A 139,317-nucleotide genomic window follows, 5' to 3' on the forward strand; every position below is an offset into this window, starting at 1 on the left:
GCAGGTGTGTGTGTCCCCCCCTCCTGGAAAGTGCCTATGCAGCACTGGGCTCCAGTGCAGCAAACCAGCCCGACCAGTTTGGGGCCAGGCTGCCCGCTGGGACCAGGATCGGGTTGCCGCAGGCCGCCGGGATGCAGGGTGGGAGAAGCCGCTTGGTGCTTCCCAGATTTTTGCGAGGGGGGGGCTCAAACCCTCTGGGAAGAGGCGTTTTTGGGCCATGTAGCATAGCGGGGGGGTCAGTGGGGAGCAGCTCATGGAGGCAAGTGGGGAGGGACAAGGAGAGGGCTGGTATGGGGGTGAGGGTGCCGGATCTTGGGGCAACCATCCATGGTGGGATTGAGCTCGGCCCCACACTGGGGATGGGGATGTTTTCGGGATGCTGGTGACTGTGGCACCCTAGGTTGATGCTGGAGAAAGGAGGGACCCTGGGTGGTCCCGCAAGATGGGTCTCAAACCCTGGGATGGTCCCTGAGCGAGGACACACTCTGGATGGTCCCCAAGACAGTTGCCAAGTAGAGAGGCATCCTGGATGGTCTCCAGAAGCTGGGATGGTTCCCAAGAGCACAGGGTTGTCCTCAAGCCCCCAGGATGGTTGCCAAGGAAAGAAGCACTCCAGATGGTCCCCAGCCCTGGGATGGTCCCCCAAGAGCCCAGGATTGTCCCCAAGCAAGGGGAGGCACCTCAGATGGTCTCCATGCCCTGGGATGATCCCAAAGAGATCAGGGTGGTCCCCAAGCAAGGAGACACCCTGGATGGCCCCCAGGAACCCAGGATGGTCCTGAAGCAGGGGGACACCCCAGATGATCCCCAGGAACCCAAGATGGTCCCTGAGACCCCAGGATGGTACCCAAATAGGGAGGCATCCTAGATGGTCTCCGTGCCCACAGATGGTCTCCAAGAGACCAGGGTGACCCCCAGGCAAGGAGGTACTCTGGATGGTCCTCAGGAACCCAGGATGGTCCCCAAGACCTCAGGATGGTGCCCAAGCAGCGAGGAGCCTGGATGGTTCCCAGACCCTTTGACCCCAAGAGCTCAAAATGGTCCCTGAGGCCCCAGGATGGTCTTAGCAGGGAGACAGTTTGAATAGTCCCCATGCCCAGGGGTGGTCTCCAAGACCCCAGGATAGTGCCTAAGCAGCGAGACATCTTGGATCTTGTTGCAAGGACCAATGGCAAGGATGGTCCCCAAGAGCCCAGGATGGTTCTGGAGACTCCAAGATTGTCCTTGAGGCTCTGGGATGGTCCCCAAGCAGAGAAGCATGCCAGATGGTTCCCAGAACCCAGGATGATCTCCAAGACCCCAGGATGATCACCAAGCAGGGAGAGACCTTGGATGTTCCCCGTGCCCAGGGCTGGTCCTTGAGACCCCAGGGTGGTCTCCAAGCAGGGAGGAACCTTGGATGGTCCCCAGGACTGTTCTCAAGCAGGGAAGCACCTTGAACGGTCCCCAAGACCTTGAGATCATCCCCAAGCAAGGAGATATCTGGGACCGTCCTCATGCCCAGGGATGATCCTTGAGACCTCGATGGTCCCCACGAGCTGGAAGGCACCATGAATGGCCTGCCTGGTGCCAACCCAAGCACAGCATGGGGCCCCTCGGCGCCAGGCTCATCCCTCTCCCCAGCACCGTCAATATTTCGGCTCCACGAAGGTACGGCCGAAATTTCGTCAAGGCCGCTGCCCAACGTAAACCAAGCAGAGCAAATGGCCCTGTTTAAAAATTTACATGGCCTTCTTTTGTTCCTCAACCGAATATTTAACGAAGACGGACCTGGAAGAGCCGCTGGAAAGGCAGAGGGGGGTCGGGCAAAGCCGCCCAGCCGAGACCTGGTGGCGCTCGGTGCGGGGGCTCGGCCGGGGCCGGGTTTCTTTCCGCGGCTCCTGGCTGGGCTCAGATGGGGATGGAAACGTTAATGCAATATTGATGCGGAGGGATGAGGAGCGCCACTGAAGTACATTAGCCAGGGAGCCCTCCCGGCACGTTTTACGGCACCGGCAAAATCCCCCCTCCCTGAGATCCCGGCTTAAAAATGGGGCTGAAGCTCAGGGATGGGGAGGTGGTCACGGTTGGTCATGGTGGTGGGTGTCAGCTTGAGGTGGGATGCACAGGGATGAGTGTCCCACCCTGGTGGGTTGGACCCCTATGGCTTGGTGGGGGATCCTGGTCCGGGGTGGGCGAGGGGTGAAGCTGAAGGGTTGGGCATCACTGCGCTCAACTGGGAAGAGGAAAACTGGGGGTGAAGGAGAGGAGTTCGGGAAAAAGAGTTAAAATTGAGAAGGAGCAAAGGGGGGAGGAAGAGTCTCCAGCTGCAAATGGGTCTGAATCACCAGTTACGGGGAAAACGGAGAGATTTGTCAGCAAACGTGCGCTGAGCTGTGAACGTTCTCTGCAGGACCACTCCTGGTCATCTGGGCTGTGGCAGGGGCGCTGGGGCTGGTCCTTCTTGGGCAAAGTCCACCTGGCAGCATGGCCACAGCTCCAGCTGGTGTTCAGGGACCCTTCCCCAAACCTGGCTCTGTCCCTCCTGCCCTCCCCAAGGGGGGCGGGTGGTTCAGGGGGGCCCCGGCTCCGCTGCGGGGGGTCGGGCACAGCCGTCTCCCGCCGGAGCATCATGCATTAGTAATGGCCACCGATCCGCCGGCGCTGACGGCATTTCTTCCAGCCAGGAGGAACAATTCGGGCCGTAACCGGAGCCAGTGCGGGGCAGCCGGAGCAGGCTCAGGTGTCCCCCGTGGCCCTCCAGGTCACCCCACAAGTGGCCCATCTCAGTGCCCACCTGGGGCTCGGACGTGCACGCTGCCCCGGGGTCGGTGGCCTGGGCCAAGGTGCAGCACTGGCATCCCTCAGGGTCACATCCAGCTGGGTGTGCAGCACCCGTTAGACCCCTTTGGGTCCCAAAAAGGGGTGGGGAGCAGTTCCCATGGTGGAATGGCCCAACATGTGGCAGGGGACAAAACCAGGAGGAGAGAGAACGTCCCACTCACCCCATGAGCAGCCCCAGGACCAGAGCCCTGAGTGCCTGACAGCGGTGGCTTGTCCTCTTCCATCACAGGGGCTGTGTGGTCATGGGGGTGGCACCCAGAGCCCCATGGACATGGCATCCAGACCCCTCCCAGGGATGACACCCAAGGCCCTGTGGTGGTGGCAACCAGAGTCTGATGGGGATGTCACCCAGAGCCCTGTGGGGATGGCACCCAAAGCCCCTTGGGCATGGCACCCAAAGCCTTGTGATGAAGGCAGTACAGGGAAAGTACTCAGAGGTCCACAGAGATGTCACCCAGAGCCCTGTGGGGATGGCATCCACAGCCTCATGAAGATGGCACCCAAAGCCCTGTGGGGACAGCACCGAGTCCCATGGGGACAGCACCCAAAGCCCTATGGTGGTAGCAAACAGAGCCCCATCGGGATGGCACCCAAAGCCTTGTGATTAAGGTACTCGGAGCCCCTTGGAGATGGCACCCAGACCTCCATGAGCATGGCACCCCAATCTCCATGGGGATGCCACTGAGATCCCCATGGAAATGGCACCCAAAGCCCTGTGGAGATGGCACCCAAAGCACCATGGGGATGACACCCAAAGCCCAGCAGGGCCCAGGCTCAGGGCTTCACCCTTCGATGCTCAGATGGAGCAGAGTGAAGCCTCCAGGTGCTGCTGGGACCACTGAGCAGCACCCACCACCAGCCATGGGTCCCCGTTGCCCGTGTCAACCCAGCATTGAGGCACCCCCCCCGCACCCACCTCCTGGGACCCTGTAGGAGCTCTGGCCAGGCCGAACCAAGCCCCAAGCCCTGAGGGAGGACAATGGGTGGCACCGGTCACCCAGGTGACTGTGGGGACAGAGCCAGGGAGGGCACCCAGCACCGGGTCCAGCTCTACCTGGTACTGGGCAGAGTGGGGGCTACTGGTGTGGCACGGGGGCCACCTGCTGGGCAGAGGGGACAGTGCCACCCCCAGCTGGCCCTAAAAGTTGGGGGGACACAGCTGGGGAAGGGTATAGGGTTGTCCTCTCCCCTTCCCTGCTCTCTCTCCCCAGGGAAAAGGGGCAGAGCCCGGAGGGCTGGTGGCCCCAGGATGGGTGGCACTGGGACGGGGTGTCCCCCCCTCTCCCCGCACCCAGCACCACCTAGAGGTGCCCTGGGCTGCCAGGCTGGGTGCTGGCAGCAGGTGGCACTGGCATGACACGGACCAGCCACCTTGTCCCCAGGCTGGGTCCCAGGGTGACAAAACAGCCCTGGTTGGAGCACGGGAAGGGTGCGAGGAGGAGGAGAGGAAGGTCTCGCTCAGCTCCAGCAAATTTAGGGCAGCAGCCGCAGCAAGATAAACCAGGATGAGGACAAACCACGTCTCAGGCTGTTGTTCCCATCCCTGGCCCACCCGAAATGCCAGCTCGGGGGTCCTTGAACTGCTCCCACTCCCAGTCACACCCCCTGTGTACATTATCCCAATCCCCACGTAACATCGACCCAAAATTATGCATGATTGTTCAGAAAACATCCATCTCTGCCATAATTACAGGCCCAGGACACCAAACACGCTCCCACGATGGTGGTGGCATCTCAGGCAGCGTTACCTGTAACGACTTGTCCTGCTGCAAGAAGAGACATTGAAAGAAATCCACCCTACGAGGCTGCGAAGGTGGAGGGATGGGGAGGGATGGATGCCCCGTGGCTGCACTCATCCCTCATTTCCAGCCCAAGACCCTAAAAATCAGGTTGGGTGCTGTGGCTGCAATCATCCAGGCATGGAAGGACATCATCCCGCCACTGGCTAATATGGAAACAGACTGGTTTGGGTTGGAAGGGACCTCAAAGATCATCCAGTTCCAACCCCCCTGCCATGGGCAGGGACACTCTCCACTACACCAGGTTGCTCAAAGCCCCATCCAACCTGGCCTGGAACACTTCCAGGGATGGGACAGCCACAACTTCTCTGGACAATCTAGTCCAGTGCCTCACCACCTTCAGTGTAAAAAATTTCTTCCTTAGATCCAATCTAAATCTCCCCTCTTTCAGCTTAAAGCCTTTGCCCCTTGTCCTGTCACTACACACCCTTGTCCAAAGCCCCTCTCCAGCTTTCTTGTAGCCCCTTTAGGCACTGGAAGGTGCTGTTAGAAGGTCTCCCCGGAGCCTTCTCTTCTCCAGGCTGAAGAGCCCCAACTCTCTCAGCCTGTCTCCATAGCAGAGGTGCTCCAGCCCTTGGAGCATTTTTGTGGCCTCCTCTGGACCCACTCCAGCAGCTCCGTGTCCTTCTTATGTTGAGGTTCCCCACAGCTGAACACAGGTGGGGTCTCAGGAGAGCAGAGCAGAGGGGCAGAATCCCCTCCCTCGCCCTGCTGCCCACGCTCCTTTGGATGCAGCCCACGACACGGTTGGCTTTCTGGGCTGCAAGCTCAGTTGGAGAAGGAGCTGACTACCCCAAGCGCTACCATCAGCTCGCATTAGGTGTGCCCAGCAACCTCTGCTTCCACTTCCAGCAGATCATCTCCAGGCAGAAGATGTCCTGGAATGGCTTTGATCTGGTGTAGATGGGCCGTGGGTGAAGTCCTGGTGGGATGTCAAGTCAACGTTCTGAGGTCTCGGGGTCTTTCCTGCAAGACCAAACTCTCAGTCATCAAGCACCAGCCAAGTTTCAAGGTATATACATATTTTATTTTAAAAAAAGTTTACAGTTCTTTAATTATACACAACTATTGGAGAGGTTATACTCTTAAGGAGGCATTTTGTCAGGGTGGCAGATGCGCCCACTACATCAACAACGCAAGAAAAAGAGGAGGAAAAAAAATAAAACAAAGACAAGAAAAAATAGCAATAAAGAGCCGACTCCAAGGAAGGGCAGAACCCCCCGGATCTCTTCAAGTATCACGCGACAGGTACCAAACACGGGCACGAAACCCCGGCCGTTTCTCACGCTGCCAACACCCCCGCTAAAGTGCCAGCAGAACTCGGACGAGCGAAAAAAAGCAGCAAAAATAAAAAGAGCAAATTGTCAAAAACCACCTCGCGGCGTTCCCGACGGTCTGCGAGGAGGGTCCCTGCCGACGGACGACACTCGCCGGGCGGGGATGGGGAGGGAGCCCCGTTTCTCCAGCACGTGTTAAGGGATGGGTGGACACACAAGGTGGGTTGGGGATCAACCACGGTCATGGTGGAGGCTGGAGGATGAGCTGGTGCCGTACCAGGCTGATGGCAAAGCTCCGCTCCAGCCTGTCCCCGTGCCAACATCCTTCTGCATCCGCCAAACCCACCGGTGGGTGAGGAAAAACTCGGCACGGAGGGTCAGCACCCGGCCCCGAGTGCCACCGCTGAGGGACGCAGCCACTCACACAAAAACCCTCGAGGGCAAAAGGAGGAGAGGACCTGAAGCCAAAGGTTGTTTCCAAAACAATGCCAAGGGGCTGGTGGCAAGTTTTGGTGGCGGGGAACTCAACCCGGGGTCCATCACAGGCTGGCTGAGAAATTCCCATCACCCCGACAGAGCACAAGGTGACACCACCACTGTCTTCTGAAGAAGGAAAAAAACCCAAAACCCTCAAGATGACCTAAAAAAAAATAATAAGAGCTATCTTGCTTCAACGTGGCTCCACCTTTTCTTCCAGACCACGTAGGTGTAGCTTTATTTACAAACTGTTTGGGGGGGGAGGTTTCTTTTGGGAGAAAGAGGGAGATTTGGAGAAAAAGAAGAAAATAGTAAAAATTGATGGACCTGCAGAGCGGACCTCCATCCAGCTCATCTCCTAGATGCAGCTTACATCCAGGACAGACCTTTTTTTTTTTCTTTTTTTTCTTTTTTTCTCCCAAGCAGCATTTTGGCAGCCGGGTTTTCCTCCGTCACCGGGCAACCCTCCGTGCCAGGGTGGTGAGTTTTGCCACGGCTCGGGAGCACCAGGGACACACGTTTTTGTGGCTCTAGACCCACCGAGCCACCAGCCAGCACGGCTTGGACAAGCTCCACGTCCTCGTGCCCCGCTCAGGAGTTGGCCCAGGCAAACTGCGGCTTTACCCCGGTATATTTTAATTTTTTTTTTTTTGATGCCCTAAATCCATGTTAGAGGATGGAGTGATGGGGAAGAAAAACCTGCAAAGGAAGGGGGATGAGGTAATTAGAACACTGTTTTTATACAATATTGAAAAAATACAAATTTTTATTGTGATTTTTTTTTTTTTTTTTTTTTTAATCTTTTAAACTGATATCACCACCCAGCACTTAACTCTACTCCTAAGTAGCACCTACAGTAAAGGTTATAGCACGAGCAAACTGCCAGCTCAGCAGGTAAGCAAGTTAAACAGTGCCAGCCAAACGTGGCCCCTCCCTCCCCAAATTAATGAGAAAACCAGCGTGCTAGATAAGAGTTAAGTACACCATTACATGTTAAATAGTTAATATTACCCTTCCAACAAGCCACAAATGCTAGATAGAGAACTTCAGCACAGTCACTAGCCACAGCCCTAACATTACTGCTTTAAAATGAAAAGGGAAAAAGGAGAGGAAAAACCTTTGCTTCATGCCCATAATTAACATAAATGAAATCCTTTGTAGATTTTTTTATTAAGGAAAAAATCATGCTAAAGCAAAGTGGTACTTTAGGAGGTTTGGTGGTTTGTTTTTTTTCTTTTTACCCCAAAAGGAAAAAAATAAATTGATTGTGCTTTATGAACTCGAAATAGGATTGTAACCTTCCAACCCCAATGACTCAAAACTTGGTGGCGTTTCTAAAGGAAAAGAAACAAAAAAAGAAAACCACAATATTCTGGGAAAATGACAAATGAACCAGTCTGACATTCAAAACTCTGCTCCAGAGTTGCTCAGGGTGGGTTGATTTTTCCATGCGCTGTCCTGTAGGTCGCACCACAAATTCAAACATTGTGTCCAAACCCCTCCAAAAACCCAAAAGAATACAGCAGGTGACATTCAGCTTTAAAAATCCATCTTAGTTTGAATCTCCAATGCACAATTATCTGAATTCAAGTATCCCGGCATCCCAGGTAGACATTTACTGTATCAGATTTTGTAGCGTTCAAACAAATAAACAAAAATATCTCAGCTTGCCGAAAGACATCAGGAGAAATCAAACATTTCAATTCAGAAGCATCCTGGAAAAAAAAAAACAAAAACGAAACCAACAAAACAAAACAGAGCAGATTCACTTGCTTCTTCAATTGGTGCTTTTAGGCTTTTTTTTTTTTATTCATCTCAATTTTTTTTTCTAGCTCATATTCTTTGTTAACTTTGAAGAAATTTTAATCCTGTTGTACACACACAAGCAGATGGTTACCGAGCTGGTGCAGAAGGGGCGGGGGGGGTGGGAAAGCAAAGGAAAAGAAAATCAGTGCCGATGGATTCGTGGACTACAGCCAGCGGGTCGATCTTCGTGGATCTGAAGCTCTCAGCAAGGCTAATCCATCTGGTCAGAGGACCCTCTTAGGAGATGGAGAGTGTTTGCGAGGTGTTTAACCATACTTCAAGGAAGAGGGTGGGGGGGGAAATAAAAGAAAAAAAAAAAGCAAACTCGTAGCCATTAAAGGGCAGCAGTTTCAAAACTATGACAAAGTAAGAGTTTGACTTCACAGGTGCTCCAGCTAAATCAAAGCACTGTTCAGAGAGCATCGTTTGTGGTTGTTTTTTTTTTTTTTTTCTCCCAAAAAGGGAACAGCTCGTAATCCAGACCAAGAAAGTGAATAACATCCAGATGAAGGCTTCCAAAAGTCCCAAAAGCAAATAGACCAGTGGTTGTCAGTCCCTACAGTTCAGGAGGGCAGGCAGGAGTCCACATATAAAAACGGACTTAAAATCCAAGTCAAAATTTTTAAGCTTCAATGCTCTGAATAGCTCCATGCATTTGTATTGTTTGTGGTTTTTTATTTTTTTTTTTCCTTTTTTTTTTAAATGTGACTCCACATAAAATACGATCAGCAAGGTTGACCTGAAGGAGCACCTTTTATTCCACTGTCTGATCTACACACGGTTAGTAAATCATCCCCCAGATTTTACACTTTGCGAAAACGCTGTTCCACGTTAGCATCCAAGGTGGTGTCTTTGGAAACATCGATCAGAAAGCAAACATCTTTTTTTGCTAACTCCCTACCTACCAGGGCAGCTGTTTTAGCTGACAGTTCAGTAGCACACAAGTTGACTTGGCCAAATGGAATCTGAATGCATGCATTCGGGCTGCATATTGCTACCAAAATGGAATGTGGGAATATGCTATGCACCTCGGGTTCGAGAAATGACCAAGAAAAAAATCAAGATCTAAAGGGTGATATATATATCTCAATGCTATTATTCATAAAAACCTTGTTTAGTAATAAAAAAAATTGCTTTGTTTAAATATGAATATTATAGTCTGCTTCTCATGGTTAGGAAATTAGAGTCTCTCTGAAAAGCAGGTTGCCTCTTTTACTACAACTCCATATCCTGAGCCTCATCTTCCGAGAAGTCGGACATGGAGCTCTCAGATGAGCTGTCCCCGGTGCCTTCTTCCTGTTCTTTTAGTGCTTCTTCTGTTGCATATTTCTGAATGTACTCTGTGTGTGACAGAAAAGAAGAGACATGTAAGTGGCAGATATTCAACAGGCAGAGGATGAGCGAACCGCAACCAACGGCTGGTTGGGTCGCATCGTGGTCGATAAATCATACAGATGATCACATTTCTCAGGCAGCACTGTCCAACAACGCGTGCGAAAACAGCTGACAGAGACCTCGGAGATGTGCAAGATCCTTGAAAACAAGTATGATCCCAAAGCTCCTGTATCAGTGTCATGCACACTCAGAGCTGGAAACAACCTAAGTCCTTCCCAGTTTGGTGTATCTCACCAGATAGGATTCAATTTACTGCCAAAACCAGGAGCTACTGTGGTGACCCAGAGACCAAGTGGAAAAGCCATCGAGATGTCACCATAGAGCCTGACTCTCAGAAACGAAGACCTGAGAGTTTAAACCGACAGGGCAGAACAACCATCACTGAAGCCAAGCTGAGAGCCAGACTAAACTTCCAGACTGAACTCTGCATAAGCAGAGGGCAAAGAAGGATGGACAGAAAAAGCAGGGCAGAAGACTTCTGCAGGAATAGGTGCACTTTTTAATTTATTTTTTTTTAAATAAAAAGCAAAAGCTCCTTTCCCCAGCCCTCAACTAAACGTGGGTCTGCCCCAGGCTCTGTTTCAAAGCACAACTCTTCCAACCTGCTTCCCAGCACACAGCAGCCACGGCATTAGCTGACCCACAGGGAGACCTCCACCCTGGAGCAACAGCATCTCACGGCGGGGTCTGAACCACACTGGCTCTAGGCACTCAGATCAACACCTTGAACTTCAGCCAGCAGCAAGCTGTACGGCAAGCAGGAAAACTGGTTTACTGGGATTCCTGCAGGCAGGTAAAGGAACCACTGCCAACCGTGCCTGGTGTGGCTTCCACGGTCACCTCTGTGCAGAGGGATGGAGCAAAAAAGGCAACACGAAGTGGGTCGGACAAGTCAGACCGAGCCTGGTAAACTCTTTCCTTCCTTCGTGGCTGCAGGAGGCTCCCACAGTGTCCCCTCCGAGATCCAAGGAAGGGCTGGTGTCCCCAGCAGCCAGGCTACCTTGAGCAGCAGAGAAAGCCTTGTCCTTACACACATGTAGGTGTGCAGAACGGAGCAAGGGTGAAAATCTGGCACAAAACTGGGCTAAAGAAGGGGTGCTCGGCCTCAACTTCAAGTCTTCCTCTTATCTATCTCCTCTTTTCCACCTCGTGCTGAGTGAGAAAGCAGCTTCACGGTATGAAGGAGTGATGTAACCTCAGTATCCCAACAGCACATCCTCCACTCCGCAGGTCACACACTCTGGGGAGGAGAGGGGTGTTGTGCTCACACTGCCGTTGGAGAATTCTAGTTGCAAACTCATCACCCTTCCAGATACGAAGGCACTAAAATACGACAAAGCCTCCTCCAAACAGCAGTATTAAAAAAAAATGAAGAGAGGGACCACCACCATGACGAGCCCCTGCGCAGAAACGCCACGTCACGTCATGTCCCAGCCCAGCAGCCATCCCAACTGTGTGTTCTTTAATTCCTCCCAGGGAACGAGGTCCACGAGAAGCATCTCTCCCCCAGATTGCTGGTTTTTATTCCATACCACATGGGCAGGTGGATGCACTGCCAAAGCCGCAGGAGGAGGCACCTAATGCCAGATAACCAAGTGTTACAACACAGGTTTTAAAGACCGTGCTCTGCAGAGCCTGGCTGTTCTCAAAGTCATCTCTCCTTCCCTCTGCACTTCCATCCTTCAGCCTAGTGGAAGGGACAACACTCCACCAAGAGATCTGCATCATCGTCATGTTTCTTCTGCATTTCTGGAGCTCGTACGGACACAGAGCCCCAAAACATTACTCTGGGTTCAGGAGTATAGTACAGACCCAAAGCCAACCCTTCATGGAGGAGTTCCCAGGATGGAGCAGCTGGTGGCCTTGGCAGACCTGCTCCGCCCTGGAAAAGCTGCGAGAGTCGGCTGGAAGGTGCTTCTGAGCCCAGCGAGCTTCAGGTTCTTCTTCAGAACTGATAAGGTATTGAAGGCACCTACGTAAACACCGGGAAGCACAGAGCACACAAGGTCTCAGATCGCCCTCAGGCTGCTGGAGCCCATGTAGCACTAACAGAAAAGCACCCTTGTGCTCCATCCTCAGGTCCTGGCTGCTGAGAACCTCCTTCTTGGAAGGTGCTTGCTTGTGTCATCGTGGAGCCTAGGTCCTGCCTGATCACGTCTCCTGCCCGCACTGGAGAAAAGGAGTTGCAGGGTCTGGGGCAGGACCACCTGCCAAAAGATGGACACTGCAAAGTGAGAATTGGTGTGACGGACCTAATGGTTTAAAGATGAGAGGGACTAACTGAAGGAGGGACCCAAAAAAGCAGCGTGTCTTCAGAGAATTTACACAGACATGTGCTCTAAAACTGTGGATGTCGTGGATGTCCTTGAATGACAAAGGCAACCCCTTACTGGGCACCTTAGAAACACATTCCTCTACGCTCACCCCAAACCCACCTAAACAACTGGTGTAGCTGCCTCGGGATGCCCAGACACAACGGCCACAAGCCAGTGGCCACAGCAGGACAGGCGGCCAGCAGCGCTTCTTCACCGACTGCTTCAAGTGCTCTCTGGGCCACTGGAGATTTGGACACGGAAGCCACTGCTTCTTACTGCTGGAAAAGGCCTGCTTGAGCCTAAGCTAAGACACAATTCAAAGCACTACAAACTTAAAATGTCATTTTCCACCCAGGAAAACCACCAAGCCCATAGGCTGTTTTTTTTTCCTAAAGGTTTAATCTGGGAAAGATCAAACTTGTTGTATTGAATTTGGATCTTCAGTCTATTAAGGGAAGAAACCAGAAACATCTAAATACTGACAAACCATCCTCCACAGAAGCCTGTTCAAGAAGGGAAAGCCTTGATGCACCCAATCCCTACCACGGAAACACCGCTTTGATGCAGCTCTTTCGAAACCCTGGAGCAACAAGAACAAGTTGTGGTTGCACCCCGTGGCTGGCACGTGCCCGTGAGCCGTGCTGGTATTTCAAAAGACTTTACTGGAACCTCAGAGTTGACATCTGGGATTGGAGAACTGCTCCCAGAGATGTCCTCTGCTCCCAGCAAACACTCAACCTGCCCCTCAGTAGAATCACAGAATGGTTTGGGTTGGAAGGGACCTCAAAGATCATCCAGTTCCAACCCTCCTGCCATGGGCAGGGACACCCTCCACTACACCAGGTTGCTCAAAGCCCCATCCAGCCTGGCCTGGAACACTGCCAGGGATGGGACAGCCACAACTTCTCTGGACAACCTGTGCCAGTGCCTCACCACCTTCAGTGTAAAAAATTTCTTCCTTAGATCCAATCTAAATCTCCCCTCTTTCAGCTTAAAGCCATTGCCCCGTGTCCTGTCACTACACACCCTTGTCCAAAGCCCCTCTCCAGCTTTCTTGTAGCCCCTTTAGGCACTGGAAGGTGCTGGAAGGTCTCCCTGGAGCCTTCTCTTCTCCAGGCTGAACAGCCCCAACTCTCCCAGCCTGTCTCCAGAGCAGAGGTGCTCCAGCCCTCAGATCATCTCCGTGGCCTCCTCTGGCCCACTCCAGCAGCTCCATGTCCTTCTTGTGTTGGGGACCCCAGAGCTGAATGCAGCACTGCAGGGGGGTCTCACGAGAGCAGAGGGGCAGAATCAGCTCCCCCTTCAGCTGCTGTTACCACCACCACCAGCCCACCAGAAGTTTCCATATTTGATCTTCCGAAGAGAAGGGAAAAGCAGCGCACACAGGAGTTGAGCACCAATTCCCAACAGCCCAACACAAGCCAACGTTGAGCCGCTGTTGCGCAGCTGATGCCCACCTTCTGGTGCTCTGCCACTTCGCCGAGGACTGTCAGGGAGATCTTAAAGGAGGACTTGGCTCTGCGTCCATGAACTACTTCATCTTCCTGAAGGCTCTAATGCTGGGGAATCACAGTTCCCAGCTGTATACTGGTAATATTAACGGGCATTTACCAGTTTCACGATAAACCCTTACTTTGTTTGGGTCTTGTACCAAGAAACACAGGAGCGACAAACCTTGGGCCACATCTCTAAGCCCACGCCCATTTCTTCGCTACCGCTACGTCAAACAACTGTTTTATGCGCTCATAACTAAAAAATGAAGAAAAGCAGCAATAAATTATTTATTTGCCCTACTGAGTTTCCCAGAGCAGAGGAGCTGCTACAACCCATCGCATCAATTTTAACGTGTCCAAGGCTATTTTTAAAAACGCTGCAATATAGAGCTAAACACTGTCATTCCACATCTCATACTTGTCACGCAAGCCTGGGACGAGACGGCAGAGGCAGGACTCTTGGGTATACGGAACGTGAGACGTATTGCAAGCACTTAAAACTCCTTCCAGATCATCTTCACGGCCTGTACTTGGCCGTCGGGATCATAGAGAATCAGGATGGATGGAAAGGAGGGAGCAGGCTATCCCATTTAGCCTCCCTGAGGGATGTCCTCAGATCCTCCTTGAAGCACCTGCCGTTGGTGAGCATCAGTCGATTTGCTTTTTTCCAGGGTGAATCTTTTTTTATTCCTGTTTCATTTAAGCACAGAGGACACCCAAAGTGTTGGCCCTGGAGATTTTATCTGCCAAACCATTTTGCTGGAAGCTTTGTCGTATGGAAAAAAGGCAGTGGACTTGAGGACACCAAGCAGGCCAGATCTGCAGAGCGGTTCTTACGCTCCTGTCAGAGGAGTCGGGCAAAGTGGGCTGAATAACTCAGGATTTAAATCACAGCTTTGCTTGGCCTCATTTGTAGTTCCGTCCTCGGCTGATGAAGAGTCATTTTGCATCAGAACAAAGCAACCCAAGGTTCAACCGCTCCAGAGCGACGTAGCAGAGCTGATGGAAGGGCTCCACCACCAAATCCCACGTCTTTGTGGGATACCTGCGCTCTCAGAACAAAAACGAGCTTCCACAAAGCTCCGTTAGGAAAGCTGCTACCCCACCAGACGATTAGATCGTGCTGCTTGTGGAGCTTTCCGTGTTGAACAGGACCTGCAAACCTTTTTGGCAGGGCTCCCGTGGACAAACAAGTCTTATGGTTATTGAGTAACCAAAAAAAAAAGAAAAAAAAATTAAAATAATCAGGTGGTCATGGTCTCTGAAAAACTTAGCTGAAGACCAAATCTGGGCCAAAGGCTGTTAAACTTCCCACCATCGGATTAAATGCTGATTGTGTTCAGCGCGTCAGGGGAGAAATGAATTCCGTGGCTTTGCCATAGGGCTGTCCCATCAGGAAACGGTGCCCTGCTCCTGATCCTACGGCAGGCAGAGCGCGAACGTAAAGTGCAATTCTTATTTTTCACCTTTTTTCTTGTGTTTGCAAAACTAATTCCATTTGTGTCTCAAGTACTACCTTGCTAGTTCTTCTATCGCCAGTCTTATCCAAAGTATTTGAGCGTCCTTCCCTCATCCCGAGCGGCTACTGACTCCATTCTTAGCCTTATCTAATGTTTTCTTCCAGCCCTTCCAGGAGCAGACACACCAGCACCCTCACCGGCTCTGCCAGCGCTCACCCACCCTCACCAGTCACTGTTAATGTTTAGCCTGGGCTCCCCTGGCCGATTTACACACCTGTGAACACATCCTGCTCACACTGATCACAGGATAAATCATTCCCTTCCTCTTTAAAGGCACCTTTGACATGTCAAAGCTCAAAACCCCGTTCGGTCCTTTACATTAAACTCCACCAATTCTTTCCATCTCTCCTCTTAAGACACATCTTCAAGACCATCTGCCCTTGTTACGCATTTTGGGACATTACTAACTGGTCTGCTGCTTTCTTACCCGTCAGTCTCTGCACCAGGCACAGTGTTAGTAAGCCTCGGCTTAACTAGGAATTAGCAAGGAACGATTATTTGGCATTTACCGAAAATTCCTGCTCTATTGCAGCACAAAAGTGCCTTCTGCAACAGCATCACCGCTTCCTTGACTGCTGCTCTCAGATCACTTCCCAGAGAACTGCTAGCAAGCCACTTTCTATCCAGTAACTGTGCAACTGGATGCTTCCGTTCCAGTTTAGCACTTTTCCTTGTCCCTTCCTTGGTCGCCACTTTTTCTTTCTCATCGCTTCTCCGACCTCTCAAAATCGTGTTGAATTGTAACGCAGTTTGCTCACAGCCTTCCCTGCTTAGGCTCTGCCAAGGATCTAAAACCCCTGCCCCACGTACTGCAAACACCAGCTCTGGTCTTCGAGCAGCAATGGTTCATCCACCCCTTACTTCACACTACCCCCACTGAAAACAGACAGGGACCCTGTGATGGGAAGGAACAGGCACCAACACACCCCAGGGCGGAATCCCAGCAACGCCACTCATTCTGCAATACATTGTTTACGTCCTTACCTTTAATTTTCTGTTTGTACTCTTCTGGTCGGTGGAGGTACATGGCTGCAGCGTCACCATTTAGAGGATCTATAGGGTTAGGATAGGCCAGCAGCTGGGGCAGGAACGACTCAAATATATTGGTGAGATCTGCAAGCGAAAGACACGGTTGTTCATGTCCACAGCTCCAGAGTCAGTCCGATTAATCACCCTGATTAATCATCCCGCAAGCACCGGCACTGGAACAGCAGCACAAAGCTCCAAGGGCAAACACACTGAAAATCTGGATGTGAGTTAAAATAAAGGAAATGGTATCAGGGAACACACACCCGGGGCTGTGCCGAGCTGCTGCTGGAGGTATGCTGCAGCTCCTCAGCTAACTGCACCACCGACTCAACATCCCAACACATAGATACAAGTATCGGTGGGTTAAGCAAAGAAGTGGAAGGACACAATTGTCTTGTTTCCCATCGAGGCTCAGCCTTGACTTAAAAAAACAAACAAACAAACAAAAAAACAGAGCGTTGTGCTTCATCCCTCGCTGAATTCTTCTCCTACTTCTGCCTCCTTCTATTAGCATCTTTAAATGTTTTATGCTCCGTGACTAAACTGACTTATCTCCAGCACAAAGCATCTTCCAGAGAGCGTTAGATGATTGTGCTCATGGAAAGAGCAACCAATAAGTCCTTCCTCCGACTCAAAACAATTCGCAGAATGTGAAGAGCTCACATTAACACCTTGGTGCCAGTTGGCATCTGTCACTAAATAATCCACAACAGGAAACATACTTCTGGTGTCGATGAGTAATTGTGGATACACGAAATCCTCTTCCCACATCCCTAAGATGAGACAAGTACCACGCTTCGGTGGTGGGAGCGTTCAGAAACAAGCCCTGTGTCATCATTTCTCCTCGGGGGTTCAGAAGGACCAGGCACACCCACACGGCACAGGGATGAAACCCCCACTGCAGGGCTGTGCACCAGCTTCCGCTTTAGCCACTGGAGAGTTGCTGATACAGGTGGAGCAGAATTTGTTCTGTGGGGTTTTCTGTTGGGTTTTGTCTGTCAATATTCTACACCTCTTTTATCAGGATTCCCCTTTCCTCCCTAATTAAAGGCAGCACCTCTTTCTTGGTGGCAGAGAAATCCTGCCTGGGGATGAGCATCACCAGTCCCCTCTAGCATGGATGGAACAGGATCTGTCAGAAGGGAAGAACAACACTGCTGAAGATACACCATGTGAGCAGCTCGCCATCTGAACGTGCCTCTTACAGTCCCTGTGACTAGTCCTGAGCCACTGAGCCTCACGAAGCCGCTAAATTCAACCAGATCTGAGGGGGGCAGGGATTTCGGAGCCCTTAACTTTTTAAAGGATTCATCAAAAACTGGAGGGCAGGTAAAGGGAAGAGATCTCCAAGTGCTCTCCCTGTGCAAATGGTTATCATAGAATAGAATCATAGAATGGTTTGGGTTGGAAGGGACCTTAAAGATCATCCAGTTCCAACCTCCTTGCCATGGGGCAGGGACACCCTCCACTACACCAGGTTGCCCAAAGCCCCATCCAACCTGGCCTTGAACACTTCCAGGGATGGGGCAGCCACAGCTTCTCTGGGCAACCTGTGCCAGTGCCTCACCACCCTCACAGTGAAGAGTTTCTTCAGACACTATCAGCAAGAAGCTGACTTGAGTTTTTGAAACCACCTGCTCTTGGGTCAAGTCCCTCCACAGAGCAGACTTAGCTCAAGTATCTCTTTATGGCCGTTGGACAACTAAACTCTCACATTGGCTGCGCAGGCAGAGCCCTGGGAGGCCACCATGGCTCACAGGACACATACAGGAATTTTTTTTTTTGCTTTAAGAGATCTCAGTACTTTGCCCCTTCTTTCAACTCTCCCCAAGCAGCGTCGGTTTATCAGGAACTAGTTGAACGCGTGTGTGAAGCCTAACCACAGCGCTAAGGACCTGATACTTCACTAGGAAAGGAGAGGGAATTTAACCACCAGGTCCTCACGAGTTTATTGGTAGCTATTCTGAGTCTCTTCCACCTTTGTTGCTCTTTGAATTATCTGACCCATTTCCTCTGCCAGCGCAGGAGCACTCTGGTTTAAAGGGGTGACACTCCAACAAACACAGCTGTGCCAAGAGGCACTGGGAAATATCATTTCCCCCTTTCCATTTCATGTTTGGAAGTTGGCCACCTCATTTCACATAAGGAGGCAAAGCCCTGGAAGTGAAGAGGTGATGCAGGCAGTCTAGTGCTTGATGACATCCGAGTGAAGGGGCAGAGCGAACGCAGTCACCGCAGTGTCCTCCCTGCAGCTTCCAGACATCCTGCAGCCAGGCAAGGGAAGTAGTTTGCAGTAACGTGACTGTCAAGCCATGCACTTTCTGATGCCAAGCTCCACCAGTTACTGTGGAAGGTGCTCTGCACAGAATACACACCTCATACCTTCAAGTTGTCTAACACCTATCACCGACATCGCAAGGAAAAATGCAGATTTTGGCAAGCTTGCTGATATTAATACATCACAAGCACGGAAATAACAAGCTTTTTCCCCAACTTTATGAGCTACAACGATGACAAAAATACAGCAGCGCTCATGAGGAAACCTCTCACAGAAAGCCCTCCTATGAAATTGTTTGGAAATAGTGCAGAAACCCCACTGTGACCGTCTGTGAGAGCGTGCTGCAGAACAGGGAGGCTACCCACACGCAGCTTCCGAAGGAGAAACCAGAGCACCAGAGCATAAAACCAGCACCACTGGAGCGATTTTCTTTTGTCCAGTCATCCCCACGGTCTGCAGGAGGCGTTTAAGGGCTGGAACAGCAGCACGCACCGCACTGTGCTGGATTCTGCGGCCAACTGAACCGTGCAGGTTCATCCCCAGCGGAGGGCTGGGTTTGCTAACACCGCTTTAATTCCTTCACCTCGGAGCAGATCCTCCCAGGACACGAGAGCATCCTCTTCCTCCATTAGCAGCACCACCTGGGTCATGGCTAAGCCCATCTCTCACAACAAACCCATGTGAGGTGTATGCCATGTGCAACTGCTATGTGAGAACTTCAGGAGTAAAGTTCAACAAGTTGCCATAGCAATTTCCCAGCCAGCATTCACCAAGTCTGGTATTTCCTTACCAATTGTGCTTACGAGGAAGGTGAAGTAGTTTGTCTCTAGCAACTACTTCAAAGCTTCAACTTACATAGGCAAAAATCAGTTTTTCATGGAAGAAGGTGAAGGATTTGATGTGCACCTTCCCCTGAATACTCTTCCACAAAGTATAAGGAACATCTGAAGAAGTTCACGTTTTTAAAAAGCAGCCAACCTAGATTAGATGCTGAGCTGTATTCCTTTTAACAACTTCAGCTTTCCCTAAATGCTATTTTACCAGGTCTTCAGCTACCAGCTGGTCTTTTAAAGGAGAGTTACAGCTAAAAATGACCTAATGGGAAACTCGAACCATTCTGCAGCGAGCAGTGCAGTCATTAGATGCAACACCACGTCCTAACCTGCAATGAAACGATGCTGCCAGGACAAACAGGAATGGTTTCTGGTGCCATCTTCTGTAGAAGTGACATCACAGCCTTGTGCACAAAAGAAGAGCAGCTCGAATTCCCGTACAAAACCTGCATGGGGTAGCTGGAACTAGGTTTCACTTTAGATACAGTCACTCCTCTTTTTCACTGCTGACCCATGGTGGGGTGCTGTTGTGCGGTTGCCGGACAATAACAAGCAATGGATCGAGTGATCCTTTGGGAGGTTTAGGGAGTATTTTCCCCTCACTGGCATAAAAAGAGGTTACGAAAGTATTTTCACATGAAAAAATCTTATTTTTCACGTGATCTTGGCTCAGCGAGGAGTCTAAAACTTCAGTTAAAAAAACAAAACCAAAGGAAAAGTCAGCCTAAGATCATCCGTCTCCAACAAGCTGCGTTGTGTTAACACACCAAACAAGGATGTTCCCGTGATCAGTTTTCGGGGAAATGCCAAACTCACCGTAGAGAGCTGTCCAAGTCTGATTGATTACATCTAGACATACAGTTCCTGACCTGAAACATACGGAAAGGACGGAATTAAACACAGTCACACTCAAAAATACTCTGGGGATTCAATAAAACCTACCCTCTCCCTTGCCCTGCCCTGCCTTTGCCCCACTGTTTCAGATGAGCCACGATTCACCCCTCTCGTGGTTAACAGAGGAGCAGCCTTTAACGACATCAATCTCCCTACTCTGCACAAAAGAAGGTAAACTGGAGCCTTTACTGAGCAACTATGGCATGTGCTAACCTCAGCTGAAAAAAAGGTGGCAAAATGTCTATGTTTTGAAGAGTTTTAGTAGAATCATGGAATGGTTAAGGTTGGAAGGGACCTCAAAGATCATCTAGTTCCAACCCCCCTGCCACGGGCAGGGAACAGACGTGAACTTCAGCTAAAGAGGGAGTTATGGCTTAGCCAACGCTGTTCCTTGTTTCTAGAAAGCCGGCACGATGCCAACGAGGAGGGGGACCAGCAACCCAGAATTTTCTGTAGATGAAGCATGTTACAACACAAAGACCACATCTGCAAGAGAGTCTGCAGCATGCAGCTCTCTAGCCTTGCCCCCAGCCTGACCCACTCCTGAGATTTAACTTGCGACAACATTTACTTCTATCAAATCCCCCCCTCTGGACTCTTAGATTGATGAAAGCATTATTCAACTCATCAGTGTATTATTGTGGAGCCAAAATACAGTTACAATTAGACAAACTCCTTAGAAAAAACACACGCTAGGGATTTACTTACGCTTCATCAATGTTGGGATGGAAAATTTTATTCATGAATCCTGCAAAGAGACACATTGGTAAATAGCAGAAAACAGCCAAAGATTTTTTTTTTTTTTTTAAAAAACAAGAGAAGCCTGGAATTTACTGAACAAGGATTCATCTGATTAGTTTCAAAAAAACCCCAGCCTTAGCTATATATAGCTATGTAACCTTTAAAATACACAGGCAACATTCTGACCCTAGGGTCCTTGTCCATTCCCTCAAAATCCAGCAAAACCCTCTGCTCACAGTGCAACCGTACCGCAAAGGTTTTGTGGTTCAGTGTTATCTTGAAAAGAACTGCCCACCTGCGCCATCGAGCACCCAGATCTGATGAAGTGCTTTTAAAAGCTGCAAGGATCTCTTGAATAAACACTAAACACAAAAGTCAAGTTCAATGTTTGCTTTAAGAATTATTTTTTTTTTAAATGTCTCCCAACAAAGACTTTATGAACTTGAAGTTGCAATGTTAGTCTACATTTGTAAGCCATTCAGAGGCAGAGACTGGTGCAGAGAGCTAATACTCCAAGTTTTGGATCAATACAGCAATTAATTCATCAGTTGGTACCTCTGGTCTCCTAGAAAAGAGAACAGCTCAGATGCAAAGTCTAGAATGAGAAAGCTCATCTTGGCTTTGCCCACATTTCAGACTCCTAGATTTGACAGCGCTTTCTTTGTTCTGACCTGCAAATTAAATGGTTTAAAAAAATCCTGTGGTTCCAAGACTTATGACATCACAGCAGAAGACGCCTCACACTTTAAAGACTGTATCTGACAGCAGCAGCTAGAGGTAAGCCGTGTTTTCCAGCTGCCTACTTTAACGTCAAGACAGATGGCACCTCAAAAACACTCCCTTCTTCTCCCACAAATAGAGTTTATAAAACAAAGATAGTAAAGGAATTATATCACACCATACTTGGCATCACAGCCCGTGCAGAAGTAAAGCACACCCACCCCAAAAAGCAAAGTTGAGTGTTTCAGATGATGGCTGTGAGCAGATGCAGAATCCAGTGTCCAAACTCTTTCCTTTCCTTTCAATAGGAAGAACCCAAATACCTGCGTGCAGGACACACCCCCAGGGCAGAACAGACATGGAGCAGGGATAGAAAGCTGCATTTTCCAGTTATTTCACTGCCAAACGGATCCAGTATTCCGCTAATTCTGCTGGCTTGGCCAAATCACTGGGGCTCTGCCCAGCAGGGCTGCTGCAACCCTCGATCAGTACCAGGTTAAGCTGCTTCCAGATCTTAGCATTGCTTTTTTTTCAGAACCTCTCCTCTGTTGTACCGTCATCCCACAGTCCATGAAGCCCTACAAACACTGTCCATGCAGGAACGTGCCTTTCTGCAACGAGCAGAACCCTATTTTAGCGAACAGCGACTATTTCCTCTAACGAAGGTCCACGCTCATAAAAACGGGTAAGAAATTTAAGCCTGGGATATTGACTCAACCCATTTAAAAAGCTCCTTCCAGCACTCAAAACACACAGAAGTTTTCTCTCCAGGGCAGCCCAAAAGGTGTAGAAAGATGTCACTGGTTATCTTTCAGCACACTCCCCACCTTCACCACCTTTATCCAGCCACGCCAGGACACTGCCGTAGTGCTCACGTACCATCTCTGCCCACGCAAGGAGCGGTCGCCGTTCGAGTGACAGCATGGTTCCCATCTGGGGTAAGAGCTGACATATGGATTTTACTCCCTTTCTTTCCATGTATTATGACACAAATATAATTTCATGTTTACTCGTACTGCTCAGATTTTGCCTAAATACAAAGCAAGGCTGAAACGACGCCCCAAGCCAGAACAATCTCTAAAAGAAGAACTGGGAACTGCATAAACAGCTCCACGCTAACAAGTGGCTTTCAGGAATACTTTGCCATGATTTAGCTTGAAAAACTGAAGCAGACATAAAAAGGGAAGCCGTAGTTCCATCAAATATTTACGTTATGGCAGCTCTCACAGGTTTAAATCAGGTCACGGATCCATTATGCCGGCGCGGGAGAGCTGCAGCAAGCACCGATCCTGATTCTAAATCCTGTCTCTCTCTCAGGGGTGGGGGAAAAAAAAAAAGAAGTTAAGCTTCTGATACAGCAGAATGGAAGAGAGGATGGGGAAGACACCAGGTAACACGAACAGGCCGGTAACGTGGAGACCTGCTGAACTAAACACTCTTTGTTCTGGTATCTGGGACACAGACTGGCTCTCTTCAGCCCAGCCAGACACAGGCATCCCTCTGCCTTCTCTCCTTTTGCTTTTCTGATCATCTCACCTGCTTCCAAGGACCTTCTACCACAGCCACCTGCAGCTGGTCGGACAAGGCTGTGCTGCAAACCCACCCGTAAGGTTTTGGTCAACTCTCCATTCACACACTTCAGCATTTGAGCTGCACTCGATATCCAGGGAGACGAGATTAGGTTGTTCGCTCCAGCAGCTCCAGAGATTTGCAATTCTCTGTCATCTTTGCGTTCACCCAGACAAGGAACAACCTCTTCTTTCACATCGTCCTTGGTCTCAAGCTTTGCAAATGAAACAGTTGTTCTTCAAGAAAGAAAACAAACATCCTCTCCCTGCATCCCTCGCTTCCTAGGTTGTTGCCACATCTTCTTGCAACTCTTCAAGGTCCCTCCAGTCTCATTCTACAGACACAAATTGCCCAGGCCAAGAGCTGCTCTGTTCATATCTTTCTTTTTCCTGACCCAGAAATAAGCTCAAGCTATTTTCTCCTCCCTTATTTGAAATATAAAAGTCTCCTGCAGTGATAAAGCGCTAACGTTGCTCCAATAATACTGACTCGCTCTGTATTTATTTTTACAAATACAAAAGACAAAGGAAGCACAAACATCCATGTAAAAATGAAAATTCCAATTTAAAGAGGATGCCAGGAGTAAAAAAAAAAACTCCCAAGCCGGCATAAACACTGGGACAGGTTTACACAGCAAACCCCAGTTAATAAATATACTGTACAGAACTCCAGGTGAGCACTCCATGAAGAGTACCAAGGGACGGGCTCTTGATTTTGGGTTCTCACCATGGCCTGGAGCATGAAGTCGAGGTCACAGTTCGAGCAGTCACGATTCTGTGTGCTGGATGGGCTGTAAGCACTTAATTTAACATTTTAACACAATATTGGCACTGAGCCCTGGAAAAGCTAATGCTTAGGAGGAATGTGAGCAGCAGAGTGGCTGCAGTCCACCCCTTCCATACAGAGACACTGAGGTCCAAGATTTGAAGGTAAGGTAGGACTGCTTAAAATCTGTATAAAAAAGAAGCCTTTGGGTGATAAGAGAAAAAAAAAAAACCCTGTACATCCACAAAGGAGTTACACAACAGAAAGGGACGCATCTGTTTCGATACGGAAGATGCCGAGACCAATATGCAGATGCTGACCTTCAAAAATGTTGGTATTTCAGCAACAGCCCTGGAGTAATCTCTCCTCAGGTTGACAAAAATCTCTGAAGAGAAGTGCATTTTTACAGTAAAAAAAAAAAAAAAAAATCAGCTAACTGAAAGGCTGTCAATCTTCCTTGGTGCTGCAAACACAGGAACATTCATAAAGCTCCAGCAGCTGGACGTATTCCAGTACGAAATGAAGTTCTCTCACCGTGCTCATGCATCGACCATGGATGGGTCCGAAGGGTTGGGTCAAAGCTGTCGCTCCGAGGATGGGGCCCTGCGTCTGGGTGATAGCTGAACGTGTTCTCCAGGTGAGCAAAACCACAGCAGAGAAACAGGGAGGAACCTCAGGCTTGTGGTGATGTCGATGTCTCTCTTGAACAACTCCAGCCTAAAGCTCCCAGGAAATGGCTGGAAGGCACGCGCTGTCGTGAGCTGCTTTGCCAGCAAGTTGTCCTCCAAGAGGCAGAGCCCAAACACCTGGACAACCTGGGGAATGCTGAGGAATCCCAAGGCACCTCTCGTCGTGTGAAGCCACGAGGCAGAAAGCTCCTGCAAGAGGTTGTTTCCCATCAATTGCTCCCCTAAGGTCCCTAAGGCTGGACCACAATTTAGAAAGGGTCCCCTACCTTTGTACAGCCCCCATGGAATCACAGAATGGTTTGGGTTGGAAGGGACCTTAAAGATCATCTAATTCCAGCTCTTCTGCCATGGGCAGGGACACCTTCCACTAGACCAGGTTGCTCATCTACTCTTCAGGCAGAACGGACTCAAAACTTGGGAGATAAGAGTGATCAGAAACCCAGGCTGGAGATTTGCCTCCTCACTCTTTCCACAGCTCCTGCTGCACCACGCTGGCCCGCAGCACCAGAAAGTTTTCTGCACCACTTGGTGCTTCTCCTCCAAGTCAGGAACCGGCTAAGATCCAACAAGCGGCGCTTCAAAAGGTGGCTGTTGCTTATCTGAGCTCAAAGTACATCCAGCTTAGCCGTAGGTTAGGTGAGAGGTCCCCAAAAGAGACTTTTTTTTCCTGCAGCACAGCTCTGCTCGAGCTGCCAGCCCTGCTGAAGCACGCGGGAAGGAGGAAAAGCAACGTGCCAGCAAACACGGCACATCCCGGCCTCCCGGCGTCACGTCTTCTTGCTCAGTGGGGAGTCAACTGCACGGCCCGACCACACCAGTGGTAACTGTAAGAGGACTTCCCACTGGAGTGGAGCTAGTCCATATCCACTGACCCATCCCAAACTCACCGCTGCCTGCCCACATGTCGGCTTGCTTTGCTCGTAAAAATCAGGCCAGCTGGACACTTCTCTACCTGAGCAGATCCCTATCCGTGTACCACCGCGGTGCCAAACAAACAGCCGACAGGACAAGTGGATGGAACTGCTCCTGACTTTCCAGCGCAGTGAGACTGACAAGTCTGAAAGTTTTATTTTTAATGAGAGACTAAGGCCAAGTCAGGAAACTGTTCAGACAGCCTGGCTGGTGAGGTGGAAAGGTGGTTACCAGTCTCTCTGCAGCAGGATGCAGCGAGTTTTAAACGCCACTCCAAACCAACGTGGCTTGGGTGTCCACCCAAGGCTCGGGGCAGAGCTACGTGCACAGAGATCAGCAGGCAAAAGAGCTTATGTGCAGCACAGAGAGGTCAAGAGCGGTGTTATTCCTCTGCTTTTTTTAATCATTGGACAACCTACCTAATGGAAAAAAAGATCTCCCAAGTGCTTGGGCAGTGTTGCCAAACAGCCAGATAAGATTAGTCTAAACTTAATGTTTATTACTTCCCCCCTCCCCAAACACTCAAAAGCCTGCAAGGGAACATGCATCTTTTTTTTTATTTTTAAAAAACACATCGCACTCATTTCAGGGACTACCTTCTTGTGTTACTGATCACGAGTCCATCACACACCACAGGTTGAGAAACCATGGTAGCAGACGGGGGAGAAGACACGAGAGCAAGACTTCTGCCCCACTCTTCAGCTCAGTATCTATTCCCCTCTGCAGACTGGGACAACCCATTTGAAGGGCACAGGATCTGCCCACCTCGGAGGTACGCACCTTCTCCAGGTCAATAAGCTCTCACTGGCAAAGGCAAGGATTTCTTTTTGATGAAATGTGGAGGTGAGGAGCCCGTTCAGAGCACTAACTACCCAAACACAACGCTGTGCACTCACCACAGAGGCATTCGCTGTACGGTGGTGGCGTGAGGGGCTGCGTAACATCAGCTGGCGAGCAGCAGAAGTAGAACAGTTTATATTACTGTACTCAAATTCGAGTACGTTTTCAAAACAGTACCATAAATACTTCTGCAGCAGCTTCATGAGGGAAAGATCAGGACAGGAAAATATGGCTGTAGCTCATGGAAAATAGTAGCAGAGCTATCAGCTCTGGACCTCCTGCTCAGAGTAAATGGCCTTCTTGGAAGAGGAAAAGCAGCATCCACAAGCTTACGGACTGGTGCTAAGAGCAACAATCTCTGAAAAAAACCCATGTGGAACTAGCACCAAGCAACTGCCCAGTATCAGCTCACCTCATTGCTTAGGTGCACCATCACCTGATGCCCAGGCTTCAGAGACTGGCACAGAAGGCAGTGAATCTGTGCCAAGTCAGGCTGAAAGCATCTATCCCATTTTTGTCGGTGTGTTCCCACTCTCCGATCGTAGCAGGGGACGCACAGAGGGTGCACGGTTGTGCGTCAGACCGGAGTGGAGACAGGGATACAAATTACCTTTAGGTGTCTCGTCTTTCCCCTTAGACAAAGCTAAGCATATTTGAGAGAATAAGTATTTTCACATCGCTTTTAGGTCAGAATAAGGATCAACACACACAGCTCAGAATGGTCACGGGCGATAAGTGACTCATGAAATTCTAAGTAGCAAAACGTAAGGCAATCCAGAGAGGAGCTGAAAGTAAAAATAGCAGCTGCAGTTGAAAAGAAAAATTAAGCACAGGCCAGGAGAGATCTGTTAAATCCTGGCTGGAGCTGAACACTGCTTCATTCCTGCACTGACTGCCACGATGTCTCATTATATATACACACACATACGTATACACACTTCCATATGTTTTGTGTACACACTAGGCATTTTGTTTTGCAAAACACTTCGGAGAAAGGTGAAATATAAACACAAGGTATCTGCAGATAAATGGGCCAGAGATGGAAGGAAAATGAGAACTGTGTATAAATACACAGCAGTTACCTAAGAAATTGAGGCTCTGAGCATACTGTATGCAAACTTTGCAGCTGTGACGTTTGATTATTGAGAAACCAGAGTGACTCAGTGCTGGTCTAGTATTTCCGCAGATTTTAGCAATAAAATAAATGCCACAGTGCTTCCAGGTAAGAGCTCAGGCTCTCAAGTTCATGTTTCTACCGCTCCTATCATCTAAGCAGGGCAGGATACTCATACTCTGCTCTTCCTCCCGTGTTTATGGCATCCAAGAGCATTAATCTCCGGCTCTTGGCAGGCGTATGGACTGATTAAAAACATGCAAAATTTACACAAAGTGTTCTTGTGACCTGGGAGTTCAAAACAGTACTTCAAGTATTTCCCAACTCCCCTTTGAAAAAGCAGGAACAGACCAGGCAGAAAGTTCCCCTGAAGATACTGCAGCCTCGAGGGAAGGGAAAAGTAGCAGAGCAGTGCCAGCAGTGTTACTGAAACCATAAACAGCTCAAAATGTATTGTCTAGGAGAAAGCACGAACGGAACCAAACATCTAGCAGGGCAGCGCTTCGGGTCCTCGTAAGCATGCAGGGGTATTTACATCAATTGACAAAAGCATGAGGAGCAGCAGCATTCACCAGCTTCAGAAAGCAACTGGGTATTTTTGAGGAGCTGGTTGTGGTCTAACAAGCTGCTCGAGTTCACAAGGTCTGTTTCGACCCCGAAGATCTGGATATTTAGGGATCATCTCAATGGGAGCACTCAAGCCCAGGGTCAAGATGACAGCCCTACATCTGGCTTCATTTAGATTCGTGTTCTTCTAGGACGTGCGTTTCCCTTTTTACTGTATGTTGTATAGCTCTTGTTAGGAAAAAATCATCCTGCACCAATATGGGATCTGTCTGAACGCACGGCAAAGAGCGAGCACGGAAGAGGCAGTGCCAGAAATACTGGAAAGGTACTGCAGGACATGACAAAACACTGGAAACTCTCCCAGGAGCTGCTCTTTTCACCTAGATCCCAGGATGGTTTAGGTCTTTAAGCAGAGGCATCATCTCCGTTGTCACGAGAGCACCGTCCCTGGGGTGGTGTCATCTAACAGACTTCAGCAATAATTACCAACCTGAGAAGGGCAGGAGATAAATGCCACACATATTTGAGAGGGGAGCTGCGGGTGGGATGAGGGAGCAAAGATTTGGCAGGAGAAGAGCAACCACGCTGAGTGAAGGCTTCTGCTAGAGACCCTTGAAGGTGAAGAGGACCACCACTCACTTAGGGTTTAAGAAAAGGTCCACATGTTTCCAGATGACAAATCTGGAACCTACTTCAAAGACCTTTTCTGTTCAGCTTTGTCAGTCGCACTTTGGAAAAGAACACCAAGTTTTCCTGTACCTTACACTCAGAGCCATGCTGGGATAAAAGCAATTTGAACAGATTATAAAGCAACTATTAGCAGTCATTTTTCAGAAGTGGCTTTCTAGAACGCACGGATATGCTTCAAGTCATCGTGTTATTTGCTGCAAAAAGCCCATGCCATGTTCAAGACTGCATTAAAATTTTTTTAAGATGGAAAGAAAATTTTAGCCTACAGTATTAGTGGAACAAGGAAAGCTGCAAGGACAGTATTTTGGCTTTAAGCTTCAACATAAAAGTGTAATTTATTGAAGGAAAAGAAACTGCTGGATTCTATACTATACACAAGCCAGTGACTGACACAGAGAATTTGAACTCTGCGTGTCTTCACCGCAGTGGGAGCCATGCAGTGCTGAGAACAGAGGGGCTGCAAACAAGCTACATGTGTGCTCTACGTGACCTTCCATCCATTTACAGGTCCTACCATCTCTGAAATCCTTCACTTCCACCCCTTTACAGATCACAGATTGTCACAGCAGATTTCTTCCCAGCTAATTCCTACCCTTGTGTTATCCAGAGCTCAAGCTGGCTGAGGACTGCTGGGTTAGGACACCCGTGCTCACTGGAACAGGCAGATTTGGGAGAGAATAGGATCTCATTTACAAGCTTGTGAAGGCTCCCAGTTCAGCTGGGACGGAGGCTTGCTCCAGAGCTATCTGTAGTGCCAAACCCAGCGGTATCAGGCACGGCACATTGAGTCTGCCCCCAACAGCGGCGGTGCAGAGACCAGGCTGGCTCAGAGGAAGGGACCGAGACATCACTCAGCCCTGGCTGCCCAGATAAGCTGGACTGGGGCAGCAGAAATGGGAACCAGACAAAGAAAAACAAACCTCTTCCTGCAGCCGGCTGGGAGCTCCCCTGGGTCCTGGTGCTCCTCTGGGCGCTTCCACTCTCCAGCTCTTCCCTCCCCGCAGCAGGGCTGAGCCCTGCTTTGCTAAGCCAGCTCTCGTCTGGCATCGACTGGTTATTCAACCTGAAACCTCAGCTGCACGCCACTTCGCCCAGGACGTAACCTGCGCTCCCAGCAGACAGCAAGGCAGACCCTGGAGCAAGAGCCAGCCTTCGGGGGAGCTCAGCGAGACAAGGGGGGGTTTTCAGCTACTCAACAGACTCGTGGGGCAGGGGAAGCATGCTAGAGGTCTGGTGAGTCCAGAATAAGACAGTCGTAACACAGAGGGTATAAGCAAGCTGATGGAGGGAAAACTGCTGTATTAAAAGGAAGATGGTAAAAGCAGTATTAGAAGGGAGAAAGCAATGTGAGCAGAAAATAACGCCCTCCACACCCACCCACCACCCTCCCCAAGTTCACACGGAGAAAGGCCATCCTCGTGGTGTCAGTTATAGAATCACAGAATGGTTTGGGTTGGAAGGGACCTCAAAGCCCATCCAGTTCCAACCCCCCTGCCACGGACAGGGACACCCTCCACTACACCAGGTTGCCCAAAGCCCCATCTAACCTGGCCTTGAACACTTCCAGGGATGGGGCAGCCACAGCTTCTCTGGGCAACCTGTGCCAGTGTTTCACCACGCTCATTGTAAAAAATTTCTTCCTTGTATCTATCTAATGGAAATCTGTCCTCTTTCAGTTTAAAGCCACTGAAAATACAGTTCTGAAAACACAGCTGGGCCAACTCTGATCCCAGGTTGCCTTTGACTCCCGTCTATCCCGACCAGCACTAAACAGCCTCCAAGCCAAACCACCAAAAGGTCAAACCTACCACCTTCCATGCAACTAACCAGAGCTTAAATCAACAGCAATACAAATACACAAGAGCCCCGTTGATGTTTAGCTGCATTAGCTTCACAGGCTACTGAAAATAAAGTTTGTTTTAGCTTTAAGACAACAACCTTGATTTCTGATACACACAGGAAGAACATCAGGAGAGAGAAAAATAATCATGAGTAGACTAGCACCAACACAACCACAAAGAAACCCAGGTTTATATGCTTTCTGAGAGTGGTCTGCAGCCAGCTCACGTTTAAGATTGCCAACACGACGGTACCCTGATCTGCATCAGACTGTGGCACTTGAGAAGCGGCGAGGGGAAAATGACTGGCACCAAACAACACACCGTGCGTTTCGTAAGCAGCCTCTAACCTAAGAGGTTTGCAGTGAGTGTCAGAGCTGACTCAAGAGGAAGGAGAAAAGGGTTTGCACAGCTGCAGCAACACTGCGTTGTTACTCAGCCGCGTGCACGTTTCTGTGGTTCAGTTAAAGGTTTCAACAGAAAAAAAGAAAGGTAAAGGACGGCGTAAACACAGCATTGGTCTTTCCCAAAAGGCACGGTTTGTATTTGGAACTAGACAGATTATCTCTCCCTTCAGAGAGATCTTAAATAGAAGGCTCTCAGCCTAAGAGTCTATTTTAAGAAAGCAGCCAATACTTATCAACTCCAAATCGGGATGTTGATATTGGAAGGGACCCATCTCATCCAACTCACAGTCACGTTTCCACACCAGCTCTCCTCAGGCTGTTTTCTCCATTCTTTAGAGTCCTCCAGTGGCTTAAGCCACAAGCACACCCTTCTGACAGAGGAGCACCATGTCACTGAGTTACCAGCACTTATTTCACAAGCCAGAAGAGAGATGTTGAAACTTCATGCATCTGCTCCAGTTTTTCAAGCAATATTGGCTATTTTATTTAGAGCTTAAGCGACTGGAGTAAAGTCAGGTACCAGAAGACATCTGAGTTGCATCACCGTTACCCAAGAACAAAGATAGGATGGATACAGTCTAAAGAACATTTCCTTATCAAACATCCTATTTGCTCTTGAAGGTTGAACAAGCTGAACCAGCCTAGCCAGCTGCAATTTTTCTGGTGATAGGTTCCTGCTTCTATGCTCTTCCACATATGCATCACCTAGTCCAAAAGGACAGAGGCTTCAGCTCCTACCTTCACTTCCATCCACTTTTGGGCAAGAGGTCCCAAAAGCTGAGTTCCCCCCAAGATTATAAACATGCCCTGTGGCCTTTGCTCTCCATACCAAATGAGTCATTTTATACTAACAGCCTCCTGTGGTATCCTGCACCTTACCCATGAACGGATGTGTTATTAAAAAAAGCCCACGGTCCAGAGACTCAGTTCACCAACACACAAACGTGTGACCAAATCACATTTCCAGCTCCAAAAGACCAAACTTCCTCTCTGCTTGGCACGTGGTATCTGGAGGTCTACAGTAAAATCATTCTGCAGACTTAACGATGGCACTGAGGGTTGGCAGAACTTCCCCTGAAACAATGCTGCAAGCAAGAACATCTCTCCTGCACAAACAGTAAAACAATTTTGACTGAAAGTGATGATTGGTTACCTATAGACGGGGATTTGAAAGGGTATTTATCAGGAAGGTCGACTCTAACTTTCCATACTCCACCTTCATACGGTGCTGCAATGAAAGAAACGCAGGTATTAGACACTTCATAACTCAGGAGAGAATAAATAGAACTACAGCATTAAGCAAGGCCCATCTTTGAAAGAATACTTAGTTCCATCAGGGGGTAAGATTTCATATCAAACCTCCTACTGTAAAAGCCTTTTTCCGGTGCTGCCTGACAAGAAATACGTGATTTTAACCGATACTGCAGATGATCTCGGCACAAAGACACGAGAGCCTTATTCAAAACCGAGACTTTAGAATAATCTACTTACCTTTAGAGATGTTACTAAATTAAGGCACGCTGGAAACCTGACTTGTGATCTCGTCACTAGGAAAGCCATCTTAATTACAAACTCGGCAAGAATTCAGGTGACTGATGCAAAACTTACGAGTCAGGTCTAGAAAAGCTAAGGATCAACAAAAGCGGTGCTGGAAGCCATAGCAGAGGGCTTAGTTGTCCGAAGGCAGTATCCAGCTCTGCTCAGCTCCAAGAGAGGTGGCTCATCTGTGTTAATCCTCCCAGTTGTATTCCTCGCCACCCTTCAGAGAGCAGCCTTCAAACACGGCTACCCTTTGATTTCTCACCCCCACTTAGATTTGCTTCTCTCTTCTTCCAATCCAGAAGAACACGTTCCCCACTGCGAGCCATTAGTTCATTTTTAATAGGAGGACTGGGTCATATACTTACTTCCTTGTGGTCCGTAAAACTTCACAACAAATTCATTGAGTCCTCCTAAGATTGTGACTTCGTGTTTGCTCTCAATACTGACACATCAAGTAAAGGAAAACATTTAGTCCAGGGAAACAAAACCCATTTACTCAGATACAGGTAACTTGCTAGAAACCTGTCAAACCAAATAGCTGAACCCAAATACTCAAAATATCCTACAACATGCAATTTAAGCCTCTTGACACATCTAAGTGACCACATCACCACAATGACGTTAGTAAAAGCCAATTCTACACACCGAAGAATCCCTCCTCCTGCACTGCGCAATCTTGAGACGATGCCTCCCGTCCCCTCAGGGCTGCTTAGTGTCTTCCATCTACTTGAGAAGCTCAACATGAGCCGGCGCTGTGCGCTGGCAGCCCAGAAAGCCAACTGTGTCCTGGGCTGTATCAAAAGGAGCGTGGGCAGCAGGTCGAGGGAAGTGATTCTGCCCCTCTGCTCTGCTCTCCTGAGACCCCACCTGGAATACTGCGTTCAGCTCTGGAGTCCCCAACACAACAAGGACATGGAGCTGTTGGAGCGAGTCCAGAGAAGGCCACGGAGATGATCCGAGGGCTGGAGCATCTCTGCTGTGGAGACAGGCTGAGACAGTTGGGGCTGTTCAGCCTGGAGAAGAGAAGGCTCCGGGGTGATCTTATAGCAGCTTTCCAGTACCTAAAGGGGGCCTACAGGAAAGCTGGAGAGGGACTTTTTACAAGCGTGTGTAGTGATAGGACAAGGGGCAATGGATTTAAACTGAAAGAGGGCAGATTTCGGTTAGATATAAGAAAGAAATTTTTCACTCTGAGAGTGCTGAGGCACTGGAACAGGTTGCCCAGAGAAGTTGTGGATGCCCCATCCCTGGCAGTGTTCAAGGCCAGGTCGGACGAGGCTTTGGGCAACCTGGTGTAGTGGAGGGTGTCCCTGCCCATGGCAGGGGGGTTGGAACTGGATGATCTTTAAGGTCCCTTCCAACCCTAACCATTCTATGATTCTACTTCGGCAGAGCGTTAGGCTCCAATTTAAGAAAACACGAGTGCCTTTCAGCAACGTATTTGGAAACATAATCAGGCTGTGGAGGGGAGCTAAAAATCTAGAACCAGCAACAGCTCCAAAGCCTCACTGCACACAGGCACGAACCCCAGGGCCAAGGCTCAGAGGTGAGGCCAGGACTCAGAGAGACCTCCCTCCTTTCCAGCGCTCAGGAGATGAGCCACAAAGCAGAAAGTCACCCTTGCCAACCACTCACACTGAACGCTTACTCTCCTGCCCAGATGAGAGGAGCAGAACTCGCCCAGTCCCTCTTCTGAGAAATGCCAGAGCTGATGAATTCAGTTCTCCTTGGCTGCCTTCGGCGCTGTCAGGTGGCCTCCCACAGCTACCACGCAAATTACGGCAATCTCACGTCAATTTGACTTGCAAGACCAAAAAACTCCACGTCTTCAGAGAGATGGCAGAAGGGCGAGATTATGAGGCACTGCTACAGTGTGAAAAGAACAACTGTATTTCTCAACACTTAAAGGAAAGAATCCGAGTGCCAGCACTTTGGGAATGAAGAGAACATGAACAGAAAGGCAAGAAATCTTCATTTCAAGTAAGGCTCAGTTAAGACAATTAATGGTGATGTCTCAGCACCCGAGCTTGCTGAAGAATTCTGCTATAAATCAGGATTAATGGATTGTGAATAATATCCTACAGCAATTACCTTTAATCAATAATCTTAATATGAATTACGAGGGAAGCATCAGGGAAAAAAACACAGCAGAAGAAAAATCAAAGGTTTGTTCCCACCTGCACTCCAAGCTGTGCTTCAGCTCTGCACCACAGAGGGAAGGGGGCAACAGCACAGGATATCTAATAAAAGATCCTTAACACCACAGCAGCAAGCTTGGCAGAAACACTCAAGCTAAGAGGAACCGAAGCCAGGTCCCCTTTTACAACCAAGATTTTTCCCTCTGATGCAAAAGGTTTTCTGCTTTCCAGGCAAAAAATTTGCCCAGGATGCTCTCCGCTCTGCAGTGGGTTACGCTGACCCCCTTGCACCTTCATGGCACTCGGCAAACAGGCACCCACGCACCTGGGCACACACATACGCGCCCACTTAAATATTCCTGACCCATCAGGAATGTAACTGCCAGGGACCTACCACCAGGAACAATTAATTCTCAGCTCAGACCTATCCCCGCTCTGACATTACGATCCTTGAAGTCTGCTTGAAGCGTGCCACAAACTAAGACAAGAGGCTCCTGTACCCAGAAGTGCCGATTCAATCCCGGCAGCCTGTGCTCATACGCAGGAGATCCAAGTCCCATCTGTGGGGTCCGTCAAGATTTATTACAGTTCCTCAAATACAATGACTCCCAGATTGTACAGAGTTTTCCCCACAGTGCCAACTCCAAAAGAGTTTGGAGGTAATACCCTTCTTCCCCTCGTTCTCATGGGGAGGGAGAAAAGTTTACGGCAGTTTGTCTTGGCTCAAGAGTTTTCTTGGTTCAGCATAAGCTGCTCTGCCCTACGGTTAAAGCAGCAAGCAGCTTGTTGCACCTGGCCGTCACCCAAGAGCAGCTCACAAAGGGCAGATCGATGCCTTATTGCCCCCAGTGCAAGTGATTTCTCCACTAAAAGCCAACGGGCATCTCCAGGAAAAGCTACATTCCCTACTCCAAGTTTGCAGAGAGTAGCTCAGCACCGAAGCACTGCAGACCTGATGTTATGGGACACTTGTCACCAGATCTTTTCTCGTCACCCAGTACCGTGACAACGAGTTTTAAATACAGGCTCGATTGAGTTTAACTTCCTTCCAAAAGGTCCACACTCATCTAACTGGTACATGTTCCACATTCGGAAACGGGCTCTCGCACAAACCCACCGCGTATGACGATGCCCAGGAGCGAAACGTTTAATACTGAAGTATGTTAACAGCAGCTTCGTGGATCAGGTTAAATACAAATGGTTTCACTTAGGACTAGATCAAGTACCACTTCATAAAAACCAGCTCTCCCAGCCTGATCTTCAGAGCGAGCTCCTGAGCAGCTGCAGCTTATGGCTCTCCAAGTTATTACCAGCCATAAATTAAAGCAGAGTTTTCTGCACTCAGACTAACTCCTAGTGTTCCCAAGTCCAAAAAACCACTAGTGAACAATGCAGTGCCATATTTGATTATTCTCCCTGTTGTGGCAAAACCCTAAAATTCCTACAAAAAAAACCCCAGCAAGTGAGTTAGGATCACAAAAGGGATATGTATTGGGATGCAGATGCCAGATTTGGGAACAACCGGATTCTCTATTAACATGATACAAGAGTTTTGAGGACAGACTGAAAACAAAGTGAATTTCAGCAATAAAGCCCTTGTATCAACACAGGGGAAAGCTCTGGAAACGCATTAGCAGAACTTAGGAAGCTGGGGAAGCCCTCTTTTGTGAGCACGAGGTGAATTCCAGGTGAGCTCCCACTTTCTAACACAAATGGGGTGAACCATCTTCCGTTTCTCCTCTCCATGACATTTTCTCTAAAGGTAGAGATGCCCAGGAATTTGAAATCTCAAAATCCCACTAACAACGTGATTGAGAGTATTAACAGGAGAAGTGCATGGAGCAGTTAAAGAAAGAAGAACATTCACACCCTATGAGCTCTTCCCATCTCCAGGAAGTCTTCAGAAAAGGAAACGAGGAAAAGGAACAAGATGGTTCCCAGGAAGACTGGAAACCCGAGGCAGACCTCAAGGCTTCTCCATCCCACAAAGTCATGCCAGGGAACCCTCTAGCAGCACCAGGAAAAATCATGGGGGAAGACCAGAAGGGACTTGACACGTTCAGAGGACTGTCCGGATCACGTTCCCGGAGAAACCTCCACCACAGCTCATGGTAATGCACCTCAGAGTAAAGAACGCAGGCTCTGACCCAACTATCTTCTCAACTCAGACAGATGATTTTTTCCATAAGGCAAGTGTTGCAACTAAATCCCAAAGGAACCCCATTCCAAACACATCAGCAATTAATCAGCTGTCTCAGATCCAAAAAGATTGCCCCTTTGGAGACCCACAAGATTTAAGGAACCCAGTTGTGCCCAGAGCACAACGAACCTCCCCTCCTGCATTCAGAGCTAGATGGGGCCTGGTGCTGGATCCTGCAGCAAGCCCAGGTAGCTCCCAGGAAGCAGAAAAGCTCCAGGTCTTCAGCAAACTGAGCACAGCTTCAGGAAGCCCCAGGAAAAGAGGATCAAGAATTTGGAGCAAGATTTCCACAGTGAAGGTGACCAGACTGTTCACAGCATCTCCTGCGTGTTTCTCCCAGGATAGCTATGTTCACATCCAGGATTCCCATCCACCTCTTCCATCGGCTACTGAGGTAAAACTGTGCGGAAAACACTCCTGCGAGCGCTCAGGACTGCAAACACACAGTCAGCATTCACAGGGAAGACCCCAAACCCCTCACCTTGTTTTAGTTTACTTTGTCCAGATGAATTCCTCTATGCCCAAGCTCTCTGTCACTGCACTCTAATATTCAGATTTGCAGGAGAACGAGCAGGTAACGGATAAAGACTTCGACGTTCCTGATTCTAGTGGCAATCCAGTGGTTCATACTGGTACGAGCAGTCTGCCTTGTTTCCACAGCACAGCACAAGGCTACACCGTGTGTATACGGGGTCAAGATGACAGAGCTACAAAACCAGCCTGTAACACATCACATGTGCTAAAATGTTTAACAAAAACACAACCAAATCCCTTTTCAAGGCACTCCGCTTGCTCCTACTAGTCTAGGTGACTTAACAGCCTTCCTGCTTTTGTCTCTTTATCATCTCAGTATACTAATTTGACTTTGTGTCAAATATAGCCAGCATAAAAGTCAAGAGAAAAAAGCAAAATCCAGATACGAGTCGGGTTTCAAACAGATAAGTTCAAAAGCTTTACCTTAAGACCACAGAAACTAGAAAGGAGTCCTGAGGACCTGAAGATAAATTATCTTAGTCCCAAAACTATTAAGAGAATTTTAATGACAGTTAAGTATCAAAAATATTTAGATGATGATCTGGAAAGCAAGCTTATTTTCAAATATCAGTTCAGAAGGGGTTGCTAGGAGAGAGACAGAAGGGAATTTTTCTGCAGCTGATCACAGACTCCCTGTACAGTGCCTGAAATGTGCCAGAAGCGCAAAGGCCACCGGTGCCACGTATTAGCACTACAGTAACATCCAGAGCCCCCATCAAGATCAAGGCTCTATTGTTCGGGGTTGAGCTCGTAGGAAATTGTTTCTTCAGTCAGAATGAAAAGTGATTTAAAGCATTTTGCCTCTTCTGTGTTGGGACAAAAACCTTTCAAATCTGGAGAGTGAGAGACTGCCCAACCATCAGTTAGAAATGGGCTGGCCACTGTGGATTTGCTTGTTCCAGGGTTGAGTTCCCAGTCTCTCATCCTTGTGCGGGGCCACCCACCACCATAGCACTGGATTTCCCTTGCAGTAATAAAAAAATTTGTTAGGATATCACTTCACACCCAGATCTCCCAAAATCCCAGATGAACATCGCGGTCAACAGATGGCTAGTCTGTTTGCAGGGTTGAGTGGTTTTTTCCTGGCAAACATTTAGCCTTAAAAAAAAAAAAAATCCCTTCGTTAAGTTACTTTAAAATTAACATACGTTACAAACTTGGGTAAAGCAGTTTTCCAGCTAAAAATATTTCACTAAAAATATTTTTACAAGCCTAGTGACACAAGTAGCCACGAGCACCCTGCCCCAAAGGGGCAGACAAAGCAGAAGGCTGGAATGCCCAGGGAAAAAAGAAAGTTGTGTATTTATCTACATTCATCTCAATACGAGTTTTAGATAGGTCGATGGTCATTACACCAGAAAGCAAATTCCTGCCTCCTATGGATCTCTGCCATGTCTCCTCTTACTTATGGAGACTCGTGTACAGCTACCCTTCCAGGTGAAGAACCTCACCAGAGAAGACATTCTGAATTCGAGAGAAAATGGTAAGATCACATCTGTGTATATTTAAAAAAAAAATAAAAAATCATCCAGCTCTGCTACCTAAGCAGCTGAGAACCTATCTTTGAGGAAATAACTCGCCACCTGCATGTTTTGTGACAAAGCTATGATTAATAGAGCTGATCTTTCCCTTCACAAAGAGCTTTGCGAGCAGCGAGCGCTGCCGCACCACCCGTGCGACGGAAACGCGGCCGCCCGCGGTACGGAAAGCGCCGCTCTGCTTCTTCGAGGCATCAGAGGTGTGAATTCTTCTGAAGTGTTTGCAAGCAGAATTTTGCAACAGAAACAGTCTCTAATATTGGGACCGATGGGTATTCGTGTTTATTTTCCCACCAAGGCGAATGAGTTCCGCCCGAAGGAACACTCCCAGAACCTACAGCCATCTGTAAGGAGCCCTGTGATGCAGCAGCGTTACCGGTTATGCTGCTGCGTGGCAGCAAAAGGGCAAGTTCAGCTCAGGGGCCACCTTGCCTCCCAGCCTTGCCCCCTCTAAACTCCTTCCCTTTATCTGCTACGAGTTACCCAAGTTGTCACTTGCACACGTGAAGCCACAGCCGGCACCAAAGTCCTTTTGATGCTTTAAGCACCAGGAATATTTATTCTTATTTTCCCCCAAGTAAAACTCATAGAATCATGGAATGGTTTGGGCTGGAAGGGACCTCAAAGATCAGCCAGTTCCAACCCCCCTGCCATGGGCAGGGACACCCTCCACTACACCAGGTTGCCCAAAGCCCCATCCAACCTGGCCTTGAACACTGCCAGGGATGGGGCAGCCACAGCTTCTCTGGGCAACCTGTGCCAGTGCCTCAGCACCCTCAGAGTGAAAAATTTCTTTCTTATATCAAATCTAAATCTCCCCTCTTTCAGTTTAAATCCATTGCCCCTTGTCCTGTCACTACAAACTCCCTGCCCTTTACTCACATTTAACTTTCTTCACGCTCCTCCGTCTATCCCTGTGGCGCACCGGAAGGAAAGACACTTAGTCAGAAGCAAAAAAGGTTATAAACAAAAAAAAAGCTCCTGTGATCTCCTCCAGGAGCAAGAGGCAGCACTTTTTAGTCATCCTGTTTGGTGCAAAACTTCTTTAGAACTCCAGGCTAAACTCACTCAGAGTATTAAAATCCAGAGGTTTTCCCCCAAGCTAATGATTCTCACCACCACAGGGAACCAGTTTCCTGGCCCGAGCAAAGGGGTTTTCTAGCACCAGAAAGAGGTTCGCCATTTGCCAGGGATGTTGTGTTGCACAATTTCAGGGGTCGGTAGCCCCGTGGTCTGCCCCAGCCCCAGGAGGGGACGACACCACCAGGACAACCTGCAGTTTATCTTCACATACCTGGGGCAAACCTCCATCTTCCTTCGTCTGAACTGGGGTTGCCCAGGAATCCTACAGCTTTGAAAGACACAAAACTCACTCAAATCCTACAGTGTAAAGAAGGAGCTCACCTCTTCTTTACCAGATTTGAACGGACTGAGACGAGAAATCACATGAGAGAGAGCATTCTTCAGTTGTTCTGCACACACCCTTCGCAATTTCACATCAAGGATGGCAAATTTCCCAAGATAAACAGCCCAGTCACCAGCAACCCCAGCAAAAGGCACTTTCCTAGTGCAGCCACGTGTACTGAAAGGCACCTTGCGGGTGCAATCAGGGGTTTTGGGAGAAGGAATTGCTGCTCCAGCAAACCCTTCTGTCTGGCTTGCTTTCTTTGGAGCTCTTGATGATTTACGTCTGGCCGCTCTCCACTAAACTTCGTGCCAAGAAACTGGAGTAATAAGGAAAAAGTGGAAGGAGAAGCCAGCTCTCCCCAGAAGGCACTTTGCATACGAGTTGCCTGCTATGAACTGATCACAAACTAAGTCAGCATTTTTCCGACTTTCCAGTTTCAAACCTGGTCTTCCCTCATCGGGAATGAAGGGAATCACCACCAAAAGACAAAAAGGTACATCTCGTACCATGCTGGATTGAGTAATACAGCCCTTTTCCTTCAGAAAACAAATGAATTCATTGCCCTCCCCGACTCTGTGCTGTTCCCTTGAAAAGCTTCAACTTGTTTAGGAGAGGAGACAGCAGACAGATACATATTTTTTTTTCTGCCGTAGAGAAAACAGATTGGAATAAACTCGTTTAAAACTGTTCTCCAGCTTCCACTGGATGGGCCAACATTTAATTGCAGCGGTGGCACCAAGAGCTCCTTCACAATCAGATTAGATGGGAACACAATCAGTGCCATTTCGACAGTAGATAACGAACACCGCAGCCAAACTCCAGCTTTGCGGTGCGGTTTGCCGTGCAATCCGTTGGCGTTTACAGACAAGGAAGACCACAATGTTGAGAACATGCATAGGCCCAGGGTGACACCACCTGATTTGCATCACAGCAGGGCTTTGCTTGCGAGATGACTGTGTTTTGGTGCTACACGTGGTGCTGGTCAGTCCCAGGAGCAGCATGCTGGACGGAAATAGCTTCAAACTGCTTAGAACTGTGTTGCTGAGGTGCTGCTTGAGAAGGGCCGGGAGATGCATGAGTCAAGTTGAGAAGAAGCTGGCATACAAGATTTTTCAAGATGAATGGAAGAGACTGGACTTGATGAAAAGGAATGAAGTTGTGATCAATAGAGCTTAGATGACATTCCTACGCATGATTCTATGACTGTAACGCAACATGCCATTGTCTCCACAAGCACAATATTTCTTCGAATCTCCATAAAAGAGGACACACTAGAAACCAAGAGAATTTAAGTGCAATTAGTCCGTAACGATAAGCAACTGTCAATCAGCAAACCCCTGAAATGGATCCTAGCTGGACATGACTGCACAGTTTGAGGAAGGCACCCTACCAGAAAAGACTAGCAAGGAAGACAACATACAGAGCCATGATTCAGGAGCATAAGGTCCTGGGCTTCTCCAGGATAACTGGAGAGCTGAAAATCATCCCTACGATGCGATTGCATTGGTCTCCTCTGACATGATGCCTGAGCCTCCCAGAAGAGTTCAATACAAGTTGCTCACCTGGCATGAACAAAGCAGAAATAATCAGGAACCGGCACTCTCAGCCAGCCACAGAATTCACTACGCTGACATTCAAAGTCAGTCATGGGGGAAACCAAAGCCAGATCCAGAAGCACCAGAGATGACAGCAGTAGTAATTTCCATGGCCATGCATCTGCCTGTAAGCTAAACCACTAGATACAATATTTGCATTGCTACAGCTTCCATCAAGAGAAGTTTGTTACCATGGTGATTGTACATATTGGTAGGAGCAGAACATTTAATGTACAAATAATAAACTTCTCAAACAAGCGAGAAATTTCATGTGCATTTTAAGTGAAATATCAGAAGGAAAAAATACAATCATTTCTTTTTCCAGTTGCGTTGGCTACCGTTGATTTCCTCTTTCCGAGGATTCAAGAAGTGCCAAAACGCTCCAGAAAGAGAAATCGTGGTTACAAAACCACAGCATTGAGAGAGGGAGCCCAAACGGTTGCTAGACCTGACACCAAGCCTGAGATGTAACTGCGTTTTGGGGGCTGCGCCCCACCACACGTTTTACAAGAACACACCAGGTCTGTTAAAAGCAAAATACTTTTCACGTGTTCATGCAGGTGGAATGTTTCACTAATTTAGACTTCCCGAAGACGTATTATCTTAAGATGTGGCCTCTTCCCTCAAGTGAAGTTTGTTTTAGGTTGCCGTAGAGTTTTCTGAAATGCTTTTTCACTCCAAGGAACCTACACAGTCATTTAGAAACTGCAAGCATGTCAAGCCACCTCAGCAACAGCGACACGAAACCCCAAACGTACAAACAACCATCTCCTCAGGCTGTAAAGCCCTTGGGATGTAACACATTCGTAAGTCAAAGCAGACAGATGCAGAGGAGGTCAGCAGCTGAGCTTTGACAAGTTTTTATTTAGGAAAAAAAAATCTAGAAGTATCTCAAGTTCTTGATTTTAAAAAATCAAGAGGGGAAAGAGGAAGTGACAAAGTAAATCTTTTCTCTCTGGTAAATTCAGAGTTATATTCTGTTCAATATAAGCTTAATTTTCCATGGCATGGAATAGTTACCAGTTCTGGAACCAGAGTCCTCATCCTCTTTGCTCCCCTTTACCAGGATCTTTTCTTGCCTGCAGGGGATGCTGAATCGGGCCACAGAGGCTCGCCGAGGGGATGCCCATACACTGCACCGCCTTGGGCTACCTCGTAACGCCGAACTGAGAAAGTGTTAAATACGGGAATCCTGAGAATTGTTTTAATAAGCACTTCACACCGGGATGCCTCTTCAACAAAAATCCTGAAAGTCCTCTCTAAAAGAGGCTTTGCACAAACAAACTCAAACTTGAACTATTAAAACGTCGGGGGGGGGGGGGGGGGGGGGGGGGGAGGAAAGACATTTAAAGTCCTGTTTAGGATCCCTTGGAATGAGGATAACGTATCACGACAGCTCTCCATGACCTGCCAGCAACTTAATTCAGTGGGATTTTTCCTTTTTCTGTTTTAAGTGTACAGGCACAACAGAGGTGAGACTCACCAGGAAGCGCTGGTTTAGCACAAAAACCCTGGCAGCACACCACGAGCTGGTCCGTGTGATAAGCATTCGCGACAAGAGCGAGACAGTGAGCTGCTCGGGCTGCCTTTCCAACACTAAAGGGTTTGGCAACGTGACTGGGAAGATACCTGTGGGGCACCTCCTCAGATGTATCGCTCTAAAACCAGATCCATGGAAGAGGTTTGCTTTGCTGACCTTTGCTGTAAAGCTAACGGAGCCGACAGCTGGAGCGGAGTCTCCGAAACATCGGAGCAGAAACAAGAGGCAGAGCTGCTCCGTAAGCACCTCTTACACCAAGGATACGGAGCTGTCTACAGCGTAGCCTCGTTATGCAGAGCTCCTTCCAACCCCACACCAGCGAGAGTACACGAAATACTTAATGATGTATTTCTTGCTCGTTGAGGTCACACATGCACTGAGTGGTTTTTTTTTTTTTTTTTAAGGAATTTGTAAACGGTAATTTTCAGAATCGAGACAGCAACAACTATTTGAAACGCCAGCTAGAGCAAGCTGTGCTTAAACTGGAAATAAGACTCAGAGCCCAGAGCAAGCATTGAAGTGGACAGTGCCAGTGAAAATTAAGCAGCACTGGTCCTCACAAAGCTTCTTCAACTTAAAGCATTCGAGAACAATTAACGTCCTGAGCTTATGTGCTTAATATCAAAAATCCTAGTAGTGAACTGCCACGCATCCGGCGTTTTCTGTACCAACCAGAAGGGCAATAAGGTGTCTCCAAGACATTTTGGAAATTATTTCTCCCTCTAAAGAACAGGGCACGACTGACATTTGTTTGTTACAGAATATTTTGCTACTCGAGCCAGAAGCTCCAGCGTTTCTGAGCCTTCCTGGAGAAGGGTTATTATCTGCTACTCCTCAAAGAAACGAGCTTTAAAACAAATCTCAGAAACCACTGGTATTTCTGCAGCATGGTGTCCCTGCCCATGGCAGAGGGGCTGGAACTAGATGATCTTTAAGGCCCCTTCCAACCCAAACCATCCTATGATTCTATGAAATAAAAGCAAACTGAATTTGGAAATTAAGCCAGAGATTAGTACAATTCCCTTGACCTAAAGTAACACAGGGGAAAAGCAATTGTGTGGCATCAATCCAGATTCCCCACCACCCGTAGCAGCCCAATCTGAAGTAACACATGATGCTCTACCAGATACAGGTGTTTGTTTCAGGGTGCATCACACCCCGAGGGACCTGTGGATTTCTGTTCCTTTCAAACCACTTTATTAGAAACACGTTTTTTCAAGAACAAGTTAAATTCTGCTCTTCTGCTGATTCCCAGGTTCAGCAGACAACGTGCAGAGCAGGTGGAAAATCACCAGGATGAACGTCGCCCTTGGGGCTGTCTACCTCTTACCTACACAAAGGGGCTTCCACCGACACGGCCACTAACAAAACGCTGTCATTAGAATCATAGAACGGTTTGGGTTGGAAGGGACCTCAAGATCATCCAGTTCCAACCCCCCTGCCATGGGCAGGGACACCCTCCACTACACCAGGTAGCTCAAAGCCTCATCCAACCTGGCCTTGAACACTTTAACTACACTAACACATTAACCAGTCTGTTGATGCAGCACCCACACCTTGCAAGGGCACGTCCGGACCCGGCGATGGGCAATCCAAGGGCAGTACGCCTTTTATAGATCCCTCGCAAAAGCACGAGGATCAGGTTTGTCCTCTTCTCCCTGCTACAGCAAGGAGTCCTGACAGAGCCTGCCAGAACTTCTGCAGGGATCAGATTTGCTTCTCCCCTCCTCAGTTTTGTTAAAAGGCATCTCAGGAGCAACGTTTTAAAGGAACAGCTCAGACAGGGTCTTACACACAATGTTGTTGGGGGTTTTTTTAAGCCAAACAAACGACCTGAGCGGGAGATGACTTTACGCTGTATCTGAATCACAGAACTGGTGAAGTTATGACAACCACAACCACAGTTTCCAACACAGACCATACACTGTTTTCTCTCAAACCAAAGCAGAAAAAAAAAAAAGTGATTTAGGACCAAGACCTTGGTTACACACTGCAGTCGAAGCCCACAGACACTGTTTTCCCTCTTTCTAGGTCACCTGCAATATAAAACACCCAACAGTCCCATGTACCAAGAAACTGCAGCTCCATTTTGCTGAAAGGAAAGGTGTAGGAGCTTCCTGCGTGCCACGGCTTTGTACACAAATGCCTACAACGATCCAACACGCCATTGTCATCGCTATTAAATCAATTATCCCCTTTATTCTTACTCTGTAATGAGAGCAATGGGGCACTGTGGCCTGTTCAGTGCTTCCTGTAAACAGACGAGGCAAGTGGTTTTGATTTTGTTCAGTCCTGTTGGCCACCTGTATTTAAAGGTTTATTTATAAGGATGGATCCATCACTCAGCCTTCTACCTACTCCGAGTCAGGTCAGCTTCCACTGTGCCTCTCGGGATGGAGCAAATACCGACAGACACACATTCCCAAGGTTAGACAGAGCGTCGATACGTGCTGCTTCCCATCCATCACGCCACTAACTCTAACTGCAAACATGGCATAGTTTGGTCAATCACCGAACCATCTGTATAAAGTTCACTTCTTTATCACCCTTGGAAATTTAAGAAGCCAGGCTGCTGCTTCTGTTAGTCTCTGCGATTCCTCTCGCGTCCAGTTCCTACCATCGGCTTTTGCACCAAGAAGTGAAACATTCGCCTGCTGACGAGTATTTCTAAAAGTCTCGAGCGCTTCCGAGGGGTTTTTGGCCTTTCCCAAAGGATTAACTGCACAGGATTTTCCTGACGTTTAAGGTATAAGGATACATTGTGTTCGGGAGGAAGACATGAAAGAGCCATACTTGGAGACTAACAATGATCCCCACACCAGCTTCCTTGTGCAACGGAAAGGCCGGCTTTAGGGACGCGGCAGAAAGGTTGCCAAGGAAGGAGCCTGACAAAGAGTTTGGGGCTTTGTTTGGAGATGTGAATGCACCAGCAGGCTGGAGCTCGCCAGCCATCCACAAAACCGCGGCGAGGCAGAGCCGGGGTGGCACCGGTGCCCGGAACGGAGGGTGCCCTCACCCCGGGACACCCGCCACGCTGCATTCAGTCATGTCAAATACTCTTTTTTTTTCTTTTTTCTTCTCTCTTTTTTTTTTTTTACAGTTTCCAAGTTTTGAAGACCAGGCCTTCGCTCAGCAGCTGCACCAGAAGCAAAAGCAAGTGGCCCAGGCTGTTTCTCAAGCGCCATGGCTTCCTCCAGCTACGCGAAGCCTCCGATCTCCGCATCTCCTGGGGAGGCAGGGGCTCGTTAAAGCTGCTCTGGCACAAGCAACACCACCACAATCAGAGGAAGGGAAAAAGTAGGGTTATTTTTTTTTTTAATAACATGACCAGCAGAACAGCAGAGGGTGTTGCTAAAACATAGGAACACATAGTCCTCGCTGTGGCCAGGCTGCTTCCTCTGAAAGCACCTCTGAGCTGCACAAATGGAAGGGCTGGAGAGAGAGTGGGAACTTTCCCTGGAAGGTGCTCTCACAGCCGGCCGTTTTAAAGCTCTTGGAAGCAAAGCTTCCTACGCAGCAAGAAGCATCAAATCCACTTTGAGAGGAGGACCAGGACAGAGGAGCAAGTTTGCACCTGCTGAAGTCAGGAGCTCCTCATCACCCAACCCTTTAGCTTCTGATCCAAGAGCTTGTTCTAGCACATCTGCTCAGGCTTAATTATCCCCCTTCCCTCTCAGCTCCCTAACGAGAGGCACATCAGTTATCTGAAGACGGAGCCCAGGGGAGTTTTCCAAATTAGCCATCCCAATTTATGTCCACATATTTCTGTTAGCTGCAGGAAGAACACTTCCTCGAGGTTTCCTGCAGGAATAACAACACCTGAAGTTTGTTACGTGGATCAAAAAAAAAAAAAGCCAATTTAAAACTGAACTTTGTAATCAAGTTTTGCATAAATCACCGCAACACAAGCCACACTATCGATATAAATGCTATTGTTAATCACTGCTATTCCCAGCTTTTAGACTGTGTTATTGAGCTTTGGAGAGTGAAGGCAGTGCTTTCTTATAATTAGTTAAATTCAGCTGAAACAGAAGATTCCTTGACATCATCTGTTTGGATGCCCATTATAGAAGGGACAAAGGAACACTACTGCAACTGCACTAAAAACTAATTAACACAGCTTAGTCGTTAGTGGGTGCAGCTGCCTGAAAAGTGGGATTTTTGTCACCGAGTTTGAAGTATCTCCTCCTTCAGAGATGAGCTGAAAAAAAACCCAAAGCTTACACCACTGCAGAACAAAAAGCCTAGTGCTGACCTTCGCCAGATGCTCTGAATTACAGGCGACCTCCGGCAGACCCAGCAGAGTTTCAAAGACACACATTTATCACAGCCTTCTTTAATAAATCAGAATTAAGCAGACTTGACACTCTTTGAGCCATTTTGGATGACAATACTACTAATCCGCAGAAAACCCCCTAATTAACTAGTGTGCTACTGCAAATAAACAGAATCCTGAAACAACCAAGGAAGTTAAAATGAAAGACAGCTTGGAACTGCAGAACCAGGGCACTGTTCCCAGTAGCCTCAAAATTTTCCCTTGTACTGTCAGTGACTTATTTTTCCCCCTCTTTACTCATTGCTCCCATCTTGACAACTTTAAGAGATGTGGGGCTCGAAATAAAGGAGGTGGGAACGTTCTCTACATAAGATGTATTTTAAGGTTAATGAGGAAAACGCTTCCCCTTTTGCTCCGAGCACGAGCTGTTCCTACCCCTAAACCAGCACAGATCTCTGGCAGCAACCAGAGTCCAGCTTTTGGGCCACGGAATGCAGCCAACCGATACACGGGCAACCAAAATCTGGACAAGTCTCTCCTTTTATCTGCCCAGAGCCACTGTCAACACAGACTTGACTCAAGCCTGTCATCCATGGGATGGGAAGTTCCATATTCTGTCACCAGCTCAGCAAACTGTGCTCTTCCCTAAAACTCTCTTTCCACTTCGCATGGTGTTATTCAGGAACTTGGCAAGCAAACCTCGGCGGTGTACCTGCTCCGTGTGATTAAAAACGGTCCAGGATTTCACCCCTCGTCTTCAGCAGATGTACGACTGGTTGTAGTGCACGGCCCAAACAGATAGCCCAGAAACAGGGACTGGGCAGGAGGCTGGATACACTTCTGGCTCATATGCTAAATTTAGTCCAGTCTGGTAATGACCTAAAAACAGTTGATGTGGGGTTTTGTGACTCATGTGGCAGCCTGGTCAGCTCCATTCAGTTCCTAAGAGGAGAAGGTGCATGCTGCAAAGTCCTGATGCCATTTGGGTGACTTCAGGAGAACTGGAGGGTGAGAAGTTGTTATTCACTCACACCTACATACAACGGCTTTGACTGAGCCAAGCAGTTTCAGCTTCTGATCCATCCCATGTCTCTCTGAAGAATTACAGGAACGTTCTCCCCCCGCACCCTGGGTGTTTTACATGCTCTTGTCCACAATTTTTGTGTATTAAGGAAAACAAGCAAGAGAAAACTAGCAGCAGTGACAAGGCACACTTACTCACAGAAGCATAAAACCTTCCAGCTCAGGACTCTCTTTCCTTTAAGGGGCTTTTCTTCTGTTTCAAGCACTTTGTAAAGAAGAGTAAAAGGCTTCAGCGTTGTAGTACCATACACCCAACTGTGAAGCCTTTCCCTGGGTGCTCAGCAACAGATCTCCAGCGGCTATTTGAAATAAAACAAAAGCTACAGAGGATTATGAAGTTCACCTGTCTTAAGACTCACTTCTTGTACCTTCCAAATCCACAGAAAACTGGCGAGAGAGAGTTGCACGCAGAATATCCTGAAGTGTCCTAAGAACACTGAACTTCAGGTGAAGAAACCTGTGACTCTGGAAGCCACCGAGAGGCACAGAGGACAATTTCAGGACTACTAAGCTGTACATGTTCCAAGACTCCTAAAGAAACCACACTAATGCAGCTCTTGACCCTGCAGAATCCTGCTGCACCCCAGCCACGCTGAGCAGGAGGCCCTTGTGAACACATAAACTGAAGTCTAAAAAAAGGAAACGACATCAAATGCAATATTCATCAGCAGAGGACTAAAACTTTTGGCTCTAACAAGACAGAGATGCTGGTTCAGACTCAAACTAGCCGGTTATAACTTCAGCTGTTCTCATATACAATCCCCCACTTGCGCAACCAACTCATGGCGGAAAACAGTCTGAGGAGGAAACAACGTGCACAACGTTGAGAAGAGGCACCAGCAGCATCCGGGCTCTCTCGAGGCAGCTTTGCACGACAACCTCAAATCACCTTTGCCAGAACCCCCACGCAGACAACCACCCCACAAAACCCACTTCTTGCTATGACTAAACAAGCGTAACAGGCAAATCTTTGCTTAACTGTGAATCTTTTTCCAATGCATCACGTTGAAGCGATGAAAGATTTTTCTTTTTCCAGAGAACTGATATTTAAAAAGCTACAGCAGGTCAGTCTGAAGGGCCAGATTTTCAGCGGGCACCTGAGCATCTGCACAAATCGACACGTGTCTGCAGGAACCGATGTGAAGCAGCTCAGGGCGAGGAGCTCCCGCGTTGGCATTTGATCATCCCGAATCCTAATGCAAGAATCTAATCCTCTGGCTTTACCGGATGCTGAGAATCAAACCCAATTCTCTCCTAAACAATCTATACTCTAAATCTGTAAAATTGAGTTTAGCAACAGAGGACAGGCAGATGGTTTAATTGTCCAGTGCAGGACTGAATACCAAGTTCATTTCAGTGGGTCAGCAAATGTTCTTATTTCTTTCAGAGCACGTTTACGGCACGCTTTTAAGTGCAAAATAGTACCTTCTGATGCAAAATAAGTGCAAACTAGTACCTTCTGATGGATGCAAGGGCTTAACACTGTGAGTACATTATTGCCAACCTTTTCCATTTCACGACATTTTTTGTTTCATTTGGCAAGATGCAAGTCTCAATATCGTGCCGGGGAAATTCAAGCCAGTGACTGATAATCAAAGCAGAGTTCACAGCTTAAACGACTTGCTGAAGCTACAGGAGTATAATTTTTTCAGTCTTGCACTTAACCACAACTAGTGTTTTCAGATATGCCCCCGCCAGCTCTGTGCTTTTCTCTACATGCAAAATGCACTACTTTTGCCTTCTGCAAAGGCAGCAGAGCCTGGATGGCTCTTTACCGGCGAAATCTCCTCCATCTTGATGGAAACAAGGCAAGTATCTAAACTCACCTTTTCAAGGCAACCTTCTGGTCATGCTGCCAACATCAAACAAAAGAAAACATGGCAGGAACTATGAAGTAATAAAAACCCCTGGGTTATGACTAACATGTAACTTTCTCAGCAGTTGCAAGCACGCCAGAATCTGTTTCAATCCAAGACCTCAGAGCTTTACCCAAAACACATGAGTTCATTACCATGCCCCCAACTTTTAAAAAACTGTGAAAAGCACCGGCTGTGAGCTCGCTTGCCGGGTGCAGTCGCTCCTATCAGCCTCGACAAGGGGGAGTTAACACCTCCCTGCATACCTTCCCTTGCAAGGAACGCAGACTCCGGGACTGAGTTACAAGGATCTGATTTCTGACATCACTTTTCAACCCAGCCTTGTCCCCCTCAGTCTCTCAAAGCCACATTCTCCTCTTGGGATCTAAGTTTACCCCAATAACCGCACACGGATTCCTCCCCTAGGCCAGGAGTATTAAGTTACCTATGATGCCAGGCCTGTTAAACAAAACACTGATCATCTACCTTCCTTATTTTCACCACTTCCCTCATTTCACAACTGGCACAGTGACGGGTTGAAAGCCTTAAAAGAAAAAGCAGGAGGTGGCTTCCACAGCATCGAGGAGTAAGCCAGTATAACCACGCCGAGCTCCATCGCAGTTAGATTTGACATTATTGCCAGTGTAAGTGCTTCACTCCTAATAGGGCTGTTTGTGTATTTCAGTCGTACAAATCAGAGGATTACACAGCAAGGCCATCCTCAGAAATTTAAAAATTTTGTGGAAATCAGTTGTTCTCGTCCAAGCGAACTGCAACTGCCGAGTATGACGTAGATACCTTCAAGAAGCATGGCCAACGCATCGCTATGGAGGACTGCTCCCAAGTGCCATGGACATGGACACGTTCCTCACGTGGAACACGAGGTCAGCATGAAAGCAGCCCAGTTATCAGGAGGTTTAAAACTTGCCTTGCTCTGCATGCGTTCACGTTCAGCTGTGTTGGCTTCGACGACTTGAGAGGGAAGGTCAGTGAGTTTGAATTAACGGTATCAGACAGAAGAAAAACATAACCAGTTTCATTTGCCTTCAGCAGAAAGGGTTGTGTAAGAGAGCATCAGCTTCCTCCAGCTTTGATTAAACGTATCACCAGGGAGAAATCTCTCCCTACCCCTAATAAAGACAGGAGGAAAAAAAAAAAAAAAAAAAAGAGGACTTTCCCCAAACAAAAGAGCTTGGGAACAGCCAGGACATGAAGGCATGTTTGGGATTGCATCCATCACCAACTCCATGCCACGTTCTCTTCCTTCAGCATTCAAAAGCACGAGGCTCCTCTCAGTGCAGATTCCCAAGGCTGACACTGGGCTTCGGAAAAGCCAACTGCCTGCCGCTCTCCCAATGTAGTTAAAAATCAAACCCGGTTCTTTTCAAAATAAATAAAAAAAACAGATCTGGCTTCAAACCATTTACACTTGACTAAGCAAGACATAAAAGAGCAGCTTCATTTGCCCCTAAAACCAAGATCATTTTCAACTCTTCAACCACGTCCACAACGGTGATCAAAAACTAAACTACAGCTTGGCAGTACAGTTTAAAAATAGTGAAAAATTTCTTCCTTTTTCAGGGGGTAAGCTTGATAACTGCGTACGCACCTGATTCTGCTCTAAATCCTGCCAGGTTTCAGTCAAAACCTCCAATTCTGTGGACTGCCAGAGTCTCTCCAGAGCAGACATGCTTAAGCTTACCTTCCAACCATACCTTGCTCGGGCTGGGAGCAGGCAGACTGGCCACTATTCATCCTCTCTCAATACCACTCATTCATTATGCATCCCACCACCTCATCCCCTCTTGTTCACCTCCATTTGGATATAGTCTGTCCCAATACAGTCATTATAAAAGGTCCACAGACGACTGACTGGAAACAATCAGCTGTTACACGGAGAGTACCCAAGCAGTCGGGAAGGCAGCAATGATTTGCACATCTATAATTTACATGCAAAGTCCCCTACCACTGCTCTGCTCTCGCAGGAGAGAGCGCTCAAGGCCAGGTGAAAAGCCCACTGGAATTTGGAAATAATGCAAAATTTATCTAATAATCAACTACCAGCTTTTAACCTCAACCTTTCACAGGGGATGACAAATGCCTCCAGGGGAAAGCTCCCCTAAAGGGCAGCAAGTGTCACAAACGCAGACTTTTCCTAACGAAAACATTAACACGAATTTAAAACGTTCATTTTTAAGGGAGTATCACAAAAAAAATTGAAGCCAGGTAAAGCTACAGCCAGATAGTGCAAAGTGTTTCAGAATAATCCACCCAGACACTCTATTTGTACAACCTCAAAGAAAATATTTCACGCTTCTTCTAGCACTCAGTCCAAGGAAAGCAGGCACCAGTGAAATGCAATCATTTCAGGAAAGCAGCATTTGACCCGCTGAAAACGATCGAAAAATCCCATCCTCACTCTGAGTCACTAATACCTAGAAGTCCACACCACCCCCTGCACTTCCCTGCATTTGGAGCACGCAGAACATGTGGGCATGCTCTGTAATTCCCACTTTAAAAGGGATTAGAGCCTACAGACCACCACCACCACCTCAGTTTAGAAACGACACACGCAGATCCACCCCTCTACCTGATTTGAAACACCAAGAAAACGGACTGTGAGTGATTTGGCTTCTCTGGGAAGGCTGAATCAATTTGCTCCAGGGAATAAGTCAAATGATTTAAGACTAGAGGACAGCTCTTGGAAGCTGCAATGGTAACCAGAAAAAAAATAAAAATAAAAAAAGAGTATCTTAGTCCTGAATCCAGCACCAGCCCCAGTTTGCAGAGAATCATTGATGGCTACACAAGCCCAAGAGGCAGTGAAACACCTTTTTCCAAGAGACTAAATCCACCCTCAATCTCAGACAGATCATTATCTGAGAGGTTGAGGAACTGGAAGAAGACGGAGACTGAAGATGAGGAGGCATATTTAGAGGTGTGTGGTCATAAGGCCGAAGGGACTGAGACAGGAGAGGGAAGAGCCTGGCAAAGATTACGCAGAAATTGCCTCAGTGATGAGCAAGCGATCGCCTGTGCTTCTCTGCAACGGTTGACCAGTACTCAAAGTGCATCAGCGTCAAGGAACAAGCAATTCCGAACATCCCAAGAAGGTGGAAAAAGGAAAAAAAAAAAAAAGCAAGGAGGGGGAAAAAGGAAGAAAGGGAGAATCGCATGGTTCTGCCAGCAATAAAACCAACTCGGACCGTTTCCCCGGGATGCGGTAGGAGATCATAGAATCCTAGAATGGTTAGGGCTGGAAGGGACCTTCAAAGGTCATCTAGTCCAACCCCCCTGCAAGGAACAGGGATATCTCCAACTAGATCAGGTTGCTCAGGGCCTCATCCAACCGGGCCTTGAACGTCTCCAGGGATGGAGCATCCACCACCTCTCTGGGCAACCTGTTCCAGTGTTCTACAACTCTCATGGTAAAAAATTTTTTCCTAATATCCAACATGAATCTACCTCCCTCTATTTTAAAACCATTACCCCTTGTCCTAAGATCCATCACACAGGGCGTTTTCATCTGCAAGCTCCCTGCTGGAATCCACAGGCACCGGCACACAGGCTGCATGAACCTGGTGGAAACCAGAGACGGCAAGGTCGTATGATTCTTCAGTCACGCGAGCTCTGTTTTAGCGAAGAAAAACAAAGAGCAATGCTCTATGTTCATTATTCCAGAAATACATGGACAAAATCCACAGGGAAACGCAGGGAGTGAAAGGAGGGAAGCTGAATGCACACAATAAGACGCACAATGAAACGCTCAACTCCTATACACACACCCACTTCTATAATTCACATTCAATATTTAAAAAAAAAAAGAGTTATTCAGCAATCTCTCGTCTTTGCTGCCAGAATAATGTCCAGAATGGCAGGAGAGCAAAGCAGAAAATCCAAACACCTCTGCCTCAGCACCACATCACCTTCAATTTAAGGAGACAGTAAAACAGACAGCTATTTGGCTGGGAAGCCACCCCATGCAGGAGCCTGTCGCTTTAACTGTGGGCACTCTCCTGCCTTAACGACAACCTGTTATGTGTTTATCCTGGTTATGACTCCGATTAAATCACAGTTTAAGAAGGGCACCAAGTACCAACAGGTGCTGAGAACATTAAGTTATACTGCAACCAGCAATCGCTCTGCACTGGGGCAGTTTCAGATGCACCCTTCCCTTCCTAACAGCCCAATCCCTCCTGCTTTAACGTGCCTGGAAAAAAATAAAATAAGAAAACAATCGAGGAGAAAAGTCTATCAGGACTCTGAATTTAAGCACTCCTTCGCTTTTGCTTGCAAACCTGGAGCCTCCAAGGAGCAAAGTGCCACCACCTTCTCCCAGAGTGACCCAGTGGCGAGGTGAGAGCTCCGCAAGCGCCCGACCCTCCAAAGGAGGCACTCAGCACCTTGCAGGATTTACTCCTTCCAGATTAACAGTCTGCTCAACCTGCTCCAGGTACAACAGGTAGGCACAAGGTAAGACAGCATTTAAGTTGAAGGAGCAATTAATTGATGTTCTTGTAAAAACAAAGTAAGAACACACTCTGGAAAAGCTCACCTCTGCTTTCCATGAGCTCAAGGAAGAAGGCAGCAGCACAACACGGGGCAGCTCCTCCTGCTTGCCATGCAGGTATCAACAAAGCAAGTGTTCAGCAACCTCAAAGTTTTGCTTACAAGCTTTTCATAAGATCGTTTCTTTATGCTTTTTTTTTAAAAAAACATAATTTTAATACCAGTGCACAGCAATAGCCAGAAGCAGGACAAAAGGCAAGCTGCACTTAGATGAAGATTAAATGTAGTATTTCCCTGGCAAATGAAACAATGCAGAGCCTCATGGGGGGCACCTTCTGCTTAATCCTACATATTAAGTCTTCAACAGGGTTTGCAAGAACCACAGCCATGCTCGAAGCCAACATTATTGGCTGCCGCTGCGAAGAAACGCCGGACACGTGGGAGTGCGCTGGGCGAGACGCGGTTCCAAAAGCTTGCCGGGATTTTAAGACAGTTGTGGTGACACTTCAAAACAATCACCTGCTACAAACCCAAGCCTGCCCAGAGCACCGTACAGCTTCACTGGAAAAGACAGAAGAAACATCAAGCACGTCCTTCTAGACGCAGCAGGAGAGAGGGGACAGGGAGACTCTCACCAAAGGAGAGCAGGGACACCATTTTACAAGGCAAGCCACTTGTTTTACTGAAATCCTGCGTGCACTTTTTTTTTTTTTAAACTGTTACTACAGAGCAACAGCCTCCACGATTTGTTTAATCAGCATTTAGTAATCTAATGCCAGTTTAGTCTTAAGAGCTGGGTACCATAAGCATAATCCTAAAGACGACTGCTGTACTTTTCGGAATACTGAATCAAAACCACAATTCAAAACCACAGCTCCGAGTCTGGGGAACGAGACGGAGAAACAGTTAAAACTACCCGAACGCAGCGCGACGCAACAAAGGCTTTATTTTTCTTATTTTAAATAGGGCTGGGATGTCGAGCTAGAACAGGCGCTCTGCTCCACGGCATCTCAACCCAATTCATATTCCCCACTTTCACCTCAACGACTTCCCAATCACACGATTAAGGAGGTGCACCGCGCTCCCAGGTCTGCTCGCCGAGCCCGAGCTCCAGCAGCCTCCGCCACCAAACCGACAAGGCAACAGTGGAAGAGTGAACTTACAGTTCCAGCCAACAGCCCGGCCTTTTAGGGGGGAAAAAAAAAAAAAATCCAGCCACCAGCGGAGACGCCGCATCCAGCTCTAAAAGCAGCAAGATGATACCCTTGAAAGTTGTCATTTAGGCAACAAGGAGGATTCGTTTCTTTTTTTCCTCTGGTCAGTTTGGTTTCGGCAGAACGATCCGTGGATCTAGAGTTCTCGCAATGGTAGGTAGCACTACACGTTCTGAGCCGTGTTTAACTGGATTTTATTTATAAGCCATAACCTGTACCAGTATTTCTGACTGCTTTAGGGGAAGGGGGGGCTCGGGGGGCTCTCCCAGTTCTGAAACGTCTTTGTGCGTTTTGAAGTACCACCACACGACTACCCTCATCCCCGGAGACCTCATTAAAACAGAGCCCCAGAAGTAGAGCAGAAAGAAATCATGGAATCACAGAACGGTTTGGGTTGGAAGGGACCTTCAAGATCATCCAGTTCCAACCCCCCTGTCATGGGCAGGGACACCCTCCACTACACCAGGTTGCCCAAAATACAGCGTTGACATTTTAAAATCTACATTCCGATTCGGAAAAGTTTCCAGAAATGTCTATCCTTTGGGAAAAAAAAAAAAAAAAAAAAAAGGAACAAAAACCCCACCAACAAAACATCATCAAACCCTACCAAAACAAGACATTCCGGCGCACATGCTCTTCCCCTGGGGACAGGCCAAAGAGAACAGAGCCACGTGACCGCCCTATTGCTCAACGGGACTCTTGGAAGGGGTTCAAGCAGGATGATAAGTGCGGTGTAAGCCTATAATGAACACAAAAAGGAATTTATCCCAAATGTAAACCGTGTCCTACCCTTCGCCTCGGCGGAGCAAACACGGGGAGTGTGGCGATTACAAAATACGCCGCAGGTGAACTAAGGAGCTTTGGACCTTTATTCTCCTTGACTCAGGACGAGCCTAAAATTAGAAGGGAGTGCAACGCTCCGTGCGTTACGCTCCTCGGTAGCTCCGAAACCTTCAGCTCTGTAAACTGGTCAGAGCAGGGAGATTCAAACGAAGCCGGGTGCTATTTGTAATTCCTTTCATGCACAGAACACGGTGACACTTCCCTTTTCCAGCCCCCATGCTTAAAAATAGAGCTCGGGGACTCCAACGCCCAGCCAGAAACACCTATCCACAAAAGGAGGAAAATAAATCAGTGGGAAATAAACTCCCGTCCGCCGAGGGGCTGCAAACAGCTCGCCCTGGAGCGCCCCGGCTCGCTCCCCGGCGCAGAACAATAAACCCCGGCTCGGAACCGCCGCGGCCGGCAACGAACAGCCCTACGGTCCGGGGGGGTTGCGGGGTGCCGGGGTGCGTCCCCCCAAGGGTGTAAAGACGCCGTTGGGGCATCCCATCGGCTGGCGGTTCGCTCCGCCCCGGTCCCGGTTTCCGGGTAGTAACAGAGCAGCCAATCCGCGGGGCTGCGAGCTCTGCCCGAGGCCTCTCGCTGCCAACACAGCTCCGAGGCCGCCAGCTCACCCCAAAGCTGGGGGGAACCAGCAGTGGGGTCCCCCACCCCCAGCACCGCTGCAGCCCCCGGGGCGGGGGCGCCTGGGCCAGTGGCTACCTGGAGAGGCTTGGCCATGAGCTGGAGCGCTCGCCGGCATGCCCACGGGACACCCTGCTCTTCCAGGCTGCTGGCAAGGGGTCTCCAGGTGTTTCGGGGGGCTCCCTGCACAGCCACGCTCGCAGGTGGGGTGCAGGCAGTGCCCCCCGCCCTGTGGGTACACAGGTCATAGAATCACAGAACGGTTTGGGTTGGAAGGGACCTCAAACATCATCCAGTTCCAACCCCCCTGCCATGGGATCATCCAGGAAACTTCAGTGAGCGTGGCGGGGGGCAGCAGCCCCCCAGGAAGGGAGGAAGGTGACGCGGATCCCCGCAGCAGGCCCTTCCCCAGCATCCACACAACGCTCAGGAGAGAAACAATGAGTGACTCAGAGTTTCAGCACACAATCGTTCAGGCGATTATTAAACATCAGTTCAACACATTAAGGCACACACGCAGAGCTCCATGTGTCCGCCCCCCCCCCCCCCCCCCCAGCCCAGCCCACCCCCTCGCCAGCCCTAGAGAGCCAAGCAACCTCTCCCCTTCCCTGCTCACAAAGAGGCATCCACAAAAGGACACGGACGTGTTGGGATTGAAAACAGGAAGAATAAAAGGACCCCACTCAGCTCCTAAACCTGTCAGAGCAGGAGAAGGCAGCGGTGTTATTCACTCTGCCCATCACCCCCTCCCTACTCGAAAAGGTGGCCCTTGGCAGGCCATAAATCCATACCATTATTCTCCGTCGGAGACACGGAAAGGGGCTGAAAAGGGAAACTGTAACGAAAATGGCAGCAAAAAGGGAGAAAGGGAAAAAAAAAAAAAAAGAAAACCCTACACAACAACAAAACCCTCAAGCCCTGGGGAGGAGCAGCCTTCAAGCACATTCCTTCAGACGAGCCCTCTCTCCTGTGGTCAGCACCAGGACCCCTCCTTGCTCCCACGTCTGGAACCAGAGCCTTATTTCAGATCAGCTTCCAGGGAGGAAGATTCCCCAGGGAAGCATCTGGGAAGCCTGGGCCTAGCGAGCTGGAGCTGCGCTCACCCCGGGCAGGCGAGGCAAGTCGGGCAGACAAACAAAAAAGGCTGGGGAGGGAGGGAGGAGTGGTGAGGAGTCATCTGACACAGCCAACTTCCTAAGTTTGTTGTCCGCAGGAGAGCGACCGCTCTAACCCTCACCCCTGAAAACACAGGGAAGGCTGTGCCGACCAGAACGAGGGCTTCCCTTTTGGAAAAGCCTTGGGTTCCTTTTGTCAGGGGGCAGAAAGGGAGCAGAGTGGAAGCTACCCAGCGTTGGGAGCAAGGCCAGATCTTCAGGGCTTTCTACCTACCACCACACGGCCCCTGTCGTCGCTAGAAACACAGAGCGAGCAAAGCCACTCCAGAAAAACCTGCTCTTTGTCTCCTAAAATGCTGCGATTGCTGGAGATGCTGGCTACAAATCGAACAAAAAGGGGAAGGAAACAAAAAAAAAAAAAAAGGAGAGAGAGGGGGAGGGGAAAGGAGAGCAGCATCAGGATCAGGTTGGGCCTCAGCCTCCCTCCGGCCCAGACCTCTTTCAAGACTATCCCTAAGAAAGATTTTATTCTCCCCCCCCGCCCCGCCGCCACTAAACAGCTGGAATTCCTGACCCTCCTCCCGGTGCGATTAAGCATCGATCGCGATTGGCGTTGGGCAGAGTATGACATGTGTGTAACTTTAAACCCCCGGATAAAAATAGCTGCGATTCGAGCGCGATCGCTAGTCATTTCCTATTTGCTTAAAAACAAGGCGAAAAAAAAATTATATATATATATATATAAGAAGAGCAGCTTTGCAGAGACAAACACGCAGGCTGCGCGTCGAACAGAAGTTTCCTTCGATAAGCCACAAACAGGAGCGGTGCCACTCCTCCCTGCCCCCCTCCCCGAAGGAAACCACCCCACGAAATCCAAAGAAGTTTATCTCCTGCTGGAAACTAAATCAGACGCGTTTCTCGACCCCCGACAGCGCCGAGTCCGAGCCAGCGGACCCGAGTCCTGCTGAGGGAGGTCCGGGCACGTTCACATCAACATTTCCAGGCACTCTTGTCATTCCTACCCCCTTTCGGCACACACCGCCACCGTGTAAACAAAAACTATTAATAAGACAATCCTAGAATCGAATTCCCAATGATTTTTTTTTCCTTATTTTTCAAATGCCACCCACACTCCAGACCGAGAGAAAAAGGATTCACCGCCCTGTAAAGGGCCAAGAATAAAAACAAGGAGGAAAAATATAAACAGATCTATCCCAGAAGGGGAGGGAGGAAGAAAAATAATAAAGCCGAACCCAACCTGGAGCGTTACATAAACGAGACCTCTCGTGAGACGGGCGCCGGAGCCTTCGCCAACACCCCCGTCACCCAGCCACGGGTCTGCAGTCCTCGAGGGGGCCCCCCCTGCTCCCCCCCAAAATTCAGTCCCTAAGCCAGCACCAGAAGCTTCGTGAACCGCAGGCTGAAAATCAGGGAGTAAGTAATCATAAACACCACAAAAGCCTTTCTTTGGGCTGTGGCTGCTGGAGCTGCTCTCCTCTTCCTCACCCTCCCCCAGCAACTGGGCCGCGAGCCAGGGCGGGGGGGGGGGAGGGTGCAGGGCACCGGGCGGGGGGGGCTTCGCCAAGGTGGGGGGGGGACACCCCCAGGGGCTGTCAAGCCCCAGAAGGGGATAAGCCCCCCCCAAAATAACAGGCCGAGGGGAGGGGGTGGGTCTCCTCCTCAGCGCGGGGGGAGGAAGGCCCTCACCCCGCGGGGAGGGCAGGCCCGAGCCCCGGCTCTGGGGAGAGGCCTAGGCCGGGCCGCGGGAAGGGCCGCCGCTGCCGCCCGGGGGGGTGGGGGGCGACACCGGAGGGGGTTCCCCGGTGCCCCCCCCCACCTCCCGCCCCGGTGCAGGCCCGGCGGAGGAGGCGGGCTCGCCCCGCGGAGGGTGAGGGTGGCGGGGGGTGGGGGGTGGTGAGGAGGGGGTGCGGGAAGGATACAGCTTGACCACGTCGGTATCCATCCGCCTCTTGCCCGGGCTGGGGGAGGACATGGTGGCCGCGGCCGCCCCCGGTGCTCCGGGCGGGCTGTCAGCGCCGCCGCCGCGGACCGGGGACGCCCGGCACCGAGGGGAGCGGGGGGGCGCCGGGCTCCGAGCTGCTGGGACCCCCCCGCCGCTGCCGCCGCCGCCGCCGCCTGCTGCTGTCGCCGCTGCCGCTCTCCTCCTCCTCCTCCTCCTCCTCCGGTGGTGCCGCCGCCGGTGCCGCCGCCCGGGCCCCCCCCGCGCCGCCTCGCGCTCCCTCAGCCGCGAGCCCCGCTCCGGTCGCCTCTGCCGGAGCCTCTCTCTGGACCCCTGACGTCACCCGCAGTGACCTCACCGCCCCGCACAGTCGCCATTGGTTGCGGCGCTAACGCAGCGCCGGCCCCGCCCGCCCCGCGGCACGCCGGGAGTTGTAGTGCGGGGGGGGGGGGGGAGAGAGAGTGGTGGAGGGGCCGCGGGTTCGAGACCCCGCTGGGGCCGCAGCGCGGGGGTCACCGTCCGGCAGGACGTCGGGGTGAGGCGGGGGGGGGGGGGGGGGGCAGCCACCACTGAACCTAACCCTCTCCCCCCCGCCAGGATGGCAATCCAGGGACATGGAGGACGGCCGGGCTTTGCAGCACGAGTCACCGTACCGGCTTTCCGGTGCGACACCGGCAAAGCATTTCCCGGTGCCTCAGTTTACCCAACCGGATAGGGGAGGAACCCGTCACATCCCGGGGGTGACAGCAGCGCACGTGATGATGGTGCTAATGGGTGTCTCTCAAGCTGGCAGGGCTCTGGCGTGGCAACTCCGCACCCGGGGCGGATATCCCGCATTCCTGACCCCGACATCACCCCAAAATTTGTCCCAACACTTCCTCCCCGCACAGGGAGGAGACGCAGCTGAGGAACCCCCAAAAGTCCAAGCAAAGGGGTAACTCATCCCACAAGCGTGTTTGGGGGAGGGCGATTTCCTCCATTTAATGCCCCGACATGCCCCTCCAGCCCGGAGTCTGGCTGGGGCAGGAGGTAACACATCCGCGGGGAGTCAGATCCACGCCCCGGGTGAGATATGCTGGGAGGAATTTGGGGAGACAAAGAGGAACGTGGTTATATTTGAGTAGAGCAGTGGGAGAGCTTGGGATAGAGGGTCCTCCATTTCCCCAGCCTTGATGCTCCCTGACCAGTTCCAAGCAACTGGAAGAACAGGAAGGGGAAAAAAAGAAAAAAAAAAAAAAATCAGAATTTTCCCTTAATTTCTTTAAATCTTTGTATTTCATCTGTGTAATACCATATTTTTGCAGCAGAGATAATCTGGGGATAGCGGGGGCTGCAACAGCATCCTGGCCCTTTTGGGATGCCTTAAGGCCACTCTCGCAGCACCCAGACCCCCACCCGTGGGTGGACAGCAGGTTTAGGGGCCCTCTGAGCCCTCCTGGGTCTGAAAAATCAGGGTGCACAGGCAGGGGTGGGGACTGGCCTTGCCCACCCCAGGATGAGGACATCATCCTCCCCAATGTGGGTGCACCCCATGGTTTGTGGGGTGGTTCCCTGACCATGGCAGGGTCAGGCAGATAAAGCGGAGACAGGGGAAGGCGAGGGGGGGTGTCAGAAGCCATGAGGAGCGGGGGAGATATAGGGAGTAGGGGGATCCATGGGAAGTTGCAGGAGAAATGGAGAACCAGACAAGTTTTTGGGAACGGGAGAAGCTATAGGGACCCACAGCAAGCTGTGGGGACCTACGAGTGGGGGGAACTATAGGGGATGAGGGAAACCATGGAGGGACTGTTGGGGACAGGGGGATCTGTGGGTTCAGGCAGCTGAGGAAGGGGCTCCTCCATGCCCCACAGCAGAATCCAACTCATCCTCACCCCTCTGGGGCTGGGGGTACCCAGGAAGGGTATGTGGTGACACCCTATCTTCACCCCAACTCGGCCATGGGGTGAAGCAGCTCCTTGTCAGGGCCACACAATTAAGACCCTCTTAAGAAAGCAAGCTGAGCCACCTAAACTTAAGCCCTGCTGCTCCCCAGGGGCTTCCTGGCAGCACACACCCAAAAAGCCAGCAGGTAAAGGGTGTCTCCCAGAAGAAGCACCTGGGTGGGTGGACAGGTGCACCCACAAGTTTTGGGGTTCAGGGAGAGCAGGGATCAGCCCTGACCAAGGCAGCCACTACCTTCCCAGGCACAGGGTGGCCAGAAAATGCTCAGAAGATTTGGGGCAAGACAAGACCCAAAAGAAACCCCAGAGCCAGGGCTGGGGAAACCGAGGCAGAGCGTTCTCCAAAAGGGATTCCTTTGCTTCAGAAAAATACAAATAAAAAAATGGGACTGACGTCCCAGTGCCTTCACTGTTTGCGGGGCTGCAGCAGACCTGGGGTGAGGAATCCAACTGTGCCTGGGTTGTGGAGTTTCAGGCCTCCCTAAAGCCCCTTCCCCAACATTCTCTAGGATAGAGATGACAGATCGGAGTCTCCCTTCTTGGCTTCTTCTCCCCCTTTCACAGCGACTAGTCCCACCCCAGCACCCAGCCTTATGGCCCTGAGCCTTGGGAAGCCCTGACCCACCTCTTCCCAGGCTTTGGCCACATCCCAGCCTCCTCTGTAGTCAGCCCAGGTGATCTCTCACCCTGGAAAGGCCACCAGCCCCAAAAACATCTGCTTCAGGCAGCTGACTGTCAGGGCAGACGCTGGTGGGCATTGGGGTATGAGGCCGGGGGAATTTCTGTGTGTACAGCAGCTGAAGCTGTGGCAAAGAGCCCACATCAGGCAGGGGAGACAGTGAAACGAGGAGTGGGAAACAGGAGAGGGAGGCAGCCGGACCCTGATCCCACAAAGACGAGCATCTGGAGGGATACAGTAGGTCCAGAGCTCATCCCAGCCTGGGAAGAAGCACTGCACCAGCAGTAAGGAAAAAAAAAAAAACCCCAAACAAAAGTGAAATGTTTATTCCCACCTGGCATCACTTTCCCTGTGCTGCTGGTGGCAGGTCACAGCTGGACAAGACAGTCACCCTTGAGAGGTGACCACATCTCCTCGTTCGCCCCATGCGCCCGCAGTGTGTCCCAGCTCCAGACAGGGCTGTCGAAGCCCTCGGGGCCAAGGGCTACAGCAGCAATTTGTGAAGGCAGGGGGCATGGAGGAAGGCAGTCAGGGAGGAGGGGGTCCCAGCAGCTTCTGGGGGCTGAGTCTGGCACAGAGCCTCCTTGGCATCCCCCCTCCAGGGCACAGAGCTGCCGTGGGAGCAACTGCAAAGCGGATCTCTGCCAGACCGATGCGATGCCCTGTGCCACCGGCCAGGCAGCAGTTCCCAGAGGCAGCAGCACGTTCAGGAGGAATTCATGCTCTCCCACTGCCGGAAAATGCGGAACACCTTGCAGGACTTCACTGAGAGACTCTACAAGAGAAAGGAACAAAGTGACAACCAGAGGTTAGGGCACTGCAACAGCCGTGAGGACCAGCCACAAAGGTTGTGAAGAGAAACTGCAGGAAAAAAAACCATCTGAAATGTAATTGGCTGCCAGGACATCAATTTCCTCCTCTTCTTCGTTATCCTTATTTACCAGAACCAGAGGAGAGAACAGCAAGGTGACTTAAGAATGACATGGAGCTGTTGGAGTGGGTCCAGAGGAGGCCACGGAGATGATCCGAGGGCTGGAGCACCTCTGCTCTGGAGACAGGCTGAGAGAGTTGGGGCTGTTCAGCCTGGAGAAGAGAAGGCTCCGGGGAGACCTTCCAGTACTTAAAGGGCTACAGGAAAGCTGGAGAGGGACTTTTGACAAGGACATGTAGCGATAAGACATGGGGCGATGGCTTTAAACTGAAAAAGAGTAGATTTGGATTAGATCTGAGGAGGAAATTCTTCCCTCAGAGAGTGGTGAGGCACTGGACCAGGTTGCCCAGAGAAGCTGTGGCTGCCCCATCCCTGGAAGTGTTCAAGGCCAGGTTGATGGGGCTTTGAGCAACCTGATGTAGTGGAGGGTGTCCCTGCCCATGGCAGGGGGGTTGGAACTGGGTGATCTTTCAGGTCCCTTCCAACCCAAATCATTCTATGATTCTAGGATTCTATGACTGCAAGCAAAAAGCAGAATAGAGCTCCAACCATCCCCTTCTCCAGCTGAGTCTCACGCCTCCAACTCATGTCCGGTCCTGCAGGACTTGCTAGCACTTTTCTGGCACACAGCACAGCGGAACGGGTCGACCTGTTGGGGACACAACTCACACAAAGTCCCCAAGACAAATGCTGACACAGGGCTGCTCCACCAGTCCCTGCAGCTCATCCCTGAGCAAGGCACGGGGGAGCCAGCAAGAAGAATCCAAGAGGATAACGGGGCCCAGGGAGGCAGCAGCAGGTACCAGCTGCTCCACAGCCGTGTGGGGAGAGGGGCTGTGGCCTCAACTCCGCTCTCCTGGCTCAGCAAACCCACCAGTCCAAGAGCCTGGGGCTGGCAGCTGCAGGATGTCTGCAGAGAGGGGTCGGGAGCTCTCTATGGGAACATGAAATGAAACCGGATCTTGGGCAGCACCGAGGCGCTCGGGAAAGGCTGTTATTTATGGCAGCCCTTGAGCAGATCTGCGCACAACACAGCATTGTCACGGATGAGACCTGGCCGAGAGGCCGTCAGCGCAGCCGGAGGGGAAGCTGAGACTCCACAGACACACACTTGGTCCTTGCCACCCAGCTGGGTCTGCATTCAGCCCAAACAAAGCCCATCTACCCCAAATTCTGCCCACTGGCTTTCAGCCCTGGGCAAGGCTGGGGCAAGCAGTGTTTTGAGCGCTTCAATTTAAGGCTGAGGATCCCGTCAGCTCACCACAGGCTCCGTCTCAGGCACTCTGTCGCACTTCCTGGTGGCAAGGAGCGTGTTCAGTACCACTTGCCAGCCCGGCTCTGCCTTCGCAGGCTCCTTCTCCGTCTGCGCTGTGGTATCCTCCAGAGCTTCCCCTCCCTCCACTGGGTTGACCCAGGGACACCAGTCGCGGTGCTGTGAGCTGGGGTCAAAGAAGCTCCTCAAAGAAGTGTCCTGCATGGGGGAGGAGATGACAGTGAAGGAGGACTGCGACAGAATAATTTAAAACAGACTCCAACACACAATAAAACCCTCCCTGTGCCTAAATACCAGCCCTGACTAGGCTGTTCTGCACTACGGGGACAAAACTGGGTCAGGAGCACCCTGCCCAGATCCCTCTTCTCCTCACTTAGACTCTCCCTGTGCCTGCACCCGGGGAACTCACCGAACTGCTGGATGAGCAGAGCCGTGCCTGCTTGGCTCTGCGCAGGGGACTGGATGGCACGTCCACGCTGTCCCCCTGCCCCATGCTGCGGGTGACCGGGCGGCTCCTTAGAGCAGGGCTGGCCACCTCAAAGTCACCCCGGTCCATGGGGATGGGAGAGTCCCAACTCCGCGGGCGAGAAATTGCCGGCAACGGGCTCTTCTCCTGCTTCCAGTGGGGAAAGAAGAAGGAATTAATAGAGTTTCTCTGGTCACCAGCATGTCCTCTGCCTGAAGTGGCCAGGAGGACCCTGTGCAGCTCAAACAAGAAATCAAAGCCTTCTCAGCCATCCTGGCAGGAGTTGTGCCACCTTCCCTCCACACCAGGAGCATCTCAGACGTGTCTAGTTGAACACGGGTGAAGGAAGCCCCTGATTGGGAGCGCTCCGAGTTAGATAAGCCCCAGTATCCTGGCTGGAAAGGCCCTTTTCCTGCCCTTCTACAGGATGGCTGAGAGAAGGGAGGACAGAGAGCTGCGAAGGGCACGGGGAAAGCAGCAGCAACCCACTTCTGTTGGATGTTGTTCATGGCTGAAGACATGGCACCGAGATGTGTCTCTTTCAACAAAAAAGGCAGCAGACACCCAAACTACATCAGTCCCTCCTCCTGTGTGCCCCTGTATCACCCAGACATCCCAAGCTCATGGGCCAGCTGAGGGGCCATACCTGCTCCGAGCCCGGAGAGACTGTGTCTTGGCTCCGCGTGAGCATCCTGCGTGGAGAAGAGGGCACGAGCAGGAAGCGCTCGGCAGGTGCTGTCGGGGCGCTGCTCGGGCTGCAGGAGTCCAGCTCCGGCCCCACAGACTCCAGCTGGTGAAAGCCCCACAGTCCCACCTTCCTCATGCAGCGGGAGCAGGTGATCACCGAGAGGTGCACAGAGCCAGAAGCAGCGCTGCAGGGACAGAGCCAAGTCACAAGAGAAGGTCAAGGATGGGCCCTTCCCCAAAATCGCAGCTTTCACAACAGATGAAGGTACTTGGCAGAGCACAGGAACGGTCTCAGTCACAGGTACCTGAGCCAGCACGTTTCAAGACATCAGTACCCCTGGGCTGAGGCACATAGTTGCTGTTTTTATAACCCCGTGTGCTAAGAAGTACGACAAGTCCATTAAAACCCATCTATAGCATCGATTTAAACTGGCTTGGTTACATTTTGGCTTGCCATGAAGCAGGAGCACACTCATTTAGGGCACATCAGCCAAAAGCGTCCCCAACCTCAGCCCCCGAACTGCCCAGCCCCAGCAGCAGCTCCACTCTTCCCCACCGTGAGCCCTTTTCCAGCGTGCATGGCACGAGATCACCTCACCTTTGGCAAGCTGCCTCAGGCACAAGCAGCGTGGCTGTTCTACTCCCAGCACACGCTTTGGGAAGCTGCAGACCTTCAGATCACAAACCTTCCCTCCCTCCCTTCCCGCAGGCCTGATGAGCAGTGAAAGCGTTCCTGAGGATTGACTTAGAATCATGGAATGGTTTGGGTTGGAAGGGACCTCAAAGATCAGCCAGTTCCAACCCCTCTGCCATGGGGCAGGGACACCCTCCACTACACCAGGTTGCTCAAAGCCCCATCCAACCTGGCCTGGAACACTTCCAGGGATGGGGCAGCCACAGCTTCTCTGGGCAACCTGTGCCAGTGCCTCACCACCCTCAGAGTGAAAAATTTCTTCCTTAGATCTAATCTAAATCTCCCCTCTTTCAGTTTAAAGCCATTTCCCCATGTCCTGTCACTATACGCCCTTGAAAAAAGTCCCTTTCCAGCTTTCTTGTAGCCCCCTTTAAGCACTGGAAGGCTGCAACATCTGGACGACTTCAACATCTAAATCAGCAACGAGCGGGGCAACCGATAGCTCAGGTTTAAGACTCTTTACCATCTCAGGATACATCTATTTTAGACTGGGCAGCTTTGCACTGGGGTTTCTGGAAGTCCATCAAATTTAACAGCTGGAGACAATAATAGAATAGTGAAATGGGGGATATTGAATGTTTCACAGGAGGGACATTCGCATTATTCCAGACTCCGACAGGTTTTTACTGCAACCACAAAGTGCAGCAGACACTTTGGGATCAGTCCTACACCACTACCCACCTGCAAGTCCAGCCGCACAGAGCCAGGATGCAGGCAGGAACGTGCACTTGCAAGGTTTCCGTGGCAAACTTCATCGGCGGTTTCTCTCCCTCCGTTTTGTGTTCCAGTTCCTCCCTGAGCAGCTGGAGGAGCAGACTGATCTTCTCCTCTGTAAGGGCCTGCAGGACAGAGAAAGGCGGCAGAGCCTTATAAAACACAGTTTCTACTCACAAACCACATCCTACATGGAGAAAAATCCCTTTTTCACTCCCCAAAAAGGCTGCGTGCATGAGCTCTACACTTCTGCTCTGATTAGCAGGCCAAAGCCACACCAAGCAACAGCTTCCTCCTGCCTTGTGTGTCTGACTCTTCCCAATGCCTGGACGTGGTTCAAGCATCATTTGCTGCCCCAAGCACGCGTGAGGACAGCAGAGAAGGTCACAGCTCCGCTGCTCACGGCAAAAAATGAGTCCAGACAGCCCCGTCCATGCCTCTGATCGCAGGGAGGCAGCAGGGGCTGTTTGCCTGCACTCAGGCAAACCGTGAGCACTTCTGGGACCACTGCTGAGACACAGCGAGTCCCTGAGGGCTGTCAGATGGCCTCCAGACCTTGCTGCTACTGGGACAGCTGGGGAGTCAGATGTGGAGATGGGATGTATCTCTTGGCTTTATGCTGTCTCTTCTCGGGGTGTGCGGGGTGTGTGTCTGCTGGCTTTCACAGCTCAGCCAGCCCACGGTGGCAACCACAGAACACCTCTGCGATTTCTGCTGAATGGATGAAGAGCTCCCCAGTTTCCACAGGGCTTCTCGCTGCCGAGAGCCATCTGTTTCCCAGCCAACGAGTGCCCAACAAGCCAGACTTGGCTGGAGTATAGCAGGGCCGGGCCAGGTCCCTACGAGGAGGCAATCCCACACTTGCTCCTGGCTGCAGCTACGCTCCACTCTCCTGCAGTAGCTCCTGCTCTTCCCTCCTGCCTGCCGAGCCTCCTCACACGACTGCCTCGCACAAGAGGCCCTCCTATACCGTGCTCCCTGGGCTCCCTTATCTTCGCAGGCTTCTGCCCACACCTCTGCTCCAGGGCAGCCTCTGGCCCCGAAAATTCCTGATCCCATCTAAAGCAATGACTTCCTCCAGTGGGATCCCAGCCACTTGCTAGAGGAGCAATTTGTGGGCTGCTGCATCTCACAGAGCCCTTGGAGGTAACAAACAGGGGTGGGAGCTGCCAGGGAAGGTCCTGAAGGAGTCTGCGAGACACCAAGACACTTCTGCTGCGCACCAGAGAGCACGACGCATCCCAGGAGTGGGAATTGGACACTACAACCCACTTCCCACTGGCAACGTCCTGGCAACATGAGCCAGCTGTGCCTGCGTTGGTCAAGGGCTTGCGCGGCAGATGAGCCTTTCTAAACTCCCTTTTACGTGTTTCCAAAAACACCAGGTGAAACCACCGCACGGGGAACGTCCGAGGAGAAAGCCAAGGCGATGACAGACCACTCACACACGCAGGCAGGGCTGAGCTTTGCCTACCTGGCAAGCTGGAGTCTCCAGTTTGAATTTCGCAACTGCTTCGGTCAGGGTTTGCACAGCACAGGCGTCCCTGGCATCATCACTGTGACCTTGAACTCCCCCAGTCTCAGGGGCTCCTGGGAACTCACCATATTTTTCATGTCTTCTGGTCTGAGGGAGGGCAGCTGCAGCTCCAGCTGACACAGGCTCTGAAAGCGGTCCAGGAAGTCCTGGAGAAGGGCTCTGGGCTCATCCACCAGCAACATGGCAAAGCGATCTGGTGAAAACAAACGCAGGAGGCCTGAGCTGTGCCACCTGCCTTCCCACCCCCTCCTTATCCCACAGGGCAAAAGAAAAGATGAGACCAGCCAAGTTCTCCCCATAATGGTCTCCTGGCTTTTAAAAGGAAAGATAAGCAGTCTTCTTCCTTTACAACCACCCTGCCTCATGCCATGCAGCTTTGAAGACAAGATCACCCTTTGAGTGTCCTGTGTCATCCAGCCTTCCCCATCTCCTCCCAGTTACAGTCTGAAGAGCATTTTAACTGCTCTGGAGGCATGCAAAGGTTAAGAGAGGCTGGGACTCAAGACCTGGGGCTCCAGATGGCTCAGTAGTTTGTTTGCTGAGGCTGTTCACAGACATTGCTCTGCCTCTGCATATTCCAGCATTCTCATGGGAAAAAAAAAAAAAAAAAAGAGGACTACGATCCTGGACACGTGCATGAGCCAGGCTCTCAGGCACCAACCTGGGCAGGGGCTGTCCGGCCAGAAGCAGAACTTCTCATGAGCGGTGCACAAGGCCTTCTTCAGCTCCACACAGCGCTCCTTATCTGCAAGGCAAAGCTCACTTCTACTCCCCTGCGGAGCCACCTCCTCGGGGAACGATTGGGAAAACCAAACCAGGAGAGGAAGGCCCTCCAAGGGCTTCCCTGCTCCTCCTCTTCATCATGGCTTGGGTGACAGATGCCACCTGAGGCTGCAGCTTGCACAGCCTGAAGCGCTCAGCTCAGACTCATCTCCCTCCCCACCAAAAGGAGCTGCTGCACCTCCAGCCTCCCTGCAAGCAACCATGGAGCAGCAGTTCCATCCTCTTGCAGCTGAAATCTCCTCCCGCTTCCAGGTGTGGTGACCATGGAGCAGGGAAGCCTGCCCTGCTGCGTGGCAGTGCAACGGAGACACAGCTCAAATCAAACACCGACACAGAAACTCCCTGCTCTTGCCAGTTTTACCTCCTGGGCTGTTGCCAGTCCCTAGCTAACTTGCCTGACCCCTCTGCTCCGGCTGTAGGAGCCAAATTACAACCACGTCTGGAAATCAAGCTTCCCAAAAAAAGATTCAATACTTAATTTAACTTATTCAGACCTTTCAGAACCAAATCACTTATTCTTGAATTTATTTTTCCAGCCCTTCTTCCAACCTCTGATTATTTTAGATGTTCCCAAACCAGTGCAATTACCAACAGAATAATTAGGCCAAGGTTTATTTAACAAAGATAGTCTGAACAAACAGCGGGCATCGATACCCAGAGTGACCCAAAAGGAAACACTCAGGCAGCTCCCCATTACACATGACCCACGCTGCATGCGTCAGACATCGGGGCTGCACCCTCTGCTACCTTCCAGACAGTAAGAACAAGGACCTGCAGTCAAAAAAATTGAGAAGTGAAGATGACACTTATTTGCAGTGGGGTAATAAGTGGCTTTCTGCAAAGGAAAGTGAAGGGCTGGGCAGCTGATACAGCACAGGCTGCCACTATCCTGTGGCTCACAAGTGACACTCACACCCTGGGGCCAAGCACAGGCTGGCATTCCTGCCACACTTGCAGCCCCGTATTGTCCAATGTGGGAGAGACAGGAGCTGTTCCTGCTCCCTGCCTGAGCCTCACGGCATCAGGAGCAGCCGATGCTCTGCAGGCAGGGGAAAAACTGCTGCTGAACCCGGGCAGGGAGCTCAGCAGGGAAACAGGAGGGGGAGTTTTACCACTGGTAGTCCAAGAAGTTGAAAAGGGGGCAGTGGAGGAGTTTAATTAATTAAATTACACAATGTGACCACCTGAACAGACTGACTTGGTGACCAGCAGCCACCAACAGCCCACATTAGAAATATTTATAGAATCACAGACTGGTTTGGGTTGGAAGGGACCTTAAAGATCATCTAGTTCCAACCCCCCTGCCATGGGCAGGGACACCCTCCACTACACCAGGTTGCCCAAAGCCCCATCCAACCTGGCCTTGAACACTTCCAGGGATGGAGCATCTACTAGTAATATCCTTTAGCACTTGATCAGTCCCAAAGCGGTCAGGCAGCTGGACTAGATGTCACCAGAGATCCCATCCAACTGGAACTATTCTACTCTAACCCATCTCTGACAACAGAAGCAGAAAGTTTTACCATGTTCTCACAAACTAAAGGGAATTTATTCGACTTGCACTTTATTTTCAGAGACACCAAACACTCAACACCACCCAGGACAAGACTATGGGAGTTGCTTACACAGACAGTAGGCACACGCCCCCTGCAAACCTTGCAGCCCACCCCCCGTGCCCGCCAGACACCCACATACATACACTTGTTGAAGTCAAAGGCGAGCTGCAGGCTCATGCAGAGGAAGGCCTGGCAGCTGGAGCACTTCAGCATGTCACACTCCACGTTGGTCCAGCCGTACTTGGCACACACCAGTGGAGACAGGTCATGGGGTTTGCCTGCCCACTTCAGCGGGTGCTCACATTAAGGATAAAACCCAGTAAACTACAGTTTAAGCAGCTGAAGCTTTGGCCAAGGTTTATTTGGCCAAAGAAAAGCCTCTGAGAAGGTTGAAAAGCCTCTGTTCAGCCTGGAGAAGAGAAGGCTCCGGGGTGATCTTATTGCAGCCTTCCAGTACCTAAAGGGGCTACAGGAAAGCTGGAGAGGGGCTTTGGACAAGGGTGTGTAGTGACAGGACACGGGGCAATGGATTTAAACTGAAAGAGGGCAGATTTAGATTGGATCTAAGGAAGAAATTCTTCCCTCTGAGGGTGGGGAGGCACTGGAACAGGTTGCCCGGAGAAGCTGTGGCTGCCCCATCCCTGGAAGTGTTCAAGGCCAGGTTGGATGAGGCTTTGGGCAACCTGGTGTAGTGGAGGGTGTCCCTGCCCATGGCAGGGGGGTTGGAACTGGATGGTCTTTGAGATCCCTTCCAACCCAAACCGTTCTGTGATTCTATGATTCTAAGATGGAGCCTGTGGGGGAGCCATGGGGAAGGTGACAACAGAACTGGGTGGGGGACAGCTGGAAGCTCAGCATCAGAAAGGATATGGTGAATGTTTCTACTCTGCTGAAGTAGGCCTCCTTGCTGGTGGACTCCAAGGAGAGAGCATCCATTTGCAAAGATCCATTAGCTGATTCTGACCAGTCAGACGTGTCCTTCCTAAAAGGAACAGCAAGTCAGCAAGAACAGCATTCATGCTTTCCTGGAAAGATTTCAGTAATCCAAAACGCACAGACCACTTGCTGCCCTCTCATCCTTCAGGCTTACCCTTACAAGAACCTTTTTTAAACCCTGACTTTTAAAAAATCCATTAAAAAAACAAATGCAACAAGCAAAGGTGGGCATGAAACATTTCACTACGACCGACAGCAGTGGCACGTGGGGATTTGATGTGCCAAAGGAGAAAGGAGCTCGTTCTCCCAGCCTGGCAAGGCCAGATGGATGATCACAGCACATCTCTGAAGTCGAGGATGCTCCCAAGCTCCTGGCACCTGGAATGCCAGGTCCTGGCACACCCACCCGGAACGCCAGCCCTGCAGTGAGCATTGCCCTTCAGCCCTTCCCCAGCACCCCTCCAGGGGCCAAAATTCGGGCCCATGAGGGCAACCACAGTTACTTGGCTTTAGCCAGATACCCTCAAATCTCAGCCACCCAGTGCTTCCAGCACTTTCCAGCATCCCCCGGTAACTCCTGGGGCTCTCAGTGTGTACCCCGGGGTGTGACACCACACTTCCCACCCCAGAGGCCCGGGACATGGCCAGTCTGGCCCCCTCGGGCTGTGGGGATGCCAGAACTCCACAGGTGTCACCTACCTGCCCCTGTCGTCCCAGTGCCCCCAGCTCTGCCTTCCAGTCTGTTTCCATTACTGCCTCCCAGTACTCCTCAGTCCCTCCAGTACTCCCAGCGTCTCTTAGTCCCTCCAGTACCGCCTCCCAGTACTCCTCGGTCCCTCCAGTACTCCCAGTCCCTCTAGTACCGCCTCCCAATAGTCCTCAGTCCCTCCAGTACTCCCAGTGCCTCTTAGTCCCTCCAGTACCGCCTCCCAGTGCCCTCCCCGCTGCTTCCCAGTTTCTCCCAGCACACCCCAGCGCCCTCTTTTCCCAGCACTCCTCTCCCATCATCACTCCCAATACCTCCCAGCATCCCCCAGCGGTTCCTGTCATGTCTCAGGACCCCTCAGCGTCGCCAAATAACTTCGAGGACCCCCCAACCCCCCCCGCCCGGTGCCACACGGCGGGGCCGCCCCCCCTTCCCCGGGCCCGGTGCCAACGAAGCCCCCGCCGCTCCTCCTCACCCATCGGGGCCGGCGCTCTCCGGGGCGATGCCGCCGTCGATAAGGTCGCGGATCTGCTGGGGGGTGACGGCGGGCAGCCTCCCGCGGGTCCCCCCCGCCGCCCCGGCGCTGGGCGCCGCCATCTCGGTCCCTCAGCCCGTCAGGGCCCGGCGAGGGGGGGCGGGAAACGCGGACGCGCAGCACTGTTCCGGCCCCACCGTCAGGCCGGCCATGACCCCCCCGCAGCCCCCGCACCGCCTCCTCGGCCCCACGGGCGCCCCCCGCTCCAACCCCCGCTGCGGGCCCCCCCCGCTCGCCGCTCTATTGCTCTAGCCTGCCGCAGCAGCGGCGCAGCGATCGATTGCTCAGCAACAGCGCTCTCCGCGCTGCCTTTCCTCACACGCCAAGAAGCCCGCGTTTCATAGGCCGCGGCTGTAGAAGCTCGCCGCTGATTGGTCCGCGGCGGGGATGGGGGGGGGGAGGGGCCTGCCGCTGGCTGCCGCCTGGGGTCGCCGTGAGGAGGAACGGGCGGGGACATGTCGGCGGCGGACGGCGCCCGGGAGGGCCCGGGCGGTGCGGCCGGTGGTGGCGGCGGCATTCTCAACCGTTTCGTGCGGCTGCCGGGCAGGCCGCGCCCGGCGGGTGAGTGGCGGCCGGTCCCGGGGCCGAGGGGAGGGAGGGCGCGGACCGGGGCACCGCGTCCACGCGGCCCTGAGGGGACGGATACCCCGCAGTGGGGGGGTCGCCGCCGTCCTCGTGTCTCTGGGGTGTTTTGGGGTACCCCATGGACCCGGGATGGGGAGTCGCGTCATCCCCGAGGCCCGGGGGAGGTGGGGGGGGGGGCGTGGGAAGGGCCAGGATGATCCCGGGATATGGGGATCCAACCACCTCTGGCTGTGGGGGCTCACAGGCGCAGCTGAGGGCGGTTATTCCAGCCGTTATCCCGTTCTTGGGTCGTAGGGTGTTGGAGGGGACCTGCAGTGTCCAGGGCGGGGGCCCACCCCCCTGCTGTGACGCGGGGAATGGCCGTTCTCGCGTCCCGGCAGTCTCAGCGCGCTGTGGGGTGTTCGGCTGTCCCACACGGGCGGGTCGTCCCCATCCCCGTGGACACGGTCCCTGGTGGAGGCCCACCCCATCTCAGTGACCTTGGGATCCTGGATGGGCCTGGGCTAACCCGTGGTGACACCCCCCCCACCCCCTCCAGTTCTAACGTGTCAGGTTTTTGGGGTGAGGGATGATCCTGGGATGGCAGATCCAAGCTACCAGAGGGCCCTTGGATGAGACATCAGCCCAGTCCTGCGCCCTGGGAAAGGTGATTCTTCCTCTTTCTCACCTTCTTTCTAGCAGCATTGGTGTGTGGGGGGGGTACCCCATAGTCTCCGGGTGTGTGGGTCACCCCACCCCAACAGCCCCAGGATATTAGGGGGAGCAGGCGGGGGTTAACTCCCAGTCACAGGATTGGGGAGTTCACCCCTGTTCCTACAGTTCTGTGATACTGGGAGGGACGTGGGGCACCTCCTGGTTCTGTGATGAGATGGGGAGTTATTCCCAGTTGGTTTGGGGTATCCCCTCATTCCTTATCTCCATAGCACCCCCTTCCCTCAAGGGCCATGTGTTGCCACCCAGGAGGTGGGTACCCCAGGCTCGGGACATCCTTTTCTGCCCCGGCTGCCCCTGGCCCTGTCACTCAGATCCCTTGGTGGGGGATGGGAAACCCCTCGCTGCCTCTAGGGTAGGAGCCTGTGTTTGGTGTGTCTGGAGCACCAGCACCAGCTGGGAGTGGGCTTTCAGACCAGGGTCCGTTTTTCCATTCCTGTGAAACCCGTCGTGATCCGGGTCTGCAGCAAGGATGCCTTGGAGCCTCACGCAAGACTGCTGGGAATTTGCTAAGTGGCCCCACACCACCTATTTTTGGGCAAATTCTCAAACGTGTTTCCTTCCTTCTGTGATAAGGGCCTTTTTTGGTGACACAAGGGCTGGTTATCTTCACGTTCCTGAATTTTCCTTGTTGGCTTGAGTGAGCTGGTCGTGCATCTTCCTGACACAGTGGTGATGATCCTGCTTTTCTATACGGATTATGTCCTGACATGGAGTCCTGCCCTCCGCCACCTGCCATGGGGCAGGTCACAGAATCTCAGAACAGTTTGGGTTGGAAGGGACCTCAAAGATCATCCAGTTCCAACCCCCCTGCCACGGGCAGGGACACCCTCCACTACACCAGGTTGCTCCAAGCCTCATCCACCTGGCCTTGAACACTTCCAGGGATGGGACAGCCACAGCTTCTCCGGGCAACCTGTGCCAGTGCCTCATCACCCTCAGAGGGAAGAATTTCTTCCTTAGATCTAATGGAAATCTCCTCTCTTTCAGTTTAAATCCATTGCCCCGTGTCCTGTCACTACACGCCCTTGGAAAACGTCCTTCTCCAGCTTAAGTCCTTCTCCAGGTCCTGCATCCCCAGGGACAAACCACCCCTGTTCAGCCCAGCCTCAGCACTCAAGTCCAGCCATAACAAACCTGAAGCTGACTGTCATCTTACTGAAAAAGTAACTGATGGAAAAATCCCTTTTGAGTCGATTGCTGGAGTTTTCTCTCTGTTTGACACCGTTAACATCCTATTTCTAGAGCTCCAGCAGCAGCCCTTATGTAACCGTTGAGATAGAGGAATTTTTTTTCCCCCTTCTTCCATCTCCCCTCTCCAGGCTTGTTTTCTTACCTCCCAGTTCTCTGATTTCTGAGTTTCCAGGAGGCGTTCCTGCATTTCCCCCACCATTCAGTGCCCTTGACTCCTTCCATAAAGCACGCTGTCAGTCCTCTGAGTCCTGTTTTTAGCAGGAATTACTGTTGTGAAGAGCTCGTAGCAGGTTTTGGCGTCGGATGTGTTCGCTCCATCCCCCTCTGCGGAGCTGTTTTGCTCCTGCCAAGCCGTGTGTTGTTTGAAGCAGATCTGGGCTATCACTTGGTTAAACACCAGAGCGTAAGCGTTGATTTAGGTGCTGCTTTTGTCACGTTCTCCTTCTCCACCTACGCCTGGAAAAGAATTTAAACTTTTGTCCCTTTTTCCGCTGCGGAGCGTTTCGTTTGCGTGGGGAGATGAGGTCCGGGAGCTGGTGCCAGGGTTGTGCTGCTCTGTTTGCTTTCTCCAGCGGAGTATTCCGGTCAAGGATTTCTCAACAGGGGCATTTCTCAAGCAGCATCCGCAAAAAGAGTCTCATTGATGGCTCAATAGCTCAAAAAAAAAAAAGCAATTTGTTCGTGGTTTCGCTGCCTGGCGATGGGGAAAGACTCCAACATCTAAAATTGTGTGTTGGATAAGGGAAAGGAAGGAGCTATTTTTGGGTGTTTGTAAGCTTTAGGAAGACCAGAAATGTCAAATACAGGTGGTGTGTAGTTTGTTCTCCTCCTCGCTGGAAGTTTTCCTGTCCACCTTGGAATGTTTTGGGGGTTTTCAACAGACTCTCGGAGTTAAATGGATAGAAACAACGTGGAAACCTAAATATATCTTTACCTTTCGTGTGCTCAACCTTTATGCTCTTGTCTTGAGCTACAATTTTCCCAGCTTATCAGTCACAGTAGGGTTTTTTTTTGTGCTGAGAGGTTCAAAGTTTCTAATACGTGTTTCAAAAAAATACAGCAGCAAACCCAAATTTCCTGAAGCCCTTTGTGTCGCGTGGGGGAGCAGTGTGCACGTGATGCCTTAATTAACGTGATAACCTTACAGAGAGACCTGGACAGGCTGGGACAGTGGGCAAGCGAGAGCAATATGAAGTTAAACAAGGACAAGCAGCAAGTCCAGCGCTTGGAATGACATCCCAAGAGTCAAGCACAGGCTGGGATCTGGGTGGCTTGGGGACCAGCCTTGCTGAGACGGACCTGGAGGTCCTGGTGGACAACAAGCTGTATGTGAGTCAGCGGTGAAGGCTGACAAAAAGTCCTGGGCTGCATCTGCAGGGGCATTACTAGCAGAGAGAGAGAGAGACGGGATCATCCTGCTCTACTCAGTGCTTGTCAGGCTGCCTCTGAGGTGCTGTGTCCAATTCTGGTCCTCACAAGTCAAGAAGGACATGCACAGACTGGAGAAGGTCCAAAGGAGGTGGTGAAAGGGCTGGAGAACCTGCCCTGTGTGGAAAGACTGAAGGAGTCAGGTCTCTTCTCCCTGCAGAAGTGAAGACTTGGGGGGGACCTCATCACAGTTTAACAGCTCTGAAGAGGATGGAGGGTCTCTTTTCACAAGGAGCTGCATGGAGGAGGCAATGGGTGCAAGTTGCACCAGAAGAGGTTTCATTTCCGTGTAAGACAGACATTTTTTACAGTGAAAAGAGTCAGAAGCTGGAACAACCTCCCAAGGGACATGGGTAGAGGCCCTGTTGCTGGAAGGTTTCAAGATGCGACTGGAGAGGGTGCTGGATAATCTCATCGTGGCTCTCTTTCCCACCAGAGGCTGGACCACACAATCTTTCCAGGTGCCTTCCAAGCCGGGCTGTTCTGTGGTTCTCCTTTTCCAGAATTCTTTTCTTTATTTTCCTTTCACATTGGAAAAAACGTAACAAAACCAAACAATCCAAGGAACATTCAATTTTAGTAGCGCAGAAACACACCACAATCTGTAACACGTACATTTCTGGGGCAAACATTTCCTCTTTTGCTCTGGTTTCTCAGTAAGGACAGTTCACTTGTAAGGACTCATTTTATTCTCTGCCCTGGGATGCTCTCTTGGATATGTTTGGCATCTTTGGCTGGATCCTCTGGCCTCTCCTGGCTGCCCTCGGCTCTGGGCAGTGTCATTGTCCAGGTGTGGGGGATCCAGGCACTGCTGCTTTCTCTCCTGGGTTTTTTTCAGCCTCCTGTGGAAGGGAGCTGTGTGATCTGGAGAGGCTGAACAAGGTTTTAAACCTCATACTCATGCGTTCACATCCTGCTTATCCAAACATTTGTAAAGGGCTTGTGAAAAAATACCAGGAAATGGGGGGGAATGGAAGAACACAACAGTTCAACAAGGCCAAGTGCAAGGTCCTGCATGTGGGTCGGGGCAATCCCAAGCACAAGGACAGGCTGGACAGAGAATGGATGGAGAGCAGCCCTGAGGAGAAGGACTTGGGAGTGCTGGTGGATGAGAAGCTCAACATGAGCCGGCACCGTGCGCTGGCAGCCCAGAAAGCCAACCGTGTCCTGGGCTGCATCCAGAGCAGCGTGGGCAGCAGGTCAGGGGGGGGGATTCTGCCCCTCTGCTCTGCTCTCCTGAGACCCCCCTGCAGTGCTGCCTTCAGCTCTGGGGCCACCAACATTAGAAGGACGTGGAGCTGTTGGAGTGGGTCCAGAGGAGGCCACGAAGATGATCTGAGGGCTGGAGCACCTCTGCTATGGAGACAGGCTGAGAGAGTTGGGGCTGTTCAGCCTGGAGAAGAGAAGGCTCCGGGGTGATCTTATTGCAGCCTTCCAGTACCTAAAGGGGCTACAGGAAAGCTGGAGAGGGGCTTTGGACAAGGGTGTGTAGTGACAGGACACGGGGCAATGGCTTTAAACTGGAAGAGGGGAGATTTCCATGAGATCTAAGGAAGAAATTCTTCCCTCTGAGGGTGGTGAGGCACTGGCACAGGTTGCCCAGAAAAGTTGTGGCTGCCCCATCCTTGGCAGTGTTCAAGGCCAGGTTGGATGGGGCTTTGGGCAACCTGGTGTAGTGGAGGGTGTCCCTGCCCATGGCAGGGGGGTTGGAACTGGCTGATCTTTGAGGTCCCTTCCAACCCAAACCGTTCTGTCATTCTGTGATTCTATGAACACTGTTCCCCAAAGTTCAGTTTGCATCTTAACATAAGCTGTAATATTAGAGCAGCTTTGAGGTGAGACACAGTTGCTGCTCCCAGGGATGGAATTTGGTTGGCATGGACGAGGCCCACTCTGGCTGAGCGGAACGTACAATATCCTTGAAATGGGGAGTAGAGTGGTGCAGAGCTGCCACGGATCGTCCCTGTTACCAGGGTAGGGAGTGGCTGGCAAAGATAACTGCACGGCTGCTGTCAAGGAAGATGGATCACAACTGCTGCCTCAGCAATGATGGTGGAGTCGCGTTCTGTAGCTGAACTTGTTCTAGATTATCACAGAATCACAGAAAGGTTTGGGTTGGAAGGGACCTCAGAGATCATCCAGTTCCAACCTCCCTGCCATGGGCAGGGACACCCTCCACCACACCAGGTTGCTCAAAGCCAGACAGACTCTCGAAACAGCTTCGTATTCAACTCTTTCAGTGTTTATTTTTATTTTTAAGAAACAAATTCAGCTAATTAGACCCTTTTCCCCCCTCTTGTGTTAAAAAAGAAAAAGGCCAGCTGTCTGGCTCACTAACTCGAATACAGGTACTCCCCTCTTGTTTAACCCACCCAGTGAGATGATGCCAGCGTTTATTTTTCCTGCAATCATGAAAAGGAGGATAATCCAATGGAAAGAAAATGCCTTTGTTCTTCAAAACCTGTCTTTGTGCTGCTGTTTGAAGCGCCTCTCGCCTTCCGTTTGTGCTGCGTGTGATTCTGTGCACCCACTTGGTACTTGCAGTTTCATTTTCTTCTTCTGTAACTGTATTGTGGAGCTGTTGAAAATCAGGAGAGAAATCCTCGAGTGTAGCTGTTGGCACGCGCTGTGGTTCTGGGCGTGCTGGTAGCACTTAGTCTGCTCCTTAACTTCAGGTAATCTGCTGATGCCAAGAGATTTTTGTGGCGGTGTTTTTTTTATTTCTCCAGGCTTTCCATAGATTCTGTAGCTGTCAAGGCCCCAGACTTGAAATTTAATAAACTTTTAAGCTTGTATTAGTCAGAATGGGAACAATATTTATGGTTTCCCTGCCCATGGCAGGGGGGTTGGAACGGGGTGATCTTTGAGGTCCCTTCCAACCCAAACCATTCTGTGGTTCTCTATGTCCAGCAGCTGCAATTCAGCTTCATCCTCCCTGTAAGAGGGACGTTTCGGGCGAGAGTCTTGTTGGACATTATTCAGGACTGTTACGGTTTCTCCTCCAAAATAAAGGATTTCTTTAAATTTTCTTAATAAACAACTCTGTTTTCTCCTCCCTCTCACTCCGGATCTATTCTTTTTTCAGAGTTTTTGGAGAGGCAGGAAACAAATGTCTCGTGCAGTGATTGCTGTGTTGTGTCAGAAACCTGGGAACAGATATTCCTGCCGCCTTCTTGCTTACTCTCCCATTCTAATAATACCTTTTGCAGGAGAGGTATCCAAATAGGAATGCACTTGAACAAAGTCCATCTGGGCCATCTGAGCAGCTCGCTCTGAAGTCACTCCGTGAATCACTTAAAAAGGGTGAATTTAACAGGGTGTTAACAGGTCAGTGCGCAGCCAGCAAGCAAGTTCCTATCAGATAGCTGAGTCCTAAATTGGGACTTTCCTTAATTACGTCCCCGTCGTGACGTTTCACCTTCATTCTGTTTGTGGAGCTTCTCATTCTCTGGAAGTTTCATTGTTCCCATCTCTGCCCTCAGGACCAAGGAAAAGGAGTCTCCTTGTGAATGCACCTTCCCATCCTTCCTGCTTCGCTTTGGAGTCTTAAACTGGGAAAGCAAGTGCTTTCCCAACTATATCCGTCCACTTTGAAGCCATTTTCTGTAACTAACTTTGCGACCTCTTTCCCACAGCTCTGTCTTGACTCGGTGCCTCCTGCTGCTGTTTTCCATGTCCGGCATCAAAGAATTCACAGCGGGGCCCAGTGGCCTGCAGCTTTTCACGGTGACGGTGCCTTGCTGTGCTTCCCTTAGCGTCGGGCACTTCTTTAATTGTGGCAGGTTCAGCTCCTGGGGAGATGGGCTTTGCTAACTAGAGGAGGAAGTTAGCAAACCCTTGGGTGTTTCCATCTTCCTGCACCAGCTAAAGTGAGGCACTGGAACAGGTTGCCCAGAGAAGCTGTGGCTGCCCCATCCCTGGCAGTGTTCAAGGCCAGGCTGGATGGGGCTTTGGGCAACCTCGTGTGGTGGAGGGTATCCCTGCCCATGGCAGAGGGGTTGGAACTGGATGGTCTTTGAGGTCCCTTCCAACCCAAACCATTCCATGATTCTAAAGTTTGCCCTTGTGTAACACGCTCGCTGCACACCGCTGATGCTGGAGCAAAAACAGATCCAAAACTTGCACGAAGAATTTCAGTAGATGCGAATCATCTGATAAAATGTAATTAAATGGAAATGGAGTTCTTTATTGGAGGTTCAAGTCATAGAGCTTGTCTGCTGAAAGAAACTGGTCTGAATTAACTCTTAAATATTCAGCTTTTACAGGTCTTTTCTTTAAAAAGACATAACTAGAGGACTCTTTTTCTAAGACTTTCTTCTAAAGTGAATTAAGGCCGCTTTGATTCTGCGTAGAAGAGTTTGGTGATGATTTAGCTCAGTTTAGCATTGTTCAGTTCATTGATACATTCGCGAGTGTGCTTGCATAAGTGACTCAGAAGATGTGTTGGATAATTTTTTGTCCTGTTTTATGGGTAGATATGTCATCTTCTCTGGGCCCTTGTGAGCGGGAGGATCTAGTGCATTGAGACAAAGGTTAGTGAAGAGCGAAGCTTAAAATCAGGCTGGAAATGTGAAGCCTTTGGAGACAAGTCAGTCCTTACATACGGTGCACGGTGTTGAGCAAACGCAGCTGGGGTCTGCTTGGATAGAGCCAAAATGTGCTATTCTCAAGCAAAGCAAACTGACATTCCTTGTGTTTGTAGCTACAGGGGTTGGCCCTGAGCTTTTGGAAACCTTGCTCTGGTTGGCATTTCCAGCCCTCCTTGCTCTGGGAGACACCACCACGTAGCAGGCATGGCAGGAAGCATTTCGAGCGCTCTCATCCGTGGTTTGGTGTTCAGCTAACGCTGAGGACAGTGGATTTCCCCTGAGCCACTGAGTGAATGCATGACTGGGGCAGGCATCGTTTCTCCTGCTAGCTCTGCCGTGAGGATCCCTAGCTTCTGACACAGGGCAGTTCCTGATGGAGTGTTTGATTGAAAAATTTCTCCCTGGAGTGCACAGAGCCCTTTGAGTTGTTGGTGGGAGTAGTGGGAATCGGTTGGGAACGAGCAGCAGATGTGGCTTGCAGCAGGGACAGCTGCATGGGAATGGTGGTCCTTTCAGACCGTCTTGGTTGGGTACTTAAAATCACAGAATCATGGAACGGTTTGGATTGGAAGGGACCTCAAAGATCATCCAGTTCCAACCCCCCTGCCATGGGCAGGGACACCTTCCACTACACCAGGTTGCTCCAAGCCCCATCCAACCTGGCCTTGAACACTTCCAGGGATGGGGCAGCCACAGCTTCTCTGGGCAACCTGTTCCAGTGCCTCACCACCCTCAGTGTAAAAAATTTCTTCCTTAGATCTCATCCAAATCTCCCCTCTTTCAGTTTAAAGCCATTGCCCCGTGTCCTGTCACTACACACCCTTGTCCAAAGCCCCTCTCCAGCTTTCCTGTAGCCCCTTTAGGTACTGGAAGGTGCTGGAAGGTCTCCCTGGAGCCTTCTCTTCTCCAGGCTGAACAGCCCCAACTCTCCCAGCCTGTCTCCATAGCAGAGGTGCTCCAGCCCTCGGATCATCTTCGTGGCCTCCTCTGGACTCGCTCCAGCAGCTCCATGTCCTTCTTGATACTTGCAAGTATCTGTTTGACACCAGCTCCTGCCTGTGATCACCTCGCCGTGTCTTGAAAATATCCTGAAAAAAATTCTTCTTTTAAAGACAGGAGACGAGTTTCTAAGTAAATGGGAGGAGGTGAAACCAACTGGGCTGTCTCTGGGCTTGGTGTTCCCATCTTGCTATCTCCAGGACCCACATGCATCAAACATCAATCCCTTTCTGTTGAAATGTAACTGTTCCAGGGCTTTACGGCAAAGTTGGGTGCCTTCCTTTTCAATTTTGAGAGGTGAATGGCAGAGAAAGCCTCTTTGTGTTTGTTTTTTAATTTATCTCTTTGAATTATACCTCTGACTCTTTATTCCGTTGGCTTTCTGTGAAACTCGGCCTTATTCTCCTCTCTTCCCTCTGGAAAATTATCATGGCAAGTGTTACGACTCGAGGGAAATCGGCGCTATATTTAATGGAATATGTGAACTCCTAATTCCCTAAAACCTTTTAAATTCAAATTTAAATCTTCACTCCCCTGCAAAACGTGGGCATCAGTGCTGCCAGTCTTTGCTGGAATTAAGCTCCCATTTCAGTTCTTTCAGGTCTTCTTTTTGGAGATCTTCAGGGCAAACACAGAAGAAGGAACGAGCAGGATACTTAAAAATGAATCCATCTCTTTGGCTAGTTTCAGAGTTAAGAAGAAAAAAGCCCAAAGGGATGGATGTTTCCCTTTCCCTTTGTGAAAACTCTACGTGTTTCACCTCTAAAACACGTAATATTTGTTTACCAGTTTAGTCCAGCGCCGAGGCCAGTAGCTGCCCAGCTTCCCCTCCTGTGTGCTAACGTCCGCGCCACGCCGGGTGCCCGCTGGCACAGCGCTGTCTCAGCAGCTGGGCCAGAGACTGCAGGTTTTTCCATTAATTCCTTCACTTTCTTCCCCTCTCTTTCAGCCAGTCCTTATTAGTTTTCTAAGTGGGAATTGCTGCGAGGCACAATTATTCCTGGAAACAACCCAAATCTGTCAAAACTTAGCCACAAGGAGTTTGTCTGAACCCTGTAGAGCAGCTTAATTTCGGACAAGAGTTGGAGCTTAAAGCAGCAGCGAACGGGGAACGTGGTTAAGCAGAGCTGCTTGTGCCGAGTTAAAATGAATTATTCCGTCTGGACAAATCATTTATTTCGCCTTTCCTGCAGGAAAGGTGCCTGATGCCTCGTTTGTTATTGCTCCACACGTCTGATTCACTGCTAATTGTGACAAGCTGAGAAGAAAACACGGTGGGTCCTAATTAGATGCTCCACTGGGTTCTCGTTCTATCCTAAAAGTCCATAAAAGAGCTGTAAGAGCAGGTGGGTGGTGAAAATGGCTGGTTTGTTTGGGTGAGGGGTTGTCAGGAATCTTCTTTTGGTGGTTTTTCTTTTTGGTTTGCTCTTTGTTGTCAACTGAACCCCAGTGGGCCTGTCTTGAGGTGCAACAAGCAGAGGACGTGCTTGAGGGAGTGATGGTTACTCATTGAGTTTGTGCATTTTAGAGGACTATATATCCTTCTTCTTGAGATGAAACTTAGCCTTACTCTCACCAAAACATTGTTGTATTGCATAGAAAACATGATTTTTGAAACCTTCCTGGTGTAGTCAGCTAGAGATGTTCTACACATGTCCCACAACCAGCTTCTTTGTTCGTGGACCTGATCGTTTTCTGTTCCTTTCATCTTTCTTGTTCATTATAGAATCACAGAACGGTTTGGGTTGGAAGAGACCTCAAAGATCATCTAGTTCCGACTCCCCTGCCGTGGGCAGGGGTCCTGTGGTCCTGTGTCTCGTTGAGGAAGAATGTCCACCTCTGGCACTGTGCCAGGCTCTTGCTGTGCATCGAATTCAAGCAAGAATTCCTGAATTCCTTTTTGATCACTTGTCAGCTAAGGCTTTGATTACTGTTGTCCAACAAGAATATTGCTCTTTAGGTTTTCCTGGACTGAATCGGTCTTTTCGTCTATCCCAGTTGAGGTCTGAGCTTGAATTGTCCTCCTCGTTTTTATTTCCATTGGCTTTTAGGGAAGAGAATGGGTAGGCAGAGGGATTCCTTTTAGGAAGGGCTGCATCTGCCAGTTGTCAAACTCAACCTGTAGGATCTCAGGTGGGTTCCCTGCTGCGCTCCCTCCTGGTGCAAATGCCTTTATCTATGAGCAGACTTCTACTTGCTCTATCAGACTTAGGAAGCCCAAGGGATGTCCAAAGTGAAAGAGCCTAGTTGAGATAAAAGGTGCCAGGAGCAAAAGAGGAGAAACGGGGAGAAAGTTTGTGCAGGAGAGAGAACAAATCGTTACTTTTCTTCTTTATTCCATCTGGCCAGCTTTAAATATAAACATTTTGGGAATCTGCGATACGGAGTGACAGAAGGGAGTGGTTGCAAGATATCTCAGAAATAGCTTCTACGGGACGATTGCCACGTGGAAGGATTGTCGTGTGTCAACCTACAGGCAGGTCTCCTCAGGCAGGTGTGGTCCAGAGGCTAGAGTGGACATGACCGAGATGGTGACACACAGAGGTTCCTCCCGTTCCTGCTTGGAGTGATGGATCTGTTGTTCCAGAGCCGTTTCCTCCTGGCTGCAGACATGCTTCCCTACAGTGAAACACCAGCCACTCTTGTTGGAGGACCACGGCAGCGCATGTAGTCCTGACCCTTGGACACAAGCTCAGCTCCTCTGCTGACATATCACTGAAGATGTTTTACCTTCTTTTTTTCTTTTTGCTGTAGGCCACAGATCTCCACCAGCAAGAAGTGGCCATCGTTGTGTGGCCGATAACGCCAACTTGTATGTGTTTGGAGGCTACAATCCTGACCGTGTGGAGTCTGATGGGCCAGAGAATGAAGAGTACTCGCTCTTCAGGGAGCTCTGGCGATACAACTTTGCTACAGACACCTGGCATCAGATGAGCACTGAAGGCTACATGCCCAGGGAGCTGGCCTCCATGTCACGTACGTATGGAAATCCAATTCCTGAAGCTATTTTAATCGGTGTCCCTGGTGGAATGCAAAACCAGGCAAGAACTGGGAAATCTGGATCCTGTTTCCAACTCTTTCACAAGCAGGCCTTGAGTTTGGGTTGGTTTTATGATTTTTTTTCTTTCCTCTTTCGCTTGGTTTGAGGCAGAGGAGGAGGAAAAAATTTCAAATGCAAGAGGTGATCTTCAGATATTTAGCTTGATAGAATCATAGAATCATAGAATGGTTTGGGTTGGAAGGGACCTCAAAGAGCATCTAGTTCCAACCCCCCTGCCATGGGCAGGGACACCCTCCACTACACCAGGTTGCCCAAAGCCTCATCCAACCTGGCCTTGAACACTTCAGGGATGAGGCATCCCATTGATAGTCGCAAGGCAGCTGCACTTTCAGCAGCTAGGTCCTCAATGCAACCAGATGTCTCATAGAATCGTCTGGTTGGAAGAGACCTTCAAGGTCATCGAGTCCAACCATTCACCCTGCACTGTCAGGGTCCCTAAACCATATTGCTCAACACCAAATCCACACGGTTTTTAAACACCTCCAGGGATGGGGACACCACCACCTCCCTGGGCAGCCTGTTCCAATACCTCACAACCCTCTATGGAAAGAAATTCTTCCTGCTATCCAACCTAAATTTCCCCTGGCGTAACTAAAGCATCCCAAAACATATCTCTTTGTTCAGTAGCCATTTTTAAAAGTAAGCCTTTGGTTCCCGTGGTTTGAGCTTGTGTTCTTGCTCTTTTAGAGCATTTCAAAGCCATAAAGTGCGAATTGTGGGGTGTTTGAACAATATTGAGCACTCGTTCCCCACCATCTCCAGACCAGAGTCATTCTGGTTTACTGCCTCTCACAGGAACGAGTGTCTCTGCTCTGTCTCTCTCTCCTAGTTGTATTGCACGGCAACAACCTGCTGGTGTTCGGGGGCACCGGGATCCCCTTCGGGGAGTGCAACGGCAACGACGTCCACGTCTGCAATGTCAAGTACAAAAGATGGGCTCTGCTCAGCTGCCGAGGAAAGAAACCCAATCGGATCTACGGCCAGGTAGGAAGGACAGCCCTTGGCGAGGCACTTGGAGCGTGCCCGCGTACGCAGATCTCTTCTCTGCTAGCAGCTGGAGTTGTCCTCTGTGTACGTAAGTGTGAGGAAAGGCAGGTGTCATTCATAAAGAAATAGAGCAGTCTTGGTTCTTCGAGATTTCAAAGGAAAGGAGTATTTTTATCGTAGTTAGAAAAGCCAAAATCTGTTAACTAAATGCCAGGCGCAGTTGGACAAAAAGTTAACGTGTGATTTAGAGTGGTCGGTAGTTTCTGGAGTTGCTCTCTAGCCTCCTCAAAGCCCTTAAAACCCCAAACTATACATGGAAACAGTAGTCAGTAGGTCTTACATGAAAATAACAACTTTTAAGACTTCTTATAATGTTCCTGAATGAGCATGGTGCATAAAAACCTAAATTCACTCTCTTGGGAGGACTGCCAGCTTTTGCTGTGCCTTCCAGTAATACTGCTGACGTACTTGTGGTGCAGACATTCATAACCCAACTAATTTCTCGTTTAGATGTGTGCCAGACACTTGGGGCAGGGAGGGTAGTCTTCCTCTTGCCCACTTCAGCTCGAGGTGGCCTTTGGCGAACAAAGGCTTGGGAGCAGAAGCAGCTGCATCTCTGCTTCCACTGTGGACCACATCAGGGCATCCCCTGGTGGTGCCTGCACCACCTTCACACTTTCAGTAGGCTGATAGTCCATGTGCTTGGGAATTCTACAAGCTGTCTCTGTCATTTGGTCTGAATTATCCTCTGTGTTTAGGGCTTTCTCTGTTAACAATCCCGCTGGCTATCTGATAGCTGTTTTGTAGGATTCTCCATAACAGTATCTGTATAAGGTCAGCGTGGAAGAGATTGAGGGTTAACTGTGATTTGATTTAGCTCCTGGGAGCCCCTGCTGCACAGATCTGCCTTGTGTGATGCCTGAAACTCAGAAGCTCCACTTCCAGGTCCTCGTCTTCCGATCATGGAGTTACTTTCCATTCCTACAGAACACACCCCCTCCTCTTTTATGTATCGTCCTCGTTTGCCCTTTATGTTGCTCCTGAACATGTCGGTTTGTGAGTTGTAGGTAGAGCTTTGCAAGCAGTGTCTTGCTTTGGGAGGGCAGGAATTCTCTCTTTTTCAGACACTGATGTCACGCGTCCTTTCTAACTCGTTTCTCTCCGTTACCTTCCAGGCCATGGCCATTATCAATGGTTGTCTCTACGTGTTTGGAGGAACAACTGGTTACATTTACAGTACCGACCTACATAAGCTAGACCTCAACACTAGAGAGTGGATCCAGCTGAAACCAAACAATATGCCCTGTGATATGCCAGAGGAGAGGTGAGAAGCTGGACACTCTCAGAGAACTTTTACACTGAGGAGTCACCACCTTTTCTGGGAGTGAGAAGCTGAGAGAGCATGCACAGGCTTCTGGGCACTCTTAGAGCCGTGTTTTTGGCTGTGAACTTTGCACATCCAGTGCTCCAGCAGTCTGGCGTGCTGGGGCATGTAGGGATGGGCTGTGAAGCCTTTGCCAGGACACTGATCTGGACCATGTGGTGCCAGAACAGAGCTGGGGCAGCTGGTGAGCGCTGAGGAGGGGAAGAGGCTGGTTGATCCCCATGTCCTGTGCAGTAGCAAGGCATGGAGGACAGAGGGCTTCGAGATCAATCAGTGACCACAGAATCATAGAATGGTTTGGGTTGGAAGGGACCTCAAAGATCATCCAGTTCCAACCCCCTACACCAGGTTGCTCAAAGCCTCATCCAGCCTGGCTTTGAACACTTCCAGGGATGGGGCATCCATCTAAGTGAGAGAAGGGGATGGAATATTGAGGGCCATCGTAGTGCTCTGTAAACTATTATACTTAAGTTCTGTGATGCTCTGCTCTTGGAAAATGCCATTCAAGCTTCTGGGGTGCTGCTTAGATTAATCATGAAAGCTTCCACACCTTCTGAAAGCTCCCAACCCAAGTAGCTGATGCAGCTTAGCCGGGCTTGGGTTGTCAGCTTAAACCACTTGAGTTCAAAAGTGTTTTCCAGAAAGCTCACAGTGTTTTCTGTTGCTTGTACTCATTTCTTGTGCTGCTAAATGTCCTTCTTTGCACCTTCAGGTACAGACATGAAATCGCACACGATGGTCAACGGATTTATATCTTGGGAGGTGGAACTTCCTTGGCAGTTTATTCCTTAGATAAGGTAAGGTGATTAGAAACCTCAAGTGCTTGCCTGAATAGGAGATTTTCTACAGTGAAACATAACCAGCATAGTCTCTTCATCTGGCTTTGCCTGGAGAGCTTGGTGAAAAAAATAGATAACCAGGAGCAGATTGTTCTATTTCTGTAAAAACTGGTGTTGCCACGAGTGTATCCCGTTGACTTACAAATGGTGAATCTGGTACCCAGTGGCCATACCGGTCTGCAAACCGTCTTCATTTCTGACAATCTGTTAGCAAAGATTTTTATTTAAAAACACTTGGGACGTAATTCTAGATGTTGTATTTGTGCCAAAACAGGAGAGTACCAAAGGAAGGAATTTCTTGCTGTTAAATTCAGATATTGATATGGTGACTCTCTTCTTGTCTTCTCAGTTAATCATATGCTTTAATTTAAATTTTAAATTTAATTAATTTTAATTTTTCTTGTGGTAAACACTTATCTCCAATACAGTTTGAGGAGGGAAGAGTGAATTCGTCTTGGAGGCTGAAATTGTAAAAAGTTGAAACTGCAGCAGCTAACATGACTTTTTATCCCTCCATTCTCTGCATTGTTTTTTTCTCCTTACGTGCCGTATGAGATAGGTGCTACTAAACGTTTCCGAGAACTGGAAGGTGTGGGTTTTAATTGGTCTAGTTTTTTTACAAGCAATATTCTTTTTCTTTAGCTGTGGGGCTCAAATAGCAAAGCCTGAGACGAAAGCTTTAGTAAGCTGGTACACTTGGAAGGTGATTTTATACCTGCTTAGTCACTGCCTGCGATTAGCTATTTTTGTTTAATTCACACTTCATGAAAAAGAGGTGTTATTTATAGTGGCTCCCTGGGCCAGAGCCTGTAACTGCGTCATCGTGGTGCTGGGAGAGCTGGGAGGAACTAATGGCTCCACTTTGTCCCATCAGATCCATGCATACAACCTTGAAACCAACACCTGGGAGGAGATTGCCACGAAACCTTATGAAAAAGTTGGTGAGTCTGGGATTTCATGCGTCTCCCTTTCTCCATAAACCAGAGAGTGGCCAAGATGCTCGAAGATCCTGTTTGCTGGCTGGCTGGAAGCCTTTTTCCTAACTTTGTTGTACACTACGTGCCTTAACTCTGGTGTCGAGGTCCTGCTTGTTTAGGGCTGTAGCAGTGGGGACTAACCCATCTGAAGCATATTTAGCAGTTTGGCTTCTCTCCCTCCGTGGGAAAGATGATAGCGGCTGGCTCTCCTCCCAGAAGAAGATACACATCATCTCTGCTCCCTCTGAGGCACCTCGTGCTGGCCTGGTTATCAGCAGGGGTTTCCCTGCATCCTCCTAGGCCCTTGGCTGCTGCTTTTCACCGAGCCAGAGGTGAGAGCTGCAGCCTGTGGGGAATGAGAATCCGGCACGTTTCTGTCTTCCCTGGAGAGCAAGTAGGAGTCAGACCTTCTGAAACAACCAGTTGCTAAATTAGAGATGTTATACCTGTGATTGTAGGAAATCAGAAACCCCTTATAAATGAAACAAGTGGCTCCTATCCATGATTATATGTTGAGATATAATCACCACTTGCCCAAGCACTTTAAAGCAACTGCAGTTGGTGCTTTTTTTTTTTTTTCATTCTCCTCAGGCTTCCCGGCAGCCAGAAGATGCCATAGCTGCGTTCAGATAAAAAACGGTAAGATCTGCCTCTTGAAAATTGATTTATCTTATCCAACCTAGCAATGGCAATCCCATCCTTCTAGCCTGAGAGATGCTGGCCTCCAACACGTGTTTGAGAGAACTGCAGGGCACACATGGCTTTTTTGGAAGAGGATTTTTTGTAAGCAGGCCTTAAGCTGCCCAGTTGGCACCACTCTTCGTCGGAGAGATCTTATTGCTGTAGGGAAATTTGCATTTGCACGGCACAGTACTGTGACTGTCTGGAATTCTGCAGTATTTTATGCAACACCTAAGTCTCCTTTGGCCATATGGCCACTTCAGGGTAAAATATCACGTATTTTAGCCATGAGTGTCCATGGTACTTTGCAATTTATTGGTTGCAAGCTTAAAAACAGGTATGAATGATGCTCCTGCTACAGCTCGATGACTGACCTGTTAGCTTTCCAGTCTGCTGTGAAGGGCAAAGTGGGGCCAAGTCCTGCATACTGAGTTCTTTAGAGACAAGATTGTTCAGGGATTTTTTTGCTAGTGCATCCTTTTTTGTGGTGGTTTAAATCCGAGATGCTGATATGGAGTGGATTATGGGGCAGTAGCAGAGTTTTTCTATTCTCTGGTAAAGTGAGGGCCATTTTGTGTGTTGGGAGCTGCATGGAGCTGAGGAGAGGCTTTTGTTTTTCACTTCGATCCTCCAGATGTTCTTGCTGTAAATCACTTGTGTGGTGCTGTTTGGAGTGCAGCTTCGAGAGGGCTCTGCACGTGCAATCCGTGTTCAGTCACCCACAATTTCAAACGGTTGAGTGTTCCTTCACCGGCATTTGGATCTCTCCCATAGCCTCCTTGTCCTCCAAGACAACATTCCCCCAAACTTGATAAACACCAAATTGCTCAGAATGGACTGAAGAAGCAGCTGTGATATTGATTGTTCTTTTCAAAACTGTCTTCAGATAGATGACTGAATTCCGTATGTTTAGGGGGGCTGAGCCATGCAGAAGAGTTGTATGCCAGATTATATTTTTTAGGAGTGCTAATTATGCCATAAAAGTAAGGCAGAAGCTGGGAGATGCTTCCAGTCCCCTTTCTTAGCAGGGTTTTGCTGCAGTGCATGCCTGTTTGTTGAGAAGTTGGGCAAAGCCAGGGGCAAGGACCTGCCTCTAGCAGGCAGCAGGACTGGGAGCCAGAGCTGTGGCTGCTCCCTGTGTGTTCAAAAGGAGTAGAGTCTGATCAGATACAGGTGCCTGTGAGCTCAGGTTAGTGAGGGCCTAATGCAGGAGTTTGCACTGTGCTCCTGCTTCTCAGTGCCTTTTAGCTCTGGATCTGCTGTGGTGGGGCTGGGATCACAGGCAGGCTGGAAAGCGGACGTGAGCCAGCACCGTGCGCTGGCAGCCCAGAAAGCCACCCGTGTCCTGGGCTGCATCCAAAGCAGCGTGGGCAGCAGGGCGAGGGAGGGGATTCTGCCCCTCTGCTCTGCTCTCCTGAGACCCCCCTGCAGTGCTGCCTTCAGCTCTGGGGTCCCCAACACAAGAAGGACATGGAGCTGCTGGAGCGGGTCCAGAGGAGGCCACGGAGATGATCCGAGGGCTGGAGCACCTCTGCTATGGAGACAGAGTTGGGGCTGTTCAGCCTGGAGCAGAGAAGGCTCCGGGGAGACCTTCTAGCAGCCTTCCAGTACTTAAAGGGCTACAGGAAAGCTGGAGAGGGACTTTAGACAAGGACATGTAGTGATAAGACATGGGGTGATGGCTTTAAACTGAAAAAGAGTAGATTTGGATTAGATCTGAGGAGGAAATTCTTCCCTCTGAGGGTGGTGAGGCACTGGACCAGGGTGCCCAGAGAAGCTGTGGCTGCCCCATCCCTGGAAGTGTTCCAGGCCAGGTTGGATGAGGCTTTGGGCAACCTGGTGTGGTGGAGGGTGTCCCTGCTCATGGGGGGATGGAACTGGATGATCTTTGAGGTCCCTTCCAACCCAAACCATTCTGTGATTCTATAAGTGGCCTCTGATTATGAACTGTGTGCTGGAACTGGTTTGGGAGGTGCTGAGAGCTTGTGTGGAGAAAAGGTAAGTGTTGATCCTAAAACTGTTTCACGGAGGTGATTGTTGACTTCAGTCACGGCACATTCTGCAGTTGCTGGATGCAGCGTGGCTGGGACTGCGAGTGCTGTGGGTTTCCTGTCTTCCAGATGTGTTCGTTTGTGGAGGCTATAACGGAGAAGAGATTATGGGAGACGTTTGGAAGCTGAATCTGCAAACTTTCCAGTGGGTCAGGCTCCCAGCTGCCATGCCGGAACCAGTGTATTTTCACTGTGCTGCTGTCACACCAGTAAGGGACTCATTTATTTCCTGCTTAGCTGGAGCTCACGCCGTTCGTTCATGCGCCCTGAGGTTCGTGTGGGCTGCAAGTAGAGCTGAACTGATGTTACCCAGGAGGTGACCTCCACTGGTTGCAGCATCTTCAGGGAGACTCAGGGCTGGTGGGAGGTCCCTGCATTGGCTCCTTCTACTCCTGCTGCTGTTTCAGGAGCGGTAGCACACGGTATATTCTGCTTTCTGAAAGAATTCATGCAGAATTTTAGCTTTTAAGCTGTATCAGCTTCAAGGAGTAATTCCATGTGTGAACAGCAGTTCCTGTTCGCAAAAGGTAAAACAAAAAGACAAACACTCCCCCAAATAAACTGGTTTTAGCCTACGGAGACCAGCCTGGGTTGAAAGATTCTTTGGAAACCTCTGCTAATGGGAAGGTTGGTATTGCTAGAGCTTTTTGCCGTAACTCGAAGCTTTAGAGACCTGTGGTTGATAAGCATCAGGTGGCAAGAAATTAATTTAGCTGTGACTCAGCCTCCTTCAGCTGCTGGCTGCCTCAGGGCAGTGTGCGAGGGCAGAGGTCGGGTTCTTTGGTTACAGGAGCAGGTGCCACCTAGTTTGGAGGTTGTTACAAACACAACTCCTTCTGGGAAACTCTAGGCCTGATAAACCTGTTTCCCAGGAAGCCCAGTGACTGCAGGTGAGTGCCTGGACAGCAGGAATGCCTTTTTTTTTCCCCCTGTATACTAAAGAAATGCCACTCTCAAAATAGGCCAGTGGCTGGGCTTCTCCTGTCTGTCCGTGTTCGTGTGATTCCTGGAGCAGTTATGCTGAGCCAGTCGAGAGAACGCAGCATGGTGTGGTTTTAGTTTAAAAAAATCATAGAATCATAGAATAGTTAGGGCTGGAAGGGACCTTCAAAGGTCATCTAGTCCAACCCCCCTGCAAGGAACAGGGATAAAAGTGACGTTCTTTGTAGCTGAAACCTAAGTATGGTCCTTTACTAACGTATGAACACTTTGCCCAACTCCTAAAATTGCTTTCTTGGGGCAGAATTCACCTAAAATACAGAGCAAAGCACTCTGAGCTAGCAGATACGTGCCTTGGGATGACAAACGTGTCCTTCAGCAGCGCCATTTCCTCCTCTTGGCTGCAAGAGGAGCCCGGGCTGACTGGCTCAGGCAGTGCCCTCTGTTACCAACACATAAAGGTGTGTGAGATGAGGAATCTCACTCTCTGATTCTCCAGCTGAGAATCCAGAACGTCAAATACTGGTTTTCCTGGCTTCGTTGTTCCTCGGCACCTTCTGGTGCACCAGTTTGATCTGTGCCCCAGGTAACTCCCCTCTCCCCCTTTTCCTGTCTAGGCTGGCTGCATGTATGTTCACGGAGGGGTGATCAACATCCAGGAAGACAAACGGACTGGCTCTCTCTTTAAAATATGGCTGGTGGTACCCAGCCTGCTGGAACTGTCGTGGGAGAAGCTCCTGGAATATTTCCCTCATCTAGCAACTCTCTCCAGGTACCAGCTTTTGCACCTTGGACTGACGCAGGGACTCGTTGAGCGGCTGAACTGAGAACATCTCACGCTTCCGTCCGAGACACGCTGTGGTCAAGAAGCCCCCTCCCACCCCCTATTTATGGAGACCGTGGCTGATGTGGCTAAGAACACGGAGGAACCCGCTCAACGCCTTACTTGGCAAATACATCGATGCCTTTCTAGAAATTTTTCCTTTAAGTTGTTGAAAATCCATTTTTTTTAATTTATGGATCTCTCAATGACACCAGTAATCAAAAACACTCTCTGGGACTGATCCACGACATCCAGCCACCAAACTGTCATCAGCACACGCTTGGGGCTTAGCTGGGGAGGGGGGGGAGCTCAGCGAGGGTCGGAGCCCCCACGCCTGCACGTGGCACAGTCAACTTCGTCATTTTTTTTTACCTTCCATATCACAGAGGACGTTCGATGTGGAACAGCAGCCGACCTGTTCCTCTGCTTTGGAGGACACTCGCTCTCCCAACACCCAGCTCTCCATCCATAAACCTGACACCTCCTGCTGCTTGAAGGCTTTGCATGTGTCCGTGGGCCTGCTGCCGTCCCTTGAGCTTCCGAGGACAGCCGGAACGTCGTGGGGCAGCGAAAGCTTTGCCTGTGCAGCTTTTTTGTGGCGCAGTGATTTGAAACACCCAGTGTCTGCGTTCCTCACCTTTTCCCAGGGAAAGGCTTGGCTCTGAAGACCAAAGTTGCCACTCTGGGTGGTGATGGGGAGGGGGGAAAAGGTTTTGCTGGATCATTTTTAACCCTTTCTGCTCACATTGTGCTCTGAACAAGCTGTGAAAACTCACCCCGTAGGTTTCAGAGCTCTTTTAACCTGCAGCATGTCATAACCCCAGCGCTCGGGTGTGAGCCACCCATGCCAGCTCAGGCCTCTAAGTGTTTTTGTTTTCCTTCCTTCCACATTGGCTTTTTTTCAGTTAGCTTCATCTTCCTCCTGGGGTAGGGGATGTTATTGCTGCGTGTGGTTTTAATTTGGGTCCTTGGAAGCTCATGGATCACTCAGACCAGAAAACACAGCATCAAAAAAAAAAAAAAGGGGAAGAGGGAACATCTCTCATTCTTACTGGTGGAGTGGTGGTCATCTCTGCATGGCCAGGGGAGGAAGGGATGTCTGTCTGTCCCTTGTATTGCTGTGCTTCATACATGGTGAAGTTTAGCTCTAGAGACCGTGTCCAAGTCACCATCAAACTCTGAGCAGCTCCACTTGGCTGGCCTCAGGTTTGTGCAAAGTCCTTTTTTCTTTGGAGACCATTTTTAAGTGCCTTTTATTTTTAAAAAACAAATAAATCAGCTTTTCCCAGAACCTTCCCCTTCCATCAAAGGCAAAGGTTAAACTCGGGGGTTTTAGTTTCTTTTTGAGAGATCGCATTTATGTTTAAACAAACCCTAGCCTTGTTTTCATGGGGTTAACCTGAGCAGCACTGGCTGATCGAGTCACTGCTGCTCATCTGATGTTCAGCTGAAGTGTTACCACTTGCCCTCAGATTAAGCTTCCCCTGCTTTTGGGGGATAGAGTTTTCCCCTTCTGTAGCCTCAGCTGCTGCTTTTTTTTTAGTTTTCTTCTCCAAGGTCCGGAAAAATAAAGGTTGGGCAGCGTAGCTGAAGCGTTCTCTGTTGCTTTGGACCATGGAACCTGGTGGCAGCTGCTTGTAGCTCTGTTGTACCACTGCAGGACCTGTAGCTCACGGGGCAAAGGGGGGGACCCCAGCTGCACCGCGTGGCTCTCGCAGCCCCCCAGCTCCAGGTTTGGGCTGGCTTCTAACCAAGAGCCTGGGGGCAGAAAGCCTTTGCTCCTGGAGAGTATTATCATCCCGCTTCAACCCCTTCCAAGCCTCCTTGGCTGCTTGCTGCAGCATCCCACTGCTCCCAGCTCAGGGGCTGACCCCAGACCCCCCCTAGCTGCTGGGGGTTACCTGCTCTCCTGCCCCTGGCTTGTGGTGTCCTCTTCTGCAGGACCGTGTTGGGCCCATGGGCCTTTTCTCCAGCTCCTTCTTCTGGCCTGAACTCAGTGGCTCTCACATCTTCTTGTAGAGGCTGAGTATCTACACTTAATCTTTGCCTTCTGGACTCTGGTTTTGCTGGGACCTTTGTACTGGAACAACCTGGTCATACATGTGCTGGTTCCTTCCTTCTTTAAAGGGCACGTCTGCCATCGGCACTAAGGCAATATTAAACCCACCCGAACCTGGACAGCTGATCAAGGAGACACCTTAACCTCTAAGGTCTTCCTTGCTCTGACAGCCTTATGGGGGCAACCAGGAGCTTCCCCTCTTGATGGGAACACAGGGCAGAAGGTGGTGGGTGCAGATCTGGGGCACATCCGGCCTCAGCCCAGCTCTGTATGACACCAGTAACGCTGTCACTTAATCTTAGCTTCAAATCTTGACATGGAACATGTTCGGCCACCCAGGCAGGATGAGACAATCCTTGATGGCCCTGTGACACACCAAGTCACTGCTGGATCACCCAAACACAAGTGCCCAAACCTCTTCCAGTGACTGGACCATTGAAGGTACGAGCCCAAAGCCCTCCTGTGGGTTCCACCACCAGCCTGGGCACCAGTCTTGCCCCACCAACGCAGCCATGCTGCTCTGCAGGGACTCGGGAAAGCACAGCCAAGATCACAACAAAATAAAGGAGCAGGGACTTGCTGATAAGAGCAGATAATGAGCATCATCCGCTGATGGGAGTCCAGGGGCCTCTTGCCTCCCAGTAACCCAGGGTAGCTGCTGCATGAAGGACACAAGGTCTTGGAGGGTGCTCTGCTGCTCTTCCTAAAAAATAACTTGTTTTAAGCACTACAAAGCTCATAAAAGCTTCTCACTAGCTCATGGTGGCTGTGGCTTAAAGGATATATGGTTCCAGGAGAGGGCTTTGTGGGACAGTCCTGTTCCCAGCACCAAGCAGAGCAGCTCTGGGTGATGTGGGACCTCCTCACAGCCACCAGCAGCTACTGCTGGGCTTGTCCTGCTGCAGAGCAAGACTTTGAGGAAGGGACCCGCAGTGCTGGCCCTACCACATCTTCCCAAACACAAAGGCTGGGTCTGGCTCCAGGAGATTTCCCAAGCATCCCTCACCCCAGGGTAGATGTTTTCTGTTTAGCCTCAGGTGAGATGATGGCACTGAGCAGGTTCTCCTACATCTTCTGCCCTCCCATCCCGCTCCTTTTCCATCTCTTACTGCCCTGTGCCATCGAGCCCACCTGCGGCCATCAGCCAACTCCAGCTACTCACCCAGGAATCTTCCCAAACATCCATAGTAACGACAGCAAGATAGTCCGTACTGAGGCTAGGAAAGCAGAAAAAGAAAAAAAGAGCTTGATAAAGCAGCATCGTTAATTGCTAACGAGCATCTGCCCTCCCTCGGGAAGGAGGAGCAATCCTGGGGTGCTGCCTGCCTTACTCCGGGCTGCTTGAAGCCTAGTCCTGTTTCTCCATTGACTGGGAGACCTTCTGGAGCCCGACATCCGCGCTGCTGCGCTCCCCTCCCGGCTGTTGGTGCCGAAGTACATCCGTGGGGGGCTGGGGAGGGAGAGGGGCACAGGGGCCGCATGACCTGTGGTTGTGAATCTGTCCGTGTTCTGCTTTCGGGTTGTTTTTCTTTATTTTTGAAGCTCTGACAATAAATCAGTCCAAGCCCCTCACTTGGTCCTCTCACCTGACCCACTGGTGTTTCCTTTTGCAGAGGGAGATGCGCCTGTCCCCAGTATGGACTGGGAATGGTTTGGGTTGGAAGGGACCTCAAAGACCATCCAGTTCCAACCCCCCTGCCATGGGCAGGGACACCCTCCACTACACCAGGTTGCCCAAAGCCCCATCCAACCTGGCCTTGAACACTGCCAGGGATGGGGCAGCCACAGCTTCTCTGGGCAACCTGTGCCAGTGCCTCACCACCCTCAGAGGGAAGAATTTCTTCCTTAGATCCCATCGAAATCTCCCCTCTTTCAGTTTAAAGCCATTGCCCCAACCCATATGCAGGACCTTGCACTTGGCCTTGTTGAACTCCATGAGGTTCTCACAGGCCCCCCTCTCCAGCCTGTCAAGGTCCCTCTGGATGGCATCCCTTCCCTCCAGCATTTCCACAACACCACACAGTTGGTGTCATCAGCAAACTTGCTGAGGGTGCACTCGATCCCACTGTCCATGTCTCCAACAAAGATGTTAAATAGCACTGGTCCCAGTACTGACCCCTGAGGAACACCACTCGTCACTGGCCTCCACTTGGACATTGAACCATTGTCCACAACTCTTGGAGTGTGACCATCCAGCCAATTCCTTATCCACCGAGTGGTCCATCCATCAAAACCACGTCTTTCCAGTTTAGAGACAAGGATGTCATGTGGGACAATGTCAAATGCTTTGGGTAAGTCCAGGTAGATGATGTCAGTAGCATGACACATCCGCACATCCCACTGCACCAGGAGCAGCCCTGACCCTTGTTAGGAGCCTGTTAAAAACCTCTGCGCAAGGATGACCCAGAATGGTCAGATGAGCAGGTTGAAAACAAGCTGGAGCTTAGGGAGGGTCATGGAGAAAGCCGGAGCCCCCCACTGCTGGCTCCGTCCCCGAGGCACAGTGGTGGATCTCCCCTGCCACCTGCTCTGGTGCTGTGACAGAGGACATCGAGTGCTGTCCTGCACCACTCCCAGGGACGTTGGCTCCAACTGAGCCACTGCTGGTGCCCAACACCCACCACATTGAGAGCCAGCCTTGGCGGGCACCAAGCAGCCATCACCCCAAGACCATCACTAACCTGGGCGGTGGGCACGGAGAGGGCTGGAGAGGAGATGGAAAGCTTGTTGAAGGAGAAATGAGCTTGTTTCTGATTTGTACAAAACTGCTTTAATGACAAAACACCTGAAAAATACTTTTTTGGTGCGTTTCTAGTAGCATCAAGAAGCCCCGGGTGATCCCCAAACCCAAGTCCCTTCCAGGCCCAGGATCACCCACTGCCTGGAAGGGCAAAAGGCTCTTCTCAGGCACCTTCTCCCAGTGCAATACGTCCCAAGGGAGGGGTCTGCCCTCGAGACCACACAGGAAACCTCCTTCAAGACCTTCTACTGAGGACAATTTTCCTCCCAGCCACACATGCGGGGCTGGAAATACCTCCGTGAAGTGCTCTGGCATTGAGGCTCCTTCTTGGTTCAGGTGTGCTCCTGTGGCCACCACCCTTCCCATCGCTGAAGCCCCGTTGGCACCCAACAGGGTGAGCCAGGCAGCAGCAGGAGCTTCAGCAAACGATGCTTCCGGACCAGAGCCAGCCCGGCTGAGTCCCTGAGACACCAGATAACGCCTCAATGAGCGCTGAACCCAACGAGAAGATTGGAGAATGCAGCAGAGTCCAAACCTCAGCAACCACTGGGCGATGGGGCGAAGAAATACACAGCCAGGAGGATGAAGTAGACCATCACCAGCACCGTGCCTAGGGCAGACAGAGCAGGTTGGAGGAGGTTACACCTTGGAGCAAGGAGGGAGGTTGCTTGTAAGACCTTCTGGTGTGGTCTGGATTAGTCCGCTGTAGAGGACTTTCATGGTCCTCTGTGAAATCTCAATTAAAAGGGGTTTAAACGCCCTCTTAAGGGTGAAAAGGGGGTGATCTCTCTTGGAGCTACTGAAGGGCGCCAGCTCCAGCCCTGGCCCAACACCTCCAAGACGGTCAACCAAGACCCCAGAATTGCTCAAGCTACCACATGCCAAGAGCTGCAGCAAGCAGATGACCTCAGGGCTGTCTCCAGGAGCTCCCCCCACCCCATCAGCACAGGGAAGGTGGGCACACCAAGTCCCACAGCAGCCTCACGGCTGAGCGGTCACCTTGAAAGTAGTCACATTTGCCATCCATGAAGATGTAGTTTATGAGCACCACGCTGAACATGCTGGCGTAGACGTGGAGGTCACTGAAGACAAGCGTGAAGTTGGTCGGCTGTGAGGCAGAGAGGATTTGGGATTTATGGCCAACCAAGGAGAGCCCCACACCAGCTGTGGTTGGGGGACCTGCATGTCACCCCTTGAACCTCTCTGCCACGTGTCCCTGGGGCTGGGGGCAGCATCGGCCAAGGTAGGAGACATCTGACCCCACCTTCCTCTGCACTGAGCAGAGGAGAGGAGACACTGGGGATGGTAGCTGTGCCCCTGCCATGTCTCACGGAGTGCTGCGTGTCCCCAGCCCTGCGGGGCAGGCGTCACCCAGGGGCTGTCCTGGGGCTACTCACATAGAAGATGGTGAAGAGCACCAGGATGGGGATCTGGAGCATGCAGACCTGGACGGCGATGCAGTTCCCGATCTCGATGCTGGGGAGGAGAGAGGACTTAGGAGCTGCCAGGTGCCAGGTCTCTGGCAGCCCTTGGGTCACTCAGCTCGTGGTGAGAAAAAATCCCCACCTTGGGGAACCAACTCATGGAGCCCAGCATGGTTCTGGCCCCATTTTTTGGGTGGCTTTAAGTCCTTTTAAGGGCAGGTTGGCAGGGATCTGACCCACCAGTAGCACAAAGCTGGGCAGCCCATCGCTGGCACCAAGGCACAGGACTGGGACAGGGCACAAGGACAACGCTGGAGGACATCCCAAACCCCATCCTTCAAGTCATCTCACCTCAAGCTCAGGTTGTTCTGCAGGGCAAACTGGATGCCGTTGACGATCTCCGGCAGCTCCGGCACCATTGCCAGCACAGTGACACCGATGAAGTACTGCAGGGAAGAGGTGACATCAGCACGTATGCATGGCCTGATCCTGACCACGTCGAAACCCTGGGCAGCCACAGCTCCTCAGTGCGTGGAGCACCTCAGGAGCTTTCCCCCAGCTTTTGGGGCTCAACCCCACAGCCAGGCCAGGTTCCCATCCCTGAAGGGCACATCTTAGTCCTCAGGGCCACCTCAATGAGGCTCAGCACCATGCCCCTGCTCACCTGTGAGATGGTGGAGTTGGTGAGGATGGGGCTGATGTGCTCTGTGGCCAGGTCGGCACAGGCCGACATGCAGAGGGTGGAGAGCAGGAGGATGACCAGGGCTCGCCAGCGAGACCAGTGGACCACAGCGCTGTGGTGGTGGCCGGGCACTGGGGGAAGAGCAGAGATGCGGTGGGACACCTCGGGGCGGTGAGAAGAGCTGACCCCGCAGCCGGGGCCATCCCACAGTTTGGGGACACTCACTGTGACAGTCGCTGATGTGGATGTCGTAGATGTGGGAGTGAGTTTTCAGGGTGAAGAAGAGGCCGATGAGGTAGGCGGCGGGGAGCAGGAGGGACACAGTGTACACCAGGGGTCTGTGGGACACAGGTGACACGCTCAGTGCCACCAGGGTCTGGCATGGAGACCCCAGGGGGGTCCCCTGCACCAGTTGGGGATGGAGGAGATGGGGCTGCAGGACTGGAGCTCTTCAGGGTGGTGAAGAAGGGACCTGGGAGGGATGTGGGGCCACAACCCAGGCTGGGAGGTGCTACCACACCGTGGGGACAACCCTATCCCCACCCCAGCAGACACTCACTGGACGTGGCTGTAGTAGAGGGTGCCGTTGTTCTCCATCTGCGGAGAGAGCGCCTGTCAACAGGGATGTGGGGGACAAGGGACAGCCCCGCTGCCACCACCAAGAGCAGGAGCCAGGTGGGCTTGGAGCACCCCCAACCCCAAACCCCACCAGCTGGAGGTCTGTGTGTCCCCACTCACCAGGTCGAAGTGACAGTTGTGGCAGAGGTAGTGGCCCAGTGGGTTCTGGGTGACGTTGTGGCACTCGCCGCAGACCAGCTTCCCGTACACCTTGGAGAAGAGTGTTGGGGCAAAGACGCCTGCGAGGATGGAGGGACACAAGGTGGGCACTCAGGCTGGTGGGACTCCACCCCCCCATCAAACCTGGGGACAACCCTGTCCCCAACTCACCTCCCACGGAGAGGAAGAGCAGGGCTGAGCTGACACCCGCCGAGCGGCTGTTGAACCGTTGCTCCTGGTGCCGGATGCCCCCGATCACCATGCACAGACCCTTGGGGATGGAGAAGGCCCCCCCAAAAAACCCAAGTCCCCATCAGCACTTTGCTTGCACCATCCTCCCGGCTCTCCACAGAGACAGGGCACTCTCGTGCCACGAGCGCATCACCCCATCTCACCGGGACGAAGAGGACGCAGCCCACCAACGTCCCCGTCAACGCTGACTTGACGATCTCGGCGTAGCAGCGGTTGCCCTCCCGCGAGCCCTTGATGAGGGCCGTGATGTAGAAGGTGAGCTCTGTGATGGAGCCGAACGTGGCGTTCACCACCGCTCCCACCGCGAAGTTGCTCTGGGCTGAGATGCTGGAGGAGAAGGAGGAAGGGGTAAGCAGGGCTGGCATGTGTCCCCACCCTGCCACCAAGTGTCCCACCACCACCGCTCACCTGGCGATGGCCATCCCGATGTAGTAGGAGAGAGGCATGATGGAGAGCAGGGCCAACGTGAACTTGACAGGGGAGCTGGTCAGGCTGTTGTGGCTGTCCACGTAGCCCAGCACCAGCGTCACCAGCACCAGTGGCAGCAGGTCTGGGGTGGCTGGTCAAGGAGATGACTGAGGTGGGGTGGGATTTGGGGTCAGCCCCCCCCCCAACACCGCTCCCTTCTAGCCCACAGAAGGATACTGACAGCAAAGACGTTGATGCCATCCACGGCGTATTTGTAGTAGTAGGGGTTGAGGGCACGGTAGCAGCACAGGATCACCTCCCCCTCCAGTGGCACCTCGGTCTGGGGGGGGGGGGCACAAGTGGGTGACACCACCCTGAGCACCCCCATCCCACCCCCCCCCCAAAATCCAGGGTGGTGAGGTGAGGAGGCACCCACCATCCTCAGATGCCGGACAAGCACCCGCTCCGGGGGCAGCAGCAGGACACGGGTGGCAGTGCGGGCGCTCAGCTTGGCCACCGGGATGAGGACGATGAGGAGCCACGCGGTGACGCACACCAGCCCGTGGGCCAGCGCCAGCAGCGGGTAGCCCAGGCACAGCCACGCCACGGCGCCGGCACGCTGCTGCGAACGGAGAGTCACCTTTAGGGGCTGCCAACCTCAAAACACCCACCCCCCAGGGGAGTGGAGGCACCCAAGGGTGCCATCCCCACTGACGGTGGTGCCCAGGAGGAGGGTGGCACTGTGTCCAGGGTGGGGCTCACCCAGTATCCTGCATCCACCCAGCACCACGGTCGCCAGCGCCGTGGCACGGGGCCGCCAAGCAGGGCTGAGCTCTCCCCCGTGCCATTTGCCTCTGCGCCGACCTCGCACGCACCCAGCGCTCGGTGGGATTTCGGGACCTGGGGGAGGCGGAGGGTGTCAGGGTGCAGCATGGCACACCCCACTTGGTCGCCAACTTGGGGCACACCATTACCTCTACTTTTTGGATCACTTTGCCAAAGGGCCAGAGGAAATACCCGGCCAGGTCCCAGCAGAGCTGCCCTGCAGGGAAAGAAGCACCAGCTGTCAGGGACACATGTGTCCCCTCCAGCTCCAAGGCCACCCCACCAAGAAGGGACCTAGGAGACCCCAGCACCCATCAGTGCCATTTGAGGCTCAGCCAACAGACCCACGGCTCACCCAACCCTTTCCATGGGGGCCCCAAATTTGTGACTTACCATAAGGAGCCCCCACAATGGTGACAAACATGATGGCAGCCACGAGGACGTAGAGGAGCGAGAGCCACCAGCCGAAGAGCAGCAGGTAGAGGACGTTCCCACATGTCACCGTGGATCCTGCAGAAGAGGAAGCACCAAATGGGACCACTGTCACCTCCACCATCCCAAATCCACGCTGCCGCTGCACAGGGTATCCCCAGGGCCACCCACCTCCAGAGCCCCGGATGACGTTGAGATCAGAGTAGAGCTCCTTGACGATCTCCGATCGGTCCTCCCAGGGCCGCGCCGTCACATGGCTCTTCCATTTCTTGAAGCCAAACTGCAGAGATGCGTTTTTGGGCAAGAGGATAAAAAGAAAACTCATTACAACCACCCAGGAGCACCCATAGGTGCCCCCACCCACACCACGAGCACCCACCTTGTAGTTGTTGGAGAGCTTGTTGGCCTCCACGGCGTTCTCGGCCGTCAGGGTGGTTTTCACCACGCAGCTCTCGCAGACCTCGTCTGAGTGCTGCTGGCAGCAGGACGGGGGGCACATGGCTGCGGGCGAGACGAGGGGGTGACAGAGGGTGCAGAACCCCCCCGGAACCCCGTACCCAGCCCGTCCCATGGCTGACCTACCTGGGGGGACACGGGGACGGTGCAGGTGGCAGCCCAGCTCCCCCAGGTCACCCTGCACGTTGTTGATGGCGGCGCAGTGGCGGTCGCAGAGGGAGCCCCGGCGGGGGCCGTCGCTGTCACCCTGGGGCTCGGGAGCCTTGAGGACATCTGGGGGGGGATGGAGTCATACTGGGGCTGTATCCCACCGGGATCAGCACCATGGGACACCCACGGGCTGCTGTGCCGGGGTGGCACCCAGATCCCAAACACTCCAGGGGACACCCAGACCCCCCCTGGGGTGACCCCCAGGTGATGCTCGGGAGGGACGGACACCCCCCTGGGTGCCCGGGACGGGCATCCCCGAGGGTGCCCGATGTGATGCTCAGGACGGGGGACCGCCGGTGCCCGGGATGGGGGTGTCCCCCCAGAGTGATGCTGCGGAGGAGGGGGGGGGGGGGGGGGGGGGACAGCGTTCCCCAGCGACCCCCCCGTGCTCACCGGGCGCATCCTGCGTGCAGCAGCGGCGGCGGCCGGGCTCTCCCTCGCTGGCCATGGCGGGGGCGGGGGGCGGCGGTCCCGGGGGCGGCGGTGTCGATCCGCCCCGCGCAGCCCGTATTTAACGGGAGGTGTCGGGCATGCGCGAGGCGCAGCCCCGGGAGCCGCCCCCGCTTCCCAGCGGGAGGGGCCGGGACCGGCCCGCCTCCGCCCGGCGGTGGGGGGGTGCGTGGGAGTGGGGGGTGCGTGGGAGCGGGGGCCGTGGTGTACTGGGGGCGCGGGCACGGGGATCAGGGTGCGCGGTGTACCGGGGTGCGCAGGGACGTGAGGTGCGCGGTGTATCGGGGTGCACAGGGATCAGGGTGCGCGGTGTATCGGGGGTGCGCGGGGACGTGGTGCGCGGTGTATCGGGGTGCACAGGGATCAGGGTGCGCGGTGTATCGGGTGCACAGGGATCAGGGTGCGCGGTGTATGGGGATGCTCGGGGACGTGGGTGCGTGGTGTATGGGGGTGCGCGGGGACGGGGAGGCAGGGTGCGCGGTGTAGGGGGGTGCACCGTGATCAGGGTGCGCGGGGACGTGGGTGCGCGGTGTATCGGGGTGCACCGTCATCAGGGTGCGCGGTGTATCGGGGTGTGCGGGGACAGGGTGCGCGGTGTATCAGGGTGCACAGGGAGGGGGGTGCACGGGGCTGGGGCATGCAGGAACTGGGGTGCGCGGTGTATTGGGGTGCACAGGGATCGGGATGCACGGTGTATCGGGGTGCACGGCACTGGGCATGCAGGAACTGGGGTGCGCGGTGTATCGGGGTGCACAGGGATCAGGATGCACGGTGTATCGGGGTGCACAGGGATCAGGATGCACGGTGTATCGGGGTGCACGGCGCTGGGCATGCAGGAACTGGGGTGCGCGGTGTATCGGGGTGCGCAGGGACAGGGTGCGCGGTGTGTCAGGGTGAACAGGGATTGGGGTGCAGAGTGAATCGGGGTGCACAGGGACCAGGGTGCACAAGGACTGGGGTATGCAGGAATCCGGGGTGCACAGGGCTCCGCACTGGGAGCGGGGTGCAGGAGGACCGGGGCACGCTGTGTGTCCGGGTGCAGAGGGAGCAAGACGCACAGCAACTGGGGTGCAGGAGAATCTGGGGGTGTACTGGGGCGCACAAGGACTGGGGTGCACCATGTACTGGGGTACAGAGGGAGCAGGGTGTGTGGTGTATCGGGGTTCACGGGAAGGGGGGTGCATGGGGACCAGGGGGCATGGTATTATTGGGGTGCAATGTTTATTGGGGTGCAGAGGATCCTGCAGGAGCCCAGTGCCCCCAGGGGTGCCCTGTGGGACGAGTTTTTCCTCAAGAAACACCCGTTTTTTGGTCAAAGAAGAAAATTCCTGCACTTGAAGCACCTTTAGCACATGGAGGGGTGAAAGGCAGCCGGGCCAGCCCCACCCTGCCCTCCGGGTGCAAAATTTGGGGTCCAGCCCAGCCAAACCCGGTTCCTGAACATCCCCCCTTGGCACAGGGATGGATTTACACGATGAGTAACCACAGGAAAAAGCCAAACAAGCGTTTGATAAACTCATTTAATATGGGAACCAAATACGGCATTTTGTGATCTGTCCCTCGGAAAAACCTCCCCAGAGAGAGAAAACTGCCAAAACCCATCGGTTCACACCAAACCCAGCAGCTCCCCCGACCTCGAGAGACAAAAAGGGGGCACCCGTGTCCTGATCCCAGCCCAAATTCCTCTTTTTCCATCCTGTCTGAGGCCAGCAGTCAAAAATAAGAGTGAAAAAAAAAGATTTTATTGCAAGAAAACACACGGTGTTCTCGCCTCCGGTAACAAGGCGGCGTAATTCTCATGACTTGTAGGTACAAGTGGGTTTTGGGGCAGTTTACAACAAGATGGAGGGGGGTGGTGGTTCCCAGAGGTGCAGAGAGGGGGAACAAGACGACACCTTCGTCTTCGGCTCAGAAAGATCTTCAGCATCTCGGGGGTTTATGGATTTTTACCCTCCTTTAAAAAAAATAACTGCTAAAACTAATACTAAAAAACTAATTCTAAAAAAAATCTTCATTTGCCAGAATTTACAAGAGATTCTCCTTCCCACCCCCCAAATACAGTATGTTTTTTTGACAAATATTTAATGACTACTTCTTTGAAACAAATCCAAGTGGTTTTTCCCCAAAAAGGTCCAGCCCCAAAAGCGGGGACCTTAAAAAGTTGGCGGGTTTATAGAGGCTGGTGCCCCACTGAGGCGCTGGAGTCCATAAGGCTCCCAAAAGAAGAGGTTATTAGCAAAAAAAAAGCTGATGGGAGCAGTAAAAAGAAATTAAAAAGCAAAGCTGAGGTTGGACTGGTGGCATTGTGGTGTTTCAGAGCTGGCAGGACTGTCGGAGTTGGATGGCGTCCTTGTTTCGGTCCAAAAAAAACCCAAATCAACATCAAAATCTTGCTGAAACCTGCGAATGAAACGCGGTTTTCTCCTTCCTTCACGCCTGTAGCGCAGAACCTCAGCACGTTTCGTGGGGTCAGAAAACTCCATCAACGCTGAGAGCCAGAAATTAAAAAAAAAAAAAATGGTTTTCTTCTCATAATTAAAACAAGTCTGAATTTGACTTGGCTTTTCTTGTACCTTAGCTGGAATTTCTTGGATCCTGAGGTTGGTCAAATTGCTGGATCTTTCCATGTGACAACTTGCTGGTGGCTGTGTGTAACTCCAGGGGGGCGTTCCAGCCCTCAAACACGGCTGGAGTTTAGTCCTGAGACCAGTTAAGCGGTGATGGCACCGACAGGTGGCACAGAAACAGCAAAAACCTTTTAAAACCAGGATTTATTTCAGCTGAGGAGCCGGAAAGAGAAAACCTGCCTGGTGTTGACGCGTAGTAGTGTTCCGAGAGTGAAATGTTCTAAATATTGTCACGAAACCCGCTGGAGAATTAAAAAAACTCACAAAGCAGCGCTGAAATCAGTCCTTTTCGGAGTAAATCCGCGCGTAAGTCAACAACTAACGGTGCTGCCGGGTTCATGTGGCCCGAGGAGCACCGTTCCTCCGGGCCTGCGTCCCGCTGGAGACGTCATTCTCCAAAAATCCACAAGATGTTCACTCCCGATAAGCCGAGGTTGACGCGCCTGCAAAGCCAGAAGTTACCACGATAAATCACGAGTGAAAGTGCCATTTTGAAATATTAAATAAACTCGAATCAATTCCGCCCTTCGGCGTTGCAGCGCCCAGGCTGGTGGTGTGTTTTGGCGGTGAATCCAGCGCAGCTCTTTGGGAACGAAGGAGGACGTTGTTTTTATTGCTCACACACATAAAATTTATTCAATTTTATCAAAAAGCTGCTACTGCTTCCAAGGAGAAGACGATTTTAACACCATTAAGATCATCCCGCCGCAGCGATTTCAGCCTGAAGCACCGTTTCGAGACAGAACGCTCCGTTCGCATCCCGACGGCATCGGGTACTTACCCCAGCATCCCGGATTCTTTTGCCTTTATGATATACAGGAACATAAGCAAGGTGTGGAACATGTTGTTTCTTCCCTGAATCCACAGAAAGAGAGAAGAACTTGGAAACCGAGTCACTGACAAGAAACCACCGCAGTATTTCGGGTAGAATAAGTGGCTTTGGAGAGAGACACCATGAAATGGCATCCCGGGGTAGGCTGTCAGGCTTTTTCCCCTTAATTCTTTATTTCCTTCAATTAGATAAATACCAGAAAAAGACCAAACATGGGTTTTGGCTGGGTTATCATCTCCAAATAGTTGAAATGCCAGAGTTTTTTGGAAAGCAGAGATCCAGCAACAACCAGGGATCAATATAAAGTTAAAATTCACACGAGAATTTTGCTGGTTTGAGACTGGAAGTTTCCCCTCAGAATTATCATGAAATCACAGAACGGTTTGGGTTGGAAGGGACCTCAAAGATCATCCAGTTCCAACCCCCCTGCCATGGGCAGGGACACCCTCCACTACACCAGGTTGCCCAAAGCCCCATCCAACCTGGCCTTGAACACTTCGAGGGATGGGGCAGCCACAGCTTCTCTGGGCAACCTGTGCCAGTGCCTGAGCACCCTCAGAGGGAAGAATTTCTTCCTTGGATCCCATTGGAATCTCCCCTCTTTCAGTTTAAAGCCATTACCCTTTGTCTTATCACGACAAGCCCTTGTAAAAAGTGCCTCTCCAGCTTTTCTTACGGCCAAGCAGGCAGTGTGCTGGCCCTTAAGGGGTGACAAAACCCATCAGGGATTACATGACCCGATATTTTAAAATAAATGGTCAGAAAACAAAAAAGAGGAAGCTACTACCAAGGTACTCTACGTATCCTAAATAGATACTAAAGCTATTATTTAGTAGCAGACCAAGTATCACGTCATGGTCAAAGACCCAGCTAATGTTTATTTCCTGCACTGGGCCAGTCGACAGGTAAACAGTCACTAAATGTGGCTCGTTCCTAAAAAAAGCAACTCCCAAATCAGAGCTGCCCATGACGTCCCGGTAGCAGGAGAACACCAGTAACACCAGCGTACCTTGGGCAGGTTGTAGTCTTGGCACTGGTAGATCAGCTCGTAGTGGGGCGGATTGATGCTGCTTTGGTAGATGCAAAATCTCTTTACGTTCGAAGTGTCTGCGAACAAAAAGTTCCAAAGACAAAAGGGGATTTCACGGGTGCTGATGTGATCCACGAGGCAAAGAGCAGCTCCAGGTGCGTGCCAGTACCTGGTTTATCCGGTGTCTGAACGAAGTGTTGGGAAGTGAAGGTTTTGCCGTCGGGATACCTGGGGTGAGGCGGCAGCCTGGAGTCGAGGTACGTGCAGAACACGTGCATAATGATCTGGGCAAAGAGAAACAAAACTCCCTTCAGCGGCCTTAAAAACCCAGCGGCTTTCCTGCCATCATCTCAGGCACCAGTACAGCATCTGACGGTCTGGCGCTGCAACGCTGACTTAACCCCTCTCAGCCCAGCAAGCCAACCGTGTCCTGGGCTGCACCCAGAGCAGCGTGGGCAGCAGGTCAGGGGGGGGATTCTGCCCCTCTGCTCTGCTCTCCTGAGACCCCTCTGCAGTGCTGCCTTCAGCTCTGGCGTCCCCAGCACAAGAAGGACATGGAGCTGCTGGAGCGGGTCCAGAGGAGGCCACGGAGATGACCCAAGGGCTGTAGCACCTCTGCTCTGGAGACAGGCTGAGAGAGTTGGGGCTGTTCAGCCTGGAGAAGAGAAGGCTCCAGGGAGACCTTCCAGCACCTTCCAGTACCTAAAGGGGCTACAGGAAAGCTGGAGAGGGACTTTGGACAAGGGTATGTAGTGACAGGACACGGGGCAATGGCTTTAAACTGGAAGAGGGGAGATTTCCATGGGATCTAAGGAAGAAATTCTTCCCTCTGAGGGTGGTGAGGCACTGGCACAGGTTGCCCAGAGAAGCTGTGGCTGCCTCATCCCTGGAAGTGTTCAAGGCCAGGTTGGATGGGGCTTTGGGCAACCTGGTGTAGTGGAGGGTGTCCCTGCCCATGGCAGGGGGGTTGGAACTGGATGATCTTTGAGGTCCCTCCCAACCCAAACCATTCCATGATTCTATGATTGTATGTTTAGGAGCCCGAGGGAGCTGAACGCTTTGAGCGGAGATTTCCACGCTCCAGGCATGCTGCTTGGGCAAAGGCAAGTTTATTTTTTCCAGTTACGTGAAACGGCGTCGGTCACAACGCGATGAACTGATGCTGCGTGCCAGGAGCTCAGTTCCCACAGGAACAACCTTCTCCTGGCATCCTGCAGAACTTGGCCAAGCCACAGATTTTATTGGCACAGTTAGGCCACCGACTCCAAACCACCTGTTTCAGTGATGGGTTCCAGACCAGCTGCAAGGATTTGGCCCAGAAGGGCACATGAAATCAGACAGCAGCTTTGCCAGCTGAAATCGAGCAAATTTCTCCTTTTTCCTCATGAAAGGCAGACCAAAAATCACCAGAAAAACCTGAGCTGGTCACGTGTCTTGCTAAGAATGTCAAAATTTTGATCCAACGTCCTAGAACTATCCAGAAAACCACGTCTCAACCTGCTACTTGTGTTTTAACTCTTCCTGGAGAGTTCTCAACACTTTATGTGGGCAACGTCACCAAATCAGCTGTGACCTGACGCTTTCTGTGTTCATTCTGTAGAGCACGATCTGTTCTGCAGACAAACCAAGAGTTTCTCTGTGCTGAAGGCCAAAAGTCTCAAGAAGAATCACAGCTTTGTATTTTCTGCAGCGTGATTAACAAAAATGTGTTTTTTTTTTTTTTATAGTAATTGTCTTGAGTAAGTTAACATCAAAACGGCATGGCAAGTGTTTATTTTAATTTGTGATATCAGAAGTTCTTTCCCAGAATTCTTAAAAGTTTAATATACTGCCAACACCACCCCTCTCAGCTGGTTTTGATCAAAAGAGTGAATTCTAGGGTGTGCTGTCTCCTGATCTTTAAATACTTTGGAGCCGTTTACTCTACTGACTAAGCCACTAAGAGCTGCTCTGTGGCAAGTCACTACCAAATATTTCATCACCTTCACAAACAGAAAATCAAATCCTATTTCAAGTCTGATTTTGTACAACTTCAGCTTCCAGCAACTGAGTCTCCTTATATCTTCGCCAGCAAAGTTGTGAAGCTCTGACATTCAGATCTCCTGGTTTTTGTTCTCCCAAGTAACTGAAAATCTACTTATAGTGGAGAAAAACAAACAAAAAAAATCACCCTAACTCTACTTTCAGATACAGAGTCCAACTGAACTCACACAGTAAAGCCTGTTTGCTACTCCCTGAATTGTTCTGTGGTCTTCCTTTTAATGATTTTAATTATGAGTTGTTCTGTGGTCTTCCTTTTAATGTTTTTAATTACTCCAGTTGGATTTTCAAGTCATTGTTTTCACTGGGGTGCTGCTCCTCTTGACCTTTCAGATTATCGGGCTAAGCATCGCTGCAAGCCTTCTCTCTCAAGCAGGACATGGAACATCTTCAGATTTCTCACAAAACATTAATTACTGAATTAAACAGCCATTGTGCCACTCCACCTGCGTTTTTTTCCCCTCTGTCCATTATAGCAAAGGAAAACACGAACACAGGGTGAAAGGTTTTCCTTGCATTAGAAGCTGTTAGGTGAAGGCAGACATTTGGCTTTTTAAAAAATGTAGCAAGAGAACTGCCCAAACAAGACCCTCACCCATCAGGCTGCTCCTCATAGACAGACATTCCAGAGGAGCCTAAGTAAGAGCCCAGATATACAATTGCATTTTTGTGATCTACGCCATGTCCGATCCTATCTGCGTTATTCCCCACGGAACCTCACCGACTACAACGGGATTATCTGTGTAACTGACTCAAACAGGATTTTGCCATATTCCTCAAAAGACTGACTGGCTACCCCCCTGCAAAAACCCACGCTGAAAGGCAACTCGCTTTAAGCCATTGTGTAAGGATGTCTTCAAAAACTTACAGAGGAGTCAGTGGGCAAGTCGGTGTCCCACTTGCGGCCTTTGAAATCCCCTCCTCCGTTCCACTGGAAGGAACTCATGCACCCTCCCTGAGAAAGCTCTGAAAGTAACAAGATGGATTCAGTTACTGCAGGTTGAAAGTGCACAAAAGTGGTATTTTCTGCTCGTTTCAGCGGCTTCGTACCTGTTTCTGCTGTACAGAATAGGAAAAATTCAACTAACAAAATACTTGTAAATGTATTAATGAGGTAAATTTACAGGCTGATTTTTATTTGTAGTTAACGAAGGGATTAAATCCAGCACTTTGCACCTTGAGCATGCAGGAGGAAAATGAGAAATAAGGCTTTTAAAAACATTCCCAAAGTTACATCCAAGTCCCGCATCGTTACATCGCTAAAAAAAGAGAAGGTTGTGAAGAAGCATCTCCCCAGCTTGAAAGCAGCTGCCATCCTCGCTGTGACCCTTCAAACATCTCCGCTGAAGGAACGTCTGACGCCACCAACCCCTGACTGTGGCAATGGAAGGGTTTTAAAGTCACACCACGAACCTTTGATCCGTTCGACCAAATACTCCTGGTTGGGTGTAAGATCCAGATACTGCACGATAGTGTTCAGGGTTGGAATGAGCGGAGCTTTAACGAACGCTGTCTGCTTCAGACTGCTGATGCTGGCTTCTGCAACGCAAAAAGAGCCAGCACAGGTCAGCGACGGGCACCCCGGCACTGCCAACAGCCTCCCTCACCAGGCCAGGCTGCAAAGAACTCTCCTTTTTGGCACACCATTTAAAACCTTGGAAACATTTACCCTTACTGTGAAGAAGTTCTTCCTCATGTTGAAGAACTCCCTTGGTGTTGAGGAACATGGTTTAGAGACCCTGACAATGCAGGGTGAATGGTTGGACTTGATGATCTTGAGGGTCTCTTTCAACCAAATGATTCTATGTTTAAGGTTCTGCTTAAACATGAGGAAGAACTTCTTCCCAGTAAGGGGAACAGCGCACTGGAACAGGCTGCCCAGAGAGGTTGTGGAGTCTCCTTCTCTGGAGATGTTCCAAACCCGCCTGGACACATTCTGGTGGGATCTGATCCGGCAGGGGGACTGGACTCGATGATCCTTTGAGGTCTCTTCCAATCCCTGACATTCTGAGATTCTGTGATTCTGTAACATTTAACATGTGACACTACCCCAAACACTCACTTCACTCCCAAGGAGGTAGCAGATGTCTCTTTTACATCACAGAATATAAAAGCTACAAGGAACCACCATCCACTTTGAAGAGCAGAAGGCAAGTAACGAAGCGGGGACAAGACCAGCACTGACCAGTTTCTCTATAGACATGGCAACAGATGTAGCTCTTGAAGAGACACTACAAGAAACAGCTCACAAAAGGTGGATTTAAATGCAGCCTATCAAATCCATTTCTTGGTTAAGGGGATATAAATTTTAAGAAACAAGAGAAGCAGTTCCTTCAGAACCATATCGTGACACGAAAAACAGAACTCCAGTTCACCAGAATTTAAAATTTTTTTTTTTTCAGAATGCAGCTGATTTGAAGGAAGAATTTGGAAAAGCACATAGGACTTGAGACACTGAGAGTCCACAGCACTTCTATCCTTGCAATGTTGTCCAACAGTTTAATATGCAATAATCAAGGTTAATTTGAGCCTGTAATTCCCCAGCAGTAAGTCTAGGGAGGAAAAAAAAAGAAAAAAAAAAGAAAAAAAAAAGAAAAAAAAAAGAAAAAAAAAGAAAAAAAAAAGAAAAAAAAAGAAAAAAAAAGAAAAAAAAAGAAAAAAAAAGAAAAAAAAAGAAAAAAAAAGAAAAAAAAAGAAAAGAAAAAAAAGAAAAAAAGAAAAAAAAAGAAAAAAAAAAAGAAAAAAAAAAGAAAAAAAAAGAAAAAAAAAAGAAAAAAAAGAAAAAAAAGAAAAAAAAAAGAAAAAAAAAAGAAAAAAAAAAGAAAAAAAAAAGAAAAAAAAAGAGGAGAGGTTTATGAATTTTAAATGAGACGAGCATCAGTGTGACTTCATCAATATTTCCAGAAGTCCATATGAAGAACCCTTCCAGCCTAATGCAATGCCTGACATGGAACAAAGACCACAGCAATAGCGAGCAGAAATGGAACAGGAATATTTAACAGACCTCATTCCCATAATACCTATCCAACGGCCCAGCTACGGGGCAGCCCTCCATCAACCACCACTGGGAACCCCAAAGCTACTGCCTCACCCTACCTCCGATCTGCAGTTCTGGACATCCCATTCTTCTCAGCTGGGTGCTCACAGACTCGATCTCTTGGACCAGTGGCACTAGGATAGTCTCGTTAATCCACTAGGAAAGAAAAAAGGTGCAAACTCAAAAGGTCAGAAGCAACAAAAATATGTTAAAAACGCCAATCCTTAGCTTACACCCTACTCATCATCACTGTCACAATCACAAAGAAGCTGAGCAACAGAAACACCAAAGCCGAGCAAGGAGAAAAGTAATTAAATTAGAATATCACGTTAGGCAGAGTTTAAATGACTCCTTAACACCTCCTAAAAGACCAGAAAAACCCACGTAAAGGAGTCAGGAAAACAAATCTCTAGCAAGTATGAGATAAAGCTTTTCTGAACAATGAGAGAAGGGGTATTGTGAAGCACAGCCCTCCATCCATAAAGATAATTTATACTTTGATGGCTCCACTCCCTCTCACATTTGTTTCAGGAAATCAAGGAGCTGATAAACAGCTACGTGTGGGATTTGTACGTGTCAGGATTTGGGAACTGAAGCATGCTGGCTCTGGATTTAGGAACAGATGCTCAGGAATCTGGTATGGATCTCATACAAATCTTTGCTTTTCATTGATCTTATTACTTCAAAAAACCCCAAAAAACCAAAACACACAAGCAAACTACATACTTGATAGATGCTATGACTGAAGGGGCAATTAAAAGTTAGATTATTAATTATTTTCCCATTGTGTGCAATCAAGTCTCCTCTGCTGTAACAATTCTCATCAATAAGGTCAAGGTTTTTCTTTTTGCTTTTTATTACACTGCTCAGAGCCGTCAGAAAAAGTCAACCCTTGGGTTGGAATTTTCCATGCTTTGAGCCCAGAAGAAGGAGTTTAAAATAGTGCAGAAACATGAATTTAGTGATCTGGGAAAACCAAAGAAAACCAAATCTCGTCGTACCCGAGATGCTTTTGTCTCTCACTCAAAGGTGGATGAACTTTACAGCTGAGAAGTTCTCACAGCACAAAACGCCAAGGTCAGGTCGGAAACGCATCCCAGCACCCCTCTCTCACAAGCACGTTGTGTTCTGTCTCCTTGTGCCAGCTCACCCCACTCCTCAACAGACACTGCAGTTCCTCCCACTCCGGAGCCACACAGGGGACATGGAGGTGCTTTTCCACCCGGCTGGGCTCGTCCTTAAAAACCAGGCAGTGTGTGGAAACGGGACTTACGTTTCTGAACTTGGCGGTCCAGGAATCCAAGTGGTCAAGGAGCTGTCGGTTCATCGTCACCCGCGCCCACACCTATGGAAAGATTAAGTACATGTAAGAACTTAACAGAACACCAAGAGTTTTTAGGGTCTGTGACAACTTCTGATGCTAACCACAGTGCATAATTCAAACGGTATTTTCCCCAAAATTCCTATAAATCCGCTGGCTGTATCATGTGACTTCTACAGCAGCGTCACATAGGACACTCCCACTAGAGTGTTCATGGTACAATCATCTTGCATGAGCCCAAATTCAGTTTTAAGCTCTCTGCTCTATTACGATAAAATTGGTCTGAACTGTAGGACTGACTGAAGTATTTGAATGGAAAACTTTGTTAGGTTAATGTAGGAAACAAAGAAAACGGATCAAATTTAATTTGAGACACGTGAATTGCATTCCTTTGCATCAGACTTCGTTCAGATGCTGGCATAAAGGCTTCATGCTTTATATCCTTCAGTTGTTCCACTGAGCTAAACACACACATCAGTTTCAAGCCAATTTTAATGTCACAAATGTATTTTATCCAGAGTACGCCTTGGTCTCCATGGGAGAAACCATTTTTTGACTAAAATTCAGAATTTGAAAAGCCCATTTACAGTGCAGCTGTATGAAGGTGGTTGAATGCCAGAGGATTTCTCTCTCCCCGACATTTTTGAACGAATTAAGCTGTGTATTTTAGAGGCCTCTTTCTCCCTCTTGACCACCTTGCTGCTGAATTTACCTCTTCTGCAGCCTGTTTCGAGCTCAGATCAGCTTCGTCCTTGTGTGCTGACGGAGCCTGGGACCTGCAAGCCAGCTGATACTGGAACTTTCTCAGTATCTGGGTGTAGTCTACCATGGAACGGCTGTAGTTCCAAAAAGTTGGGCTGCTGGAAGGAGAGCTGGAATCTGAACTTCCTGAAACGACCCATCATTAAACCGTCACTCAATTATTGCCAAGTACCAGCACAGACAATACGTCAGTGTTAAGGCTTTAACAAGAGACACGAACATGAGCTACCACGATTACCACAAGGATGATGAAGGGAGTGGAGCATCTCCCTTCCGAGGAAAGGCTGAGGGAGCTGTACTGGGCTATACTGGTCTCTTCAGCTTGGAGAAGAGGAGACTGAGGGGGGACCTCATTAATGTTTATAAATATGGAAAGGGTGACTGTCATGAGGATGGAGCCAGGCTCTTCTCACTGGCATCCAATGACACGACAAGGGGAAATGGATATCAGCTGGAACATGGGAGGTTCCGCTTAAACATGAGGAAGAACTTCTTCCCAGTAAGGGGAACAGAACACTGGAACAGGCTGCCCAGAGAGGTTGTGGAGTCTCCTTCTCTGGAGATGTTCCAAACCCGCCTGGACACATTCTGGTGGGATCTGATCTAGGTGGTCCTGCTCCAGCAGGGGGATTGGACTGGATGATCCTTTGAGGTCCCTTCCAATCCCTGAAATTCTGGGATTCTGTGAACATGTACACTGAAGTCTGTAGGCATAAACACTGATTTCACCTTGATTATCTTGACTGTCCCTATCCAGGACAAAAACTGCCTGCAGGTAATTCACCCCCTTGGTCTGAAACACTTCCCCACAAGATACAGAATCAGAGAATGGTTTGGGCTTTCCGGGCTGCCAGCACGCATTGCCGGCTCATGTTGAGATTCTTGTCAACGAGCACAAAGTCACTCTCCCCAGGGCTGCTCTCAGGAACAATTCAAGATTGGCTTTTGCGGAAAAGAAAAGTTGCAAAGGATTCCAGCACACTCATAAATAGACTTAACTCGCTTTTGGTCATCACCTGTGACCCTGGTGAAGGTGGCTGATGAACAGTTTGGTCTTCTACTGAGTAATTAGGATGTGAGGTAGAACACCATCGTTTCTACCAGCTCCGTGGCTTAGGAGCTTCAGAAAGTTTTCCTCCAAAGTATTGCTTTGGACAGGATATATGCTGCTGGTGCAGCACAAGGAAACGTGTGCTGATAGTTTCTCTCTGTAGCATTTACTGGCTGTAGTGGACCATGACCAGACGATGGGCTTTATTGCCTTGATGAGAGGGGCCCGATGAGGTGCATCCACAGGTCCTGAGGGAAATGGCAGATGAAGTTGCTAAAACATTATCCATTATATTTGAAAAGTTATGGCAGCCCAGTGAAGTTCCCACCGACTGGAAAAGGGGAAACATCTCCCCCATTTTTAAAAAGGGAAAAAAGAAGATCCAGGGAACTCCAGGCCAGTCAGTCTCACCTCTGTGCCCGGCAAGATCATGGAGCAGATCCTCCTAGAAACTATGCTAAGGCACATGGAAAATAAGAAGGTGATTGCTGACAACCAACATGGCTTCAACTAAGGGCAAATCCTGCCTAATTTGGTGGCCTTCTACGATGAGGTTACAGCACTGACGGATAGGGGAAGAGCAAGTGACGTCGTCTACCTGGACTTGTGCAAAGCGTTTCACATGGTCCCACATGACATCCTTGTCTCTAAATTGTACAGACATGGTTTTGATGGATGGACCACTCGGTGGATAAGGAGTTGGCTGGATGATTGCACTCCAAGAGTTGTGGCCAACGGTTCAATGTCCAAGTGGAGGCCAGTGACGAGTGGTGTTCCTCAGGGGTCAGTACTGGGACCAGTGCTATTTAACATCTTTGTTGGAGACATGGACAGTGGGATCGAGTGCACCCTCAGCAAGTTTGCTGATGACACCAAGTTGTGTGGTGTTGTGGACATGCTGGAGGGAAGGGATGGCATCCAGAGGGACCTGGACAGGCTGGAGAGGTGGGCCTGTGAGAACCTCATGGAAGTTCAACAAGGCCAAGTGCAAGGTCCTGCATGTGGGTTGGGGCAATCCCAATCCCAAGCACAGGCTGGACAGAGAATGGATTGAGAGCAGCCCTGAGGAGAAGGACTTGGGGGTGCTGGTGGATGAGAAGCTCAACATGAGCCAGCACCGTGCGCTGGCAGCCCAGAAAGCCAACCGTGTCCTGGGCTGCATCCAAAGCAGCGTGGGCAGCAGGGTGAGGGAGGGGATTCTGCCCCTCTGCTCTGCTCTCCTGAGACCCCCCTGCAGTGTTGTCTTCAGCTCTGGGGTCTCCAACACAAGAAGGACATGAAGCTGCTGGAGCGGGTCCAGAGGAGGCCACAGAGATGATCCGAGGGCTGGAGCACCTCTGCTATGGAGACAGGCTGAGAGAGTTGGGGCTGTTCAGCCTAAAGAAGAGAAGGCTCCGGGGAGATCTTATCACAGCCTTCCAGTACCTACAGGAAAGCTGGAGAGGGGCTTTGGACAAGGGCGTGTAGTGACAGGACAAGGGGCAATGGCTTTAAACTGAAAGAGGGGAGATTTAGAATCACAGAATGGCAAAGGCTGGAAGGGACCTTAGAGATCATCGTTTAGATTGGTTATAAGGAAGAAATTCTTCCCTCTGAGGGTGGTGAGGCACTGGCACAGGTTGCCCATAGAAGCTGTGGCTGCCCCATCCCTGGAAGTGTTCAAGGCCAGGTTGGATGGGGCTTTGGGCAACCTGGTGTAGTGGAGGGTGTCCCTGCCCATGGCAGGGGGGTTGGAACTGGCTGATCTTTGAGGTCCCTTCCAATCCAAACCGTTCTATGATTCCATGAATAAAACCCACACCTTCTCCTTTCCAAGCTTTTCCAATCAAATCGGTTTGTTTCTTTACCAAGTTGAACTCTCCGCTGTTTCTCCTCTTCATCTTGAAGGAAGGCCTCCAGTGCCTTGAGGTCTGTCATGTAGTCGTCTTTGCCAGGGGGAGAATTATACCGAATGGGTGATGTGCGGTAACGAGATCTGAGCCCACTGGTTTCCACTGGTCCAATGCTCATGGGGTACAGTGATCCACACGGAGAAGGGCTGAGGCTGGAGAACTTGGCCGAAGAAAAACAAATGGTTGTGTCATACGAGGAAGACAGAATTCCACTTTGATTTCCAAACAACATGAATGTAAAAGACTCTTGTTTGGGGTGTGGGTTGGTGCTTTTTTTCTCCTTTGCATTTACCTTTTGGTTTCTTACTTTTGCTTTGTTCTGAAACAAATCAGCCACGCTAAAACAAATGAAGCGACACTAGGGAAAAAGGACAAATCCCAAAACAGCAAATTTACATCTACTTTGCAAAAGGAGCAAACACACATACATACAACTCTCTGCTGGCTGCTGCTCATCTTTGATGGCACACGGCAGAAGACAAGGAGGAAACCATACCCTTAGGAGCCGTCTTGGTCGTTACCTTATTGTAGCTGCTACTTGGTGAATAGGTCATAGCACTGCTGTTGCTCGACGTAGCCTGTAGCTGAGGGCTGTACCCTGTGATACAACTGGTAGTAAAGTTTGGACTGGCACTGAGAGAGCGTGACGGGCTGTAGCTCAGCACACTCTGACCCTGGTTCAGAGGAGAAGGTGTCGAAGATGGGACTTTCTTTGCTGCCAGCTCACGTGGTGGAGTTGTTTGTATCGCTGCAATAAGGAAAAACAGAATTAACGTTGTGGATGCAGCAGGCCCAAACCCTCCTCCCCTTTTTCAACGCACAACGAAACGCACACACAACGCTACCTTAAGGGAATTTTAAAAAGATGTTAGAATCATAGAATCGTCTGGTTGGAAGAGACCTTCAAGATCATCGAGTCCAACCATTCACCCTGCACTGTCAGGGTCCCTAAACCATGTTCCTCAACACCAAATCCACACAGTTTTGAAACCCCTCCAGGGATAGGGACTCCACCATCTCCCTGGGCAGCCTGTTCCAATACTTCACAACCCTCTCTGTGAAGAAATTCTTCCTGATATCCAACCTAAATTTCCCCTGGCGCAACTTGAGGCCATTCCCTCTCATCCTGTCATTCATAATGTGAGAGGAGAGACTGACCCCCATCTCCCTACAACGTCCTTTCAAAGAAGGGACATTAGAAAAATCTGGCCCCCACAGAACTCAGCAGTCAAGCCATTGACAGAAGAGAGAGAAGACTGAAACACACGTCCATAACGCAGCACAAACCCTACAGCTTCAGATTTCAGCCAAATGTTACCAAGCATGACATCAGTAGGACACCAAAATTAATTATAAGTCTATATAAATGCTAAATATAAACCTGCACTCCCTGCCTTGCTCCTAGTCCCATGTACAGGTTACAAGTTGCTGGTCCAGCCTCCCAATGTTTGAATCTCCAGTGAGACTCCTTCAGCAGCCACTACCACCCCGTCCTTTTCACCCACCTGCATCCCGCAGGCCCAGCAGGCTCTGCTGGCGAGGACTCACGACCAAGGTCGTCGGTGCCACTGTGTACTTGACGTACAGCCAGAAATCAAACAGGGCATTCAGGCTGAACAGGGACGCAAGTGCGAATTCTAGAAGAAACACAGGAGTTGTTACTATAGCTCGAGCATGGGGAATAATCAAAATATGTTATTTGCAAGAACAGGCACACGCCCATTAAAAACAGGTCGTTATCAGCGCTACAAGTGAGAACCAATTTGGGCAAGAATCTGAGATTTCTTCACCTTCTTACGCAAGAACCATTGGAGATCATTTTCCTTGCTGTGTTGAGATTCATTTATGTTGGGGAAATTTAATTTTTAAAAACAGATGGTTATTTTCCAGAAAGGACATGAACTACTGCAATGAAGTGTCACAGTATTTCTCAAACACGATCTTCCATCAAATCATCTGTCACTCATGAGTTTTTTCTCCTTGCTCCTTTTCATCCTCTATTTGGTACAGCTAGCTTAGAGCCAACTCATCCGAAACAAACTTAAACTATCATGAAATGCAATCTGCACCCACAGTACAACATGTCAGTAAAACCTGCAGCATTCTCCAAAGCCTCAGTCCACACATTAAACAGATTTAATGCACCAAACAAGTTCTTCATGCCCTTTCAGGATATATCTAAGAAAGCCCTTAACACTTCTTACCTGTCACTAAAAAAAAAAAAGAAATTCCAACAGTTTCAAGAGAGATAACAGCAAAATAAAATTTCGATTTAAATTGAAAATAGAAAAAAAAAAAGGCTACCTTAAAAATTACGTCCCTGGCAACAGAACTGACAAGTGAAAAGAGAAAAGAATCCTGAAAATTACTTTAAATGCTGCAGCGACTCACCGATATACCAGAGCGGCCAGTATGTGATGTTGTAATACGAGCTTATCAGTCTTCCAGTCCTGTTAACAACAACAAGAAGTTATTATTTTGTGACAATTGGGTCCCGGTGAATATTTAGGGACACACAAAGCAGACGTTTTGCTTGTTTGGATCAGATGGAACAATTAACTTACATTTCAGCGTATATCATGCCAGCAAGAGACACGTGAAGGAGTCCCCAGGCCAAGACCACTTTCCGGGCTTCCGTCTCCTTCCTCATCTTAGTGGTCCTGTTGATGAGGTAAGTCCCTGAAGTCTGTTCTGACATCATTATCTTAACGACAAACACAGGGAAAAGACAAAATATGGCAACTTTTATACAGTACGATTCTCAGTCAGTACGAGATGAAATAAAAAGCAGTTATCCAAAACAAACTATAGAAATGGGCTTTACCTTTAGCCACTGAGTAATGTTTAGCATATTAAAAAAAAAAAAAGCAGATTCTTTTTACCAGTAAAAATAGGGAATATTTCTTTGATGAACTCTGATGTCAGCACTGCCACCTTGTTACTGAGGAACAGCGTCCACCTTCTCCAGGGAGGTGCACGTAAGAGGGCAGAGACAGATTTCAACCTCATTTTTTAAAAATAACATCCTTCAGGAGCCAGAGGCAAAGCTCCTGCCTTCTCCAGGCAAAGGAAGCCAGAGGAAGGAAAGGCCTTGCACAATTGTGCAGTATTTTTATTGAAAATTCTTACTTATTTCAGTAGGCAGCAGAGTATTTTCAGACTGTACAGCCAGCTTCTGTGGCTTCAGTAAATCTGAAAAGTAGCAACCTTTATGCCTCTTATGTGAAAGAAATAACCCTGGTGACCTTTTCTGCTAGTCCTGTCACCAAAATACGCTACTGTTCCACCCTACCACTCACTTAAAAATCCGTCACACCATTCTTCACTAGATGGGAACAAAAACAATTTACTTTTGGGGATAAATACTTCAACTGTACCTTACGACCTAATTAAAAAATAAAAAACTTGAACCCCAAATCGCATTATCTGCTTCTTAGTGGTACAATGATCCAATGGCGAAACAGTTAACATCAGGATTGCTGGAAGAATTACAGAAGAACTCATTGCCTGCTACCTTTTTTGACCGTTTTTTCATACGGTCAACCGTATGAAAACTTCCCTTCCCTGAAGCTTCCCTTCTCACACTGACAAATGCACAACCCCAAGTAGAGATCCTTTCCCCCATCTCTGCACTCCCAACCTCTCTCCCTGCACCATGCCCTCCTGCAAAAGCAGAAGGTGCCCTTTAGGGCACTGCACTCTAAGTGAGACATGGTCCTACCCCACTCGTTTCGGAGGGATGGCTGTGGGGTTTTCACCTCCAGGCTGTAATGTCCTGCTGTACCCTCTGCCTTCTTCTAAGGCACAGAAACGAGGGAAGGTCTCAGTGACCCCAGTGCCACACACGGAGGACCCCCACACCTCCCACTGCCGCGACCTGCCCAGCTCACCCCGTGCGGGTTCCTCTGCCACACACAGCACCCAAGACCCCATGGCACCCTCCACCCACACCTGTTGCGCACAAAGAACCCCCACAGCCTCCCCTGCCCCACACACAGTGACCCTCAGAGCTCCCCCTGCCCGGACCTCACCGTCACACACGGGCAGCCTCCGCATCTCCCCCCAGCCAGCACCCCCATGCCACCCGGGGGTGGGTCTCTACAGCTCCTCCCAGCCAGCACCCCCACACCACGCGGGGGTCTCTACAGCTCCCCAGCCAGCACCCCCACATCACCGGCGGTCTCTGCAGCTCCCCCCAGCCAGCACCCCCACACCACCGGCGGTATCTGCAGCTCCCCCCAGCCAGCACCCCACACCACCGGCGGTCTCTGCAGCTCCCCCCAGCCAACACCCCATACCACCAGGGGGTCTCTACAGCTCCCCCCAGCCAACACCCCCATACCACCAGGGGGTCTCTACAGCTCCCCCCAGCCAGCACCCCCACGCCCCCCGGGGGTCTCCACATCTCCCCCCAGCCAGCCACCACCGTTACACACCGGCAGCCCGCCCAGCTCGCCCTGCCCACCCCCCTCACACACACCAGAGGCCCGCCATCTGCCTCCCCCACCCTGCCCCCTGCCACACGGAGGCGGCCCCACACCTCCCTGCGGCCTGACCCGCCACACAGACGCGGCCCCGCAGCTCCACTCACCCACAGCCCTGTCACACACAGGCGGCCCTACGCCTCCGCGGCCTCTAGGCAGCCTCCCCGCGCAGGGCGGGGGGGCAGCCACAGCACCTGCCGCAGGGCCAGGGCGGGCGAGAAGCCACCCGGCGCCCCTCAGGGAGGGCAGCGGCACCCGCTTTTCCCAGCCGGCGGCAGACGCGGCGGAGCGCTGCCCTCACACACGCGCGGGGACCCGGCCGCGCCGTAACGGCCGCGCCGTCTGCGCCTGCGCGAGCGCCGCCGCAGCGTCACGGCCCGCGCCGCGCCGCGCGGAGGGGGCGGGGCCTGGCCGTGCTCGCGGGGCGTCCCGCGCCGCGGCCGTTGGGCGCCGCTGGCGTTTGGGCGGGAAGGGGCGCGCGAGGCGCGGGCGGCACGGCGGCCATGTCGGCTGCGGCGTGCGAGGTGCCGAGATGGCGGCGAGGGGCGGGGGGATGGGAGGTGTGTGCGTGAGCCACCGACTCGCTGCCCCGTGTGCTGCTGCGTTTGGGCGAAGGTGCGGCTGGACTGATTGGTTACACGTGGCAGTGCAGATCAGGCCGCGTGCGGCCAAGGTAGAATCACAGAATCACGGAACGGTTTGGGTTGGAAGGGACCTCAGAGATCAGCCAGTGCCAACCCCCCTGCCATGGGCAGGGACACCCTCCACTACACCAGGTTGCTCAAAGCCCCATCCAACCTGGCCTTGAACACTGCCAGGGATGGGGCAGCCACAGCTTCTCTGGGCAACCTGTGCCAGTGCCTCACCACCCTCTGAGGGAAGAATTTCTTCCTTAGATCTCATGGAAATCTCCCCTCTTTCAGTTTAAAGCCATTTCCCCATGTCCTGTCACTATACCTCTTGTCCAAAGCCCCTTTCCAGCTTTCCTGTAGCCCCTTTAGGCACTGGAAGGTGCTGGAAGGTCTCCCCGGAGCCTTCTGTTCTCCAGGCTGAACAGCCCCAACTCTCTCAGCCTGTCTCCATAGGATCAGCGGTTAAAACCTTTAAGTGATCCGGAGTTTGGTTGCTGTGCAGGCAGAACGTTGTTTCCAGTCTTGATGTGCTGTAAAGGAAGAGGGTTGTGGGAATTTTGTGCTAAATCGGTGTACCCAGAAAGTGTCACCTGAAGTAAAGATGGTCCACATGGATGTGGTGACTTCGGGTGATGTTGTTACCCGACAATGAAGGGGTTAAAAGTTTTTGTGGAAGAGTTTCATGGAGGGTTTAGTAGGTGATTTACGCATACCTAAAGAAATGAACGAGATGAGCATCCTTGAAGCTGTCAGGAGTGATTTAAAGGGTGACTCTTTATCCAGAACCGTCTGCCCTTGGAGGGAACATCCCAGAAAATGTATGAACTTTGTTATCCTGTTTTTCTGAGCTGTGAACATGCAGTGACGTGGGGAAAAGGTAATTTCGGCCGGGGGAGAGTGCGACCACCGACTCATGGACCACCTGCCCTGAACATATCCCAGACCCAAAAGAAAGGGGCGGAGGAAGAGAACTGAGCATGTGAAGGAATTTACATGTAAAGCGAGAGAAAATGAACCAATTGTTTAAGAGAATAACAAGGAACATGTAAACACGTTATGAATATGCATGATTGTAGTGTATAACCAATTTTTCTGTCCAGAAGCCAGGTGTGGAGCCAGGAGGAGATATCCCCCGTGCACTCAGCACCCGGAATAAAGAACGCCGCTTTCTACAACTCCAAAATGAGTCTTGGAAAGATCGATTTCAATTGCACCGACTTTTTGGGTGTCAACATGCTCATCTCATTGGATGGTGAATCACACAACGTTCTCAGTGTGGTGACATACCAACTTGTCTCAGTGACGTTTCCGTGCGGTGTGTCCTTTTGAGGCAGGAAGAACGGGGTACGTCAGCAGATGGGAAGAATTGGGAGGCAGCAAAGCAAGAGGAGCTGGATGGAGGAGCTGGAGCTGGACCAGGGAGGCATATCGAGCTGAGGTGGCTGCAGCAGCTCGTACAAGACAGGGGCAGCAGCTTTGCAAAAGAAAAATTGTCTGGGATATTTTGATTATCTGGGATATCGAGCCTATTTCTTAAATTTTTCCCGCCCTGCTTCCAATTTGGTTAAATACGATAACTCCCAAGTTGTCCCAGTGTAAAGGCTAGTGGAATGCATTCCTCCTTTATAAAAAGCTGGTTATAGGAAATATGGTAATAAAAGTACAGGTGGAGAAAGGGAGGAGGCAAATTTAAACAGGATGAAAGTCGATTCGGTGGATCCACACCAATGGATGGTTTCAGTTGGCTTGGAAGTCTCTTGACTTTGACTCATTTCCTAAGCGAGACGATGAAAGCAGGAAAAACATGAAATGAAGACAATATTGAAGGACTGTTAAAAGCCTAATTTGGCCTCCCAGTCTCAAACAGCTGTTTGAGTATGGGGTGAATGGCCCTCCCTTGGTTGCAGAGGAGTCGTCTTCTTTTGGTGCAATTCCCAGCTTTGACGCAGCTGGAGTGAGAGGAGATGAGTCCCATGCAACGTTCCCCAAACGCTACAGACCAACGGGACCTGAGGGCACTCTGGTGTTCCCTGGATGGCAGCTGAAGGACTTAATGGGCAGAAAAGAGGCAACTTTGCGATGCCATCTTCCCCATGGCTCCGTGAGCGCTGTTGACCAGCATACTGGGGCTTCCCAAGATGGTTGGCTGGACAATGGGTCGCTGAGGGGCTGCTCCGAATGTGGAAACACTCACCCTTCAGAGAGGAGACAGTCCTGTGCCCCACGTCCAGCGCCGACACTCCACGGGATACCTTTTTTCTTCTCTTTGGTGGTATTCTTGTCAGAATTCCCTTGCTCTCTGGCACTAGTCAGAAACAGATGAGAGGAAATATGATGAGGATGAGGAAGGCTTTGTGGGCATTAGAGGGAACATCCTGCTCTGCTCCTGTGCTGGCATTTTGATTATCTATCTTGTCTACTGTGCTTGAAGAAGATACTGTTCAATTCTGTGTTTTCTGCTGACACCTGGTGGCTTTTAGCAGAAGGTGACTGTGGGCCTTACTCAAAACTTTCCTGCCTAAAGGCTTTCACAACCTTGGAAGTTGTTACCATTCATAGCTATCTCATGGAATGATGTCACTGTTAGAACTGGTCTTTAACCTCCAGGTAAAGGTAACTGATTGTATGTCTCCCAGTGCCCTTTCCATCCCCTTCTTGTTACTACCAGTTAATAATTCATCCGTGTGCTCAGTGTCCTAAAATGCAAAGCTACGACATGATCCGATGGAATTTGTGGTGTGTTATAAACAGGTGTGACTCGCACGTGAAATCTGGGGACAGCTCTGAAGCTGAAGGCTGTTGATTTCCTAATTTAAGGGAATTCAAGTTGGAAATAAGTAGCTCCACTGAAGTCAGTGTTACTGCACCAGCACATGGCTGTGGATTTTCCAGAGGGATCAAAATGAGGGTTCTGCTCCTAAAATGATACCAGTCACACATACAGATGGTGAGCCACATATTGAAATCCCTGCTCATTCCTTATCCAGGTCCCTTGTGGATTAGGAACGTGGAAATAATCCATTACTTACAGAAATAATAGTTCTCTCACCAGTAATCCAAAATTAATTGTGTTACAGCCAATTAACTTCGATCATCCAGGAGATGAGTTGCAGACGGAGCCCTTCGCCGCGTTACAGGTCTAGCTAGAGATGATGAGAGAAGAAACATTTCTATCCGAAGGTGAAACTCGTATGGGATTTCTGAGGAATATGGGCTTGTAGAGAGTCTCGAAACTCGTATGGGATTTCTGAGGAATATGGGCTTGTAGAGAGTCTCGAAACTCGTATGGGATTTCTGAGGAATATGGGCTTGTAGAGAGTCTCGATGGAAACGGCGAAGGCATGAGGGGTCCCCTCCTGATCCTCTCTCAGAAGCTCACGCATGCTGTGAGAATTAGCATTATATAAGGAATTAATGTTTGTATGTTCTAAGTAACACCATGTGTGTGATGTTGTTTCCATGAAACACGTTCTCCAGAAAGCCTAAGAGAAAAGATTATGTTCTGATGAAAGGGAGAGCGATTCAAAAGGTAAATGTTAAGTTTTAATATTAAGGTAATAAATTAAGTTTTGTAAGTTTTGCGTAGGTGTCGTGGTTTAACCCACTGACAACTAAACACCACGCAGCCACTTGCTCACCCTCCCTCACCCCTGGGGAACGGAGAAGGGAATGAAAGGGAAAAAGGGAAGAAGACTCGTGGGTTGAGATAAGAACAATTTAATAATAATAATAATAATAATATAATTAAAAGCAATGGTGATAAATAATAATATATTAATATATATATATATAAAATATGATAATAATAGACACAAGTGATGCACAGTATAATTGCTCACCGCCTGGTGACCGATGCCTGTCCTGGCCCGGCCTGGCAAGCAATCCCAAAACAGATAAATCCTGACACTGCAATCCCAGACAAGTGAGAGGCCCAAAAAGAGAGAGAGAGAGAGAACTCAGAGAGATGAAGAATCCGAGAGAGCCCTTGGAAGAGCTAGAGTTCCTTCCTGGTCAGCCCTCATCTATATACTGGGCATGAGGTTCCATGATCTGGAATACTCCAGTGGCCAGTTTGGCCCTCAATCCTAAGTGTGAGTTCACTCACAAGGGGAGTTGTGGACCCTCTGTCCCAGCCATGCTCCCCCCAGCCTGTTGTGCTCCGGCACACTGGCAAATCATGGGAAGCTGAAAGGTCCTTGATGTCTCAGCACCAACTACAGATATCAGTGCGCTGTCAACAGCCTTCTCCTAACAAATGCCAGGCTAAATCCAAAACACGGAGCTCTTCTAGCTGCTAAAAAGCAAAACTAACTCTGTCCCAGCTGAAACCAGGACCGTAGGGCTCAAAAAAGCAGTTTAGGAAATGCCCAAGACCCTGTGAGGGACCAGGAGGTGATGCAGAATGGATGCAGAGGGGGCAGAGGGGACAATTGGGGCAGCAGCAGCACAAGGAAAGCTCAGTGCAGCATGGATTGTCTCCTTCTTCTCTTCCACTTTCCTACTGAGTTGCCGAACACTTATTTTGAGAGGATGGGACACGAGAAGAACTGTGGGATCAGGTTCAGATATGCTCTGTGGTTATGGCGAGGACAGGGGCTGCCTCTTTTGTCCTAACTGTGACAGGAGAGATGACTATGCTGGATCTTGGTTGCAAGAACCTTTTTTAGACCATAGAGGGTCCAGACTTTGCAGAAAAGGACTGATTCCATCTAAAATTGGTGACTTTTGAGGTATTTCTGGTTGGCAGGGGGAGTTGGTGTCCGTTCTGGCCCTCTGCCAATGGCAGCACAACGTCCCGGCGTCGGTACGGCCATTTTAAGCGACGAGGCAAAGTTTGGTTAGACGAGGTTCTTCTAACCTTTCCGTTTTTAAACAGGTCACCAGGGTGCTCGTGATTCACTGCATGATACCACATCCTCTCCGGACTGTGCAGAGAGCGCGTCCCACCCTGCCCCTATTAGTGTGCCAGGGCCCTGAGAGCGCTAATTACCCTGACGGGGCTCATGTTGGGCCCCCACCCACGCACCCTCCGCCCCTTGGCGCAGGAGCTGCATTAAGCTGAGGCCGTTTGGTTTGGTCCTTGTTTGAGCTGAGGTGGGTGCACGGTGGATTTGGGCTTGTAGTTCTTGACATCCTGGCCGTGGAGCTGCTGTGGACTTACCTGAGGATCTGGATTGCATCCATCCCCGGTCAGTGCCACCAAACCTGCTCTGCTCCTCTGGTTTGGGTCCCGTGGGGCCGTGCTGCTTGTGGTGAGCTCTGTACCCCTGCTTGCCTTGCGTCACCTTTGGCTTCTGGCTCGCTGTTGTGGTGCACCCCTGCTCTTGCAGCTCCTTGGTTTGCTCAGGTGTTTTGGGTCCTGGGCTGAGCACTACAGAGGCTGACCGTGCAGGACTTCACCCATAGGACTTATTGCTCTTCAAACCCTGCAGGACCTTATGGCTGCAGCGGGAGGTTGTGGTGCCGCAGGCTTATGTAGCCCTTTCAGTGGGGATTCGGAGTGAGTACAAGGATTTGGGCTTAAATGCAGCTCCTTAAGTGCAATGGGTGGATGCTCCAGATGAGGCTGGTCAGGGCACTCGGAGCTTGTTGGTGTACTTTAGACCCTGACATCATGTTTGGCGGGATCTCTTGGCAGCCTTTAAATCCGTGCGGGATGTAGCATGAGTAATGAAGCAGGCTATAATTTTGCCTTAAATTAAGTCCCTCCTTCCTGTTTTCAAAGAGTGAATCCGCAGGAGGTGGTGTGGACAGCCTGTTGGTTCTTTCTGAAACGTTGAAGAACACAAGCTACAGGTGGGATTTGACTTCCACCAGAACTACTGTAGTGCTAGAAGCAGGGAATTCTCATGATGGTTCCTGTCTCTTAGGGCAGACTGGCATTACCTGATGTGTGTTGCAGGGAGTGGAGATCTGCTTGTTTCCCAAGGGCTGGTCTTAGGTTAAACCTCAGAGACCTGAGGACTCCCAGGAACGTACCTTACCTCCTGGCAGAGCCTATGTTCTCTGCAGTGTGCCCCCAAGACACAACAGTTGCAGGATGACTAATTCCTATATGTCAAAACAGGCAGAATCCCTGCCTGAGGCTCCTTTTGTTCCCAAAACCATGACGCCTGGCCTTACAAAAGACTTGCTTGGAGTCTGCTGTGAACCCACGACGAGAAGCTACTGGCACGTCCGCACAGAGGTAGAGTGGGAGTGGAGATTAGGGGATCCTCTGGGAGGTGCTGAAAAATGTTGAGGGCGATATCGGTGAGATCCTCCGGGGACTGTCAGAGACTTCTTTTCCTCAGTCTCCTGAGATTGAGCACAGAGTAGCTGAACCGTCTCCCTTTTGTCCCATGTGAGTTCCCAGGAACCCCATCTGCAGGAATTACAGCGGGGTCAGCGCCCAGCTCTTCCTCGGTAACATTCTGCGATGGGATGAACAAAAAGTGTATCCAACAGCCCTCCAGCTCTACCTGGTGTTCTGGGACAACCGCAGCTGGGTGTTCCCTTGACCAAAGGCAAGGGAGATAGTTCCTGAAGCTTAGCCAGGAGACTGCTCATCGCCGTTACTCCCTCAACGTGAATAACAACAACTCAACGTCTGGGCACCTTGACAGAAGACGAAAAAGGTGGAGGCTGTTCCCCATGAAGTGAGACATAGACAGAGGCCACCACAAGAGCAAAGGGACCCAGAGAGCTACTGGATCAGGGGAACATTATAAAGCTGAGAGGACCTGGCAGTGGCTGTTCCAGCACTTCTTCAAACCTGTGTCACCACTTCCTGAGAAGGATCATAGAATGGTTTGGGTTGGAAGGGACCTCAAAGATCACCCAGTTCCAACCCCCCTGCCATGGGCAGGGACACCCTCCACTACACCAGGTTGCCCAAAGCCCCATCCAACCTGGCCTTGAACACTTCCAGGGATGGGGCAGCCACAGCTTCTCTGGGCAACCTGTGCCAGTGCCTCACCACCCTCAGAGTGAAATCTAAGGATACTTCCTTAGAAGAGGATTTCTAGCAAGGTGTTCCAAGGAGAAGGGTCTAGCTGTGCAGTTGAGCTCCTCTAAGTTCCTGTTCACCCCAGGCTTTTTTCTGCTCCTGCTATGCAACTCGCTTTCGTGTAAATCTTGCTGCAACCTCAATTTGCTTGAAGCACCAGCTGGCTGGATCTGTATGAAACCATCCCAGCTGAAGATGGAGAGGATGCTAGGAATTTGAGTAAAGAGTATATTTAAACTATCTGGCTTATATCCAGCAGTGATTAAGAGCACGTTGACATCATGGCCTTGGCAGGCAGGACTCGGAGCCTGCCTGCTATCGCCGGAGTGATTATTTCACTGGATTGTTTCAAACGGAGTATTTCTGCTGGAATGAGATCTCTCTGCTGGCTGCCTCTTTCTAGCGAGGAGTGGGCTATTGGAAATCCATAGTAGGACAAAAAACATGACCAAGAGGTGCCTGGTAGAGCTCCTGACCCCCAGTGAGAGCTGGGATGACGTTCAGTTTGACTCTGTTTTCCCCAGTCTAGAAAAATGTGTAAAAGGACACTGAGGATCTTTGTGGGCAAAGCTTTGAAAACAACTCCTGCCTTACGGGTTTGAATGTGTCAGTGGAAAATATTTTTTGGAGGTGAAATCGGCCTCCTATCTGTTGGTTGCCTTGAAAGCTCTGATAAATGTGAGAGTGTAGTCACGTGGAACACAGATATATTTTTTCTGAAAAAGGGTTTCTTAACAAGTCCTCTATAAATTCACTTTTGCTAGGCTGAGTTGCACTTCACATCAAACATGAAGCTGATTTCGATCTTCAGTGCCCTCTTCGGGGCTTCCTTGTGCCTGGAGACTTTTGTTGGGTGAGTTATGCTTTTGTGGTAGACCTTTTGTTTAAGGCCGTATTATCCAGTTGTTGTTTATCATGATCTTAACTTTACAAAATTTGCTTGGGGCTAATTCTTTGCTTTTTTTGACTGACCTGTCTTATGGCTTTGGTACTCCAGTGTTTGAAGGAACCCCTCTCTGCTTTCCTTTGGGTTTTCTAAGGAGAAGGGTCTAGCTGCAGAGTTGAGTTCCTAAATTCATGTTCACCCAAGGCTTTGCTTTGGCTTTGACTGTACCTAGGGAGTGGTCTTGAGCCTTGATCTGGAGCTGAACCTCGCTGCAAAGCTCGAGTGTTCAGCTTGACAGGTGTTGTCCAGCACAAAGCAGAGCCAAAAGACCAGAGCCTGGCTTCAGATCGGGGAGGTCATTAGTTTCCCTTTGGTTTTGAAGTTTCTTATTTCTCTTTAAATGCTTAATCCTCTTCAGAGCCTTTCTAAGCGATTTGAATCCTTAATTTCAACCATTATCTGTGTGTTGCATCGCAAACTTATCTCCTTCTGGTGTATTTCCTCACAGTCGTGCTGACTGTGTCAGAACCTTAATAGCAGATGACAATGATAAACGGATACTTCCTGAGATGTAGTAAGCAAGCTCCAGATTCCAGTGAGTAAATCTGGATATGAAGATACAAGGCTTAAGAACAAGAAATAATATACATAATTTACTAACACCCTAGGATTTGTAAAGCCAGGAGAAGCTATTTTGATAATTTGATCTGGGCTCTGGCGTAACGTAGATTAGGTTCTCGTGAATTCATTCCTTGGTCACATCCAATAGCTGTGGTTAATGAGCCTCATCTCCTCTTCAAAGAAGAATCCAATCTCGAAATAAAGCTTATGATGATGGAGAATCCAATAGTAAGTTGTTAATGTGGTAAAGTGCCTTCAGTGTTGAGAGAACCTGGTTCAATGGAAGAATCTTACACCTCAGCTGGCCAGACTGAGGAACCTGGTGTTAACGAGTGTCTCGTCTCAGCAGCTGAGGCCACACTAGTAAATAGACACACGCAACACTGCGCTTACACACCAAGTCCCTTGTTTACTCTGTCTTAAGGTGTGTTTTCCAATTCTGCAGTTATTCCCATCGGTTTGCTCTGAGTTGTCTCCAGTTTTCAGTACTGCCTGCAGTGGGTGCCAGCAGAGCCGCTGGGCCACGTCAGGATGTGGGACTCCGTGGACTTTTGTTGCGTCTCCAACAGTGGCCGAAGGCAGATGCCTGGGCAAGAGAGCGCTTCAACCACTAAACGCCGTTTGCAAACGCAGCATTAGTGCTCTAAACCCCAGCTGAGGAGCACAGCGGTGCTTTTGGCTGCAGCTTTGATCCCAGGCTGTACTCCCAGTGAATTATTTGCTGTGGCTCCCAGGTTTCCTTCAGAACCACCTCCTGGTTCTCCAGAATAAGATCTCCTGTCCCCCAACTCTTGCATTCCCTTGTTCATGGATCCTTTTGTCATTTCATAAAAGCATTAGGTGGAAGGAAAGTCTTTAGTCCATCCTCCCACTCAACCCATGGAGGTGTTTCCTCTTGTTATTATCATCTATCCCTACTGAGAAGAGTTCCTAATTTTTTTTGTAACTTCCCTTCAAGTACTTGTAGGCTGCAGTTAGATCAGCTCGAGCAAGCCTGGGTTCATCAGCCTCTCCTCGTGGTACCAAACTGCCTGGAACATCGTGTCATTGAATGGGATAAATGTTTTTAGTGATCTCAAAACCACTTAGAGACTGTATGTTGCACAATGCACAGTCTAAGTTAATTGCTGGGGTTACCTCTATAACCAGTGGAGTGAGGTTCTTCCAGACGGTGATTCATTCCGCCTGGAATGGTGCAAACCACCCTCTGATGGTATCAGCTTCTGACACCACAGGGAGGTTTGTCAATAGTCTTTGGCTGAACTGAAGAAAGGTGAAATGAATCCCATATTTAGTGTTTGGTTTCCTGTGTTGTATACTGCTCCCCAAGCATTTGATCATTTGCAAACTGAACCAAATTTTTTTTTTTCTACAAGTTGTTGACAAAAAAAAAAAGAATCACTATTAGATGCAAGACTGATCCTTGCAAGCGATTAAAAACTCATCCACTTGATGCCTTGTTTATGATGAAATCTTAAAACTGGCTATTTAACTAGTTACTAATCTGGTGCTCACATAGCAGACTGGCCCTGCAGGTTGTTGGTCGAGCTCCTGGGTGACACTAAGTCAGCTGCATTAAAGAATTCCGTGTCATGGAATCACAGAATGGTTTGGGTTGGAAGGGACCTCAAAGATCATCCAGTTCCAACCCCCCTGCCATGGGCAGGGACACCCTCCACTACACCAGGTTGCTCAAAGCCTCATCCAAGCTGGCCTTGAACACTTCTAGGGATGGGGCAGCCACAGCTTCTCTGGGCAACCTGTGCCAGTGCCTCACCACCCTTGTCGTATCGGCTGGTAACACGCAAGTTCTACCCACCAAATTCTTGATCTCAGTAACAAGCTAGTTCAGCCAGACCCCTTTTTGAGACGGTTTCTGAAGACTTACTGATTTATTGCAGGCACCAGATTCTCCGAATCAAGCCAAGAAATGAGGAGGAGGTTAAGAAGTTGCAGCTTTTAGAGTCGCTGGAACACTTTGAGGTATGTTATTACCACAGAGGAATTTTTCAAGGTTTCAGACTGGGGTAGAACTTACCAGGGTAGAACTTTGCATCACATTTGGAAGGTTCATACTGTACTGTGGCAGCTGCCATAAATGAATTTGCTATCTCAATATTTGGTGTTTGATCTGCAAGTTCTAGTACCAGCCTGGTACTGAGGAGTACCTGCATTCACATTTTCTTCTTACTGGCTTTATGATCATATTTGAATGGATCTTCTCTTAATCTTAGTATCGAGAAGCTTGTCTTTCAAGTGGAGATGCTAATGTTTTTGTACTTATCTCCTAGCGTTGTGGGAGGAATTTATTAGAGTCTATGTTCTATTGAAGCAGGAAAACACACTGTAAAATTCTCGTTATTACTGTTCTTATTGCCGTTGGTGAGAATTTTTATTTTCACTTTCTTTAAAAATATGGATTTGAATAGTATGGAAATGAAAATTTAGAAAAGCCTTACCAAAGGAGAAATAAAAACAATGGGTTTCATATTACCTAATACTGCAGTATGGAACTTTTCTTGAAACTATTTCTGCTAAAAGGGAGAACAGTAAAATCAATGTCATAGAAGACTAAAATTTCCTTTTGCTTATGTGACTGAAGCTCTCAAGTCAGTGAAAATGCTGACTTTAAATTTCTGGTTTTTTTTTTTTTTTTTTTTCTGTGAATTTGTGACATTAACTGATAGAAGGTTGTGGTGATGCCAAGCTAAAGGCTGGAGCGTGGTGTAAGCATGACGGGGGACGACACTGCAGGAGTCATTCAATTTGGGAAAAATCAGTGTTTCTAAAGCTTTAGAAGAGCTGTTTGCAAAACACTTTCCCCAAACTAAATACATTTTCCTTTCTCTTTTCAGCTCGATTTCTGGATAAATCCCTCCACCCCTGCCCGCCCTGTGGATGTGCGAATCCCCACTAACTGTGTCCAAGCAGTTAAAGCCTTCCTGGAGTCCCATGGGATTGAGTACTCCGTCCTGATCGAAGACCTGCAGGTAGGCAGTGCCGTTGGCACGTGATTAGCTTTTAAATCCTGTGGAAACAAATAATGATTCACAATCTGACCTCGTTCATTAAGTCATGGGCTCTTCTATACTCTGCTTTCCATGAGGTCCCCCCCTTATTTTTATAGTGTGTGGATTAATTTCTCAAAGATAATCTGTGGGTCACTGCTGCGTTGAGGAGCTGTGGAGATCACTCTGCAGATGCTATCCGAAACTATGTTGAATAGTGACATAGTGACATCAACAAACTCCTAGGCTCCACAGGGCTCCTCTTCTGGTAACCCCTGAGGAATTTTGTGTGGTCTTTTGGCCTCAAAGGTTTGGGAACCACAGCACTGAAGTGGCTCATAATTCTGTAATCTCTGTTAAGAGAAGCTCTGGATCATAGTCTGAAAGCACTGTACACCACCGTGTGAGAGAGAAGTCAACCCCTTGGGCATTAATCCGACATTTCTTCGTGGGCAGAAATCCCAAGATGGCACCTAAAATAGCATTAAGTCAGCAGAAACACTGCCTTTTCTTTTTTTTTTTTTTTTTAAATCCCTCAAACTTTCCATTGCTATTCTTATTCATCTTGACCAGTGTTTAAAACTTAATGGTGACCGTTTACGCACTGGTATTCTTGCCCACTTCGCTACGGATACATTCAGCAGAAGCATCTGTTTGCTTCCTAGCTGTGGGAAGTTTGGATCTGGGGCTGGGGTCAGTACGTAGTGCCATCACTTTGTTATTTGAGATAAACATTTAGTCAGAAGTTTGCAAATTAAGCAGGCTTTTCTCATCGGACTGGCTTCTTTTAGGTTGTTCTAGATAAAGAAAAGCAAGACATGGCCTGCAGTCAACAAAGGGATCGCAGCCGCAACACCTTCAACTATGGAACATACAACTCTTTAGATTCCGTGAGTACCTCAGCTTTAGGGGAAGAGAATTCTTTTTTCTGGCCTTTTTTTCACCTACTGTCTTCAATCAAACATCCTATATTAAGATCCAGAATGTCTTTCTGCCTTCTTTTGGCACGTGGTTTTGTTTTTAAATGTATTAATTTCACGATCAGCACGACGAGCCAGTGCTCTCCCTGACAGAGTGTTGAAACGGGCAGGTGTTGATGATACTTTTCCATAAACACGTCTGCAGAGCTCTGGCAAAACCCTTCCTTCAGACTCTCAAAAGAGAGAAAGAAAGAAATGAATTAATCTTGAAGTAGGGAAATACAGGAAGCCAGTAGCTATCAAGCAGAGCAGGGGGTAAGGTATTTTTATTACCAGAAGTTCTTGAAGAGGGTTTCGAACTTTTTCCTGAAATAAGTAGACCTTGATGATATAGCAGTGCTTCCTTCTACTTCGTGATGTTAGGAACAGCACTGACTATGCTGACATGAGGTAAGGTGGGGCTTTGGAGAAGTCATAGTTAGGAAGGCAAAAGGAGAGAAAAGTAGATTTCATCAGGTCCCACAATTGTTCTGGTTAGTACTATAAATAAAGGTAATGTAAATGTCATCGTGACTTTTCATTTCAGATTTATGAAGAACTGGATAATCTTGCATCTGAGTATAGCAATGTTGTCAGCAAGCTCCAGATTGGGGAATCCTATGAAAAGCGGCCTCTGTATGTGCTGAAGGTATGACGTATAACGTGGCGCAGAATGTGTGCATACAGACTTTGGACAAGGGCATGGAGTGATAGAACAAGGGGCAATGGCTTTAAACTGAAAGAGGGGAGATTTAGATGAGATCTAAGGAAGAAATTCTTCCCTCTGAGGGTGGTGAGGCACTGGAACAGGTTGCCCAGAGAAGCTGTGGCTGCTCCATCCCTGGAAGTGTTCCAGGCCAGGTTGGATGGGGCTTTGAGCAACCTGGTGTAGTGGAGGGTGTCCCTGCCCCATGGCAGGGGGCTTGGAACTGGATGATCTTTGAGGTCCCTTCTGACCCAAACCATTCTGTGATTCTGTGA

The 139,317-nt window shown here is 50.2% G+C and overlaps 6 protein-coding genes across 11 annotated transcripts in view; 2 read left to right on the forward strand and 4 right to left on the reverse strand.

Moving 5' to 3' along the window:
- Nucleotides 1-8,916: 8,916 nt before the first annotated feature.
- UBE2H (ubiquitin conjugating enzyme E2 H) lies at nt 8,917-60,833 on the reverse strand. 4 transcript variants are annotated; one of them, XM_086611245.1, is made up of 7 exons: nt 60,747-60,833; nt 32,699-32,775; nt 31,945-32,019; nt 20,648-20,687; nt 19,862-19,914; nt 15,890-16,018; nt 8,917-9,522 (listed from the first exon to the last, which is right to left on the reverse strand). In XM_086611245.1, the coding sequence occupies exons 1-7, from the start codon at nt 60,797-60,799 to the stop codon at nt 9,398-9,400; spliced, it is 552 nt and encodes a 183-aa protein (XP_086467371.1). In that variant the 5' UTR covers nt 60,800-60,833; the 3' UTR covers nt 8,917-9,397. The 4 variants fall into 4 exon arrangements, with proteins under 4 accessions (XP_086467371.1, XP_086467372.1, XP_086467373.1 ...); XM_086611246.1 differs by lacking the exons at nt 31,945-32,019; nt 32,699-32,775; nt 60,747-60,833 and adding exons at nt 22,937-24,119; nt 24,269-29,903; XM_086611247.1 differs by lacking the exons at nt 19,862-19,914; nt 20,648-20,687.
- A 2,859-nt stretch (nt 60,834-63,692) lies between these two features.
- ZC3HC1 (zinc finger C3HC-type containing 1) lies at nt 63,693-74,265 on the reverse strand. Of its 2 annotated transcripts, none has more exons than XM_086609904.1 (10): nt 74,144-74,265; nt 72,897-73,008; nt 72,170-72,320; nt 70,349-70,432; nt 69,753-69,880; nt 68,118-68,275; nt 66,702-66,927; nt 65,999-66,202; nt 65,578-65,787; nt 63,693-64,160 (listed from the first exon to the last, which is right to left on the reverse strand). In XM_086609904.1, the coding sequence occupies exons 1-10, from the start codon at nt 74,263-74,265 to the stop codon at nt 64,092-64,094; spliced, it is 1,464 nt and encodes a 487-aa protein (XP_086466030.1). In that variant the 3' UTR covers nt 63,693-64,091. The 2 variants fall into 2 exon arrangements, with proteins under 2 accessions (XP_086466030.1, XP_086466029.1); XM_086609903.1 differs by having other exon boundaries at nt 65,999-66,205.
- A 393-nt stretch (nt 74,266-74,658) lies between these two features.
- On the forward strand, nt 74,659-96,794 carry KLHDC10 (kelch domain containing 10). Its single transcript, XM_086609858.1, has 9 exons — nt 74,659-74,764; nt 86,464-86,685; nt 87,600-87,754; nt 88,933-89,081; nt 89,854-89,938; nt 90,855-90,921; nt 91,549-91,596; nt 93,759-93,898; nt 95,246-96,794. The coding sequence occupies exons 1-9, from the start codon at nt 74,659-74,661 to the stop codon at nt 95,453-95,455; spliced, it is 1,182 nt and encodes a 393-aa protein (XP_086465984.1). The 3' UTR covers nt 95,456-96,794.
- Nucleotides 96,795-100,786: 3,992 nt separating this feature from the next.
- LOC104377446 (uncharacterized) lies at nt 100,787-106,164 on the reverse strand. 2 transcript variants are annotated; one of them, XM_086610809.1, is made up of 20 exons: nt 106,110-106,164; nt 105,633-105,779; nt 105,430-105,551; nt 105,222-105,330; nt 105,012-105,128; nt 104,768-104,835; nt 104,556-104,693; nt 104,230-104,415; nt 104,031-104,133; nt 103,794-103,935; nt 103,529-103,712; nt 103,305-103,404; nt 103,095-103,213; nt 102,916-102,953; nt 102,582-102,694; nt 102,339-102,487; nt 102,026-102,120; nt 101,648-101,726; nt 101,250-101,358; nt 100,787-100,860 (listed from the first exon to the last, which is right to left on the reverse strand). In XM_086610809.1, the coding sequence occupies exons 1-20, from the start codon at nt 106,162-106,164 to the stop codon at nt 100,787-100,789; spliced, it is 2,247 nt and encodes a 748-aa protein (XP_086466935.1). The 2 variants fall into 2 exon arrangements, with proteins under 2 accessions (XP_086466935.1, XP_086466934.1); XM_086610808.1 differs by having other exon boundaries at nt 102,916-102,968.
- A 2,102-nt stretch (nt 106,165-108,266) lies between these two features.
- On the reverse strand, nt 108,267-123,459 carry TMEM209 (transmembrane protein 209). Its single transcript, XM_009983337.2, has 14 exons — nt 123,323-123,459; nt 123,150-123,208; nt 122,264-122,395; nt 121,280-121,506; nt 120,714-120,918; nt 117,766-117,941; nt 117,006-117,077; nt 115,792-115,888; nt 114,109-114,234; nt 113,564-113,661; nt 110,825-110,939; nt 110,635-110,732; nt 109,575-109,648; nt 108,267-109,236 (listed from the first exon to the last, which is right to left on the reverse strand). Exons 1-14 carry the CDS (start codon nt 123,457-123,459, stop codon nt 109,182-109,184), a joined length of 1,671 nt encoding a protein of 556 aa, XP_009981639.2. The 3' UTR covers nt 108,267-109,181.
- A 10,191-nt stretch (nt 123,460-133,650) lies between these two features.
- Nucleotides 133,651-139,317, forward strand: part of LOC104369598 (carboxypeptidase A2) — a 10,131-nt gene continuing 4,464 nt past the window's right edge. The window contains exons 1-5 of the mRNA XM_086610059.1: nt 133,651-133,715; nt 136,271-136,352; nt 137,225-137,359; nt 138,169-138,267; nt 138,884-138,985. Coding sequence (XP_086466185.1) covers nt 133,651-133,715; nt 136,271-136,352; nt 137,225-137,359; nt 138,169-138,267; nt 138,884-138,985 — 483 coding nt within the window. The remainder of the gene's footprint in view (nt 133,716-136,270; nt 136,353-137,224; nt 137,360-138,168; nt 138,268-138,883; nt 138,986-139,317) is intronic.

Source organism: Tauraco erythrolophus, chromosome 4, assembly GCF_009769465.1.
Source record: "Tauraco erythrolophus isolate bTauEry1 chromosome 4, bTauEry1.pri, whole genome shotgun sequence".
NCBI lineage: Eukaryota > Metazoa > Chordata > Aves > Musophagiformes > Musophagidae > Tauraco > Tauraco erythrolophus.

What these genes read in the sequence shown, in the direction of transcription:
- KLHDC10 (XM_086609858.1), top strand. Translation starts at nt 74,659, where the DNA reads ATGTCGGCGGCGGACGGCGCCCGGGAGGGCCCGGGCGGTGCGGCCGGT. An exon ending in CCAATCGGATCTACGGCCAG is followed by an intron (nt 87,755 to 88,932) that starts GTAGGAAGGACA and finishes GTTACCTTCCAG; the next exon opens with GCCATGGCCATTATCAATGG. An exon ending in GAAACCTTATGAAAAAGTTG is followed by an intron (nt 90,922 to 91,548) that starts GTGAGTCTGGGA and finishes CATTCTCCTCAG; the next exon opens with GCTTCCCGGCAGCCAGAAGA.
- TMEM209 (XM_009983337.2), bottom strand. Translation starts at nt 123,459, where the DNA reads ATGATGTCAGAACAGACTTCAGGGACTTACCTCATCAACAGGACCACT. An exon ending in GGCATGATATACGCTGAAAT is followed by an intron (nt 123,209 to 123,322) that starts GTAAGTTAATTG and finishes TGTTGTTAACAG; the next exon opens with GACTGGAAGACTGATAAGCT. An exon ending in AAAGAATCCGGGATGCTGGG is followed by an intron (nt 109,237 to 109,574) that starts GTAAGTACCCGA and finishes CTGGCTTTGCAG; the next exon opens with GCGCGTCAACCTCGGCTTAT.
- LOC104377446 (XM_086610808.1), bottom strand. Translation starts at nt 106,164, where the DNA reads ATGGCCAGCGAGGGAGAGCCCGGCCGCCGCCGCTGCTGCACGCAGGAT. An exon ending in TTGTCCGGCATCTGAGGATG is followed by an intron (nt 104,134 to 104,229) that starts GTGGGTGCCTCC and finishes CCCCCCCCCCAG; the next exon opens with ACCGAGGTGCCACTGGAGGG. An exon ending in CATCAACGTCTTTGCTGTCA is followed by an intron (nt 103,936 to 104,030) that starts GTATCCTTCTGT and finishes CAGCCACCCCAG; the next exon opens with ACCTGCTGCCACTGGTGCTG.
- ZC3HC1 (XM_086609903.1), bottom strand. Translation starts at nt 74,265, where the DNA reads ATGGCGGCGCCCAGCGCCGGGGCGGCGGGGGGGACCCGCGGGAGGCTG. An exon ending in CGCCTTTGACTTCAACAAGT is followed by an intron (nt 70,433 to 72,169) that starts GTATGTATGTGG and finishes TTTGCCTTGCAG; the next exon opens with ATAAGGAGCGCTGTGTGGAG. An exon ending in TGCCTGAGACGGAGCCTGTG is followed by an intron (nt 64,161 to 65,577) that starts GTGAGCTGACGG and finishes TTTCTCTTGTAG; the next exon opens with AGTCTCTCAGTGAAGTCCTG.
- UBE2H (XM_086611245.1), bottom strand. Translation starts at nt 60,799, where the DNA reads ATGTCCTCCCCCAGCCCGGGCAAGAGGCGGATGGATACCGACGTGGTC. An exon ending in GATACCGACGTGGTCAAGCT is followed by an intron (nt 32,776 to 60,746) that starts GTATCCTTCCCG and finishes TTGATGTGTCAG; the next exon opens with TATTGAGAGCAAACACGAAG. An exon ending in GTACAAACAGAAAATTAAAG is followed by an intron (nt 9,523 to 15,889) that starts GTAAGGACGTAA and finishes TGTCACACACAG; the next exon opens with AGTACATTCAGAAATATGCA.